At 32.1% G+C, this 144,179-nt stretch overlaps 10 protein-coding genes, 2 long non-coding RNA genes and 1 pseudogene across 32 annotated transcripts; 8 read left to right on the top strand and 5 right to left on the bottom strand.

The window, feature by feature from the left end:
* The first annotated feature begins 3,504 nt into the window (after nucleotides 1-3,504).
* On the top strand, nucleotides 3,505-5,985 carry LOC105783072 (ferredoxin--nitrite reductase, chloroplastic). The gene is made up of 4 exons (XM_012608257.2): nucleotides 3,505-4,108; nucleotides 4,199-4,553; nucleotides 4,638-4,926; nucleotides 5,014-5,985. The coding sequence occupies exons 1-4, from the start codon at nucleotides 3,727-3,729 to the stop codon at nucleotides 5,752-5,754; spliced, it is 1,767 nt and encodes a 588-aa protein (XP_012463711.1). The 5' UTR covers nucleotides 3,505-3,726; the 3' UTR covers nucleotides 5,755-5,985.
* A 35,052-nt stretch (nucleotides 5,986-41,037) lies between these two features.
* Nucleotides 41,038-49,293, bottom strand: LOC105783665 (uncharacterized). 8 transcript variants are annotated; one of them, XR_001130164.2, is made up of 7 exons: nucleotides 49,167-49,293; nucleotides 47,171-48,082; nucleotides 46,756-46,824; nucleotides 45,841-45,968; nucleotides 45,163-45,266; nucleotides 43,255-43,389; nucleotides 41,038-41,683 (listed from the first exon to the last, which is right to left on the bottom strand). It is a non-coding gene; the product is annotated as an uncharacterized LOC105783665 (long non-coding RNA). The 8 variants fall into 8 exon arrangements; XR_008192975.1 differs by having other exon boundaries at nucleotides 45,841-47,359; nucleotides 47,454-47,530; nucleotides 48,000-48,082; XR_008192973.1 differs by having other exon boundaries at nucleotides 46,756-48,082.
* On the top strand, nucleotides 41,074-44,184 carry LOC105783663 (abscisic acid 8'-hydroxylase 4). 2 transcript variants are annotated; one of them, XM_012609245.2, is made up of 9 exons: nucleotides 41,074-41,279; nucleotides 41,397-41,721; nucleotides 42,031-42,180; nucleotides 42,342-42,590; nucleotides 42,692-42,781; nucleotides 42,867-42,945; nucleotides 43,044-43,150; nucleotides 43,288-43,406; nucleotides 43,816-44,184. In XM_012609245.2, exons 1-9 carry the CDS (start codon nucleotides 41,074-41,076, stop codon nucleotides 43,919-43,921), a joined length of 1,431 nt encoding a protein of 476 aa, XP_012464699.1. In that variant the 3' UTR covers nucleotides 43,922-44,184. The 2 variants fall into 2 exon arrangements, with proteins under 2 accessions (XP_012464699.1, XP_012464698.1); XM_012609244.2 differs by having other exon boundaries at nucleotides 43,285-43,406.
* A 1,852-nt stretch (nucleotides 49,294-51,145) lies between the features above and the next one.
* On the bottom strand, nucleotides 51,146-52,415 carry LOC128036068 (uncharacterized). The gene is made up of 2 exons (XR_008192920.1): nucleotides 52,030-52,415; nucleotides 51,146-51,612 (listed from the first exon to the last, which is right to left on the bottom strand). It is a non-coding gene; the product is annotated as an uncharacterized LOC128036068 (long non-coding RNA).
* Nucleotides 52,416-68,191: 15,776 nt separating this feature from the next.
* Nucleotides 68,192-74,497, top strand: LOC105782771 (ceramide synthase LOH2). 2 transcript variants are annotated; one of them, XR_001129908.2, is made up of 7 exons: nucleotides 68,192-68,593; nucleotides 69,653-69,861; nucleotides 70,690-70,845; nucleotides 71,645-71,830; nucleotides 71,919-72,097; nucleotides 73,230-73,321; nucleotides 74,233-74,497. XR_001129908.2 is itself a non-coding variant. In XM_012607743.2 (6 exons), the coding sequence occupies exons 1-6, from the start codon at nucleotides 68,474-68,476 to the stop codon at nucleotides 73,247-73,249; spliced, it is 870 nt and encodes a 289-aa protein (XP_012463197.1). In that variant the 5' UTR covers nucleotides 68,192-68,473; the 3' UTR covers nucleotides 73,250-73,649. The 2 variants fall into 2 exon arrangements, 1 of the variants encoding a protein (XP_012463197.1); XM_012607743.2 differs by lacking the exon at nucleotides 74,233-74,497 and having other exon boundaries at nucleotides 73,230-73,649.
* A 4,846-nt stretch (nucleotides 74,498-79,343) lies between these two features.
* Nucleotides 79,344-80,629, top strand: LOC105782772 (ethylene-responsive transcription factor ERF109; the record flags this gene model as incomplete). Its single annotated transcript, XM_012607745.2, has 1 exon — nucleotides 79,344-80,629. A coding segment is annotated over one exon (1,101 nt), but the record flags the coding sequence as incomplete, so codon positions are not given.
* A 4,429-nt stretch (nucleotides 80,630-85,058) lies between these two features.
* Nucleotides 85,059-88,672, top strand: LOC128035932 (protein BLISTER-like). Of its 12 annotated transcripts, none has more exons than XM_052626087.1 (8): nucleotides 85,062-85,317; nucleotides 85,427-85,566; nucleotides 85,667-85,723; nucleotides 86,144-86,263; nucleotides 86,442-86,507; nucleotides 87,241-87,351; nucleotides 88,289-88,374; nucleotides 88,498-88,672. In XM_052626087.1, exons 5-8 carry the CDS (start codon nucleotides 86,472-86,474, stop codon nucleotides 88,499-88,501), a joined length of 237 nt encoding a protein of 78 aa, XP_052482047.1. In that variant the 5' UTR covers nucleotides 85,062-85,317; nucleotides 85,427-85,566; nucleotides 85,667-85,723; nucleotides 86,144-86,263; nucleotides 86,442-86,471; the 3' UTR covers nucleotides 88,502-88,672. The 12 variants fall into 12 exon arrangements, 1 of the variants encoding a protein (XP_052482047.1); XR_008192573.1 differs by having other exon boundaries at nucleotides 85,064-85,317; nucleotides 87,245-87,709; nucleotides 88,498-88,629; XR_008192575.1 differs by having other exon boundaries at nucleotides 85,078-85,317; nucleotides 87,245-87,369; nucleotides 88,498-88,629.
* A 1,286-nt stretch (nucleotides 88,673-89,958) lies between these two features.
* On the top strand, nucleotides 89,959-92,446 carry LOC105782764 (protein disulfide-isomerase SCO2). Its single transcript, XM_012607723.2, has 3 exons — nucleotides 89,959-90,529; nucleotides 90,624-90,750; nucleotides 92,096-92,446. The coding sequence occupies exons 1-3, from the start codon at nucleotides 90,155-90,157 to the stop codon at nucleotides 92,167-92,169; spliced, it is 576 nt and encodes a 191-aa protein (XP_012463177.1). The 5' UTR covers nucleotides 89,959-90,154; the 3' UTR covers nucleotides 92,170-92,446.
* Nucleotides 92,447-92,597: 151 nt separating this feature from the next.
* Nucleotides 92,598-93,285, top strand: LOC105782765 (calmodulin-like protein 30). The gene has a single exon (XM_012607724.2). The coding sequence runs from the start codon at nucleotides 92,623-92,625 to the stop codon at nucleotides 93,175-93,177; it is 555 nt and encodes a 184-aa protein (XP_012463178.1). The 5' UTR covers nucleotides 92,598-92,622; the 3' UTR covers nucleotides 93,178-93,285.
* Nucleotides 93,286-93,441: 156 nt separating this feature from the next.
* On the bottom strand, nucleotides 93,442-95,525 carry LOC105782763 (pentatricopeptide repeat-containing protein At2g15690, mitochondrial). The gene has a single exon (XM_012607722.2). It carries the CDS (start codon nucleotides 95,408-95,410, stop codon nucleotides 93,653-93,655), a length of 1,758 nt encoding a protein of 585 aa, XP_012463176.1. The 5' UTR covers nucleotides 95,411-95,525; the 3' UTR covers nucleotides 93,442-93,652.
* Nucleotides 95,526-106,038: 10,513 nt separating this feature from the next.
* On the bottom strand, nucleotides 106,039-108,531 carry LOC105781303 (cell number regulator 1). Its single transcript, XM_012605838.2, has 4 exons — nucleotides 108,288-108,531; nucleotides 108,120-108,191; nucleotides 106,759-106,971; nucleotides 106,039-106,507 (listed from the first exon to the last, which is right to left on the bottom strand). Exons 1-4 carry the CDS (start codon nucleotides 108,439-108,441, stop codon nucleotides 106,431-106,433), a joined length of 516 nt encoding a protein of 171 aa, XP_012461292.1. The 5' UTR covers nucleotides 108,442-108,531; the 3' UTR covers nucleotides 106,039-106,430.
* Nucleotides 108,532-115,588: 7,057 nt separating this feature from the next.
* On the top strand, nucleotides 115,589-123,431 carry LOC105784455 (protein CHROMATIN REMODELING 25). The gene is made up of 21 exons (XM_052626215.1): nucleotides 115,589-115,874; nucleotides 116,138-116,524; nucleotides 116,865-116,951; nucleotides 117,051-117,291; nucleotides 117,367-117,492; nucleotides 117,596-117,652; nucleotides 117,745-117,831; nucleotides 118,574-118,669; nucleotides 118,873-118,923; nucleotides 119,106-119,180; nucleotides 119,274-119,360; nucleotides 119,658-119,749; nucleotides 119,832-119,964; nucleotides 120,538-120,657; nucleotides 120,765-120,878; nucleotides 120,975-121,058; nucleotides 121,155-121,232; nucleotides 121,320-121,378; nucleotides 121,807-121,990; nucleotides 122,070-122,168; nucleotides 122,866-123,431. Exons 1-21 carry the CDS (start codon nucleotides 115,657-115,659, stop codon nucleotides 123,304-123,306), a joined length of 2,916 nt encoding a protein of 971 aa, XP_052482175.1. The 5' UTR covers nucleotides 115,589-115,656; the 3' UTR covers nucleotides 123,307-123,431.
* Nucleotides 123,432-139,039: 15,608 nt separating this feature from the next.
* Nucleotides 139,040-143,783, bottom strand: LOC105781302 (metal transporter Nramp5-like; annotated as a pseudogene).
* Between the last annotated feature and the right edge of the window lie 396 nt (nucleotides 143,784-144,179).

Raw genomic sequence — 144,179 nt, 5'->3', positions numbered from 1 at the left:
CTCGAAATATGGGACGGTTCGGTTAAAAATATAGGCTCGAAATATGAGTTTGGGCAAAAAAATGAGGTTCGTTTAGAAAACGGGCCGGGCCTCGGGCACCACTTTTTTGGCCCGGGCCCAGCCCGAATATAATAAATATATGTTTTTTTAATTTTAAAATATTTTTAAAATACTTTTTTTTATTTTTAAAATAAATTTTTGGTGTTTATTCTCGAGCCGGGCTTGGACAAAATTTTAAGCTCATATTTTGGGCTGGGCCCGGGCCTGGGCCTAGGATGCGGGCCAAAATTTTTTCTGGGTCCAGCCCAGCCCATGAACACCTCTATTATGGGGCCTCCCAATATTTTTACATGAATGAGTATCAATTTATGTTTATTTATGTACAAATAATGTTAGGATAAAACATCGAGAGGACAAATACAAATAGAAATATATTTAAAAATTAATTATAGATGTTGGTTAATTTTATTTTAACTTGTTATCAATGTAAGAAAACGTGGGTTCAAACACGTTGAAGTGCATTTATTCTCAATATTAAATTGAAAATAACTTATTTGTGCTCAATTAAGATTAAACCCATTTTTATATATATTTTAAACGAGTTTATTTATGAACTGAAAATGATTTATTTGTGTTCAATTAAGTTTAATTTTTTGCTCATATTTATTTGTATAACTGTTTTAGCTACGAGTATAATGAAGCGGTTGAGATTATCAAAATTTCTATTACTTGGGCGAGACAAATTTGGACTATGCATATTGAAGTTTTGAGTTGAAGACGCACCTCTTTTCAAAGGTACTCTCATTCGGAAAATTGGTTTCACTTGCATACTAATGGTGCTATTAACTTGAACAGACATTGCATTCATGGAGGGAGTGGTGTGAAATCATCAAGGGAAATAGATTATGGGTTTTAACCACTCTTTGGGGATGTGTTTGGTTTTTTATGCTGAGTTGTGGGATATCTTGGATGGGTTAGTACTCTTACAAAATTGAGTCTTGAATAGGGTCTTGATTCAGACTGATAGCCTAGAGATAATTCATGATTTGTAAAGGAGTATTTCAACAATTTCGAACTCAGCTCTGGTTACAAGTATTGGGTGGCAAGGTATATTCCTAAGAAAGCCAATCATGTTGTAAATCAAATAACCAAGATGGTCTCTACGGACTCAAAAAGGGTTAATATTTTGACAACAATTCCTACAAATTTAATTGATGTCCTTGAGAGTGATGAAGCGAATAGTACTTTTGATTTAACCAATGTAATTTGAATTTTAAAATTTTGTTTCTTTCATAGAAAAAAATATTTATACTAAATGCAAATTAAAAAGGGTTATAATTAATATTTTAAATTAATATTAATTAAAAAAAGTGTGATTAAACCCCTCCAAGCAAGAAAAGTAGGATTGGTCAAAACGATGAAAGAAGGAGCGTTGTGAATTATAGGCCCACATTCCTAGTAAATTGAAACCAAGCAAATAAATGGATGAATGATCTTTAAGTAGTGGCGGTGAGTCAAACAAAAGGTGCCTCTTGGCTCATTTTAAAGGTTAATATCAATAAAATAAATAAATAAATAAATAAAACCCACATGTTTCGCCTACTCTTTCCATTCGCCCCTTCCCTTTACACACAATAAAAAAAGTGAGTGGTCATCTCTCCTTTGTTATTTTCCTTCTACTACAAAAATAGGTTTAATTCTACTTTTAGTCCCTATACACTTTTACACATTTAAATTTTAGTTTTTTTAACTTCCAATTCAACATGTCTAGACTCTTTACTCCTTTAATTTAATATATGAAGTCATTGTGAATACTTAAAAGTTAAACTGTATCATATTAAATTATAATATATATATTTGAAGCCTAATTGATAATATCGTAAAAAGAATTCTATTGAATTTTTCATTTTAAAAATATCACATAAATCTAATTTGGTGATTTTTTTGACAGTGTTATTAATTGAACTTCAATTATTATATCAAAAAGAATATAGGGACCATATTTCAAATGTGTAAAGAGTACATGTATTTTGAGCATAATTGAACACTTTTAAAGTGTAAGTTTTAACAATTAAAATATTATAAAAAATAAAGATTCGAATATACGATATTTTATCGGTTATTTTGTTAATTTTAATATGAGATATTATGAAAAGTGATTATATATATTGCCTTTTGACATTTGAAAGGTAAAATTGAATAAAATATATGAGAAAAAGTAGGGTGGGAATATACCGCCCTAGTGCAGAAACTAGAGGCCGAACCAATTGGCCTTACGCTGCCTTTAAGTGTGGTTTCCACAGTTTAAAACAAGAAGCCAAAAGCCAATCAAATACCCTTTTATTCAATTATTGTTCAAACAAAGTCAAATGCTAACAGACAAGGTTTTAGAAAGAGAAAAAAAAAAAATCAAAACTTGCTAAGTTGTGTAATTTAATTTAGTTTTTATAATTTTAAAATTCGATTTTGGTAGTAATTAATCTGTTAAATTTAAAATTTGTTATCAGTCTCGTGATGTGCGTAAATTATGAATTTATCAATGTTTTTAATCTGTTAGATTAAAATTTGTTATTAGTTTCGTGCTTGACTCAATGGTATCGCTAAATGCATTAAGTAAAATAATGCGATTTTTTGAGTATAATATAGAAATGATAAACTCGTATGATATTACGCATATGATAATATGTTTGCTGCAAAATGATAATTTAATTTCACAAATTTAATAGTTATCATATAAGTTGGGATCAAAATTTAAAAAGTACGTAACTAAAAAATGACCAAATTAAACCATATGATTAAATCTATAAGGTACATATTGTATAAGGACCAATAACAAAATTTGATCTGAAAAAGAACTCTTTTAGGGTGAGTACAGTTCAAGAACATTTTTTTTAATTTCTCGATTTTTATGATAATTCGGTTCATTTTTAATCTTTTCCTACTAATCTTAAAATTTGAGTTATTGACTTATTTTATAAAATGAATTTTATCTTATGATTTTTAAACATTAATTCATAAAATTTCGGAAAAAGATCATAAATATTTAAAAGGAGCTAAATTTTCAGTAAATAAATAACAAGCAAAAACTTTTATATAAATTTTAAGTTATTTTCACTATATTAAATATGAAATATTTAAATTTATATAATAAAATTAAAATTAATTATAAATTAAATAAAAATAAAATAAAATAAAATATGATTTGATTTGATTTTATCCTTTCAAGTTTAATTTATTAGAATTTCACCTATACTTTTAAAATTTAAGAAATTAATATTGATAAATAAAAAATTTTAACCCTACTAAAATTAATATTCCAATTTAAATAATTTTAATATAAAATTATTTAGACTACCCTTTTCTAAACTAAATATAGAAAGAAAATTGGGTAAATAAATAAGTGAATAAATAAGAATATCTATTTATAGACAATATTAGATAATCTACTTAGAATTTTCTAACTAAAAGTTCATAAGACAAACCCAAACATTGTCATGTTTCTCGGTTCTTTCTTACAACCCAAGCTGACCCTTAACATCATCGAAGAGTCCCCCCCACGGAAAGAAAAAAAAAACCAGTAAAAAAAAACAAAAAACCCTCCCCTTTGCTCTTAAAGTCCCCTTCATTCCATTACAAAAATGTCCGAACTCTGATATCCCTTCACTTATCTTTCCACCACCACAATTCCACCAGTTCCAAGCTTCTTTTCAAACAACAAAACCCCACATGTCTTCCTTTTCGGTCCGTTTCTTTGCTCCACAACAGCCGTTACTGCCGTCCACAGCTTCCTCTTTCAAGCCCAAAACATGGGTTATGGCAGCTCCCACGACGGCGCCAGCGACTTCGGTGGATGTCGACGGGGGGAGGTTGGAACCCCGAGTTGAAGAACGAGAGGGGTACTTCGTGTTGAAAGAGAAGTTCAGAGATGGCATCAACCCTCAAGAGAAAATAAAGATCGAGAAAGACCCTTTGAAGCTTTTCATGGAAGCAGGGATTGATGAACTCGCTAAGATGTCGTTCGAGGATCTTGATAAAGCTAAGGCTACAAAGGACGACATTGATGTTAGACTTAAATGGCTCGGCTTGTTCCATAGGAGAAAACATCAATGTAAGAAATTAAGACTCAACTCGGGACCTTGTTTGTTCGACCTGTATTAGTTTTGTTATTGACTATTTTTTTGGTCTTTTTTTATGTCAGATGGGAGATTTATGATGAGATTAAAACTACCAAATGGTGTAACAACAAGTGCACAAACACGGTACTTAGCCAGTGTGATAAGGAAATACGGCAAAGAAGGGTGTGCAGATGTTACGACAAGGCAAAACTGGCAAATCCGTGGAGTGGTGTTGCCTGATGTGCCTGAAATACTTAAGGGTCTCGACGAAGTAGGCTTGACGAGCCTACAGAGTGGCATGGACAATGTGAGGAACCCTGTTGGTAATCCTCTTGCCGGCATCGACCCCGAAGAGATTGTCGATACTCGACCTTACACCAACTTGTTATCTCAGTTCATCACCGCCAATTCCCGCGGCAATCCGGCTTTTGCCAACTTGTAAGTTCCTTGACACTACTAGCCATGGTTCCTTGGAAAGTATAATGTGTTGGATTTTTGACATGTTTTCGTTTTCGAATATAGGCCTAGGAAATGGAATGTCTGTGTCGTGGGGTCTCATGATCTTTACGAACATCCCCATATCAATGATCTCGCTTATATGCCGGCGACGAAAAACGGACGATTTGGGTTTAATTTGCTGGTTGGTGGGTTCTTTAGTGCCAAGAGATGTGATGAGGCCATTCCTCTTGATGCTTGGGTCTCAGCTGATGATGTGATCCCATTGTGCAAAGCTGTGTTAGAAGCCTATAGGGATCTTGGATACAGGGGCAATAGGCAAAAGACTAGAATGATGTGGCTGATTGATGAACTGGTGAGTTCGTTTTTGTATTCGTGTTCGTGTTCATATTCGATTGTTTTTTAGGAATCGTAGGCTCAAAAATTTTGTTTCGAAATGCAGGGTATTGAAGTGTTCAGATCAGAGGTAGCCAAAAGAATGCCTCAGAAAGAGTTGGAGAGAGCATCTGATGAAGATTTGGTTCAAAAGCAATGGGAAAGGAGAGACTACCTTGGTGTCCATCCGCAAAAGCAAGAAGGTTTCAGCTACATCGGCATTCACATCCCAGTCGGTCGAGTCCAAGCCGACGACATGGACGAACTAGCCCGGTTAGCCGACACGTATGGCTCGGGCGAATTCAGACTCACTGTGGAGCAAAACATCATAATCCCCAACGTTGAGAACTCGAAACTAGAAGCATTACTAAACGAGCCTCTATTGAAAGACCGGTTTTCACCCCAACCAAGTATTCTCATGAAAGGGCTAGTAGCTTGTACTGGTAACCAGTTTTGCGGACAAGCAATTATTGAAACAAAAGCTAGAGCCTTGAAGGTGACGGAAGAGGTTGAAAGGCTAGTGTCGGTGAGCCGGCCGGTGAGGATGCATTGGACCGGTTGCCCCAACACGTGTGGTCAAGTCCAAGTGGCGGATATAGGTTTCATGGGGTGCATGGCAAGGGATGAGAATGGGAAACCATGTGAAGGGGCAGACATATTCTTGGGAGGGAGAATTGGGAGTGACTCACATTTAGGAGAGCTTTATAAGAAGGGTGTCCCTTGTAAGAACTTGGTACCTGTAGTTGCTGACATTTTGGTGGAACACTTTGGAGCTGTCCCTAGGCAAAGGGAAGAAGGGGAAGATTGATTCAAAATCAACTTCATTTCATTTCATTACTTCTATATTTGTTTTATTGTTTTTTTTTTCTAATAACCAAGAAAAATTAAGTGTTTGAAAGATACTGGGGAGGATTAAATTTGGAGAATATTGATCAATGGCATGATGATGAAGGGCTTTGTATTACAAAATATGTAACATTTTCAGCATATGTATTAGAATAAAGTTACTGGTAATATATTTTCAGTTAAAATTTAGAGATGATCATGTTTGAAACAATGCTTTTTCCCTCTGTTTTTCTAATAGGGAGTTTGTTGTATGTAACTATAAAGTGTAAAAAAATCTCATGAAAAAAGAAAAACTATGTTCTAATAGCAATAATCAAGCTCGAATTCGAATAGTAAAAATGTAGGACATACCAAAAAAAAAAAAAATCGAGTTAATCACAAACTTGTTACTATTTGAATTCACCTCGGTTTGATTATACCCTTTATTTTCTTGGTTTTAGATGGCGTAATCAAGTCAAGTTGAATTCAAATAGTAACAAGTTTGAGATTAGCTTGAAATTCAAGGATCGATATTTGGTTTGAGCTCTATTGAATATCAATATCTAAACTTGAGTTCAACTCAAGATTTAATCGAACTATTCAAACTCAATTAAGCTTTTTTTTTACTATTATCAATTTTTGTACTCAAGTTCATGCATATTTTAGCTTTATCTATATAATAATAAAAATATAAATGTATAATATAAAAATATATTAAAATGAAAAGCTCAATTAAATTTGCGACTCGTTCCAGTTAAGTATAATGGTGCTCTAATTCGGCTCAATCGATAGCTTGAAATTCACTCAATCGGATTCGAGTTAAACTCGAATAATTCGCGAGCACCAATACCTCATTTATACTTAGAATTTTAAATTTTATTTTTCTCTATATTTTCTATTGACATAATTTGATACTTCTATTATTATTAATGTAATGTTTTAATTAAATCACAAACACAACACAACTCAAATAAAATATTATATTAAAGTTGTGTGACCTGAATCATTGTCAAAGAAATAAAATACAGTAATAAAATAAGGGGATTTGTAGAAGGCTTAAGGTTGAGGGTTTTTTAACCTTTAAATAGATATAGTCGAAATTCCTCTTATATATTCTATTTTCAACATTAGTGAAATTTCTTTTCCTCTGCCTGTGGTTTTTGCCCGGAAGAGTTTTCCACGTAAAATCTGTGTTTCTTTATTTTTTTCTTTTCTTATTGTTTCACCATCGTTTCTATTATCATTATTGACGTTAGTTTTAACATATTAGTTAAGCAATGTAAAATTGTTTTTAAAAGCTTAAAACTCCAAATTTATGATAAAATTATCCTTATCAAAATAATTATTTTTCACTAATTTATCATTTAAAAAGAAATCTAGCTCAATCTCCTTAATTATTATTATTTTTTTAATTTTTACATCAGTCGAGTAGCAAAATTGTTTTAAGTCTTTAAATGGTAGTAATTTGAATTACAATATGATATTAATAATAGTAATCAGGATGAAAATAACAATTTGCCCGATAAATTAAAATTGTTTCATTTAATAGAATGGAGATTATTAAGGTCAGTGAGTCTTAACTTGGTTGGCATTGAAATTATTGTCAGAAGATTCGAGCACGTTAAAACGCTTTTTTTCTCTTATTTCTTCTTATTTAAAGGTTAAAAGAAATTATGTGTATTTTTAAGTATTGTATAACAGCTTTGTGGGCTCACAAGCCCAGGATTCCTTTTAATTGGGCACAAGTTTAGATGGATGAATATTGAAGTTGTCCATAAAATTTTATTTAATACGCTATGTGTATCAAAACTTGGTTTTATGTAGTTGTATGAATAAAGTTTTGATTTTGTATATTTTTAGAAGAAAATAATTTAAACTATTTTGTATATTCATATATGAACTTTGATTTAATGTGCAATATCATTCATGAATTTTGATTTTACATGATTTTATATGTAAAATTTTGATTTGATTTAGTTTTCACAAATTACTAACAACATTATCTAACTAGCACCGTTTTACATTGATATATTATGTATACAAACAACTATAACAATCCAATATGAAAATAAATGTATGCAATAATTTCTTTAAATGTGTACAATCGAATCAAGATCAAATATTCATGTATACATATGGACCTCAGTTCAAGCTCCATTAGTATAATTATACCAAATCAAAGTTCATATATCAAATTACACATTGAACCAAAGTTCACGTATGAATTTGATATTTATCCCTTTATAATAATAAGCGCAAATTAATGATATATGATAATTGAATCACTTTTAATGCATTTTAGTAATTAGATTTAAGTTGTAATTATTGAGTTCCATTGAATTGAGTGTCATTGGAGTATCCAAATCCAATTACTAATTGTATTAGTGATATATGTAATTAAATCACTTTTAGGGCGTGTTTGGAAAGTCGAGTAATAATTGGATCTAGGTGTATTTACTTGTAATTACACATTTGTGATATGTTTGGATAGCCATTGTAATTAGCTTGTTCCACTGAATGGAATGTAAGTGGAGTATCCAAATCTAATTACTAATTGTATTAGTGATATATGTAATTTACTTGTAGTTACACATTTGTGGCACGTTTATATAACCACTGTAATTAGAGTGCAATTGAAGTACCCAATTAGAGCGCGTAATTACAAACAATTATACTTAAATCCAATTACTCTATGACTTTCCAAATATCATTATTTTTAAAAAGTTATTTTATATAATAATATTTTAATTTTAAGAAATATTTTTAAAAATAATTTATGTTATTTGTTTTACTAATATCCCTTTAAATAATTTGAAAGTTTTATTGAGTAACAATAATTTCTTATACATTTTGACTTACCAAATAATTTAATTAAATTACAGTATTTATAATTATTTATTTATATTTGATCAAAGACTAATCGATAGTAATAAAACGATATGTTCAATGTTAGAGGAGAATAACCAACAAAGATGGAATGCTAGAATAATTAAATACAAGTGCATAAAATATTAACAATCATATTGTTGAATATTTTCTTAGACCGACCTATTATATATATGATGATTTGATTTTAGGTTTTGTTACATGTATTGAGATTTTTAATCAAGTATGACTGATAGCTTTTATAATAAATTAATATATTTTTAGAAGCTAAAATTACGTAGTTATATAATTACAATTTATACTACCAAACATACCATAGGGAATTATGATCTAATTGCAATTTATTTTATCGATTAAACACGTCTACGTAATTAGAATTATATAAAATTACAAGAAGGTGTAATTACTATCTAAGTAAATACACTTTCATTTAATTACCCGTGGTGCCCAAACACATTAAATAAATTAAAATTTACATTATGTAAAATATACTAAATCAAAATTTTCACACATTATTTATTCAATTATATATATACTTTTAAGATTTATTCCAAATATAAAACCTCGTAATTTGCCTCGAGAGACGGGAGAGGAAAAGAATTAGAAAACCTTCAATTAGGGCTCAGGGGAGAATTTTAATATTAATGTTATACGTGTTTGATTGAGTTGGTGTCATTTATTAATTACATTTTAACTAAATTATAAAATTGTCAAAAGTTTATTTTAAAGGTATATACCAATTTTCGATAAATAAGTGGAGATTGTTAGTAGTAATAAGTTAGAAATATTTCAAAAAGAATTAAGTATTAAACCAATGGTTCTTGAAAAGACAATATTTTCGAAAAGACACTTAAGAGCAGGAGAGAGATGAAAGATTATTTTAATTAATTATAAGGTAGTATAATATTATGTCTATTTTTATTATTTCAATTTAATATTATAATTTTTAAAATTGTAGTTCCAAATTTCTATATTAATTTTAATAGTATTAATGTATTAATTCAATGTTAATTTATCTAATTACTTAATATCTTAGTATCGGTTATTTTCACTTTTTATTTTTATAACTTCAAAAATATTTTATCCTCTTAATTATTTATCAAAATTAATAAAAGCTTATTATAAATTAAATAATCCTAATTTAATTAGTAAATATATATTTCTTAAAACTTTAAAATTATATTATTTAACAAATTAAAAAATAAACACATAAAATCACGCAAATGGAACAAGACATTAAAACTGGTAACAATAAGGGCACGTTTGGTTCGCTGTAATGGAATAGAGGCGTAATGGAATAGAGACGTAATGGATTAGAGGCGTAATGGATTAGAGGCATAATAGCAATTCAATTGTTTGGTTGAATGTAATGGAATAGAGGTGTAATAGTATTCTTGTGTTTGGTTGAACCCAAAATTTCAGATACAACATAATTATATTACACGAAAAACATAACATAAATAATTAAATATATGAGTTTGTCCAAATCTAAAAACTGAATTATAAATTTTCAAAATTCATGTAAAAACAAACACACGAGCATGTGGCATATATATATTTGTTATAATGATTTATTTTATCCTTTAATTTTAAAAAAATATATTTTAGCCTTTCATTTAATATTTTTGTTTCTTTTAGACCTTAAACTAGTGCGTTTTAATAAAAAAATCTTAAAATGGATGAAAAATTAACATTTTTAACTTTGTTGATGTGGCGGTTCACGTGTATGCCACGTCAACAATTAATTAATTATTTTTAAAATTCTAAAATTATAGAATATTATTATAATGTTTTTAATTTTATTTTTTAATATTTTTTGAAATTTTTATAATTATTGATGTGACAAACATATAGATGTCACGTCAACAAAATTAATATATATTAAAATTTTATCCATTTTAAGGTGATTTGATAAATAATATAAATTTAAAAAGTAAAAATTAAAAAATTAAATGAAAAGCTAAAATAACTTTATTTTATAAAATTGACAGGATAAATAAATCATTATATATATATATATTTCTTTTCCTTCTCTTCTTTATTTTATTTCTTAAGAAAAGAAGACATTACCTTAATTAATATTCCTAAGCTTAGGTGTCATGAGTTAATAATTCAAATTAAGCTATCACATTGCTTAGGGATTGCTTTTATAGATAGTTATTGATAGGTTAATAATTCAAAATTAACCCATTTTTTCCCAAAAAAAAAACAGATTTCATCAAATTGGCTTTCCATTATTTTGCCTAATAAAACAACCACCTACTAAAATTTTTAAGGCAACTTATTAAAATAGTCAATTTTATTTACTTCCAATTACATTTTAGTTATTTATGTTTGAAATGTTACTTTTTAGTCACTTACGTTAACATGTTGTAACATTTTAGTTATTGAGCCGTTATCGTTAATGGTGTAATGGTAAGTTGACGACCTGACGTGACACATTAAATTATCATTTCAAACAAAAATTTTAGGTTAAATTATACAATTGGTCCCCATATTTTTTCGTCTTGAGTAATTTTTTTTCTTTTATGTTCTTTGAACTTTCCTCTCTTTTTTTTTCTTTCTTTTTTTCAATTCTCTTCTCCTTCTCCCTCTGTTTTCCTCCTTTCTCCATACATTTTAATGTAGTTTTTCTATGTTTTTCATTTGTTAAAACTTTTTTATGTTTATGAAAAAAGAAAAGGTGAAAGCTGAAACCAAAATAAAACTTGCTTCACATATTCTCACCCCACGATTACAAACCCTCATCGTCCATCATCGCTTTAACAAACCAATTTGGATCTCTCAATGACCTAGTCCACAAGCTTGCCTCACTCGAAGACCTCGCCAATCGTGACTAATGGCAATCCACCCTCAACAAAGTTTCTCGAGCCCTTTCCCTTAACCTCCTAACCAATCCTCACAACCATCTTATCTATCTTACCTACAACATTCTTGCCCTCTCAAAACTACGTTGTTTCACGAATTCTTCAAACGAGATTTACACTCTCAATGACTAAAACGACCACCATACGAAACTTACCCTCAACTTTACCTAAACTAGTTTGTTCCATGCTCCCTTTCTATCTTTGATTCATCCATGCTTGACTTCCAATCAAGCTTAATTGGGAATATCCAAGAAGGTTTAGATCAATTGTATCGTTTGCTTAATTTTATTCGTCAGAAAATAAAGGAAAAGGGAATGAAAGGAAAAATCTACATGATTTTGTAAGAGTTTGGAAACAAAAAAGAAAAATTGTTTTGAATATAAAGAATTCAATTTATGTTTATATTTTACTAATGATATGTTTTTTTTTTTGTATTGATTAGTTAGATCCAACTTTAATTTCAAAATTAGGTTATATTTAAATCGAGATTTGATTAAGAGTAATGGTTGATATTCAGTTTTGAATAAAATTCAATTTAAGAATCATGTGAAAGAAATAAGGACTTGGTTTACTTGGTGCGCAAAGATTATGTTTCTGCCGTGAAGAATATGAGAGAGAAAAAAATAAAAGGGAAGAAGAAAAGGAAAATAAAGAAATAAAAAGAAAAAAATTAAATTGTTCTAACAAATAAAAGTATAGGGGCTAGTTTTAACAAATAAAAAATATAGAAAAACTACGCTAAAACAAATTGAGAATGAGGAATACAAAGGGAGAAGAAGCGGAGAATAGAAAACAAATGGAAAAAAGAAAGTTCAAAAAACATAAAACAAAAAAATTAAATTGCTCAAAACGAAAAAAAATATAGGGACCAATTGTAGAATTTAACCCAAAATTTTTATTTGAAATGATGATTTAACATGCCACGTCAGCTTACTCATTAACAGAAATTAACGCTCAATGAGAAAAATATAATCTGTGACAAACAAATAAAATTGATTATTTTAATAGTTTATCTAAATTTGTATTTAATCGGTGGATTGGATCTGATTTTTTTAATCCATAATTTCCCCATTTTACCATAAACTAGTAAGTTTAACTAAATCTTAAATAATAATCAAAAGCGACATCAAGAGATAGGTAGGGCGTTCATCCTCAAATTTTAAAAGAATTATAATTGCTGAATTGCATTAAAAAAAATTGTTTGTGCGACAAAGACATTTGATTCGTATATTTCAATGGGTACAACCCCACAAAATTGCTCCATTGCTGGATTCGTTAGCATCAAAGACCTCCCAAAATTGTCACTTACATATTTTTGATAGAACAATACTCGCCCAAAAGAAAAATCACCCAATCTTAGGGGTTCATATACATTGTGACCCTATAACCGACCACTCGAAAACGATGAATCGACCAGTTTGTTTTCCTCGGAATCAGACCGTAACGATTTCGAATGGTCAACATACGTTGCTAATCAGAGCCTGCATTATTGTTGAATTTTAGCTTCACATGTTGTCAGAGTATAATGTTTATGTGTTAAATTAATGTTGAGAGTTGGTGATTTGGTCTTTGATGTAATATATGCTCTCCCATTGTTTGCTGTATTTTCACGTTATATCACCATCTTATTTGCTGCATTTTCACGAAATTTCCCACTTCTGAGGAAACACCAATCACTGTTTAAAGAAAAAGTAAATGACAGGGAGAAAAAGAATTGGGATCACAATTTAAGGTCAGAAATAGAGTTGTCTGTCGGTTGAGACAGGCCATGGCTTTGATTTTATTCTAAAAAAAATGTTATACGTAATTTGATGAATAACATCGTTATTATTAATATAGAATTATTTAACATTTACATATTAAATATAATTTTAAAATTTATTCCTACGTAATATGAATAATCTTATTATTTTGAGGATGGTAACTCACAGATGCTGCTAGGAATGGAGTTGTGGAGAATTATTGTGACCACTTTTAGAAACACAACTTATTAATCTATTTTATTGACAATTTTTTTACTTTTGTTGTAATTGTGTTCCATCTTTATAAATCATCAATAAAATGGAATGTATTTAAGTCCAAATACAAATAAAAACGTTTTCAAGTGACCGCAATAAACGAGGGGATTATGTCTAAAGGATAAAGATTTGAAGAAAAATCTGTGCACGCAAAATTTGACTTGTAGTTTTGGAGTCAAATTTTATTTATCAACTTCGAAAAGAAGATATAATCTATGGATTTCTTAATTATAAAGAAAGTTCATTTGATTCTTTTCTTCGGTTGAGTTTCGATCTAAGGGTCATCTAAACTTCATCTTGGAAGAATGCGGTTTGCTTCAAGGGTCATCGAGACTTGATCTTAAATCAATAATGTTTGCTTCAAGGGTCACCGAGACTTGATCTTGAAAATAAGTTTTTTTTTTCTAAAGACGACTTCCTTCAAAAACAACTTTTGACTTCCTCTCTTTGGTAGAACTGGATCTAAATGCGGCTTTTCTTCAAAACATATATGGTATCATTGCAAGTTTTTCAAATTCTTCAATTTCTTCATAGATTTCTATAGAAAACTTCTATATTTTTTGAACTTGTGAAGGTGTAAAATGGTTTGGAGATGACCCATTTTTACAGTGCTAGCCGGTCAAGTAGAAGAGTGTTGAGTATGACTCCTATTTCAGTCAAATTTGAGAAATAATCTTTCAGTTTAACTCTGTTTATTTGTTTCAATCAAACTCTGATTAGTCTAGATTATTTTATTATTATTTGACCTATGAATTTAGCCTATAAATAGGCTCTTTTACAACCTTAGAAAATACACCAATTAGAAATTAGAACTCATAACACATTTAGAGAATTTTATGTTTACGTTTTGAGAGTTCTTTATTTTCGGGGTTTAGTTTTTATTTCCATCTTTTGTACTCTTCATTCTTTTGCCATTATAATAAAATTATCTTTGCCCGTGGTTTTTTTTATCCTCTTTGGAGGGGTTTTTCCACATTAAATTTGTGTGTTCCATTTCTCAATTTATTCCACTATTTTTTTTACTTGTTGCTTAATCGGGTTAATCCCAACAAGTGGTATCAGAGCTAGCTTAATTTTCATAGATTAGCCCATTCAGATATGGCAGCAACAAGGTTTAAAATTGAGAAGTTCGTTGGTAAGAATCTGTGGCAAGTTCCGGTGATGGCAATTCTAGTTCAAACCGGCTTGAAAAAGGTTGTTACCGGGAAAAAGCCTGAGAATCTAAATCAAACAGAATGGGAAGAGCTTGATGAAAAGGCCTTGTCTGCAATCCAGTTGTGCCTCGCAAATACGGTATTGCAGGAGGTATTGATGGAGAAGACCTCATCTGCCTTGTGGAAAAGGTTAGAAACTCTTTATGCGACTAAGTCTCTGGCTAACTGTTTAGTGTTGAAACGTCTATTTACGTTTCGCATGAACGAATGTGAGCTTCTTAGATATCACATCAGTTAATTCATTATTCTTTTAAATGATTTAAAGAACGTTGACGTTCACATTGATGATGAAGATCAGGCTATGCTATTATTGTGCTCTTTACCCCATTCATACAAGTCTTTCAGGGAGACCCTGATTTATGGCAGAGACAAACTCTCGTTCGAAGATGTGAAGAGTCATTTTTTGAGTAGAGACAAACTCGACAACGAGTTTGGTTTGGATAGCAAGGCAGATAGGCAAGCTTCCGTTTTGGTAGCATCAAAGAAACGAGACAAAATGTGTCGCTATTGTTAAAAGTTAGGTAACGTCAAAGCAGATTGTTATAAACTATCAAATAAAAGAGCTGTTGAGAGTAACGAGGAAGATGTAGCTGGTGCTAATTTGGCCGATGAAAGCGGTGATGATTTCTTGTTAGTCTCAACGAGCGATAACTCTAAGCTCACGTCTGAGTGGATCCTAGATTCGAGATGTTCTTTCCACATGTGTCCCAATAGAGAATGGTTCTCCACATACAGTTCGGTTGAAGGTGGAGTTGTGTGCATAGGAAACAATTCCTCTAGTAAGGTAATTGGTATTGGTACTGTTAAAATTAGGATACACGATGAGACGATTAGGACACTTTCAGATGTCAGGTGTGTACCTGATTTTCGAAAGAATCTCATCTCGTTGAGTATTTTAGACTTGAAAGGATGCAGAATCAACATCGAGTCAAGCGACATTAAATTATTTTGTGGAGCTCTCGTTTTGTTAAAAGGTAAAAGAACCGGCAGTCTTTATATTTTGGAAGGTTCTACAGTGACCGGTGAAATCGGACGTCCCTCGTCCGTTACGGAGTCGAATTCAACTCGTTTGGAGCGGAGGCAACTTGGTCATAGGATGGAAAAATGTATGACCGTTTCGTTGAAGAGAAGTTCTTTTTTGGATGCAAGTTTTGAAAAGTTAGGGCACTGTGTTCGTGAAAATCAGACTCGGGTTAATTTTAATTCAGCAGTGTACAAGTCGAAGGCTAGAAGTCTTCCAATTTCTAAGCACATATTCGACTCAATTAATTCTCTGCATAGTTCAAGATAGGCCTGTGGCGGGCTTTGGCAAAGATGGCATTGTGAAAATATGAGTCAAGGTGGAAATATGAGTCAAGGTGGAGATTTGTTGAGTATGACTCCTATTTCAGTCAAATTTGAGAAATAATCTTTCAGTTTAACTCTGTTTATTTGTTTCAATCAAACTCTGATTAGTCTAGATTGTTTTATTATTATTTGACCTATGAATTAAGCCTATAAATAGGCTTTTTACAACCTTAGAAAATACACCCATTAGAGATTAGAACTCATAACACATTTAGAGAATTTTGTGTTACGTTTTGAGGGTTCTTTGTTTTCGGGTTTTCAGGGTTTAGTTTTTATCTCCATCTTTTATACTTTTCATTCTTTTGCCATTATAATAAAATTATCTTTGCCCGTGGTTTTTTTTTATCCTTTTTGGAGGAGTTTTTCCACGTTAAATTTGTGTGTTCAATTTCTCAATTTATTCTGCTATTTTTTTTACTTGTTGCTTAATCGGGCCGATCCCTACAAAGAGAGTTCTTTTAGAATTTAATTTCTATTTTGAGTGTTCTACAAGAATTAAACTCTTTTATTTATTATTTATCTCATATTAATTTAATTAATTAGAGATAAAATAACCCTTAAAAATATGCTTTCTTTATAGAAAAGTTCTAAAAGGATTTAAATATTTTATTTATCTCTTTATTAATTAAATATAATTTAATTAGAGATAAAAATAATGACAAATGATGAATTTTGGTTGGTCCAAAATTTCTCCTCTATAAGATCTTCTCAATCTTGAAGACTTATTTGATATCTTATGATAAGATAAGATAAGATGGCATCTTTGAATTTGTAGGATGGTTGTGTGTTTTGAACTAATTGATAAAACTATTGTTCTTTATATGATGCATAATGATTGAAGTGTTTGAAAGTGAGTTTTTGAGAGAAAATATTTGTTCATCTAAAGGTCTAATGTGGGAGGATTTTATCTATCATTTTTAGATGATTTTTATTAACATATTTGAAGGCAAGGTGAATTTTGTGATTGTTTCTGTGGCTAAAATAGTTGCCACAAGTTCAGGCACTCTTTCATTGCATACTTGTCTATTTTCAAAGTTGGCAAATTTTAGAACAAAAGTATTGAACTATCTATTTTGAAGATAGTTGGATGAGTTAAAGCCCAAACCATGAAGACCAATTGAGTTAAAATTGAAGACTTGAAGATTAATTTTTGCGATTCAAGTTTGGTTACTTGCGGAACAAGTAAAATCACTTTTTATAGTTGAAGACTTTCAATTTCACCAAGACACTAATGAAATTATTATCCTATGTTAATTTTTAGCTTTACTTTATAGAAATGTGATTAGGTTATGACTCTTATGTAAGCAAAACTTAAGTAATATATAAACTTAAGTTTTGTCTAGGTTAATGAGAGATCGAGAGTAACCAAGAGATAGAGAATAGCACAAATTTTTTAAGTTAAGAATTTTTTATGTGTGCATTATTTTTGTAAGTAATCAAGAACTATAGTTGATTGCAAAACATAGCTTTCGAGGGGGAAGCTTAGTGGGAGAGTGATCTAGCCTTTCTACAATGATGAGGTCACTAAATTGGTGAGTGTTAGACTGATGTTAGGAATTAAATCATTGGTTATACTGTGCAAAAGATAATGTATCATTGCTCTAGGCAAGGCCCCGCAGACATAGACTAAGGTTGAATTGTGTAAACAGTCTCAGTGTTCATCTTTACGTTTTCACAAATTTGATTTCATGGTTAAAACTGTGACCACTGTTCCAAACACTATTTTAGTCACAATTTCTGTTTGTAGAGGAATTACACCCTTGTTTCTACAATTATTGTAAACACTTGTTGGTGATTGATAGAGCAAAGTGTTAGAATCAAATTAGATCATACAAATATGAGATTATAACTTTAATGAAATGAGTTGGCTTAAATCATTGTTCTTTGTACTGTAATATTTTTTATGAATTGTGTTGGGGATAAACCCAAGTAAGCAATGAACAAGAATAATAACGAAGAAATTGAAAAGATCAAACACACAAATTTACATGGAAAAAATCCTCCGAAGAGGATAAAAATCACGAGTAAAAAGAGATTTCACTAATAAGAGAAAAGTACAAGATGAAGAGAGTAAAACAAAGATAAATTTTAAACCTTAGAAGAAAAACCCCTTCAAATTGAAACACAAAATTCTCTCTTAATTGTGTTATTTTTTATGTATAAACCTAGGGTAACTATAGTCCTTTTATAGGCTGAAATTCGTAGCTTTTATGACTAGAATATCCCTAGATTAATTAGAGTTAATTGAGAGACCAAACCAAAATTTAACTGAAAGAAAGAAACTAAGAAACTTGAGGAACATGTCGCCACATTGTGACGTGGCATTCCATGTCATGTGACGAGGAGGTGTCGCGTCGTCAGGATTACGATTTTCTTCTCGTCAGGACGTCGGCAGCTTATTACAATGCCGTGTCTTCTCTCGTTACGACATCTGTAACGCTCCAAAATTTTAATTTTTGAATTATTAAAATTTGTTAAGTAATTTATTTTGGTTTAGTGGTTAAGTATTGTGAGTAATGTGTATGAGGTTCTGGGTTTGAATCCTACTATTCCTTCAAATTTTGTTAATTTTTGCCCAACCCCTGACCATGGATATTAGAGTTATATATTATTTTCACTCAATTGATGACAGAATGAGTCTGTTGGTTCAATGCTAAGATTTTAGTTTACCCATTGGTCCTGTGTTTGAACCCCTATGAGTGTAAAGTGGAAATATTTTTATTCTCATACTTTGTGCCACCCTTGTGTAGAGATTAGGTTAAATTCAAACTCTAGATAATCTGATAAGTTATCAGGAAATCTAGTTAGTTGATATTATTATTTAATTAAAATAAAAAAATTTCTCCAAAATTCTCCCACATTTTTCACATGTTCCCCACTTCTCTATCACTATTCTTTGTATCATCTAAATTTTGGTGGTTGGTGTTTTGATTGAGTAGATTGCACTCCAATTCTTGTGTAAGTATTGTATATCATTCTTCCGCTATCAGGGTTTTTTCGTTATCTTTTTTTGTTAAGTTGAGGGTTATGGTGTTTTGTTCCTCGTTTTAATCGCGTTGGTGTTCTAGGTGAAGATCTCGAGATGTTTGACACTTTGGCAATTTAGCTGTTTCCGTTAGCTATTGTTTTTGCAAGGGTAAGTGATTAAAGTTATAATTGGGGGCTAATACGGTTGTTTAGGCATAGGGTTTAGCAATTGCAATCGAATTAGTGACTTGGATTTAACGTATCACTAATAATTCTTATGTTCTAAAATGTCAGTTTAGGTACTAGAATTCTCACTATGGTGTTTGCATCAATAACCAATTAGGTGTGTAACGCAAAACTCGAAAAATAGTAAACGATGCGAAGCCGAAAAATAGGCTGTCAATGTCACATAGCCATGTAAGCCATATGACCGTGTGTTAGATCATGTGGGCCACACAGGCTAGGCCAGTTAGGCCATGTAAGCTACATAGGCGTGTAGGCCCAATTTTTATAAATTTAGTTAGGGCTGGATTTGAAGTGCGATTTGAGATTAGCCACTTCATAGGCTTCGATAAGTGTTGTGTATGATATATTGTTATGAAAACTGATATTCTGTCTCTGTTTATATGACATCTGAAAGTATGGTTTTATGTTTTGATGTGTTTAGCATGTGTAGCATGAATGTATCAGATATTTGAATAGTATTTTATGAGCATTCGGGTGGGATATTGATAAAATGGAGGAAGCGTTGGCAGTTTAATAATCTACCTTATCTGGTAGCTAAGACCACATATATGTTATGGTGGCATTGCCACACTTATCTGTTTTTGGCAGCTTGCCTGCACTATTCTGAAAAGTGACATTCGCTCACTTATAGGTGTGTGGGGTTGAATGAGTATTTAATACCCTAACTGGTGTGTAGGGATGGGCGAATATGGTGTGTAGCAGATGGGGGTAGGATATGATTTTGTATTTGATTATGCATCTAATTTTGTATCTGATCATGCATCTGATTCTGTACCTGAACTACAATTGTATATATTTTTGTTATTTTATATGCATCTGATTTGTCGTGTGGGTTGAGTTATACACTAGGCTCGAAAGCTCACCCTTTTGTTTAATTCTCTCATGTAATTAGCAAACCTAGGAGCGGATGACGTGCGGGAGCTTGGAATAGGATTCTTGGACTTTTGAACTGTAAACTGTTTTGGACTTTACTTTCGTTTTAGCATACTTTTCCAATTTAAGAAGTATTAAATTTCTATCTGCAAAATGATTTGTTGCAAACAAAACCACGGTTTTCAAAACCTTATAGCTTAATAAATTTCACTGCAAAACGTTATAATCACTTTAAAGTATTCTTGTAATAAAGTAACGGTTTTAACAAGAATTTTCCCTAAAACTGGAAAACGGTTTATCAATGTGAACATTGTTTAAATCACATGATTTCAAAGTAAATTTTTGGGATTTCAAGCGAGTTAAAATAACTTGTCAAAATTCGGTCATAACGTCCGGATCAAGTTTAAGGTATTACAACGTTACTCACTATTTTAATCTGAAATGCGAGATATACACCACAAATTAATTTATAGAGTAAAGCTCCATACACATAGATTAAGTGTGTAAACATTTCTCTTCTTTATCATTGTTTTTTCTTGATGGTATTAGATTTGACATTTACAACTTTTAAGAATTTTAATTTAATATCAATTATTTGAATTTAACAAAAGAACTGAAGTTTACTTTAAAATAAATCAATTCTCTTTTCTATTAAAAACAATCATTTTCCATGTATCATAAAAACAAAACATATTTCAAAAATTTGGAGCAAAACAAAATGTAATTGAGGACCACTTTTTCCAATGTAATTGGAACCTTATATTTTTGTCCTAATGTACTTGAGGGCCACTTGTTCCAATGTAATTATTCAAACTTTATATATATATATTTAATACGATTTCTATATTTTCTTATATCAATTTTATGATTTATGAATATTAATTTTTAAAATTTATAGTTGTCTTTCAATAATATTATTTACAATCAATTAAATCATAGTAGTGAAATTAGAATGCCAAAACAATATTTGTATAAGCAATGTAAAATTACAATTAAATTACTATGTCAGTTGACAAATAATTTTTGGTATTATTTCATAACACTGGTTTCTCAAGCCAACCACTTATGTTTGGTTGTTTGTCTAGGTAGATATTATGAATCTGCTGAGAAAAATTCAGAAATTCATAAATTGAGATAGAAATCGTAATCCACCTGAGCGGATCTACCTATAACATATAATGGTTAGAGTTGTGTGACACGAATCCCGTTTAATTCGGTTTGAAAAGTTTGAGGTGCAACTCACTTGTTAAAGAAAAAAAATAAATAAACAGAGAAACAAATTAGACATTAATTATAACGGGGTTGTTTAACCCTTAAAATGACTGTCGTTAAAAACTTATAGTATTGTTGTTTTTCAACATTAGTGAATTTCTCCCCCTCTGCCCATGGTTTTTCGCAATAAGGGTTTTCCACTTAAAATCAACATGTTCTTATTTTTCTTTTTTATTGTTTTATGATCATTCCTACTACCATTATCGACGTATAGTATAACAATAAATAATCATCATAAAAAAAAATTTAAAAAAAGCATCACCAAGCATAAGCCTAAGGTAGCGCTTGGTACTTTCTAATATTATAGAATGTGATTCTTTTGGAATGTATTTGGTGAGAATGTGATTGCAAAGAAAGTTACTCTACAACGTTTGGTATACATTGGAAGGTATTGATTAAAATATCGGGAAAATTATATTTATCACGTTTGGTTCACTGAGTACTCTCCTAGGAATGTAATCGTAATTTACGAATTTACCCTTATTAAATAAAAGATAATATTCATGTATTTAATTTTTATAATAAACTTTATTCTTAACAAATATTTGGATTAAATATAATAATTTTTATTTTTTTAATTTATAATATTAATTGAAAGGAAATTTATTTCAAATTTGGGCTAACTAGGCTAAATATGTCAATTTTTTTTACTTGGCCAAATAGGTCGTTTTTTTTTTCAAGATTTAAGGAAATACGATTTTGAAGAGAGTGTGAAAGCGCGTCCAGCTGGATGAGCTTTCATGCCAACTGTGTAGAAAACTCGCCCAGCTAGACGAGCTTTCCTTGACATGTTAGTAGAAAGCATGCTCAGGTGGATGCGCTTTCACACTCTCTCTCCAAAATTGATCTATTTTCCTAAAGCCTGAAAAGAAACGGTCTATTTGACCAATTAAAAAAATTGGCATATATTACCTATTTAGCCTTAAATTTGTCCTACATAAATTTTCTAAATATAATAAGGCACACATACTTGTTTTGGAAACAATTTTTTTAAAAAAATTGTACATATAATACTTATGAAGAATCTTTTGAAGTAATAAAGAAAATCAAGTAGTAGGAGTTAAGAAAAGAAAGGAGGCAATAACTTATTCTCCTTCTTCCTTTTTAAGTTTATTAGTAGACAAATCCCAAAAACCAATACAACATAGGGTTAATTTTATCTTAATATTAATTTTACCTTTCTAATCTATATGAGAAAATAACATTCTGCATTTTATCATGAGAATCGATTGCTATGTTCATGAGAATCAGTTGCTATGTTCAACTCCTAATGAAAAGTTAGATTCCAACAAAAGTAAATAAAATTTGAGATACCAAACATTAAATTGTTTTCCAACTAATTAAATTTTTAAGAAAGTAACTATATGTTAAGTGTCTATCCTTAACTCTATATACTAATAAATCCAATAAATAACCCACTTTTCTAATGGGCTAATAATTTGACTCAATTATCCAAACTAAAAGAAATTCTTTGTATTCTATTTATCATGAAATTATTAGCATTTGTTTGATTTTAATTTTTGCTCTTAAGATCAAAAAAATTAGCAACTATTTGGAGCTTTTGTTTAATCTCTAATTAGTTTTCATTTTTAAAATAAAAAAAATCAAGTATTTTAGTTCTAAACTAGTGAAAAGATTATTTAAAATATACAATTTTTGAAATTTAGAAATAAAATTCAATTCGAATAGTTTGTAAATGTTATTCAATTTGATTTCAATTATTATTTTTAAACAATCTCATTATAGGTTTTGATCATATTTATTCTTTTTGAGGCAATATCTAGAACTACTCATAGCTCCTCTTCAACCCATAAATAGGAGAACAATGCCCTTTAGCGGATTCTAACCCATTTCCTCCTGCATTGGCAACAATATCTATACCAATTGAGTTAAGACTCAATCGACGATTTCAATTCAATTTTAAAAACAAAAATACTTCGCAATTCACATTAACCACAATTTTTTTTTTCCAAAACAAAGTTGGTGTCACAATAAGATTACCAAGTTTAATGTAATACAAGTAATGATAGAAAAAAATGTATATAAGCTTTGCTTTTTTATATTATTATATTGAGTAAATTAAATAATTCGACATTCAACTTTTACAAATTTTTATTTTGGGTATCAAAAAAAGTTTACAATATGAGCACTGTTGTTACATGCTTTTATTATTTCAGCCACCCGCCATTAATTTGTCATTATATATACTCATTTTAATCACCCAATTTTAGTAAGAGCCAGTTTAACATTGCTTCTAAGAAGCATTTTTGGGATAAAAACATTACTAAATAAAATGCTTTTGAGCTTTTCAAAAGTTTTTTTGGGACAAAAAAATCTTTGCAAAAACACTTTTTTAGCCAAAAGCAAAAGTAGAAAATTTTAATTTTTACTCGAAAGTGCTTTTTGGTCTAAAAAAACTTTTGAGAAGCAATGGTAAACTAAGCCTAAGTTTTTATTTTGGTCACTTATTTTATTTTTCCAATTTCCTTTAATTTTTTAAGTAATTGAGTTACAAGTGATGTTGGGTGGTTAGTTGTTGGTCTAGGTTGGGAAGTGGTTGCTGACTAGATTGTGGTGGTTGTTGGGGTTGTGTTTGGGTTGAAAGGAATTCTAGGTTTTGGTTGGTTGTTCAAGGATACCAATAGAAGAATGAGCCATGGTGGTTCGGTCTACAGTTATTGTACCAATTGTTGATACAAGTTTCAACAAACAGGAGACGAAGGTGGAGACAGGAGTTCTGGTTCACCTATGACAAGTAGAAAGCTAAGATTCAAGTGTTTAAGAAGAAAGAGGGAAAAGGAGAAGGAAATTGGGTTTATACTTAGGTTTTCTTAGGGAAGAAGGAGGTCCTTAGTCACTCGTGCTTTGGAATATATATATATATATATATATAAGGGGTCAACCCTTGTCCTCTAGTGCCAGCTAGCCAATAGTATGGGAGTAGGCATCACCACATGGTCGACCAAGTAACAGGGTCATTATGGGTCAATTGTCGCCATTTAGTGTACAGTTTGGTTCTGTGTTGAAATTTTCCTTTCTAATGATGTATGAGGTCGTTGCATCTCTGTGGTCCCAACAAAGGGTACGCATTGAGTGGTCTAAAAGTAATCCTCGCGGGGTGCGTAACAAAGGGTTCCCTACAGACTATTCTAGGTGAGGGGTCATTGTGGACAGATCACTAGGGGTCGTTTTCAATGAGGAGTTGTATGCAAACCATTCTCAGCAGAAGGTCGTCTATGAATCATTTCACGTTTTGCCACATGTCCAGTTATTATAAAAACCTAACAACTTTTAACCATAAAACAAATAATATTGTTTTGGTATTGAGGAAAGTAACAAAACTCCTCTTCTTAAGGTGAAACTAACAAAATTCTTAGCACTATACATACTATGAAAATGATGATTAATAATTGAACTTTAAAACAAAAGATATACAAAGGAGTTTTCTTTTCCAACATACGTGGGGAAAACACATTGGAAAAGGTAAAGTTGTAATCGAATGAAATCAAATCAGCAAACTCATGCGAACCATGTGTCTATGAATATCAAAACAATGATTCTAAGTCTCAATTTGGGAAACTAATTAATAAGCAAGAGAAAATATTACAAAAAGTAATCGCAATATCAATTAAATATATATATTTGATTGTACAAATCATCATTAAATAAATAAAAAATTAGTGGAAGATTATAAATAAATAAAAATAATTTTCTTTAAACATGATTAAATATAAATAAATATTAAAGCTTTAAACCCTAAATATTAATCAATCTGGGTTCCGATTTGATTCGTATAGGGATACAAAAGAGTAAGAGATTTCTACAAAAGAGAAATTTTGAGAGTTCAAATAAGAGGATTTTGTTGATTCATTTGCCGATCTAATTCACATGTATGTCATTAAATTAGTATCGTGTACCAGAATAAAATGTAAGACAATCCTTGTGACCATCTATTTATTTTCATATACCCAGCACGATACATACATAATATAAGGGAAAACGTACCATTAAAATGGACCATTAACGAATTTTCAGACGCAGATACATACAGATCCTTATCATACTGAAACGACTGTTGTTATTAGTATTAAACCAATATCGATTCATATAAGCTAAACCTTCTAATCAGTAATTGGGCGAAAGAAATAACTTTAATTTAATTAGTTTCTTTTTATCACTATCAAGATGTTTGTTTTTAGTCAAAACTTGACTACGGTTTTTAACATTATTTAAAAATACTGCATTTCTATGCATACCATTTTTATCCCTTGAATTGAAAGAAATTCGAATTCGCAATTCTCGCCGATGGTTAGGGGATAAAATATTTTCAGGAACAAACAAATCATAATGATTTTTGTCTTTATTTTCAGTCAAATAAATCTTAAATTTGTTGCCTAAAACCTTGAATTTAAGAGTTACTAATATTTTTTATAATAGTTGTAATTAATATTTAATTATATTTAAATACTATTATCGAATTTATTTATACATCTTCTACAATTTTTGTTCTATTAATGATGAGGTATCATGATACTATATTGATTGATGATGCATTAGACTCACGCATGATACGCGCATCAAATATTATTTCTTAAAAAATTATTATATGCTTATTGTTTTTAGGGTAATAATCGGTCGGTTTGGTAAAAAGAAAAAGCTTATCGATCTCATATTTTAACCGATTAAGTAATTTAAAATTAATTAGTTCGACAGTAACTCGGTTAAACAAATATTTATTTTCTCTTATTTTTGGTTTTAGTCATAAAATTTATAATAGATAATCGACCCGTTTAACTTTTTTTTGGTACAAACATTATTTGAACTCATATTAATTTTAGGACAAATGAATTCTCATTTAATCTATTTTAAGTGTATACAAAACAGAATTAACCATCATAATAAGTTTGATTGAATCGACTTGCCTGAAAGCTATACGTGAAGTCAATTTAAACTGACTTTTGCTCACCTCTAATAATTTCCACATGGAGTGAGATTAAATAAGCCAGCAATAAAGTTACTATTATTTTTTTTATTTTTTTTGGATGGAGATAAAAGAAAAAAATGGTGAAGTCTTGAAACAAAGAAAGCAACAACGTGATGGTGGGTCAAATTTTGCAATGGTCTTGAAATGGAAAATTTGACCCTTTGTGGAAACGATTTTCAAGCACTGTAAATTCATTACCTTTTGCCTAATTTGGGGCATCTCTCTATCCGTCTCTTAGGGCTGCTTTGTATTAGATAAGCTAGAATTTCAAAGCTTGCAAATCAGTCACCTCTTCTTTTTGGAAAAAACCAGTGGTTTAAAACCATGTGTTGATGGCATTATGACAATGTGGTTAACCCCTGAATTTATTGGTCAAAGTTTTCTATTAGTCCTTTTGCTATGTATAAGATATACATTTAGTCCCTATTCTCCAACTTGATCAATTTTAGTCTCTATATTTTTCGAGTTTTGAGATTTCAGTCTTGATACAAATGGCACCTGTTAAATTCATTAATTGACTTTTTTGTGAGTAATATGTAAAAATAATAAACCGACATAACATTATACGAATGATAATATATTGTATAAGATTTTGAAAAATAGTAGAACTTAATGAATTTTAACAACTCTTGTTTGGCCAGTTTTGAAATTTCAAAAATCGAAAAATACAAAATTAAAAATAATTAAATTAAAATACATGAACTAAATTCATAACCTACACATAATATAAGGAATAATAACCAGTTTTAATTGAATTTATTCTACCCTTGTTAGCAAACAAGAGGCGTACGACACCAAAGCTTCTTGATAGTGATGGAATTTAACTTTTAGAATCCAATATAAGCTTAAAAGTTGCTTCAATATTGATATGCACTAATGATTTCTACCCTAATCCCTTTTTTTTCATAACCATACTTCAAGTGTGAGAGAGTTATAGAATATGTTATCGGTTTCATAAAAGATTAAAAGTGATACTTACAAATAATTCAATAAATGAGAGTACATTTAATTTTAGATATAAAATATGTCACCGGTCTCATAATGATCTGAAAGCGATACATATCACATATCAAAAGAGATTATCGGTGAAATTCGAACCTTAATAGCTACCAAAATATTAATAAGTATTGAGTCAACTGGACGAAACTTTGATAAGTGATAATTTCATAAATTTTACAGTTGTTATAATAAACGTCAGTAATTGTGGTAAAACGGTCATAAAACAATAAGAAAAAAATTAAGAATACATGGATTTTATGTGAAAATCCTTTCGAGAAAAAATCATGGGCAAAAGATGAGAAATTCACCAATGTTGAAAAATGAATGATACAAGAGAGTTTTGACTACATCTAATTAAGGGTTGAAAAATCATGTTTTAATCAAAGTCAAATAAAAGAAGAATAGTTCTATATTGATCCAGCTTTCGCCCCCACACAGATCCTCTTATTTTGTTACTGTTTTTATTTCTTCAACAACTAACGAGATTCCAATCACATTATTTGCTTAGTTGTTTCATGCATCAGCATAACATCTGCAATGTGTCACAGCAATGATGGAATGAAGTGGAAGAAATAGTGCATATATTTGGCTATGGTTTTTTAGGGTGGAGGAGAGCCCATCCTTAACAAATCATATGTTGAAATAATTGAAAAAAAGAACCCCAAAAAGCTGAGGAGGATGGATTCTGAGTGCCGTACTAGTGTGGCCTTTCTCTCTTTGGCCAAGCTTGGAATGAAATCTAATTGAAGATTTGTGAATCTTTTATTACCTCTTCGAAGGTCACCCTATTATAAAAAATAATAATAATGTGGTCCATCAATTGTAAACATGGGCATGATTGCAAGCATGGAGAATAATTTGAAGCACTCTTATCCCATGCCGATTTTATTTTGGATCCTTTCAAATACAAATTTGTAAAGAGCATCTTATAGAAAAGATGATGAATAAATTGAATTGTGTATTTCCCTGGCCGCAATGCTCTTGCTTATCAATTTAATCCCATCAAAAATGAAAGGATGTTATTCCCCTTAGTGATGTGTTAATCAAAATCTTTATAATGCATTCATACATATCCTCTATGTCAAAACTAAATGTTATACCACTTTCTAGACAAAGACTTGGGACAAATCACCAGATATAACACGTTACTATTAAGATCCAATAATTTAGATTAATAGGTTTGTTGATACACAGCCTTAACAGAGATCAGGATGTTTTGAGAAGTTGAGAGGAAGCACCAAAAAATGGTTGTCATGAGTCCCCTCCCCCAAACGGGGCATCTTGGGGTTATTTAAATCGTGGGTTAACCATGGGTTTTCGTGTCGGATCATCGGGCTATTACATATTCAATTATAATTGTATAACAAGGTTAAATTCTATTATTAATCTTGTATTATGTATAAGTTGTGTATTCAGTTTATGTTCTCCAATTTAATGTCATCAAATTCATTAACTAAAATATCATGACTTTTCTGTGAGTATGACATGGAAATAATAACCTAACATACCACTACACATATGATAATATGACTGAAATTTTAAAATTATGCATATTATAGGGACTAAATCAATAAGTCATGAATATTATAGAAACCGTTCTTAAACTATTCCCACATGTGATTAATTACATTGTACCAGCAAATTACTACTTACTATATATGTCGATATTAGTCAGTCCAAGGACACGATTATATGGTCAATAATATGGCATTTTGGATGGTACAAATTTGAAACTTCAAAAAGTTTGTTGGGTGCTTCAAATAAATCGATAAAAGCCAAGCAAGTTTCTTTATGGATTTAGGTCAAAGACTGCCTATAATTAGTATCCTCAATTTCTTGATATTACAAAATCTCGGGGTCGACAAAATTAAGCCATGGAAAATGGTGGTAATAGTTAAATTGAAATGCGACATGCACCAAATTTGATGCAATTATATTAAATACCAGACAAGAGATACTGCCTCAATTTATTGTTTGACGTCGAAAGAGATGTTGGAATTTGCACCCCCGCCTGGTTTAATGTGGTATGTGGGGGTGGTTTGGGGTTAATTACTTCCGTTTCTAATATAGAGTGTGGGTAGGGTTCTTCATATAGAGAAGGTATCAATTGCAGATAAAAGTAGTAATGGGATGATAATTATTTGGAGTGATTTTTTATTTTGAAAAGTGGATGTGGGGTGAGGTGAGATGGGATGAGTTGGATTTTTCCTTTTAGATCGTGGGTATAGAATAGTTATGGCAATTGTCTGCTCTGTGTTAACTTACTCCACTAGATCAAATTTCGATCTGTTTTATTTGGAGTGATTTTTTATTTTGAAAAGTGAATGTGGGGTGAGGTGAGATGAGATGGGATGGGTTGGATTTTAACTTTTATATCATGGGTAGTAATTGCCTGCTCTGTGTTGACTCACTCCACTATATTAAATTCCGATCCGTTTTATTTGGAGTGATTTTTTAGTTTGAAAAGTGGATGTGGAGTTGAGGTGAGATGGGATGGGTTGGATTTTTCCATTTAGATCATGGGGATAGAGCGGTTATGGTAATTGCCTACTCCGTATTGACTCGCTCCACTATATCAAATTCTCATTTAATTCTTGTATATATTGGGACCGAGACTTTTTTTTAAATGTGTTTTAAGTCCTTGTATTTTTAATATATTTGAAATTTAGTCTTTTATTTTTATTTTAATAAATATAGTCCTCTATTTTTAGATTTTAAAATGCAAGTTCAATTGTTAATACCGTTAAAAATCTTTTATTAAATTCAGTTCATTATTACAATGTTATTTTTAGTTACATGGCTACCAAATGAGTACTTTTGTTATTTCAAAATGTCACACCAACAAATTTAATAATGTTAACAATTAGACCTAAAATTTGAAATATGAAAAATAGAAAGATTAATTTATTGGAAATTAAATTTTAGATTTACTGAAAAGTACAGGGACTTATAGCACAATTTAACCTATTGTTAAATAAAATTTTCTACCATTTTAGCTTTAAGGAAAGAAATTAAAATGCTTTATTCACTATTTAATTTTGTGTTAAAAAGCATATTTGCCATTAAGTGAATATTAAAATTTGTCACTATAATTTATTTTAATTGATGTTTTCCATCATACTTCGAAAATTTAGGTAAATTTATCAATTAATTTTTGATTAAATTTTTCCACTAAACTTTGAATTTTATTGAAATTTCACCAACATTGATTTTTTAATTAAATTTTACTACTCAATTAATTTTGATATTTGAAAACAAAATTTAACAACAAAATATTCTTTCAAATATTTTATTTTAATAGTTAACATTAAGTTAATTTATTAAATATTCAAAATTAGAGTAAACCATACAAATAGTCACTCAAATATCAAATATTCTCATTTTAGGCACCCAAAATACAAAGTTTACAATTTAAGCACCCACTTTATATAGTTTGTTCATTTTGGTCAGTCCCCTTACAAACTCTAACAGAAATCTTATATGGTATTTTTTTGACACACAGACCAATCATTGGATGCCACATGACACAATTTACCATGTCATAAGTGTTGCGTACGACTTTAAAGGACTAAAATATAATTTGCCCAATACTAATTAATAACCAAAATAAAAAAACAATAATTAAATAGTTGAAAAGAACTCAGAAATCCAACCTCATCCTCTTCCTCAAATTTTAATTTAGAATTTTTTTTTTCTACAGCTGATGTTGATTACTATTTCACTAACTGAACCCAAATTATCCTTAATCTCACTAATAATTTTAGTTTTAAAAATTAGAAGACATTTTATAATGTATTTGTGTAATTAAATCCTTCAAGGACTAAAATTTGAAAATATTACAACACTGAAAAGAAAGTCTTCATTTGCTATAAAATAAGAAATCTGCCTGAATTCTAATAAGACCTTAAAATCCAGCTAACTCACTCTTGTTTGTTACGAAAGAAAAAAAAAAGGTAAACTACAAAAATAGTCACTTTTGTTTGCCTTAGATTACATATTAGTCACTTATGTTTGAAATGTTACGTTTTAGTCACTTACGTTATCGTTTTGTTACGAAGTGGCCACTTTACTGTTAAGCTCCGTTACCTCCCTAACGGCGGTCCTACATGGCAGTCCAAATTAAATTTATTTAATTAAAAACTCATTTTCATCCATGCAATTGGACACCCTAATTTGCATTTAAAACTCATTTAGACTGTCACGTAGGGCTGTCGTTAGGGAAGTAATGGAGTTTAACAGTAGAGTGACCACTTCATAATAAAATAATAACTTAAATAACTAATATATAATCTGGGGCAAACAAAAGTAACTATTTTTATAGTTTACCCCAAAAAAAGAAAAACAAATCTAAGGGAAAAAATAGTCATAATTTTCTCAAAATGTGCAATGAAATAGAACTTTCTCAGCATTAACAGATCGCATGATCTATGGTGAAAGAACCCATTATTGACAAATATGGAATTTTCATCAAAATGGGAATTAGTGAATTACCAGATGGGAAATGGTCCAATCCAACAGTAGGCGAACTCGTTGCTGAAGTAACCGCAGCAGCAACACCTTCACTAATCTGATCATCACATGTTCGAAATCAAATTCTAAGTTCAAATTTGAGGAAGAAGAAGAAGTTTGGATGTTTGGGTTTTTTTTTTCCAATCTTTTCTTTTATTTTGATTAATAATTAGTATTGAGAAAATTACATTTTAGTCCTTTAAAGTGGTATGTAACACTTATAATATGGTAAATTGTGTCATGCGGCATCCAATGATTGGTCCACGTGTCAAAAAAATGCTATATAAGATTTTTACTAGAGTTTGTAACGAGAGTAACCAAAATGAATGAACGTGGGTGTCTAAATTGTAAAATTTTTATTTTAGATGCCTAAAATGAGAATTTTTTATAATTGGGAGTTTACCTAAAAATTAATAAATTAAAGACTTGAAAAATAAAAATATATATGTATAAAGTAAAATAAGTTTATTTCTGTGTAAAATAATTGTTTCTATTAATTTTAATATTATAGTAATAAACTTATTATCGTAAGTAAGTCTGAAAATTATTTTAGGATTGAAATTAAATTATAATTTTATAATAATAAAAATATAATTTCACTATTTTAATAGAATATATCTTTATAATTTTAAATGATTAAATTAAATTTTATCATTTTTAAGAAAGTCAAAATATAAATTTATTACTATTAAATTACAATTTAAAAACTTTAAAAGATTTAAATGAAATTTTTTTATTTTAGGAGAGTCCCTAGCTAGCCCCTGCTTATTATGGTCAACTATTAAACTAAGATACAAAATTGATTGAAAAAGAAAAACTAGGATATAAAATAATTTTTATTAAGTGTTTGAATTATTACATAATAGTAATTAATTTGGTTACCGACATGACATGTCGACTGATAAGACTGCTTGATTTTGAAATATTCCTCATTTTCTCCACAAACTTTCTTGATCTTTCTAATCAATTTTCTAGCACATTTTTATGGTAATAAATAATCACATGCTTAAATATATAATTAGGGTAAAGTTCAAACAATAAACGCGATTAGCATAATTCGAACTTAAATCACACCTGAAGCGGTGAACACTGTTGATTTATTAGGCCATCACATGGGGTTTTGAAATTATATTGAATATATGGATATTGCATGTAATTGTTGAATTCGAAACTTAATATTCAATAATGATAGACTCTTCGATGCTATTTAACTTTTTTTTATATTTATTTTTTTATATAATATCTAAAACTATTCATAGTTCCTCCTAAATCCATAAATAGGAGGATAATGCACTGTAACGCACTCAAACTCACGTCCTCCTATATTGGCAATAATACACATGTCAATTAAACTAAGATTCAATTGGATGATACTATTTAACTTTTATATTGGCTTTATATATATAAATTTAGATTTTTTTTCTTTATACTTTGAGAAATAGGTGGAATATAATTTACTTCATATTTATTTTAACTTTTGATTTTTTTTCTTTATACAAAATTAATTTTAATTATTTGTACATATTTATTTTCCTTTATAAGTGAAATTTTACTTATAAACTTCTTTTGAAAAAAAGCCAAAATAATAATAAATGCAGTTACTATTACGTAACCGACATTCGACCAATCAGACGGCTTGGATGCGATTTTGGATCCGTCTCAGAACTCTCTCGATCTCCACCACCAGGTTAGCGACACGTGTTCGATCCAGCTGTGCTGTGAAGGTGATTATTACCACCTGATTGTATCATGCCCACACTGATTTTGATGTTAAGAGTCTCACATATTTGGCCTTATTCTCTTTTTACTTCCTCTACTATGCTCAGATTTCAGATTTGATTTTTTTCTTTTAATTTTGGTACAATTTGGTCACTCTTATTTTATACGATTGTTAGTTTTTTTTTTATAAAATTGGTAAAATCATTATTTTTCTTCTATTAAAGTGATTTTTATTTTTATTTTTATTTTATTTTATTTGATCACACATCAAGGCCACATGGACATCCAATCAATTATTTTTCAATTAAAAACAAATTTATATGTCAGCCCAATTATTGAGCTGTAACAATTAAAAGTGTTACTAATTTTAATTTACTAATAACATTATAAAAACTAAGGGACAAAAATACTAAATCAAAATAGAGAGATTATATATTAAAATTTCAATATAGTAGAGGGACTATAACCAGAATTAGACCAATATGTTTCTATGAGAAATTCTACCGACCCGTTGCCCATCCACGCTACACTCGAGAAGGTTCCACGTTTGCTTTTGCGCGTGCTATTGGGTCCCACTCCAGATATGTGACAGACGTGGCATGGACCCCGGCTGATCTGGTTGTTTAACGAGAAGATCATAACGGAACGACCGGCCACCGCCGAGTTAATCGATTGAGCTCACTGAGCTGCCCGAGATTGATTTTCTTTTATTCGATTATTTTCAAATTTTCATTTTAATTGATTAAGTTTGTATTAATGAAATATTTTTTTTAGAAAAATAAATGAAAAAAATTAAATTAAAAAAATCAGTGTAAAATTTAATTAATTACTAGTAAATAATTGATTATCACTGATTCATCAAAATAATCATTACCACTGATTAAATGCAATGACAACATATTGAATATTCAAACATATGTTTTTTTATAGGCGTCATGTTATCGGGCCAAAGAGAGTGGCTCAAAAGACCTCAACTCTTGGCACCCATTCTTGACTTCTTAAATTTTGCTTAACCCACTCTAAGAGGTTGACTAAGAAGAAGTGTTATTGATGATCTTTGGGCACCATGTTCAACCAAACTTCTTTAGTAGCCTGACAGCGCCTAACGACATGCAATATATCTTTTGTATTATGGTGGCACACTATACAAGAAGCATTTTGGCCAATTCCCCTTCACAAGTGCTCAAGGTTAGTAAGCAATCGTTGCCTATAAATACTTTGTACTCTAATTTAATCGATTTTTATCTTTAATTTTCAAATTTTGAAATTTTGGCTTTAACCCAAAGAGTAGCACTTAAATTCGTTAGGTTAAATTCTGTTATTAATCTCATATTACGCATAAGTTATAAATTTAATCCATATTCTCCAAATTAATTTAATCTTTATATTTTTCAAAATTTGAAGTTTCAATCCTAACTCAAAATGTCAACAATTAAATTCGCTAACTATAATAACTTGACATTTTTATATCATATATATGTATACAGCAAGTTGAGACGAAATTAAACATATGATAATACGTATACAATACTGAAATAAGTAGATTTAATTTAATGAACTTAATGGTTATTATTAAGATCATGATTGATATTTTAAATTTTGAAAAATATAAAAATTAAAGATAATCGAACTGAAATATAATGACTAAATCCGTAACTAAGGTAGTAAGAAAAGCAAACAAACATATGTGAAGACAAAGATAAGGTTAGTACCGACCGACCAATAAGATATGGAATTTACATCATTCTTTAAACGGAATTTATATCTCTTATTTTTTTTTTTTTTGGAATTTTTTTATAAATATTGTGAGGCAAATATCAATTGATTTTATATAAACAAGATAAGAGAAGCATATAACACTTTTCATTGTTGGGTTTTGGTAATATGATTCTGTACGCAACCGTACATGAAAAGGGGAAAAAACAAAAGTTAATTTGGTGGTATTTGTCATTATCAATCCGTTACTCGGTTATTCGATTGAGACCGATCCGATTTTTTTTATAGTTCGTTCATGTGAGTCTGCACGCGGAGGGATCGCACCATCATGCAAGTGAACCCATGTGATAGCTAGATAAATTCGTATTTTTCTTATCAGGAATAAAGTTGATGTGCTGAATTCAAACTCTTACAAAAATGGACTAAATTGGAACAAAAAGCAAAGAGGATGACTTGATTGAAAGATTGAAGATTCAAATATGACTGAATAAGGATTGAAGGATTGAAGATTTTTTTTAAAAGTGGCTGGAGGATAAAGATTGAAGGATTTTTTATATTGTTACAACTCTGTAATTAGTTTAAATTCAGAATTATTTAGTGATAATATTGAGGAAAAATCTAGCTAAATTTTAACACTAAAAATATATATAAATACCTAGTGGCTACAACCAATTGAACACACTTGAACTTTGGTATTTAATAATTTTTTTCATGATATATTCTGCCATTTCAATTTTTTCTTTCTTTTATTTTCAACCTTTTGGTTTAATTCCTTCCAAGGCCTTTTTTCTTTCCACTTTCCACAATTTCACAAAACCACTTTCCAAAGCATGATTTTTTTCATGATTAATTAAATCCTTTTTAACTTTAGCCGGTTATCACTTCGACAAAGTAACTGTGAGATATAAACTCACACTAAATACTTTACAATTTCGTATTTGCTATCTCTCCGGTATATGGGATAGAACAAATTCATCCCTCAAAGTTGATTCAATTTCAATTCAAAAAGTGCGCGTTGGGTTGGAATCGTTTGGCGTACAATTGGGAAGTTGAGTCGGTGGTGCTGTATTCAAAATCCCGCGAACAAATTGACGTGTTCAATTGGAAAAAAGCTAGTTGGATTCGGTCAAGGGAGACAGTAATCGAATTTAAACGACCCACACGGTTGAGGCCGTTAATTCAAGTTGAGCTTTTCAGATCGCAAGGTTGTCGAAATCTTAAATTAAGGGTACGTGCCATGTGGTTGGAATTTTGAGAAGGGTCAATTTGCAAGTGATACCGGGATCAACTACGAGAGGAAGAGTTGGCAGTTTGAGGGATCCTTGATTGCTATAATCAGCTTATCGATTGGAAGGAAAATTCTATTTCAAGGATCCATTCAAGATTAGAGTACACTGAGGCTAAGGCTAAGCTTAAAAAATATTTATTTTATTTTCTTACATTTATTTTTTCATTTTTGAATCTATTTTTATTTTATTTTATTTTTCGTATCTCCTTATTTTATTATCTTAATCAATTTAAAACCCCCATTTTTATTTTTTAGCATTGCAACCCATTGGTTGTGGGCACGTCTATTACCACGACAACAATTCTAGTCACGAGAAAAAGGTGAAATTAGACAACTCGTCCTTGTGGATTCGACCCTACTACTCTATATTTCAATTTACTGTTATTTTGTCGTAGGAATTTATATTTGGTGGTTTCGATGCCCATCACCATGTCTAGTGAACACATGTTAATTTTAGAATACGGTATGTGTTGGCATGCATGGAGACCTATATAAGACGTCACATCTAGGAATTGTATCATATAAATAGAAAAATAGCCTATTTGAAAGACAGACACACAAAAACACTCAACAAGTTGAATATTTTTAAGCAAAATTTTGTGTTTGGATCTTGTAAGTACGTACAAAGAATAGTATTAAAAAATTTATGTCTGTAAATGAGATTCGATCCAACTTAATCTAGGACTTAATTAGGATTCTCATGATTACTAAACATGAAAAGATTTCAAATTAAAAAAATTAATGTAATTTTTAACCCTTAAATTTAAAAATTATAAAAATATGATAATATGATACAAATCCTGACAAGAATTCCACTAATATTAAAACCCTAAAAAGAAATCAACCTTAAATCTTTTAAAAGAAGAAATGGAAATATTCATGATTAAATAAAATGGTCGAATATTTTATATTTTTAATTGAACTAAGGAGTTCACTGTTATCGGTATCTGAAGGAATATTCAAAATAATATTTCCAAAAGTAAAAGCAAAAGAGAAACAAAATGATATAAAATACTTATTTAGTAGCCATGTATTTTGAAGTTTTTCTTTCTTTTTCTAAATTTAAAAATCAAATTTTGTTGATGTGCTTCAGGTTTGTCGAAAGTGCATTTTGTCTAATAAATAATTAAAACTTATATATTATGAGGTTAAGTCCAATGATGTACAAATTCTTTAGTTTTTTCGATTTTACTTTATTTAAATACTTTAAAATGTTTTACTTTGTAAACTTATTAATGATCGTAAAATCTTAATCGAGAAAGATCATAATTTATTGGGGATCCAATCCTCTGATAATTTGTTAAAAATAAAACTTTATTCATCTATGGTACTCATCCTAGTATGTTAAAATATTAATTTGTTGGTGTTGAGATTAAACAAGCCGGAGATGACTACGGTGTCAAGCGATTCAACTTGCTAAAGGTAAGATGGAGAATCGTTGGTTTTGGTGATCAAGTTATAACAGTGATAGAGTTGGAAGGAGGAGAAAGGATCAAAGACAGAGAGTCCCTTTTCGATTAGGACTAAGGGTTTATATACCCTTAATTCTGATCCCGAGATGTCACGTGTCTTCTTCTCATACGTAAGTTAAAAGGCGAGTTCATCAAGCAGTTGACCACCAAAGGTTTAGGTAAGGTAATAATTAAACATGCTGTCAACCATGATAATTGGGTATGGTTACTTGATAGAAAATTAATTGATACCATCTTTTGAATTTATTTGGTCAGAGGTGTTGACTTTTTTTGGTAGGCAATTGTGTGGTTGAATACTTGTATATGGTTGTAGTAAATTTTTAGAGCAGAGCTTAAAATTTTCTCTCAAGAAGTCTCAATCAAAGTTTTCTTTTTTCCAAATAGTAATAGATTAATCTAGATACTCTGTTCAACACAGTAAAAAAAACAAAAGTGATGGTCGTATTTATTTATATCTAAAAGGTAAATCTTAAAATTACACGTAAAGAAATTTTACATTAATGATTGAGATGAAAAATATCGAATTATAAGATTTCTGCCCTTCAATATTAATTATTAATTTGATGTAATTATACATATAAAATTTTATTTTAATTTAAATATACGTTGTTGTTTTTATTCTTGTTAAATATAAATTTTGCATAGGCAATATGAAAATGTGAAAATGATATTACGTGAAAAGCGATAATTTTTTTTGTTCATACGTGAAAAGCGATGTTAATGATTTTCGAATATTGAAATAAAATTAAAATTTTATGTATATTAGAAATTTATTAAATCAAATGAATTGGAATGTGATAATACGTTTCTGGTCAAGTTGTTTTTAGCTAAATGGTATACCGATAATAGATTAGTGGAGTTATGCTTAGTACATCAGCTTCTAAGCAGGAATTGGAATATAAAGAGTCAATACATCCCGAGATCTTTCAATAAAATGGCTGATTATATGGCAAAAGGTACTATACGTAGGCTCGCACTTCTACAATAGTTTGAGGAGCCATCATCTTATATGGTTAATTTATTGTTTTCATGTGGATTTAATTTGAAGATTTAATATAATTATTTTGTGCTGTCTTTTTTTTACCAAAAAATATTTAGCGATTGTACAGTAAATTTAAATATTTACTATTTAAATATTCATTATATGTATATTAAGAAGAAGAATTGATATTATAAATAATTAATGTCACTTACATGTTGTGTTCATTATATGCATTTGCGTACCTATGGTCATGCACATGTACACAGTAAGCTACGCTAAACGACATTTGTTTTTCTTCTGAGGGAAGCTAAACGACATTATTAATTTTAATTTTATGACTACTTCGTTTTCAACCCATCTCGTAAGTTCAGCCCGTATGAATAACCCTAAATAATAATTTAATAATTAGAATTTAATCGGAGATATTAGTGTAAGAATAATTTATTTTCATATTAAATGAAGGGTCATTTAAGTTAAAACCCAAATCAATTAGTATAAAATTAATGCTTAAAACTGATGTCTAATTATAAATTTCTTTGTTTTTTTTTTTTTACTTCATGAAAGTAAAGAAGTTAATTTTATACTTTATGAAAACCGAAAAGTAATTTAATTGTTAAATCACTGATCTAAAAATCAACAAGTCAACAATTAATATACATAAAATTAACAGAATTAATTGTTCAATCAAATTAACAAGAATCAACAGTTTAATTAGTTCCTAACTTCTCAATTTTTGTAAAGTGTGAAATTAAATTCTAACAAATTAAAGTAATAAAGTAGTAGGAATAACTTTTAAATTCTTGTAAAGTTAAAAGGATGAAATTCAGAATCAAATTGAAGCACCAATAAAGAGTTGGTAAAGCCTTGAAATGCATGAATGTTAAATAAGAATAATAATAATTCAATCATCTCATAAATGACTATTGACTTTCTTCAATGAGAAGTAATTCAAAAAATATTAGTTCTACAAAATCTTCCCCAAGATTTGCTAGTCAACCTCAGCCTCTCCTTCAGTTCTTTACGTGATTTGTTTTTATTTATTTATTTATATTTGATTTATTTTTGGTATAAAAATTTATATGATCAGTCAATTACATGATATTATCTTGCAAATAAAAATAAAAATTTTAAAGTGACAAAAGATAAATTCCATTCTCTGTGAATCAAAACAGACTCTACAAATGAAATACAAAGAGCTGTTAAGAAGTGCTCAAGAAAGCCAGCCAAAGTTACAGCAAATGCTTCATTAAAAAAATTAATAAAAAGCAATATATTATGGATTTGTAATGCACTAACTTTGTATAATCATAATAACCTATCTATGAATCACAAGATGCCACGTATTAAAAAATATATAATAATTATATTTATTTTCAAAAGTATTAATTAATTTACTGATGGGTGTTATAATATAACTCATTGACCGTTTATGAACTTATACAACATCCGTTTATGTAGTTTTAGGTATATAATTACTCTATCTATACATCAATGATCAAATATTTTTTGGAGGGTGAATTCATATGTCAATTCCATTTGAGTAATTTCTAGGAGTCTTTCTTTTTCAACTTGAAAAATGAGGTGATTACGGTAAATAACTAGCTAGAGCTTGTTAGTAATATATACAATGGTCACTATAACAAATCAAACTAGTAAAAGCCTAGTTATATAGAGCAACCACAGGTAATTAATTTGTCCCTACCAAACTTTAGCCATACATATATGCCAACTCTATATAAACCCCCAAACCCCCTCACCTTCTCAACCTCAAAGCCAAAAGCATTGTGCACCATTTTCACTAAGCCTTCGATTTTTATTTTCCTATAACCTATTTCTAGCTGCAACATCAAATTCTCATTGGCTAAAGAGAGAAATTAAGGAAAGGATAAGACAAGGGGAGAGAAATAGAGGGGGGGAGAGACTACATTATTTCTTTTTTTGCAATGGAAACTATTGTTTTTATTATACTATACGTGATTCTCTTTCTCTCAACTCTTCTTTCATATCCATTTCTTAGGAAGCAAAAAAGAGGGTTTCCTATAGAAAGGTATAAGCTTCCACCAGGTTCAATGGGTTGGCCATATATTGGAGAAACTCTTCAACTTTACTCTCAAGACCCAAATATCTTCTTTCTTACAAAACAGAAAAGGTTATTGCTGTTTCTTACCTGGCATTCTTGTTGTTATTGTTGCTGTTCAATTTCCCTTTGTCTAGTATACTGAACTTGGATGGTGCTGCCATTGTTTGTTTCCTTTGTGATGTTCAGATACGGAGAAATATTCAAAACGCAAATACTCGGTTGTCCTTGTGTCATGTTGGCTAGCCCTGAAGCCGCGAGGTTCGTGCTGGTGACTCATGCTCACTTGTTCAAACCAACTTACCCCAAAAGCAAGGAGATGATGATTGGCCCTTGGGCGCTCTTCTTTCACCAGGGTGAATACCACACTCGGCTAAGGAAGTTGGTTCAATACTCACTAGCACCTGATACCATCAGGAAGCTAATTCCTGATATTGAACACATAGCTCTTTCTGCCTTGGACTCATGGGCTGCCTCTGGACAAGTTATAAACACCTTTTATGAGATGAAGAAGGTATATAAATATATGCACATGTATGTGTTTAAAAGACAAGATTTGATTAGACCACATCTTTAAACATGTTTCTAATGTGTTTAAAGGGTTTTCTTTCTCTCCTTTGACTTACCTAAATTACTTAATGGAGGACTTGTCTGGTTTTGTTGTCCTATAGTACTCTTCACTTTTCCTACATTGGAATCCCTTTAGAATTTTGTTTTTCTTTTTATTGAAGCTGGCTTTTTGACATGTTTCAATGTCATGTGAATTCCACTTAGGTGTTGGATCATGATTTTCTAACATGTGGATTTCCTTGACTCTCTACAGTTCTCTTTCGACGTCGGCATTCTTTCCATATTTGGTCACTTAGATGGAGGCTACAAGGAGAAGTTGGAGGAGAACTACAGGATAGTGGATAAAGGTTACAACTCTTTTCCTACAAAAATTCCTGGGAGTGCACATCACAAAGCACTCCAGGTAAGAACATGTCATTTCTCCTTATCATAGAAACATATGTTCATGTATGTATGTATGTATGTATGTATGTATGTATGTATGTATGTATGTATGTATGTATGTGATCACATGGATGCAAGTCTGATTTATTAACTTTTTTGTTTTTTTCCCCTTATTCAAAGGCAAGGAAAAGGCTGAATCAGATTCTAAGTGAAATAATTCGTGAGAGAAAGGAGAAAAGGCTGGTAGAAAAGGATCTTTTGGGCCATCTGTTGAACTTCAAAGATGAAAAGGGGGAAACTTTGACTGAAGATCAAATTGCTGATAACGTCATTGGGATACTTTTTGCTGCACAGGACACTACAGCCAGTTTTATAACATGGATTCTCAAATTCCTCCATGATGACCCCAAGCTTCTAGAAGCAGTTAAGGTAAATCATTCTAGCATGACAATTCAAGACTACTTAACAAATTTATCATCCGAGAATTGAATTTTTTTTTTCTCACTTCATGGTTCTCAAAATCATTGCAGGCAGAGCAAAAGGCGATATATGAGTCGAACAATGGAGGGAAGGAGCGTCTAACATGGGCACAGACAAGGAAAATGACTCTTACATATAGGGTATGAACTGTGTTTCAAAGTCATAAATGTTTGTTTCAAGAAAAGAAAATTTTCAAGAAACCTCTAATCTTTTGGGAAATTTCAGGTTTTACTAGAGGGTTTGAGGATGGCAAGCATCATATCTTTCACATTCAGGGAAGCAGTAGTTGATGTGGAGTATAAGGGTAAATAAATTAAAGGCTTAACTGGAATATTCTTTTATATTTATTTGGTTTAAAGGGGTTTTAATTAATTACTGTTGTTTCAACTTTTAAATGTACAGGATACCTAATACCCAAGGGTTGGAAAGTGATGCCATTGTTCAGGAATATTCATCATAATCCAGAATTCTTTTCTGATCCTCATGATTTTGATCCATCTAGATTTGAGGTGGTTACTGTTTTGCTTATGAAGATTATAACAATTTTCTACCAGTTTTACTACACTGACAAATAGACATATGTACACATACAAGCAGCACAATCGGAACTTACTATTTTTGCTTTTCTGGAAATGGATTTAAGCAGGTAGCTCCAAAACCAAATACCTTCATGCCGTTTGGCAACGGTGTTCATGCTTGTCCAGGCAACGAGCTAGCCAAGCTGGAGGCTCTCATTTTGATCCATCATCTAGTAACAAAATTCAGGTATATTTCACTATGAATTCTAGTGTTACAAAATAAGGGAGAAGGATTGTTGCAGAAATTCACTTAAAAATTTTTTTTTAAAAGACTAAAGAAATAATTTTAAATAATAGCTAGATATGTGAAGATATATTGAATTTGGATATATGCAAAATGAAGTAGATGAAGATAACATATTTGAATATCCGAAATACAAAAATTAAAGCAATAAAATAATAGATATTCAAACCCACTGCAAATAGTAAATTTAATATTCTATCTGAATTCACAAAAGAACAGACCAAATACGGAAATCTGTTTCGTTTAGTATCCATTGCCATTTCTAACCTAATCAAGAAGTTTATGTTTAGTTGCTAAAAGAATTTAGACTAGTCCCTTTCTAATTGGGCGTGTGGTTATCTTTTATTTGCAGGTGGGAGGTGGTGGGTTCTGAAAGTGGGATCCAATATGGCCCATTCCCAGTCCCTCAACAAGGACTCCCTGCCAGATTTTGGAAACAATCCAGCTGTCCTTCTTAAAACATGTGCCCTTAAGTTATAAATTTGGGAAAGAAGCCCATCCACCAATGCAGCAACCACAACTTTTCTGCTCCCTAACAAAACCCTGCTATTTTTCATCTGGGGTTTCTACAATCATCTCATCTTTCACCTGGATTTATACTATAATTATTAACTTCTTGTTATTTTTGCAGCTAGTAACTGTTAAATTTTCTTTAAAATATGTATGTATATTATCAATTATAATAAAAATATATTAATGGGGAAAAAATTCCCCAATATAAGCACTTCCTTGTTTTTTTATTAAATATTTAATCAACTCAGCCATCTTTATCCAATTAATTCTTAACTTTAATTTGATTTAATTGTTCCTTATTTACTAATGTTATATCTCAGTACAAATCATTAACACTTTTAGAAATTTTCATTAATGTTTTGATGTATAAATTTCTTTTAAAGGATCGAATCCTGGATTTTTTCTTAAAATGAAAAATTAGTAAATAATGATGATTTTGATAATCATAATTTTACCTTTTCTTTTAGAAAAACATCACATTAACTAACTAAACTTTTTATTGTTATTAGTTATTTAGAATAAGGTATAACATGGAGAACCAAATTGTATCATTTCAAACTCACCTCTAAAAACCTTTGACAATATTTTAAAAATCGGGTCGATGGTCAAATTGATTAGACTATTGATTCTCATTGCAATCAATTCGACTATCGATCCAATAATAATTAAATAAACAATTTAAAATTTATAAAAATATTTTAATAATTTATAAACAGGTTCAATCATCAATTTTTGTCTTATTTCTAATTTTTTACTAGTTTTAAACGATTCACTCAAAAATCGATTCAATCCCTTTATTCAAACTAATATATTGATAAATTCCTAATCTAATCGATCCAACCAACCGAACCATCTTGTTCTACCACTGCTCTTTGCCTCTTTATACAAGTTTTAACTAGTAATAAATAGGGATATTAACAGGACATATGGGAAGTTTTCAAGGCACCACCATCAACTGAATATGAGACATGTGTAACATGTGCATACTGATGATTTCACGTGGCAATCTGCAGAAGTGGGCATACTATAGCCCACGTGTCTATTCATGGTCGTCTGAGAAATCAGAGGTGCCCTTGGCTGAAGGGCTCATACTATCCTTATATCGGTGACTAGTGTGGAAGGTAGAGCCCTATATAGAATAAAGTACGTTACAGCCAGGCTTGTAATGGTATGCAAATAAGCTTACCTATATGTCTTTCAACTTTGAAGCCCCGGTGACTTTGGCGGTGGCCCCAATGCCTGATTAGGCCCGAATCTGCTTACGAATGAGGGCAGTCTTACTGGAATGACCTAAGAAACAAAAGCAATGCAGTAAGCACCGATACAAAATATTAGTCCCCTCAGTTCCAACCAGCTTTCCCTTCAATCAATGTTAGTTGCTTAAGAAAACACGATTCTATGATTTTTTTTTTTTTTCAAAACTCATATCAGTAAATGATACCCTATAGGAACGTCAGTACGATGGAAGGAATGCTCGAATACAATTTGCAAACGACTAGAGAAACCGAGAAAGATCAGAATACTTTGACGCTTTGGTAAGAAAAAAACATATCAAATTTCTCAAAGGTTGTAGAGATCACGAACAGACAAAAGTAAAAATGCAAACTACAGTGTTCAAAAACAAATTGTAAACCTCGAAATTTGAGGTAAAACCATCTGAAACAATAAGACTTTTTCTGGAAAAATGAAAAAGCAGAGTCAAAAGGCAAAATAACAGTACCAAAAACATAAGACTTCTTATTTTCCAGTAAGGTATCTGTGCCGACTACCTAATATTAAAGGCACATATGGACATGAGTATGCTGTATAAGATATGATACTCCAAACATATGGTAATTTTGTTATACTCATGTCAAAGATTTACCTATATCCGGATAACATAGGTTCAATCAATTATCTCCAAGGACAAAGCACATTGCATAACAGTGCAAGTTCAGAACAAACAGCTGAGGGACCACATGAAAGTAGGACGGTATCACACATGTTATACACCTGTGCGGCAAGTATAATTTTAATCAACAAAAAGTACTTTCTACCTAGTTGAGATGAACCCAAAAGAATACCAGTAAAAGATCATACATACATACATACATACATACATACATACATACATATCTGAAAAAGTAACAGGTTATTATATAATCTTACTTCAACCATCTTCTCATTATACCCAATATAATGTAACCATCTTCATCCCTTAAACAGGGCCATCTTATAAAAAACATGATAAGTAACACAACTATCAGTTGCCAGTCACCAAATCATAGCAACACCATGCCATGATCTGTTACAGTGGATCCTATTAAAATCATTAGTCAATCATACTGCTACAGGTGTACATTTATTCACATGGAACCATCAAAATCATGACCATAAGTTTGGATTAAAACATTTCCATCCTCATAATCATTCACAAACACATGTGTGCCACCTGCTGCTCGATCACATACTGGCACTATGTTTAGATAAACTGCTTATCACAACAGAAATATTGACTATGGATAAATTTTCGAGACCAACATTATTACAAAATGGGAGGGTAAAACTCAAGATGTTGATTAACTTTTTAATTATCATCACAGCCATGAGCATGGTATCACTTCTGAATCCAGGAAAATAACTGCCTGCATATTTCACCAGAAATTCTAATAATGTGTATGATATCCACAGAAATGTTGTATTGATTGCTAATAACACTGCATTATGAAAGCCCCAACTCCCATTTAGAGTAATCACAGAAATAAATGGCGAGGAAGTTCATTATAAGAATGATACTGACAGTTTGAGAATTCTCAATCGATCTACTCCTATAGCCAGTATAGCCATACTTTTCAACTGGCTTCATCCCCTTTGAACAAAAAAAAAAAACATACAGTTAGGTTTTAATAATTTAAATATTGCAAGTTTTATCATAATCCATTGCAACTATAGCCACACTTATCAACCAACATCATCCCATTGTTAAGGGATAATCCCATTAGGTTTGATTATTTAAGTATATCACGTCATTGTTGAAAAATTATTATAACAAAAAATTTCTTGCCCAAAAACAGAAAATGACCCTTCAAACTATCCGAATTAAATTGCTAATCCACATTAATGTGAATGAACCTTTGAGCACCAACAGACGAATTTGGAAAGAGAAACAAAATTATCCATTAATATTACCAGGTTTGCCTTTTCCCTTTACTTACTCAAATGCCCCAAGTAGCCTTCTGTCCTGTCCATTTCAGACCTACCCAGCTTTCCTAAACATCATGACAGCATCAACAACTTTCAATGTTGTAGCAATCTAATGTCGGCATATACGTTTAGATATTGCATTCATATAACAAAAGTGCATGTCTTTGTATCCACGCAAAGGGAGACTTCAAATCAGGACCCTAATTATGTAAAGAGCATGGGAAAAAAGGAATAATCAGTCTTGTGTTATGAATTCCTATTTACAGAACTATCACAAACCTCAAGATTAATCACCGTGATCTATGATTTTCATCTGTTGGACACCTTTTGCTGTAATCTGGTTTTCCAGACTTGGTACGGCAATGAAATACCTTTCAATTTTTGAAACAATCAAAAGCTTTTGGTTGAATAAAAATGATAAACCAGGATATCTAGATCTTATAAGGCTATTTATACAACTGTAGAAATTCAAACATGTTTAAATATATATATCATACTTGTGACCTTTTATAATTATTCGAATAACTCAAATGAATATGAAAAGTTGATTTTAGATGGGCCAAATATTCCATTGACAAACGGCAGTGCTTGCTCATGTCTTAGAAAAGCTATAGATAAGAAAACTTGTACCAAAAGACAAACTCTTTGAAGGAAACGTGGGTAATAAGACAAGTTCCTTCACACTAGAACAATCAAATAATTCATCAGTAAAAGTATTGTATAAAGTAAATTACAGTCTGGTATGAATCATTACAACGTGTAAATTAAATCAATTAAATGTTGTTGGCAATGAAAAATGCAAGAAATATTGATAAAGCATGTAAAGTGAGAAGCACAAACATTTATAGAAACAGATGAACATGCAAGTGACGCTCTCCTTGATTCGAATTTCAGATAGTATAGAAGGAAGCTATCTGCAGAACCTGCACAGTCGAAATCCATTGAATATTTGATAAAATTCAAAGAAAACAGAGAGAGCAAATACACTCTCTAAATCAACTTGCTTTATTATCTCATGAACAAACTGTTATCAAACAAGCTGCCATTATGATGTACCAAATCGTGATAAAAAGAGCATTTCCACTACATTATCATAATTTCTCTTTTTATTTCACGTCTCAGAAATTTAGCCTTTTAGAAAGATTGAATTCAAAGATCACAATTTTTTTTAGTCTTTATCAGTAAAATGATGAGGCATTATAAAATTGATCTTCATATAGAAAAAATTCCACAAATATCAGATAAAATTTCAAAGAAAACAGAAAGAGGAAATGTACTTCCTAAAATCAACTTGATTTATTATCTCATGAACAAATTGTTATCAAACAATGAACAAAAAAAAAATTCGTTATCAAACAAATCTGTCATTCTCAAGTACGAAATCATGATATGATGGCAATGTTCATTTTCAAACATAAATTCTCTTTCTCTATTCCATATCCTAAAAGTCTAGTTCTCTAGATGCCTCGAGACAAGCATTCAATTCAATGATCTGAATTTTCATTTTTAGTCTTTATCAGTGAAATGATGGCACATATAAAGTTCAAACAAAAAACAAAAACTAAATACACTTCCTATCATCGAACGTGCTTCGTTGTCTCTTTAGCAAATATTTTACCAAACAAATCTGCAATTCTGAATGTACAAATAACGGGAAAATGAAAACTCCATCCCGCATTGTCAATCAAATTTCTCACATCACCAATCATAATTCCTTTTTTTTTTTGTTTCTCAAAATCGAGTTCCTTAGACGCGTCATGAAAAACACTAAGATCGGCATTTTCTTTTTAAGCTTTAACAAATTCGATAAACAACGAATAAATTTCGACTTCTTATCCAAAAATAAATTACAGTGAATCTTTTATATAACAAAAACAAACACAAACACAAATTGCCAACAAAATAATCATACCAGAAGTTATTCGTACTAATTATTAAATTAATCCAAGTGGATTAAAAAAAGAAGCAATACTGCAATGTATAAGAATATAAAATCAGTATCCTTACAGCATTGAAACTCGTTGATAGATACAAATCCATGGAGCCAGATTCTACGGAAGAAGAGCACGAATCATTCGACGTTATTAACGGCATGCCGTTTACAACTAATTTAGTCAAACGCCAAGTCTCGGATGTCGGATCCTGTGTTTTCCCATTTCCCCATTTTATTATTAATTATTTTCCCTTTTTTCTGTTTTTTGGACCATAGGGGTATTGGGCTTTGTAACCCAAAATTTTAATTTTTTTTTTGGATAATATCGTAAGTAACCAATGAAGTTTGATAATGGGATAAACTTGAAAATTTTTCTCGGTCCCTAAATTTTTTTGGGTCCATTTTAGTTTCTCTACTTGACAAAATTTTCAAATTTGGCCCGATACTTAGATTCTGTTAAAAATTTAAGATATGATGTCGTGGTACTCCGATATTTCATTTATATTTTTAATTTTTAGGTGATACATTGACACGATTTTAGAGTATTACGTCTTACAAAGACCAATTTGAAAAAATAAATTATCAAATTTTAAGATTAATTAAGAAAAAAGAAAATTTAGGGATTAAATTAAATTTATTTATCAATTTTATGAACGCTTTTATATGTTTAATAAATTTATCAATGTGGCACTTTTAACTTTGAAAATATTAAATGCATTCCTAACCTAAAATATGTCATTGACAAAAGTGCTCACTTATTTTTAACAAGATTTGTTTAGAAAATAATATTTAAATTTATTTTTAAAATAATAATTCTTATAATATTAAAATATCTAAAATTATATTCAATTAATATATCATTCGAAATATATTTTCAAAAATATTTCATTTCATAAATTAAAATTAAAAATATTTAAAATTTATTTCATTTGTTAAAAAATATAACATCTAAAGTTATTTTATTTACTTTTTTGAATAAAATATTATCATTAGTAACCATGAATAGCAAAAAAAATAAATGCATAGTACATATATAGTACAAGCCACAAATAAGACACTACAAATTAATGCACAAATGTCTGTAGAATAATCCTAAAAGCGGAGGAAGGCAAACCAACATATCCACAACACTAGAAGAATTCAGAGACAAATCAAGGATATATCACATTTATCAAACCACTAAAAACTGCATTCTAGCCCTGTTATCATCAAACCAACTTAACGATAAACTTTGGTCAATCAAGAAACCCTTACCAAGAGCCTCCAATAGATCCATTGCACCATTATGGTGCACAAAAAGTCAAGTCTCAAATTGTTCTATTATGATAAAACCCTTTGAAAATAGCTCATAATATATTTGATGGTTTCTTTACCTAACAATTCTCATATGTACGCCAAAACATGATTAGAAATTTAGAGCTAAAATCATTATTCCTTTTAGAGAAAATAGAGCAACAAAACAAAAACTACAAAATTGTGTATAAAAATAATGGTTAAGAAATTTAAATTAAAAATAAAAGAAAATTTAGAGAATCCAATTGGAAAAACAAAGATTAATAATCAACTCAAAGAACAACATTGACAAAGCAAAGATTTGGATTGAAAAATTGAGCACCTAGGAGTTTTTCTGTGAAAAAAAGGAAAGGAAGGATCATATTTTGTTCACTAGTTTGTTTTTTGTTTTCAATGGATTATATTTTTAAATTTTATCTTATAAATTTTATAAAATAATAGGAATAGAAAATGACGGTAACACGATTGAACCTATGCTCAATAAGTGTTTAACAAGAACTTTAACTATCGCTCCATTCAAGTTAAGATAAATTTAACAAATTATAATCAAAGGTTTTTTTCTAAAAGTTAATGTTGGTTAAATATTCTAATTCTTTAAAGATTTAAAAATATATTTTTAAAATAATTTACTATTTTAAAATTAGTCATTATTTTTTAAATTATCATGTTGGGAATTAATCCTTGTTATGCAATGGACAAGCAAATAAAGTAAAATTGAAATGATCGAACATGTAAATTTTACGTGGAAAAAATCCTCAAATAAGAATAAAAAACACAGGCAAAATGAGATTTTATTATAATAAAGGAGAGTAGATGGAGAGAATTAAAAGAAAATTCGAAGCCCAAAAACAAAACCCTTCAAAATAAAAAACAGATTTCTCTCAATCTGGATATTTTTGTTGTGTATAGACCTAGAGTAACTAATGCCTATTTATAGGCTGAAATTCGTAGCATATATGTCAACAACAACCCTAGAATAATCAGAATTTAAGTGAGTAAACTAAAAACAAAGTTTAATTGGGAGAAGAAAGTCGAAAAACTTGATTTGCACGTCACTATGTCGAGACATGGCATCGTGTCATCGGGACGAAGGAGGATCACGTCGTTGGGACGAGGGTTTTCTTCTTGTCGTGATGGGATGAAGAACTCTTCCTTATTGCGACATCACACGCTGTTTAGCCCAAAATGCGAGGCATAACTCCACATATCATTTTAAAAATTTTATTCCTATACAATTTCAACAAATGGAAATGATAAAAATAATCTAATTTCATAATTCATTTTTTATTTACAATATTTAGAAAAAAGGTCATACTTGAATTTTTTTAATACAAATTTAAAAGTAAACGATGGGTTAGTACGGTTTGAATTCGTGCCAAATATGTGTCTAATAAAAACTTTAAGCACTACTCCATACTTAAAATTTTTAAGTCAAACATAGAAGTTGAGGGAGATGCATTAACCATTATTAAGAAATGTCAATCACAATATCCAGATAAATCACATATAGGGGCTTACATTTAGGATATTCATCAACGAAAAAAATGTTTTCAAGCAATCACTTTCAAGCATGTTCCTAGATCTACTAATGGACTAGCCCATACTTTTGCAACAGAATCTTTGAAAAGGAGTGAGGAGTTTTACCTGGTGGGGAGTGTTTTGTCCTTTGCGAGAAGTCGTTTTGCTACGGAGAAGACAAGGGAACCAGATTAAAGAAGGGCGTACTGTTTTGGAAGTCTTTTGGGAGGAAAGTTGTATTCTATGTAGTTTTGGGGAAGACAGGCTTTTTTCTGAGAATGAAACCGACTGAAAATGGAGAATGATTAGTTGTTGTTGGGACGAGCATCTAGAAGATTTCTGATTGGGCAACGAAACAGTGGTGCATCTTTTAGTATTTCTTTATTTTTTCTCATTATTTTTCCTTTCTGTTATTAGTTTTGGGTAGGTTTTGGGCCTATATTTGGGTCGTCGGTTGTTTTATGTTCGGCTACTGTTGAACTTGGTGTTTATCACATTTTTATTTTTTTATATATATAATAAAGCCCAATCTGATTTACCTAAAAAAATTAAAGTAACAAATTTAATTTTTTTAATATTTAAAACGTATATATTTAAAAATGTAAATTTATGTTTTAGTACTTCTAAAATAATATTTATTCTTTAAATAAAATTTAATATTTCAAAAGTAGATTTGCTTGTTTGTACCTTTTACAATGAAAATCTATACATTAAACTTTTAACAAATCTAGGCTATCAGTGTCACCATAATGATAAACATTTTGAATAATGTTGGAGATTACTTTTGAAAAATTATTTTATCAACACTCTTTATTATATTATTTATTGTAACTATCAACTAAAAATAAATATATTATCTTTTTTTCACATCATTTATGATATTTTCTTATTAATTGTATATATGATATATTTATTTTTAATTGATAGAGATCATAGATGATGTGGTAAGAAAGGTTTATAAAATATTTTTTTAGACTACTGACTTTAAAATTTTTTTTGATGTATCAAAGATCGACCAATTCCTCTCAATAGGTTTACAGCATGTTTGGTTGGCATGAATAGTCATTCCATTCCTTGCCTATTCAATTGGCCCACCACCAAACGTTAGTTTGGTTGGCTGTAATATCATTACAGCCTAATTCCATTCAGGCGCTATTACACCCATCGACTGTAATAGCCATTCATTCCCTTCAACGCTGAATAGGGATTCCATGCGCCGTTTCTTTCCTATTTTCCATTTTCTGCCCTCAGCTTCATCTTCTCCTACGTTTCCTTCTTTTCCAAATTGCGGAGGTAATTTTTTTCCTTCTTTATGATTTTTCCTTCTTACGTTTAGGTAGTTAGAAACTTTTCTGCCCTCAGCTTCATCTTCTCCTACGTTTCTTTTCTTCATTTTATTAGGAACAAAAATGAAACATAAAAGAAACTTTATGATTTTTCCTTCTTACGTTCTTCCCCTTTCCCTGTTAATAGAAACATAAAAAGAGAAAGGTATCTTTTTCCAACAGATTGAATGCAAAGCAACCGGTGGGAGAAGAAAACAAGAAGATTAGGAAAGAAGAGGTAATTGCAAAGCTCAAGGACGATGGTGACTTCGACAAGCTCCGTCTCAAAATCATCCTCAAGCTCAAGGACAACGTACGTTCTTTCTTCTTCTTTTTTTAATCACCAATATTATCTACTTTTTTAGATTTTATATATTTTCTCTAGGATTAAGGTAAAAGTTTTAGAATGCTGAACTTTTGGGTAACCTGGAAATCATGGATGCTTGTTGTCTGTGATTTGGTTGCTTGAATGAGTTTTGTCTTGATTTTGAGTTTTGGGTATTTTCATGGAATTTAATTTGATTATTATATCTGGGTATAATTTATTAATTTCAAATCCAAGGCCATGTTTGATTAAGTTGCTTTGCTGCTATAGATTGTTGACAAATGTGATTATTGTATATCGATTATCAGCCTATGCTTTTCGAAAACAAGCCAATTAGCTTGATTCAACTTGTTTAGATAAAAGCAGTTGTTCAGCTCGAGCTATGTATTTTATACTTGTTTTCTTTCCTAATGGATTCAAAGAATGACTCTGTCAACTCAAGAACACGCCGAATGCAACCTTCGTATATTTATTACTTTAAATGAATATGAAGAAAATAGCGGCATTCTTACAGTGTCCCTTTATAATATGTTCTGAATAAAGCAATAAATTTACCTTAGAATTACACAACAACATCATTTCAAATTGTGAAGCGATCAAAGACTTAACCGTCTTGGCTCGAAAACATGAAAGTAAGGCAACTATCAAATGCCATACATGATGAGGTTTGGTAAGTGGACCTTGTTGTCAAAGTTATTTATGACTTTAAACTTAAGAACTTCATTTATATGTGTATATATGCATATAAGAGTGAAAATTAAGAATCCATATTGGATTTCTTAGTTGAAATAATGCATGTTCCCGAATAAAATGCTTGCATATTTCTTTATGGTGTGTTTTATTTATGCGAAATCTGGTTATTAGAAATTTCAGCATTGGGAATAATAAGATATGGATATAAGTATAAATTGGGAGCAGTCTGTGAGAAGAATATCAACTTAGAGTTCTGTTAGCTATTCAAGAGTATGTTAGATTTTTCACTTAATCTTCACATATGCTTCACCAGCTATAAGTTCTTGTTGGTTGTTTCCATGTAGTCAATAATGTTGATGTTAATGTGACACTTCAATTTTTTATAATGATTAGGAACAAAATGATTGGCCAGATTTCAGATAGTCTCTGGGAAATAATAAGATCGGAAGGTAGCACGAGAACTGAAATTACAGAAATAGTTGTTTCCCACAGAAATAATAATAAGAGTAAACTTGCAAGTTGTTTCCTACAACCATCGTGATGTAAATATTGCACTATAAATGGATTAGTCGTGAACCACTGAGACGGTATACTTCTTTCTCTGCTTTAATGGCCTTTCCTTTCTGTTTTCAATCGGGGAGGGAGCTTTTTATCTGCTAATTGTAATAACCCGATTCCATATTCCTTTTTGATAATTTTTTCTATGCTAGCATTCTTGAGAATCAGCAAGGGGTTACTAATATTGTAAGAGGCTGTTTTACAAAAATAGCCATTTTTATTGTCATCTGCTGGTTTTCACTAGTTCCTAATCTCTGTTGCTTTATTTGATTGTTACTAATAACTGGTTTATTGGAGCTTTTGAAAATTCACAAGGTAGGGATGTGAAAATTGAAACTGTATGTACCTCTTATTTGAACGATTTTCTAAACTTTGTATCAACTCTGTATCTCCCCTTTTTTGGAGAAATTTACCTTAATTCCAGCAGCAAACATGTTGATTTTCCAATGTTTCTATTTCATATAAATGCACTTTGTAGGAATTCTTTGGCACATGAAATGACCATATTAATTCTTTTCATGGATTTTTCTCTCAAACCTTTCTACTTATTGTTGTTGTTGATCTTCTGATAAACATTATTACTATTTACATTTTTTAAGCAACTTCATTATCAAGTATTGATTTTGAGTTTAGAAAAGCAAATATACTCCACATCTATAACTGGATGTAATTGATGAACATTAGATATAGGTATGTACTTGACATACCCTTGAGTGAATTCACCAATTTTATATTCTGATTCTGCTCGAGTAAATGTCATTAAGTTACCTTGTGCAAAAGATGAATTTGCCTCACCAACATTTGTCAAAGTCCTTGTGCATATTTGAGATGGTCTTAATTTGATAGAAAATGAAGTATAGTTTAACTCTCTGATGCGGTCGTTGAAAGCACCAAAAATATCCTATCCCTAATAAATAATGAAAAGAATAGTAAAAGGGAAGTAGGGTCAAATCCTCAGGGACTGGACTTGCAAAATATCTTGTTCCGTGATATCCCAGGCAGAGTCTTGCCCAAGACAACCTGCGTTCCTGGAAAAAATAAAAACAATAGCAGATTAAATTGTTGGATCTAGAAACGAAAAATAAAATAAAAACAGAATTAAGAATATTGAATTGAAAATTCGAGAAATTAAAAATAAAGTTAAGAGAAAGAAAATTCTTATGGGAGATTCCAGCCTCCAGTTGTCTCGTTCCGCCTTGGGTTCAATCCTCGGCTTTTAGATGATCCTTCCCAAACCAAATAAGCCAGTTATAGTGGAAGAGGACGCCTACGACCACTAGCTCCAATGATTTAGACTTACGATTTGATGGAACCTGACTCTAGCTAACAATCGCTTCTGTGAGATCGTCTTATGCTAGATCAACGCTTCTCAATGGCGAATCCCACACCATTTTGTCTATTGGGCTCGCCAACCTCTGACGCAGTAAGCTAACGAACCGATTGTGCAACCTTCTCAAAACATACAAAGAGGCCGCCTTTGCATATGTTGAAAAACTTACTTCTTAAGGGACTTGGACAGAAGCGTCAGCCCCGTAGTACGGAGAAACGATAAAATAAAATAACCTTTTTATTGAAAAGGCTAAGTACGGATTCTAAGCCTCAAGAACCTTTTTGGGGATTTTTGACAACCTTCGGCTAGATGGGTTTAGTGGCTCATGGTTGTGGTAGAAAAGGAAATAAAAAAATAAAAATAAAGATTTTATTGAAAAGAAATATGAAAAGAACAATAGCCTAGACTTTTGGGGAGAGAGTGTTTACAGAAAAAGAAAAAGATGAGATCCCCTTTTGAGTCACTTCACCCCCTATTTATAGTGTTAGGGGAGATATTCTAATTCTACTTAAATTCCTAAAAGATAAATACATTTAATTGAAGATAAATAAAGATAAAATAAAATCCTAAAAATAATCCTTAATAATTATCTCAATATTAATTATCCTAATATAATTAAAATAGAATTTAATAAAATAAAATCTCTTCTTTTTGCATTTCAACCCTTGTGTCCTCCATGCTTGCACTTTTGGCACCAACTTTTCCTTGTGTCGCACATTGGCCCATTTTATCTCTAAATTCACGCTTTTGGCCCTTAATTTCACTTTTGCCTCAAATTTAGTCCCTATGAGATAAAAGATCATAAATAGCAGGATCATACTCAGAATAAATACATAATTAATACAAAAAAATACGTTATTCTAGAGTGTTATCAAATCCCCCCTACTTAGTCCATGTTTGCCCTCAAGTATGGTTCCTATCTACTGTGAAAGTTAGATTCTGCCATAAAAGAAATACAACTCCAAAGTTTTATAAAAATCAGTCAAAAATGCATATGAAAAATAAAGAGAACCCTAAGCTTGCTTTAAGTAAAACAGAAAAAGTTTTTCAATTAATACACACAAAAATTAGAATCAACTTGAATTATTTAATGAAAATTAGGTAATTTACCAAACCTACCAAGACACCCTATTTGTTTCCTCCTTTAGTCCCCAAATTATTTTTTTCTTTCTTTTTTTTTGTTTGTTTTTGTTTTTTTTTATGCTTTAGGAATATACTGAACCTTTTGACGCGAAGAGAGATAACAGCCAAGCACCCCACCCCGGTTACTCAGCCCAGCAAACTCCTAATTTATTATAATTTTTCTTAAGAACACATCAAACCTGTTGACGCGAAGAAAGATGACAGCCAAGCACCCCACCCCGGTTACTCAGCCCAACATGTTCTTAAAAATTAATTCCGGTTAGCGGAGTTTTAACTAACACGTCACACAACCTTTTGACGTGAAATAGGATGACAACCCAAGCACCCTACCCCGGTTACTCAGTCAGTCACGTTTTTAAGCTGCACTCATAACCACGGAACATTAAATGACATTAATAATAAATTTTTTTATGAGGACTTTAGAGAAAAAATAATAATAATCAAGTGTCAAAAATAAGTTTCAGTAATTACCTTAATAGTCATCAACATATTTTAGCATGCAAACATATTAAGTGTCCACTTTGTATTTAAACTTGATCAATTTTACGAAAAGCAAGATAAAGTTAACTTTATGAATCACAATTATTTTTACTCTAATAAAAATAAAACAGTGGAGATGGCATCAATTATGAAAAATTCGTAATTTTCTCAGAAAACAAGAATCATGCTTGTAGGTCAAACAGTAGGCAATTCTTGGTAAAAATCTTGGGCATGAAAAGAGGCAGGAGATGGACAAAATAAAGCCTCAAGCAGCAACACCAGCCAAAAATAATCACAGCAACAGCAACAATAACCAAAATCACAGCAGAAAATGATAGTAATAACGAAGAGTACCTCCCCCTACTGAAAGCACATTGTCCTCAATGTGGACGAAAAGAAATAAATAGGTAGAAAAGTTTAGAAAAACTCCCCATGTGATCACAAATGATGGCAATGAGCTTGGTCAGTTGCTGGCCAAAGGTTTCAAGTCAGGCCTTAATGCGCTTTAAGTGTTGCTTAACGGTTTGCTTTCATTTTTTTTTCTAAGCAAAAGAAGAAAAATTGATTAATATCCAAATAAGTAATAAATAAAAAAGTAATAAATAAAGTAAAGAAAAATAATAATAATAAATAAAATAAAAATTGGGTTGCCTCCCAACAAGCGCTTGTTTAACGTCGTTAGCTCGACGCCGTTATTGGTTCTATGGTGGTTCCAAATAGATTTTCTTAACCGTGTGGGCTTGAAAATTCTCGTAAAATGGCTTCAACCGCTGGCCATTGACTACGAACCGCTTTCCAGATTCTTCACTCTCTATTTCAATCGCTCCATGTGTGAACATTTTAGTAACAATAAAATGTCATTGCCATCGTGATCGAAGCTTACCCGAGAATAACTATAACACGGAGTTATAAAGTAAAACTTTTTGTCCTACCGAAAAATGCTTCTGATCTATTCTCTTATCGTGAAACAACTTTGTCTTGTCTTTATAAATGCAAGCATTCTCGTAGGCATCATTGCGAATTTCTTTTAACTCTTGAATGTCTAATTTCCTTGCCTTTCCTGTGGGTTCTAACTCCAACTCTGGTTCCTGTATAACAGAAGGTAACAGTTTAGTATTTGGAGATAATAACTCATTAACAAATTCAATTTCATCAAGTTCAGAATTATCTCCATAAATTGACTGAAAATTTTCTTCCACCAAAGAGTCAATTATATCGATACGATTTACGCTCAAGATTTCGCTTGGATGGCTAATGGCGTCGTAGACATTAAACTTTACGATCTCCCCATCAAACTCCATCGTGAGAGTTCCACTTCGAACATCAATTTTAGTACTATTTGTACTAAAGGCAGTCGACCAATGAGAGATCGAAGATCCATGAGTGCTATCCTCCTCCATTTTGATCACATAAAATCTGCAGGAAAATAAGCTCGTTAACTTTTACCAGAACATCCTCAAGGACTCCTTCTGGATGCACAACAGACCTGTCCGCCAATTGAATGATAACACCTGTTTTTGTCAAAAAACCCGCGTTAAGTGATTCATAAATAGAATATGGCATTACATTTATAGAAGCCCCTAGATCACACATAGCCTTCTTAATTCCTAGATGGCCTATTTTGCATGGTATTGCAAACATGCCCCTATCCTTGCATTTTGCCGGCATTTTTCATTGTAACATTGCGGATACATTCTCACCAACATTCACCCTTTCATTACCTGTTAATTTTCGCTTGTTGGTGCAAAGCTCTTTAAGAAATTTAGCATACCGTGGTATTTGCTTGATGGCGTCCAACAGCGGAATATTGATCTCGACATTCCTAAATGTTTCAAGGATTTCCTTGTCCTCTTTACCTCTTCGACACTGGTTGAATCGTTCGGGAAATGGAGGTTGAATTTTAGGCAATGGAGGCTTCGGTCGGACTTGTTCATCTTTCTTGGGTTTTTCTTGGGCAATTTCTTGGGCAAGATTCCTGTCAGGAATCGATTCCAGTACCTTTTCGCTTCGTAACGTCACTGCATTTGCATTTTGTCTAGGGTTTGGTTTTGTTTGTGACGGCAGCTTCCCTTGAGAGTTTAATTTCTCGATCGATGTGGTCAACTCTCTGATAGACGCCTCAGTTTTCTGTTGGAAATCCTTCATCTCCTTTTGGAAATTAAGATTTTGCTGCTGAAAATCAAGAACATTAGCTGCTAACTTATTGACCATGGTTTCTAGAAAATTACCTGAACCTTGCGGCTGTTGCGGAAACCGATTTTGGTATGGCTGGTTATTTCGTAGATTAGCCCCATAACTTAAGTTAGGATGGTCCCTCCACCCTGGGTTGTAGGTATTAGCGTAGGGGTCGTATTGCCTTTGTGGCGGCCCAGGGAAATTTCCCACAGCATCCAGATGGGTCGTGGTATCATCATACAAACTGGGACAAACATCAGTTGCATGATCAGGTGTAGCACATATTCCGCATAACCGAGCTGTCTTTGCTTTTTCTACAATAAGAGAGTTCATCATATTAGTAAGTCTATCAACTTTATCCTCTAAGGTTGAATTACTTAGCTGGTGAACCCTTCTAGGAGGTTCAGTATTGGCTCGGAACTGCTGAGAATTTGCAGCCATCGTGGAGATCAAGTCTATTGCTTGTTGGGGAGTCATGTTGACCAATGCTCCTCCACTAGCAGCGTCTACCATATTCATCTCCATGGGCTTCAAACATTCGTAAAAGTATTGGAGGAGAGATTGCTCCGTTATACCATGTTGTGGATAGCTTGCACACAACTTCTTAAATCGCTCCCAATAATCATAAAGGGACTCAGCTTCTTTTTGCCTTATTCCAACGGTCTTTCTTCTTAGCTCAGCTGCTCGAGATGCTGGAAAAAACCTGTTCAGAAACAAACGAGATAGATCAGCCCAAGTTGTAATAGATCCAGGGGGTAAATAAAATAACCATTCCTTAGCAGAATCTGCTAGGGAGAAAGGGAAAGCACGTAATTTAATCTGATCCTCAGTTACCCCCTGAGGTTTCATGCTAAGACAAACCATATGAAATTCTTTCAGATGCTTGTGGGGATTTTCATTTTGTAACCCACGAAAAGTTGGCAATAACTGGATTAAACCTGACTTCAACTCAAAATCAGTATCCATAGTAGGATATGCGATGCACAATGGTGGTTGTTCTGTCGGAGCTTCGGCCAGTTGCCGAATTGTTTGAGCCATTGGTTCGTGTGCTAAATTTGGGTTTTCGTTAACCCTAGCGTTAAGCACTTCTTCTGGTGAGTCGACTTCTACTTTTTCGCTTTCAAGTGTTCGAGTAGGATTTTCGTTAACCCTAGACTTAGCTTCGTCGTCGACTTCAATTTTTGGCAGTGGATTACTTTGAGTTCCAACCACCGCTGACTGCTTTTTTCGTAACTTTGTCTTCTTGCGATTGGCTCTAGCAGTCTTCTCAATTTCTGAATCGAACGCAAGAGTACCGGGCGAGATCTGGTCATAAGAAACAAAAACAAGATTAGTACGTTGCGCCCCCAACATGGCGCCAAAATTTGATGCGGTCATTGAAAGCACCAAAAATATCCTATCCCTAATAAATAATGAAAAGAATAGAAAAAGGGAAGTAGGGTCAAATCCTCAGGGACTGGACTTGCAAAATATCTTGTTCGTGATATCCCAAAGCGAGTCTTGCCCAAGACAACTGCGTTCTGAAAAAAATAAAAACAATAGCAGAATTAAATTGTTGGATCTAGAAACGAAAAATAAAATAAAAACAGAATTAAGAATATTGAATTGAAAATTCGAGAAATTAAAAATAAAGTTAAGAGAAAGAAAATTCTTATGGGAGATTCCAGCCTCCAGTTGTCTCGTTCTGCCTTGGGTTCAATCCTCGACTTTTAGATGATCCTTCCCAAACCAAATAAGCCAATTATAGTGGAAGAGGACGCCTACGACCACCAGCTCCAATGATTTAGACTTACGATTTTATGGAACCTGACTCTAGCTAACAATCGCTTCTGTGAGATCGTCTTATGCTAGATCAACGCTTCTCAATGGTGAATCCCACGCCATTTTGTCTCTTGGGCTTGCCAACCTCTGACGCAGTAAGCTAACGAACCGACTGTGCAACCTTCTCAAAACATACAAAGCGGCCGCCTTTGTATATGTTGAAAAACTTACTTCTTAAGAGACTTGGACGGAAGCGTCAGCCCCGTAGTGCGGAGAAACGATGAATACTCAGCAAGAAGGCTAAGTACGGATTCTAAGCCTCAAGAACCTTTTTGGGGATTTTTGACAACCTTCGGCTAGATGGGTTTAGTGGCTCATGGTTGTGGTAGAAAATGAAATAAATAAAATAAAAATAAAGATTTTATTGAAAAGAAATATGAAAAGAACAAAAGCCTAGACTTTTGGGGAGAGAGTGTTTACAGAAAAAGAAAAAGATGAGATCCCCTTTTGAGTCACTTCACCCCCTATTTATAGTGCTAGGGGAGATATTCTAATTCTACTTAAATTCCTAAAAGATAAATACATTTAATTGAAGATAAATAAAGATAAAATAAAATCCTAAAAATAATCCTTAATAATTATCTCAATATTAATTATCCTAATATAATTAAAATAGAGTTTAATAAAATAAAATCTCTTCTTTTTGCATTTCAACCCTTGTGTCCTCCATGCTTGCACTTTTGGCACCAACTTTTCCTTGTGTCGCACATTGGCCCATTTTATCTCTAAATTCACGCTTTTGGCCCTTAATTTCACTTTTGCCTCAAATTTAGTCCCTATAAGATAAAAGATCATAAATAGCAGGATCATACTCAGAATAAATACATAATTAATACATAACAATACGTTATTCTAGAGTGTTATCACTCTCCTTGCGATTTACTTGGCTTTTCTTAGTACTTGGCCGATCTATATGCAGGCATCCCAATATATAATATAGAATTCACCATGAGGCTTTATTCTAACAGCCATCCTGTCTATGGGAAATCTCTCTCAAGTTATAATGAACAAAAAAATAGAAGAAGAAATTCGTTCGTATGATCATTTCTGCAAAAGAAATTATAATCCAAATGTTGCACATCAAAGTTACCAAAAAACAACCTTCCAATTCTCCATTTGATAAGTTGCACAGTAATGGGTCTCTGCTCCATGCTAAAAGCAATCCAATTCCTTCAGAATACTTGAAAAACAAACAAAACGATAAAAGTACTATAAGCCATTATATTAGGAGTTGCATTGTATTTTGCCCTCTCCACAAGAAAAATGAGTAAATTACTCCTTATACATTCAATCAAAAAGTAAATTAGTCTTTTTATTAATATATGAATATTATGTTTGTTAATATATGAATATATGAATATTATGTTTGGATATTATGACATATAAACTAATGAAATTATGTAACTTTTGTTAATATATGAATATTATGTTTGGATGTAAAATATAATTCTCAAGTTATTTATTATTTTTAATATTTTTGTTTTTATTGTAGAATAATTAAATTATTTGTTTCACTAATGATATTTTAGTACATTAAATATTTATTGCGGTTTAAAAATAATAAAATAGATTATATATTATTTTTATAGTATTATATATTATGATTTTAGTAAATTCATATAAGAATAATTATATTAAGAATTTTATTAAATTATATATTTTTATTAAATTATATTTAATAATAATTATGTTAAAATATGATTAAATTATTTATTATTTATATTAATAATATTATTAAAATTTAATAACAATAACAATAATCATCTACCTAAAAAAATTATGCTAAGGGTATTCTAGTCATTTTAGTTTTTTTCCTTATGCTATTACAACATCATTCCATTCAACCAAACACAATAATACTATTACAGTTCTATTCCATTCCATTCAACCAAACAATTGAATTACTATTACAGTTTTATTCCATTACACATCTATTCCATTACAGCGAAGCAAACGTGCACTTAATATTTTGTTTCTAATATGTTTCATTTTGAAGTTTAAATTGGGCTTGTAATGCCTAAACTGATGATAAAAACAAATTCATTTTAGTCTTTTGCTTATTTTTCTGGTTTTTTTTTAACTTTTAAATTTATATTTTTTGTCAAATCACCTCAAAAAAATTAACTTTTTTTAAACTTTGTTGGCATGGCATATACGTCGATTGCCACGTGGATGACATATTAGCATTTAATTATTTTTTTAATTTTAAAATTTTTAAAAAATATATATAATTATTCTTAAAATTAAAAATCATTAAAACTATTAAAAAGTATAAAAATTATTTAAAAAAATAATATTTTAAAATTTTAAAAATTAATTAAATGCTGACATATCATTCGCATGGCAATCCACATGTATGCCATGTCAGCAAAGTTAACAAGAAATAAATTTTCCATTCATTTTAGAGTGATTTGACAAAAAATGAAAGTTCAATGATTAAAAGAAGCCAATTTTTTTTTAAAAGGGCTAAAATGATTTTTTTGTAAAGTTGGAGGGTCAAAAAAGTCATTATACCTTAAAAGACATTAAATTAGCAAAATGACTCGGTTGATATACCAATGCTTTATAACTTAAAATTTTTATTCATTTTGGGTGATTTGATAAAAATAATGCAAATTCAATGATTAAAATAGGCCAAAAAAGAGAGAGGCTAAAATGACTTTTTTGTAAAGTTAAAAGTTAGAGGGTTAAAAAAACCATTATGCCTTAAAAGACATTAGATTAGGGAAATGACTCAATTGATATACCAATCCTTTATAACTCAATTAGAATCCTTTGAAATTTAGGGGCCAATTTTAAATCATAGTAATAGTTTAGAGGCGTTTGATGAATTAACCCTTCTTTATCGGTTGGTAATTCGGTAGAGGAACATTGAAGTTTTGCTTGGATGCAAAGAAAATTTGATTAAAAAAAACTGAAAATTTTCTTGAAAGAAAACATTGCGTGTTTGGTAATTGGTATAGAAAATGACAAAATTAAACTAGTAATTTCTATTATTCATTGTTCCACAAAGCTGAAATTTGGGAGAAAATAAAATGAAAATTATACTATTTTTACCATTAAACCATTTCTAAATTTAAATAAAAATGATAAATGATCTTATAAATACATATATCTCTTATCTCTTAATATCACCTTAATAGAAATTTTTGGGGCATTAAGTGAAAATAATTATTTTTTCTATTTTTCCACTAACTTTTCTTGTACACTAAACAAAATTTAACACCCATTGCTTCTTACTTTTCCATCCTTCTACATTTCTACCAACCAAAACTCCCTATAGGCTTTGTTAAAGAAAATTGAAACAACTAATATTTTTTATTTTCTCATTAATTGTTAGGTTTTTTTAATTTCTCAATGTATCTATCGGAGCGAGCCAATAACTAATCTTTTGTATTCTATAAATGCGTTAAAAAATAAATGCTGACCACGAAATTTAAAATTAGTACATACCCAAAAGAGTTTTAATTATTAGATTTTAAAAATTAGAGTAAATAATAAAAGTTTGCATTATTTTATCACTAGATACTTCATATAATATATAAATTTAAGTCAAGTGTATCTATTGTTTTCTGATCCTATCAATTAATTTTAGAACAATAAAATGTAATAATATTTTTATTTTCTTTTCTTTGACTTTTATGGAAAATAATCTAAAATTTACTTTATTTTCAAATTTTCAAGTTACTCCTTTTACACTTCGACTTCTACAAAACGTTGCTCAAACATCAATATCTATTATCAGTTTTTGGGTGGGTTTGGATGGGCGGTATGTTTATCTACGGTTAGTGTAAAAACAGTGGTGGCGGTGAGATTAGATACTGTAACGTGAGACAAAAAGTAAACTAAATGCACCGTACCCAATCACCCATCCAAACCCACCCTTTGTATTACACGTAACTTTTGGATTCAATCATTGTATTTGTCGAATTTTGAAGTTCCTAACCTAAAAAGTAACCATTAAATTTGTTAAGTTAAACTCTACTATTTTCAAAATATTATTCAACAAATATATTACTACATGTGAAATGCCGTATAAACTTGTTATTTCACATAATATTTATGAAAAAAAGCTATATTAATTTAGTTAATAAATTTAACAACTATTGTTTGAGTCATGCTTAAGTTCGAATATAAAAACTAAAATGATCAAATTAGAAATCGAGACTAAACCCAGAATCTACATATGGCATGGGATTAGTAGCATAATATATTTAATTGCTTTGTATTTGGATCTAAATTAAAATTTCAAAAATTCGAAAATTATAAATATTGAGATTAACCAAATTAAAGTATAAGGAACAAATTAACAATTTATAGATAATCCAAGAACTAATATTCGGGTGAATTGCCCATATATGTTGATTTTTAACCAAAATTACCGGATTAGGCTGATTTTTTCGAAATTTGTTGGATTAGGTTGATTTTCGAGAGAGTGTGAATTGGATGCATTTTCCCTAATGGCTACCCAACAATAGGTCAACAGCTACCCTCTAACAATTGAACTCCAGCGGCTCCCTCCCCCCAACCTTAACTTTTTTCCCTATTTAAACCCTAAATTTTCCACTTTTTCAATTCATTCTCAACCCTCTCTCAATTCTTTCAATATTTTTTTCTGGCATGTCACTGAAAACGCGCCTTGTATGTAGTGTTTTCACTCTCCCCAATTTAACCCCCTGCAGAGTTGTCACTCACCCGTTAGATATCCTGGGAATCCTGGTATAATATTTTCTGAATATTTCAGGTCGACCTCTAGCTACATAGCTACAGGTGACAAAACTCGATTCGAATTGAAAAAATTCGAATTTTGAGTTAATCGAATTGAGTTATTCGAGTTCCGATTTCGTATCGAGTTAAATTTTACAATTTAAATAATTTGAATAATAAATTAGTATAAATACCTTTTTGGTACTTGCCAATTTTAGAATTACCAAATTGGTCTCAAAATAATGTTATTTTTAAAACTCAAAATATTTATAGCAATTTTACAATTTATATTTTTCACCAAATACAAATATTATAAAAAGATCCTAAAGAATATATAAAAATATTAAAAATTTAAAAAAATTCCTAAAATAATAATTTTGGGACCTACAACAAAAATCCCAAAATTCTAACCTTAAAAAACCCCAAAAATCATTAAAAAAAATTTATAAAGAGAGTGTGAAAACTCATCCAGCTGGACGCATTTTTCTTTTCTCTCTCCGAAATCGATATAATCTGATAAATTTCGAAAAAATTTAAATTTATAAAAGAATATGGCTGGCGGCTGCCGAGTTCTTCACCATCAAAGATATGAAAGAAATAACAAATGTAAAATTCTACTTTCAGTCCCTATACTCTTTGCATATTATAAATTTAGTCTCTTACTTTTGATTTAAAAATTTGAAGTTTAATTAATTACGTTAACTTTTGCCAAATTACATCATGTTATATTTAAAAATATATAAATTTACTCACATGATTAGTCTTACACGCAAGAAATATCAAACAAGCAAATAAATTTACTTTCAATAAACAAAAGTGAGTTTTGAATATCTTTATTTTTAAAATTATTTCAATCCGAATTCGTAGTTCTTCTTAAAATTTTAAATCAATTTATTATCCGTTAATTATACTTATTATTTAAATCCGAATTCAAATTAAATAGGTTAAATTTTGCTATTAAACCCTATATTTTATATAAATTATGGATTTAGTACTTATATTTTAATTTGTTCATCTTCAGTTCATATACTATTAATTTTATTAAGTACAGCTATTTTAAAATTTGATATGTCAAATATATTATCACATGTGTACTACTATATTTATTTGTTATTTTCACATATTACTCACATAAAATCAGTTAATAGATTTAACGGTTACCGTTTGTATTAAAACTAAAATTTTGGAATTCAAAAATGTAGCCACTAAGAATGATCTAATTGATAAACGTGGACTAAATCTATAATCGTATGCATAATACAAGACTAATGACATAGTTTAACCAAGCAAATTTAACTATTACCATTGGGTCAAAACTAAAATTTCAAATTTTGAAAAGTATAGTGATTAAAATTAACCAAATTAAAATAAATGTATTAATTCCACACTTTACACAAAGTACAAGGTCTAATACCATAATTTGACCAATTAAATACTATCATATTCAGAATTCGCAAAAAAAAAAGATTTCAACCATTTTTTTATATCTAAATCCTCAAAATCTAAAATTATATCAAATTACAAGTAAAAAATTTTTGAGTGACGAAAGTCCTTTGATGGTTGGATTTTGATTTTCAAATCAAAAGAGTTGGGATTATATTTTTTAAATTAAAAAGTGAGAGACTACATTTCAAATGACAAAAAGAGTACAGGGACTGAGAGAGAATTAAACCCCGAAAATGAAAAAGGAATCCTCAAAATGAATAAAATTTCTAGCTAACGAGTAGCGTCTCACAAGAAAAACATTCTATTGTTTGTTAAATAAACTACGCGAGATCTTAGCCGGTTTAAAACCCTCCAACTCTTTTTCATCATCATCATCTTCTTCTTACTTTGTTAACTGAAAAAAAAAAACTCAACTTAGGGCTAAAAAAACCAGATCTCTCTCAATCGTGATCAATGGAAGCTCAATGCAATGGATTGTTGCAATAAGAAATCGGATTCTTGGACGGATTTTGGAGCCTTTTGATTGATTGATTTTAGTTTTTTGCTTTTCTTCGAAACTGGTGTCCGATGGAGTCATCTATTTGGAGCCGTAATGCCAAGTCGGATGTGTGCCACTTCCTTGTGGCGGTTCACTTCGCGCTCGGTTTCGTTGTCGCCAGGTTCTTCCTTGACAAATTCATTTTTCGTGTAAGATTTATGTTGCCTCTTATTGATTCCTAATTTATTTATTGTTTTATAATATGTTGTTTTGTTTGTATTAGCTTTAAGAAATTATCGACTTCGGCTGAAATTTGTTGTATTCTAAAGAGCGATTCCAGTTTTGGTGGACTAGAGGGTTTTTTTATTGAGATTTCAGGAAGATAAGTTAACTTTGGTTATTTAGCTTAATTAATTGTGGGTTGACTTGAGTCTTCGCCTAGATGTGTTGAAGAAGTTGGAACTATGTCGCATCTGAAAGAAAAATAAAATGAAAGAACGAAAAAATTGAATGTTTTCAGGATAATGTGGTCACATCCTAGGTGAACTTGTCTTGTTTGATTCAGAGAATTTGTGCTCAACTCTTGAAAATTTGTAGAAGATGGTGGAACAAGCATGTGCTTGTTAATTGAAGCGAGTTATGGTTGTTTTTTGATGCATTAGGTTGCGAATAGGACAGGATTGAATGGGTGAGGAGTAACAATCCATTTATTTTATTAAATATCTTTTGAATATTCATGGTTGAAATGTTCATAGCTTGTTTGGACCATCCTATTTGTGTTGAATTACACAAACATATGGAGTGAAAGGTAGGACGGAGTGTAAAATTCTACATGGATAGGAATATGCAGGATGAGATGAGAACATTTTAGTCATAAAGGAAAAGATTAAAGAAGACTCTTTACCTATCTATGTTGTCTTATTCTATCAAGGTAATGATCTGTTATACCCAAATGCTACCAAAAATTTCAAGGATGAAATATTCCACTATAGGGTTATTGCAGGGAAATTTTATCATCTTCTGAAGTTATTGTGCAATGTACATACCTTCATTTTTTTTGCTTGTCCTGAGAAATGAAAATGCGTGAGGGTGGGGTTGAGTGCTGCTACCATATGTTTATTTTCTAAATCCTATTGCCATATTTGTGCCTTCGGTGGTAACAAACAATCGATCAATTTCTCCTTTTAATTGTTTCACTTCATAAGTTGATACATAAAGCACTTCATCTTTCGTTAATACATTTTAATTTTTCTTCATGTTCCTTTTAGAGGCTGGCCATCTGGTTGTCGAGTAATGGATATGCTCCTTTGAAGATGAATGAGGCTACACAAGCAAAAATTGCAAAATGCTCAGAATCTATGTGGAAGCTAGCATATTATGCTACTGTTGAAACATTTATTCTGAAAATAACCTACCATGAGCCATGGTTCACAGATACAAAACAGTACTTCAGAGGCTGGCCAGATCAAGAGTTGAAGTGAGTAACCTATATTCGTGGACTTATATCTGTACCTCTTTATGAGGTGAATAGTCTTTTCTATTAATTGACGGGAAGTTATTGTTTCTCTTGGATGTCAAGGATATGTGTTTCTGATCTCTGAATTCACATTGAATGAAGGTCTCTTTTATTGTTTGTAATCATACCTTAAGAGACGGGAGAAATCTATTTTTTTTCTTGTCTTTAGTGGTTGAAAGGACGTATTTGTATTCATCATGTGTACATCTCTGTAAGCTATGGAGAATGGTAAGTCATTCTTGTATTAATGTATTTTAAAACAAATCTGCATCCAATAAATGATGGTTACAGTTGGCTTGTTGTCATTCCTGTCTAGTCTTTAGCTCCCTTGTCCTCCTATATGATACTAATCTTAACCTTTTCACTATTAGCTGGTAAGCCTATCATACTCTTTTTCTTGTAATCTTAAAGCAATTTTGTTCACATGTTTTCATTGTGCTTTTAGTTGATCCTTTAGTTCTCACTGGTGTTGGGTCTATATGTTCCCATTCCCTCTTTCAAGTGAATGTATCAGTCTTGATTCTGGAGTATCATCCTGGTCACCATCTTGAGAAAAAACAATTTCTCTGGGCATTTTATTCTACTTTCAAGGACTTTATGTGCTTTATGAGTAATTTATTGAAACATGTGGCTTTCCCTTTATACATGCTCCATCGCCTATATTCTGTTCTCTTTAAATATTCCTTTTTCTTTAATTGCTGGGTCTTGCATCGTGGAAGGATAAGGTTTGTTATACCTACTCGCAACCTACTTGAAAGCTAACTTCTTTCTTTTTTTCTTTTTGTTCAGGCTATCCCTAAGCCTTTTCTACATGTGCCAATGTGGGTTCTACATTTATAGCATTGCTGCACTCCTTACTTGGGAGACTCGAAGGAAGGATTTTGCTGTGATGATGTCCCATCATGTAATTACTGTAATCCTGATTGGATACTCATACATTACAAGGTAACTTGCCTGTTTTTGTGGAAGTGCTCCAAATTCCCAGTCATTACCACATAGCAGACAGGCAAATATTCATTTGGAAGTCATTGTTGCCTACCTCTTGGGCATTTTCTGGATTCTCATCATGGGACCATTTATCTCCAGATTGCATACTACATATGGTCTAAAATGTGTAATTGTGTATTCATGTAGTGTAGATACAGAGTCTGGTGTATCACATAGTCAAATTAGTATATCCCTATATGATTCGTCTTTCTTTGAGATTACTTTCAGCGGTCCTCTGTAAGCTGGTAGATTGCTACATCCCACTGTTATTCTGTTTTGGTTTTAAATATTGTGGTGTATTGCCATCCTTTGGATCATTAGTAGCCTCTGCAAAAGGCACCCTAGAAGGTTTGCTGTTTTATGCCATAAGAAGAAAGTTTATGCACTCTTTTAAAAAAATCATGCAATATGTTGAGTTTTTCATGAACTCATGGTGAAAATGCAGCCATTTTCTGCTCTGCTATTTTTAGGTTCTTCATTGCTTTGATGCCAGTCATATCCTCGGCATTTTATTTAGTGTTGCAAGTTATGGTGTTGGCATTATCTAATTGTTGACTGAGGTCAAATAAAGCTATCGCTAGCAAATTCTCTTGGATTATATGAATTCAGAATTGAAGAGTATTTAACAGAACTTTTGTGAGGGAAGAACATAGCCATTGAGAGTTATAAAGTTTTGTTTGTATGAGTTAGTTTGATAAATTAAATTATCTTGTGGATATCCAAGTTGGAAGATGATTATAGTTTGCCTTGTTTACAGCTTTTTCCGCATTGGTTCAATTATCCTTGCCCTACATGATGCAAGTGATGTGTTTTTGGAAGCGGCTAAAGTTTTCAAGTATTCCGAGAGAGAGCTTGGAGCAAGTGTGTGCTTTGGATTATTTGCCATCTCCTGGCTCTTGCTGCGTCTGATATTCTTTCCATTTTGGGTCATTAAAACCTCAAGGTTTGCCTTTATGGTTTATGATTTGGTTTTAGTACATTACTGCATACTGGCTGATCATGCATCTACTGTCATTGTTTCTCTCTCACAGCTATGATGTTCGGGAGTTTTTAAATCTTTCGGAGTCATATCCCATGTCCCTATACTATGTTTTCAATACTATGTTGCTGATGCTACTTGTGTTCCATGTGTACTGGTGGTTTCTCATTTGCTCAATGATCATGAGACAATTGAAAAATAGAGGAAAAGTTGGAGAAGACATTAGATCTGGTAAGCCCCCCCCCCCCCAATCTTTTATTCCTTGGAAATCGTAAAAGCTTCTCTTTGCTGTTGTTATTTGTTACTGGGGAGTGTTAAAACTTTGGCATAATGAATTTTTTTGCCCTCAAACTTTATAAGAAAAAGTCATTTTAGCCATTCATTTAATTTTTCACCTCTTTTAGCCTTTAAACTTGCATTTTTTGTCAAATCACCCCAAAATGGATGGCAAAGTTAACAAATGTTAACTTCGCTGTTGTGGCATACACGTGGATTGCCATGTGGATAACATGTCAGCATTTAATTAATTTTTAAAATTTTAAAAAAGATTAAAATTATTTTAGATATTTTTATACTTTTTAAATGATTTTAATGATTTTTAATTTTTAAAAATAATTTTTATAACTTTTTTGGATTTTAAAAATTAATTGAATGCTTATATGTCATCCAAGTGTATGCCATATTAGCGAAGTTAGAAAAGTTTAACTTTTTCATCCATGTTGGGGTGATTTAACAAAAAATGCAAGTTTAAGGGCTAAAAATGGTGAAAATTTAGATGAAGGTAAACAATAACTTTTTTTATAAAGTTGGAGGGCCAAATTAGTTATTATGCCTAAAACTTCTTTATCTCCTGGACAACTTATGTCGTAGAAGGGAAGAGAAGGGTGGAAACATGAAAATATCAAAATTAAAAAATTCTTTATAGCAAGACAATGCTAGAGCAGTTTAGAGAAATATTAATTATTTGTTAAAAATTAAAATAAAAAGATTTGAAAGTATATGAACTATACTAAATGCATCTGGTAACATTTCAACGTAAAAGTAAAGGAAAATGATGAAGTACAATACTTTGACTTAAATTAATAAGAAGGAAACATACCACTTGATTTTGTATCCTTTGTTGTCAGCTTGACCATACTCTACGAAGTCCCAACTGTTTTTCTCTGAAATGCTTGGGTTTGTAAAATAAGTAAATAGCATTAGAACTCTTTGAATTATAAAACTAAAAATTCTCTAATTCTGTTTGCTTAATTTGCAAATTCTTAAGACATATGCTCCAAATTAGCAAATTTCCACACTCTCTTATTACCTGACAAATGCTGTTATTTATTTTGAAGTGTTTGCTTTCTTTGTTGAAATGCAGATTCTGAGGATGATGATTAGACAGAAGATTTCATTTATTTTGGTTCGGCTTTTGCCTGCGATATTAAGCCCTGAGGAGATCATCTGTTTTAGGTTCGTCTCTTCACTGTGATTGGTCATTACTTTGGATGAAAAATTCCCTATCGGTTTTGATTTTTTAATTGATTCTACTCGGGGTCAGAGGGTACAGCTGAAGAAGTCCGGTGGACGATGAATCCACGTCTTGATTTCTTTTTTGCTGTAATAGGCAAATTACTGTATAAATTTCGCTGGATAAACTCATGTTTTAGGATTATTAATCATCATAAGGGGAAATGAATACAAGGGCTAAAGTGAAGCAACACCGTATTTTTGTTGAATTTGTTACTCTCTCTGCTAGCATTAACGTTGGAATCAATACCATATTTAAGACTTTAAGTCAGTTTTGAATTAGTAACACATCAACGTGAGACAATCATATGTGAACTCAAGCTTAATTCAGCTACCTGTAAAGGTGATATCTACTATATATTGTTCTAGTATTTATACTCCTTCATGACTGGCCGATTGGGTACACTCATTTCCCCGCACCACACATCATGCTCATAATCCGGTATTGTTCAGACACCTACATATCTCTCAAAACTATCACCTGAAGGTGCACCTCATATGGTTCGATCCTACGACCTTCCAATAGAGTTCTGTTTGCAACTTTGGGGACGTGTGACATCAGGTGACAAAGTCTTGCGGGATTTGTAGGTGTCCAAAGAGAATAAGTACCCGATAGTGGGCACATTGTGGTGTGGTGTGGTGCGGGGAAATGAGAGTACCCAGACACCGGTCGGGATAATGTGTGTCTCTACCTGCCTGCCTTATGTTCGATGAAATTTCTCAAACACTATGGCACCTTTCTGGAGGAAGCACTAGCTGTGTTTTGATGTGAGGTTGGATAGTGAATACCTTGTAGACATGGAATTGAATGACAACGTTTTTGTTGCCTTTTTTGTTTCTGTTTTTTCTTTTAGGGAAAGCACATGGAATGGCATGCGGGCTGTACAAACTTATTGTGTATAATTGGGGGGAGGGTGTAGAGGAGAGGAAAATTATCATAAAATGGGCATTCTTAGTTTGTGTTTATTCTCAGTTTAAGGCTCTGCCACAATTATAAATAAGCGTTCTTCTTTCGAGCACCTACTCCTACAAAATGGCATTATTTGGTGGTGGAATGGAATAGTTCAAACCTTTTAAATGAACATTGTTTTAGCATCAATTCTTCCTGTATTTCTTTTAGTTGTTTTCCGTGTATTTAGTACCTTTTTTTTCTTTTTAAAAAAAAGTGGAATTTGTTCCACCCAAAAGAAAAACGTTTTAACAACTTATGAATTTAAAACACGTGCTTAGGGGAAAAAATATGACATCAAAACCGATTTTCTCCGATTAACGTTTTTTTCTAATATTTAAATTTGTAACCATATTAAAATTTGAAAATTATTATTTGGATCTAGAATAAAAGAATTTTCCTTTGGAAATCAAATAATTTGTGCAATGAATATACGACTTTAGAATTTATTATTCGCAAAAATAAAGATTTGATAGTGATATTTGAATCATTTATCATTTGTAAAGTAAAATTGGTGTGAAACACCACACAAATTATGAATCGTCTGCTCCGAGTATTTAAATTCAATTTCATTATAATTTTTTAATAATTTAAATTCTGTTAAACAAATAGCGAAATTTATTTTTTTGAATTGTTGATTTTTTTTTTTTAAACCGAGTTAAAAATTGAAGTTAGTTATATGGGAATTTGGAGTTCAAGTGAGAAGTGATAAACAAGCGTAACACACATTGACATTGACAATGGGCGTTTGATATTTGATCCCTGTTGACAAATTCAAAGTGCGTTATTTTCAGATTGAGGCCTTTGATGTTCTCCGTCGGTCCTGTCGCCATCGTCTTTCCCGCAAATTACCAGCTACTTATGGCAACAATAAGCAGTCAAATATTACGTACGGGCGAAGACACTTTTATCATTTATGGTAGCTCTTCACGACAATGACATTAAATTGTCAACCACTCTTCATTATATGGTTCGCAACCTAGTTAAACAATGGAACCCTTTTCTTTTTTTTCTTTTTTTTTTACTACCAATAAAAAAAATTGAACTAGAATTAGTTTTTTTTTAAATGAAAATTTTATTTAGTACATAGAAATAAAAATTTGTTTTCAATAATCAAAATATGAACACATAATTAGTATCTATTAAAAAATATTGAGAAAACCTTGGTTTTCAGTTTTAAAGTTTTACAAACATTTTTAATGAAAATACATTTTTTAATTATTATATATTTCGATTTAAAAATATTTTTAAAATTTTTAAATCAAACTCATTTTCTTAACATCTTCTATTTCATAAAAAAACGGAAATAGAAATATAGAAGTTGTCGAAACCACCTTTTTTGAAAACAAAAATTTTAGTTGTCGACATTAAAAATAAAAACTGGAGTCGCCACCGATCCATGATTTAGGTGTGATCGGCTCACTTTAAAAATAAATTTGGTCTACAAAATTTGAGAAAATGGGTTCGGGAGTCAGTTACGCACGAGGAAGGGTTAGCACCCTCGTAACGCCCAAAATCGGTACCAAATTGATTATTTGATGTCTTCGTGTCGAAGGTTTAAAAAGATTTTAAAATCAACTCAAATGATGGAATTTGAAAAAGGATAATCAATTGTTCGAGTCATGTAAAGAAATCGAGTCCCAATACGTTAGGGTACAATTCTTCATAATCCCCGAACTTTGAATATCACTTTATTTTATGTGAAAACCTTCATTTTGAGGAAATAACATGCCACACCCAATACGTTAGGACACAACAAGTTAAGTTCCCAAAAATGATTTTTATTCTCATGCATTTTGAATAAAGAATATTCTCGGTTATTTAGGATAATCAAAGAAAATCAGAACCCAATACGTTAGGGCTCAATTTCCCTCATCAATCCCAAACTTCAAATATTGCTTTTATTAAAAAAAAAACCGTTGAATCAAGAAAATAATCTTGATGTATAGTTAAAACCAAAATGTATTTTCTAAAAGGGTATGTTAAAGTTAATGTACAATATGAAGCAAAAACTTTAATTTAGAACGTATATGAATACGTATTTACAAAATATATATATGAGCACAATATACAAGTAAGCTTAAAAATATGTACGAGCATGCATTTAACACGTAAATACGAGTGTACATATAAAAGGAAGGTAAAGAAATATATACAACAAGCTCACAATAATTTCTAAGAATATGCATGCAAAACATGTGTATGTATACGTGAAAATTGTGAAGATAAAAATATCAAAATACGCATATGTATATATATTTACAAAAAAATATAAGTATATCGTAAAAAAATATAAAACATATGTACATACATATTTATATAAAAAACTAAAATATAAAAGTTTATTTATATATGTAAAAGCTAGAAAATAAAATAAAGAAATGTATAAAATATATATACAGGTATATGTATGCTATATAAAAGAATGCATGTATGTTATAAAATAATAATAATAATAATAATAATAATAATAATAATAATAAAATAGTATAACATAATAAAAAAATAATAAAACAGTGTAAAAAAAAGGATTAAATTGAACTAAAAAGGAAAAAAAATGGGTAAATTCGAAGTAAAATAAAACTGGACTACATTGAATGCGCGCGCAAGAGTGGAGGATCAAAAGGGAAATTATCCCCTCCTTCCAAAACGGGCGCAGCAAGGGACTACATTGAAACGAACATCAAATATGCAGCCCAATTTTAAAACAAGTTAAAAAAAAGGGTTTAAGTGGAGTGCGCTGCAAAAGGGAGGGACCAATTTCACAAATAGACCATTTAAAGTCAGGACGCGGACCCTGCCTGCGGGTCGGTTCAACGTGCGGATCCTGCACCCTTGGAATGGCGCCGTTTTCAAATCAGTATTTAAGACTGGTTTTCAAATCCTGGCCCTCCAACTCCGATTTCAAACGAAGTAAGCCTAGGACATCGACGGCGAAACAGCAGGTAAGAAACCCCTCTTTCTATACTGCTATTTTTTGTAAAAAAAAAAAGAAAAATAAGCATAAAAAGAACCTAAAAAAATAATCGCAATCACCTTTAAATCTTAAAATTCTTTTGTATTCTCTTTGTATTTCTTTTTATTTTCGTACGTTAAAACTAAAAAATCCCCCCACTTTTACACTATCATCATTCGGTTTTATAGCCGAATCTTAGAGAAATAATAATAAAACAAAATAAATCTCTTGATTCTTGCTATATTTTTTTGCTATCTACTGTTTGTGATCTGTTGCAGATTCGTAGGAGACGTGTACGGCATGTGCGACGTTTATGAGTCTTGTGAGGAGAGCCAACGTGCGTAAGCGTTGCGTCGTTAGGAGGCGGAAATGGCGCTAAGCCTCTCGCTACTAGGGTTTCTGAAGGCTTGTTTTGGATTTTGGGTTAGGGTCCGTATTGGGCTAGGGTAATTAGGATTTTGGGTTGTTTAATTGGGCCTGTTTTGAGTGGGCCAGACAATTTGGGCCTTTTACAAAAGTAAATATAAAGTATTAACATATATTTTAAAAATCGTCATAAAAAATTAAATTAACACTAATACTTAATTAATTAATAAATTAATACACGAAAGTGAAACATGATAATAAATACATAAAAATTGGTACACTAAAAAACCTACGGTGGAAAAAGGGAATTTTGAAACGAAACTTCATGCGATTTGACCCAATGAGCCTTTGACTTTTTCACAGTCCCCAAAATCCCGCGTGTATCCAGTGTCACTCTCACATTGGTGACGTTAACATCATGGACCATTTCTTTTAGGGTAAATAACACTCAATATCACTCAACTTCAAAAAGTTACAAAATAGTTACTGAATTATTTGAAAGTTTTTTTATTTAAGTCACTAGGCTATTTTTTTTTAATTTCGGCTAGCGAGCTCCAAGCAACGATTTAGCGATCGATGCGGTGGTTCAATACCCATCGATGAGAAGAAGAATATACCTTAGATTCAAGTTAGTTTGATAGTCAGTGTTGAAGGTCGAAGAATAAAACTGTTCGAATTTTGATTTGCAAATTCGTGACGTTCAAAGTTGTTTTATGAAAAAAAAAATGAACTATAAAAGAGAAGAGGAATGAGAGCTTTCAATTAGTGTAGGTGATATGAGTTGAAAAGGCCATATAACAACAATTTTAATAGTCCAATGACTTAAATGAGAGCTTTTAAAAGTTTTGAGCATTTTGTAACTTTTTAAAATTGTGTGACCAAAACGTAAACTTACTAATAATTTAGTGACCTTGGGTATAGTTTACCGTTTTTTAAGTGTTAATATCAATGTTTTAATACTAGATGGTAACTGAATGAATCAAATCACTTTCTCAATTTAATCAGTTTGATCACTGGGTCTGGTTCAACAATAATTAAATAAACAACTAAAATTTCATGAAAACAATCCAATTGCTTTTTTTAGTTTTGGTTTTTAGTTTTTTACTGATTTTGAGAGGTCAATTCAACCCCTATGTTCGGACCAGTATACTAACCCCAATTCTCAATCCAACTAATATTGTTCCAAATAGCACTAGTTAATTCAATATTTAGTATTTGAGTTTGATTTCAATATTCAATTTGATATATGAGTTTTTGTCTAAATTAGGTACCTAAGTTTGACTTCAACATTTAATTTGGTACCCGTACCAAATAGAATCATGTGGTACAATGAATATTTGACACGTGTGCTATAGTACAAAAAGTATATGTACTTAATTGGGACAAGAAAAACTTACATACCAAATTGAACATTAAAGTCATACTTATGTCCTTAATTTAGATTAAAAAAACTCAAGTACCAAATAATATATTAACAAATTTTAATGATAAAATTCGCTGTTTTACTTTACAATAAAAGGAAAAAATTATTTTCACTTATTTGTTAATATAATAACTAAATTTGATAAATTAAAAATATATACAAATTAAATCTGCAACTCAGATTAATAGCGAAAATTAAAGAAAATCAAATTCAAAATTAAACCTCATTTAATCCAATTAATTAATTTTTATATCCTAATTAACAGTAATAACACGTGCGTGTACTTACAAATATTTTCTTTATTATTACAACTCGAGTCCCGCGTCTGCCTAGTGTTCCCAGCTGGCATGCCACGTCATATTTGTACAAGTCTCCGTATAAAAACGCTGCTTTGCTCACTTCCTTGTCCAAAGAAAAAAAATCGAAACCTCAGAAACCCAGAGGAAAAAAATACCTGAAAAAGCGAAGCCAAATCCTCAAAGGACAAATCTCAGTACAAGTCGCTACCAAGCTTATGCAGAAGCCCATGAAAAGACAGAGACTTACCCCAGTACCGCCGCCATCGGTTCATCGTCTGTCTCCTGAACACGAAACCTCCATCATGGTCGCCGCCTTAAAAAACGTCGTCGCTGGTTATACCCCCACCTCCACCTCCGCAGTCTCCGTCTCCGCCGTTGATATTCCTTCCGATTTCGTTCCCCTTGTGACTTCCACTGTTAGTACTGCTGGGATCAGCCGTGATTTTGACGACGCGTTGTTTGAAGCGAACGAAGTTATGGATAAGTGCCACGTGTGCAGATTTGACGGCTGTTTGGGGTGCAATCTTTTCCCGCCAAGTCATCAAGAAGACCAAACGGTAACCACAACGGCGACGACGATGTTTAGCAAACCAAAACGTGTGAAAAAAAACTACAGGGGAGTTAGGCAACGGCCGTGGGGGAAATGGGCGGCGGAGATTCGAGATCCGAGACGCGCCGCCAGGGTCTGGCTCGGAACTTTCAACACGGCGGAGGAAGCGGCTCGAGCTTACGATAAAGCAGCCATCGATTTCCGTGGACCAAGAGCGAAACTTAACTTCCCGTTCCCCGATAGAACCCACAGCGACGGCGACGTAACAACATCAGCAGCAGCAGCAGCAACAACAACAAGTGTGGTTGTCTTCGATCAAGAAAATTCCGGCGCCTTCAATTTGAACATAGGAAAGGAGTCGGAAATGAGAATCGGGAGTGAGTTTTGGGATGGAATGGGCGAAGATGAGATTCAAGAATGGATGAAGATGATGACGACAGATTTTGACTGGGACAATAATAATAATAATAATAAATATTTCTCGGATTCTGCTATGACCATGGGAAATGCTAGTAGTTTTTGATCAGTCCACGATTCTTTTTTCTTCATTTTTTTGTTCCAGTAAAGAACTGGAAGCTAAACTGTACTTATTATCATAAGCTCTTGCACGTTGTATTAGTTACAAGAAAGGGTTCTCCCATTAATGGGGTAAACGTAGAATCAAATTTTTTTTTACCAATAAATTCATAGAATTCAGAATTTAAAGAAGGCCCTCAATCCAGAATTTTTATAAATTTATAAAAAGAGATGCAAGTCAGCAGAAAAGGAAGATTCTGTTCACTCAGCCGACAACTTGGGACCCTCAAAAGGATAAGATTCAAGTCATTTCTGCTAAACTCACGACTACAAAGGCTATTGATTGGCAAGTACTAAACTTTTCATCACTTCAGTATATTGTTTGGATAAAAAAATTGAATTAAAAAATATATTTATTTAAAATTCATGTAAGAATAAATGAAATATGATTGAATTGATGCTAGGTATTTAGGTTTAAATTTTTATTGTTTTATATAAAAAATAAAAACAATATAACTTACTTTGTAAAATATATAATGTTTTGGTCGTTTTTAACTGAATTGAAATTTGATTGATGGATGATACTAATTAAATCATGGATTTAAAAATAATATAATATAAATTTATAAACATGTTTCAGTATATATAATATAAATTTTACTGATATATTACTAATTGAGTATTAGCTCAGTTGACACCATTTTTATTACAATGAGTTAAAAGTTGCAGGTAATATCTTTTGCATTAATTAATTGAGGTTTAGAGTAATTATATAAGAATATAGTTTTCTATAAAGAGTGAAAGGGTTGTTTTTAGGTCGGGCCCAACAAAATTTTAGGCCCATTTGCTAGGCTCGGGCCCAGCTTGGCTCGAAAAATGAGTCTAAGAGTTTGCTCAAGTCTAGCTCGGATAAAAAAGTTAAAACTTAGGCCCGGCTTGGCCTGCCTGTATTAAATTTTTATTATATAAATTTTGTTAAAAAATATAATACATCAAAAATACTAAAAATATTAAAATAAATATTTCTCAACAATTTGAAAATAAATATATATGTATACTTAAATAACACTAATATAGGTGCAATTTAACAAGTAAATGCCTCTAAAATAGTAACAAAATTAATAATAAAACAAGAGTTATACAATTTCCACATAGTAACAATAAAATGGTACCAACATAATAGTGAAATGGTAGCAAAATGGTGAAAAAATAACAAAAAAAAGCAAAAAAATACATTAAGAAACAAGGAAAAGCAACAGATTTTTTTTTTTACATATTTGGGTCAGGCCAAAAAAGCCTTTTTCGAGGCTTGAACTATTTTCTAAATGGGCATTATTTTTTGCTCAAGTTCATTTTCTGGACCTATATTTTTACTTAAACCCTCCCATTTTTTGGGCGGGTCTCGGCCCAGTCCATGAATAGGTCTAGTTATTTTATAATTAAATCCACGAACTAATTTCAATAAGAATTTTATTTTTCAATAAAAATTATTTTTGAAGCAAATGTTAGAATTTAAAAAAAAAAGTGTTCTTTTTCTATTTTTTGGAATAATGAATAAGGGTAATATTCAACGTTAGTAAAATATTGACTTGTGACATAAAAAACCAAAATTCAATTTTTTTATATTCACTTCCAAATTATTCATTTCATAATTAAATGTATGAAAATAAAATTGTTCACTTTAAAAATATTTACCCTCAGTCTCGTAAAAGTAATTATCAATGAGATTATATTGTATACTTAAGATTAAGGTCACATCTCACTCGTCATTAACACACCCTCAATTACATAAGGTCACATAGTTAAACTAATGATACACCTACATTGAAGGATTAAAAGAGAACGCATGACCTCTTACTTACTCCTTAAGGTCTCCCGTCCTCCTACGACACTACACTTACGACTCTTGTTTCAGTAGGTGAATTGCCATACTAGTCTCCACTAATTTATTCTTTGAGTAAAAGAGAAGACAAAATAATAGTGCTTTATTATAAAAACATTTTAAATCACGTTTGACATATGCTGAAATGAATTCATCACGTGCTGATTCTACTTTTATATATAAAAATGTGGGGTCTTATTATGTATTGCTTCTACTATTAATTAAACTAGTTCAGGTTGTCGCCAAGCGCTTCAATTTCTCCCCTACAAATTTGTATGATTTCACTTTATGAATAATGTATGAAATTTTCTTATCACATTCTTAATATTAATAAAAATAAATACATCTTCTTTTTTTTTTTGTTCTCCTGTACATATACAGTTCGTGTAGAGATTATAACTCTTATATATACTTATTACTTGTTAACGGTTGTGTACGCTTGCACAAACTCCAGCGTTATATTTAACCTAAAAAATAGGATAAAAACGCTAAAACTCGATCCCGACCCACCCTGCCCATATTAACATGTTTTATATTATTATTTTATATAAAACAAATTTAAAAATTGCAATACATCAAATATATTAAAAACATTAAAATTAATGTTTCTCAAGAAATTGAAAATAAATGCCCTAAAACAAGTACCAAAATTAACAATAAAACAAAATTATAAAATGTTAAAACAATAACAACAAAATAGTAACAATATAATAGCAAAATGACAAAGAAAACAACAACAGTTTTTTTTTATAAAATAAAGTATTTTCCATTTTCTATTTTTATTTAAAGTCTAAAAATGCACATGAGGGATAGCTATTATATTTAATATATTAATTTTACCATTTTAACTGACTTTTAGTATATTATGTTAACTTCTTATAACTATATTTGTAAAATTTTTACTGCACTAGAGGTGTCCATGGGCCGGGTCGAGCCGGGCTAGAAAAAATTTCGGCTCGGGCCCGAAACATGGACCTAAAATTTTGTCCAGGCCCAGCCCGAGAAAAAATTCCTAAGCTCGAGCCCGGCCCATTTTTTAATAAACACCAAAAATTTATTTTAAAAATAAAAAAGAAGCATTTTAAAAATATTTTAAAATAAAAATAAAAAATATATATTTATTATATTCGAGCAGGGTCCGGGCCAAAAAAATGGTGCCCGAGGCCCAGCTCGTTTTCTAAACGGGCCTCGTTTTTTACCCAAACCCATATTTCGAGCTTATATTTTTACCCGAACCCTCCCATATTTCAGGCGAGACATCGGGCCGGGCCGGGCCGCCCGGCCCATGGACACCTCTATACTGCACCATAATTTATTATACTTTAAATGACTTATGTCGTAATAATTTGTTTTTATTTTTTATTTTGATGAATTATAAAAAGAGGATAAAATCCTAACAGTAATATGACTCATACTCAAGTCACACCTGAGGCGATGAACATCCTAACCATCAAACCAACACGGGTTACTTATTTTTTAAATTCAAACTCCAAGACATTGATCAAAATTATATTCAAGTCATACAACTTTCTTTTTTCTTTTTTAATCACTATTAATGGCAGTTACTAGTTAGGTTTAATGGGCCTAGAAAGCCCAATTAGTTAATCTGAATTTGAACAAAATTAATAAGTGGATAAAAGGAAAATGTTTGGGCCCAACACCAAAGGCTTGGGACAGTTCCACCTATGCAACAAATCATTAGGCCATGATTTGTGGTGAAAAATCAACATTCTTTTTAATTTATATTTTTTAAAAATAAATGAAAACTTTAAATATAAAATTACATTTAAAAAATATTAATACGAGTGTGTTTTGTCTTTTCATTTTTTTAATAAAAATAATATTATGATGAGATTTAAATTTAAATTACATGCATATCATTTCAACTAAAACATTATTTATTTATTTTTATAAATTTTAATAAATATACTTTTTATATTATACTATAAATCTAATTGTATTGATGTTACCTTAAATAAAGTCATAAAATTATTTTAGCATAGACATAAGGATTAACTAATGAGACCAATTTCAATAAGAAAATTATAGTAAAAATATAAAAAAATATATTATTAGGTACTAAATTATATTTTTATGGGTGAACAAAATATTTAATAAAATTTTATTAAGAGCTAAATAAAATATTAGATGAGATGGTAAAGTTGAAGATTTAAGTTTTATATACATTGATCTTGGTTCAAATCTTATTATGTGTAATTTTTATTGATTTATTAAATTATGAAAAGACAAAACACCATAATAACAAGATAACTCATTTTATAAAATGCATGGTCTTTTATCATCTCACAACCGAGTTGTTGTCTAGTTGACTCATGACACCAACTCAATCAAAGGCTTAAATAATGTATTAGAAAAGTTATCATATACGTATACATGTGGAGACCATGTATTTATAATATAAGTATGCGTTTAAAATAACATATAAAAATTAATAAAAAATATGGTTTGAAACTAATAATAACGTATACGCAATATGTACAAAATTAAAATAACTTAAATTATGACTAAAAAGAAATTAAATAAGTAACTAAGTCGATTTTAAAAAGAGTATGTTGAAGGCGTTTTTCTCTTTTTTTTAATCGAGGAGAAAGAGAAAAAACGCATTTAATTGAATACCTTTTACTGGCAATTAATGCCTCTTTTAGATGCAACTGTATCTCAATACATTAGCTTTTTTAGGTTAAAAAAAATTGCAACTGAAATGTTAGTAAAGGCAAAACTGTTTGGAAAGCATTCTTCAGTGCGTTGAAAATGTATTTCACCTCACCGGAGGCTTAATTCTAGACTAGAGCATTTTGTTCCAGTAAAAATTTAGCAACTTCAATTGCTTTTTGTTTTCCTCTTTTACCCATATATTCTTCAGTTGCATTCTTCAGGCTTTTCTAATGTTTGGTTACCCTTCTTCTCCCCTTTCCCCTTCCCATTGGGCTGCAAATCAGTTTGGTCAAGGACTTCTTCTGGTTCCTCCTTCATCCAGGTAAGGCTCCTTCTCCTTCATTCGTTCTTCATTCCTTTTTCTTCTTTCGTTCTTCATGTTCTCTTCTCAGCATATTCTGTTATGTTTCCTCTCTTTCTCTCTTTATCAGGCAAATCTACCATGAATTCTTCGTTGGGTCTTGGCTTAAGGCGATGGTCGTTCTTTGATTTCTAATAATTTTCAGTCATAACAATTTTCCTTTCATTGTTTCTTATTTTCGAGCATCTTTCTCCATACAAGAATATTGAGGTAAGTTTTTGTGTTTCTCTTTTTTTCTAATTGAAATTTTCATTTTTTTCCTTATTTGGTTTTGTATTTTTTTTTAAATTTTGTGTTCTTGGATTGACAGGAGCAAAAGTTCTTGATCGGAGTTGTTCTTATGATTCCTTGCTATTCTGTAGAATTGGTGAGTTTATTTGCTATTCTGTAGAATCGGAGTTGTTGTTATGATTAATGTTGCAAACTTTTGCTTCTAAAGATGCTTGCAGTGAAAATTTTTGTTGTTAGACTCCTGTGACTTCTTTTATGACTCTTCAATAGTCTGATCAATAAAGTCTTTGTTTTGAATGGTTTTCTTTTGTTGCGAAGGATGGTGCACAGGATGAATTCAGTTTTATGCTGTATTTTAAAATGCTATGCTGTATGTATGCTGATCTGCATTTTATTCTCTTGTGTTCTTTGTCTGGTGATGTTCAAATTGTTAGGGAGCTTGTTACAAATACTTTTTAAAATGTCAAAAACATTCTATTTGTTAACGATTTTGTTTATTAATGTTTTCTCTGTTCATTGTCTTGGCTTTTCTAATCTATTCATCCTTATTCTGCAGCATATCGAAGACTTGACTCAGGAAAAGTTTTCACTGTAACGAGCTCTTGAGGCCTCACGTACATTAGCAGAATCTTTGGCTGCTGAAAATTCATCTTTGATTGATAGTTATAACCAACAGGTTTGTTTCCAAATATTAGATTAGCAGCATTACCAGCTGTCATGGTCATGATATGTTTTTTTTATCAGTTCATCGTGCTTCTCCATTGCAGCACTTTCTGTCATTTCATTATCCTAATTTGTATTCTCAATCCTTCTTAAAAATCTCTTAATTATCTTACATTTACTTTTCTCCCCAGAGAAGCATTGTCAACCGGCTAAGATCTGACATGGAGAGCTTACAAGAAGAAATCAAGGCCCAACTGGTTAGTATCTACTATATTTAGGTACTGGTAGTCACTTCAAATTGTTAGAAATAATTGAATCTCATATAACTACATACCACTTTATGTCATATGGTTAATGCAATGGTGTTTGTATGGCATGTGTCATGTGTGCACATATGCACATTGATTTAGACTTGTTTGTGCTTAGATAAAGTTCTATCTAAAAATTGAGATACCTACTGCTGCCTATTGCATCTTTGATGGTACCCATTAACCAAAAAATGCAGCACAAGGAACCCTCTTGAGGTTGTCCATGTCTATGCCCTTTGATCTACACTTGAAGGGGCCTTAAGTAGTGCTATCCCAAAGTTATTAAATATTGGGTTTGTTTCGGGTTTATATTCAGGTTGGGCCTCTCAACCTATTGCCTATTGGTTTTAGGTTAGATGCTTAATAACTTTTTATCTATAAAAATGATCCTTAAGGCTGGAGCTTGTCTATTTTTTCCTAGATTCAATCAATAAGTCTTTGTTTTGAATGGTTTTCTTTTGTTGCAAAGGATGGTGCACAGGATGAATTCAGTTTTATGCTGTATTTTAAAATGCTATGTTGTATGTATGCTGATCTGCTTTTTATTCTCTTGTGTTCTTTGTCTGGTGATGTTCAAATTGTTAGGGAGCTTGTTACAAATACTTTTTAAAATGTCAACAACATTCTATTTCAGCGTATACCTTTTTTTTATTCTTGCTATGTCTGGTGTTTGGTATTGCAGGCAGAGCTCGAGTCTTTTAAAATGGAATATGCAAATGCACGACTAGAATGTAATGCAGCTGATGAACGTGCTAATATATTGGCTTCTGAAGTCATTGGTTTGGAAGAGAAGGTAACAAAGTTTTAATGGGTAAAGGTTTTCTTCCTTCTCCAATTTCATTCTATTCATTACAGAACATATATCACTCTTGATAATAATGCTGAAAGATCAGTAAGCTGCCATGTTCGTATATGCATGGTTGTAATATATACCACGTGAAGGGTGTTTCTTGGACGTATAGTAGAGCTGCAACGTTTTTAAGTGCCAGTTTAACTTAAGTGGCTCTCTAGTCCTTTTTTATATTTGATTTGATCCTGTTATTTGCTTGTTTTATATGATATTATTAGCATTTGGAGTTTCTTACTTTATTCCATTGAATATATTTCTAAGGCCAAGTTTCATTTCTGAACTTCTGGTGCTAGCAGAAAAGGTTAGATCCTCCTGCATGTTCTTGTTATTTGTATTCCATAGAGATTGGATCTATAAAGTTGCTCTCTCTCTATTTGCAATGCAAAGTAAACTGCAGTGGAGCATTTCTACTATCTTCGAGTGGAGGATGCTTGTATATATCTTGGATTTTATACCATCCATATACTATAAGGGCATGGTTACATTCTAGAAATTCCTTCCATTCTTCAATTTTGGTTATAAATTATAAGTACGAGGGTTCAAGATATTTAAATGCACTATTTTTTTATCACCTGATTTCTTGAATTGTTTTGTATGTTTGTTTTGTTTCAAGTTAGATTCATATTTGAACCTACAAGAAAGGACCTCACTTTTTCTTAGCTTTACCAGTAATTCAGTCTCAAAGGATAAAATAGTGTAGTATTGTTATATGGTCTGTATAGCTGACCTTCCAATAGTTGGAAAAGGCTTACATGTTATAGTAATCTGTAATCCAAATATAATTCCTTGCACCAATAATCTCAGTGAGATTGTATCTTATACTTATGTTGTTACGAAGCTGATATTACCGATTTTAAAAATGTTTCTGGCATGTGAACAGGCCTCTGAGCACTTATGGCTGAATTTAATGGTGCACCAGTCCCATCTGATTCACTCTCTTAGTAGCTTGTTATTGAACAAATGCAGGTATTGTAGCATAGCAATTTCTTGAGACACTTGAAGTTAAAAGGGGTTGCAGTTTTGGGGTTTCCGACATTAATAAGGGTTGTTGTCCACATTTTGTTTATTTGTTTGGTTTTTCTTTTTCAGTTAATCAGCATGCTTGTATTAATCCAGATGCAACAGTAGTTGGATGATGAATGATATAATTGACTCGTTCAAGCTTTTGATGGTTTTTGAACCATGAACAATAAGAAATGAATCAGATATGTTGATGAAGAATTGAACATGTGGTTTCTATTGGATTTCTTCTGAAATTAAGAAATGTATCATTTTTCATTCATCATTGCATTGCTTCATCTTTAGCTCAAATGTGAATCATTTTGCATTTTCTCTTCTGATGAATATTCCAATCTATTGGACAAATACACTAGTGTGATGTTGGAAACATGGATCTAGATTTGAAGTGTATGCCTTGGGTTTCAATATAAATGAAGCAGAAATTATATATTTAAATTTGATTTAGTATATAAATGGTAAGAATGAAATGAAAAGTATAAAAATATTTTGAAAATATGAATGTTACATTTTAAAAAATATTTTATCCAATTTCTGTTGAAATAATGTTTTGATTGATTGTAGGTTAAACAGGGATTTAACAATTGCTAATGTTATAAAGTCATATTTTGACGTCTTTAATCTTATATTATATCTCCAAGTTAATTTTTATCACCCGCAATGTCTTATAATATTGTTCAAATTAGTAAAACATTTTAAAGGATTTGGTATGTAGGCAAAATTTCATACAAACATAGATAACGGAATTAGTCCAATTGAGTAACACAGTTAAACCTTCTTGTTAAACTGAGCTGTTCAGCAACTTATGTGTTAAGAATTAGTAAAAACCAGCAGTAGCATATTTATGTAATTGTAATAATTTATTTTTAATTATTTATTATTGAAAATAAATATAATTGTAATAATTTTTAATCATTTATTAATTTTGTAATTGTTAAATAATTTTAAAAACTTCTATTATATATCATTTTTAATTTAATGTCCTTAAAAGTTATTTTCTATTTTCACCTCACCGCTACAGCTGCGTTTGAATCCAAACACACACTCCACCGCTGTTTCTAATCTCACTGCTACAGTAGCAAATATCACCGCTACAGTAACTAATCTCACCGCCACCGCTGTTTTTAACCTCACCGGAGCTAAACACACCGCCCATCCAAACTAAGCCTAAGAGAAATCAGTTGGCATAATTCAACCCAAATTTACAGCTTTTATCCTCTATATATTGAAATAGTAAAAACTCAAAATGGGATATAGAAAAAAAGAACCAAGTTTTTACTTTCTCCCACTTATGGAGTGTGGAACAGTTGGTAGTGTTAAACCCAAGAAAGTGAAACTACAAACAGCTCTTGAACATTAACTAAAATCAACCTGTGAATTAAATTTGAAGAAGAAGAGGAAGAGTGAGTAATTAGCAGATAAGTAGACTGATAATGCTGATTTTAAGAGATGTATGAATTTATGTCTTGAAGATGTTTGAATGAGAAAATGACAATGTTGATTTTAAGATTAAAAACATGGTGGTGGTGGGCCAGTAAAATCCTCTTTGGAAAGTCCATAGCCAAAAAAAAAAAAAAGAAGAAAATTGCAGGGAGCTTTGAGCTTTGCAAAAATCTCCCTCCCTTTTTCATTGTTCTTCATCAAATTCCCCATTATCCCTTTCTTACTTTCTTCTTCTTCAACCCTTTCATCTTTTCAATTCCTTTTTTCAGTTTTTTTTTTTACTCGAATGTTACCTCCAAACCCTAGCCTTTTCCACGCCAAGCCATCTCCGCTCCTCCCTCTCCTTTCCCGGACCTCATTTCGCTGTTTCGCCGCCGCCGGAGACGCCCCTTCCGGCCCAACATTCCGTAAGTGGTTCCAATTCCCGACCACGACAACAACTTCCGACAACGTTTACGGAGGTGGTGCGCGAATCGGGCAAGAAATCAGCTACGAAGCTCCGGCTGGGAGTAGCATCAAGGTCAAGAAATGGTCGAGGGACACAGAGAGTTATTTGACTAACGACGATGAACCTCTTCCCCTTCCCATGACTTACCCTGATACTTCCCCTGTTGGACCTGAAGAAATCGATAAGCGACTACAATGTGACCCTGAAATCCAGGTCCTTTCTTTACAAGCTTTGAATTCAGTTCGAGGGAAATGTTTTAGTTTTTAGGGATTAGTATTGGTTAATCTTTAATGGGTTTTGTTTGTAGGATTGTAAGGAAGTGGTTTATGAATGGACTGGGAAGTGCAGGAGTTGTCAAGGGACTGGACTTCAAAGCTACTATAATAAAAGAGGGAAAGAGATTATTTGCAAATGTATACCTTGCCTTGGAATTGGTAAATTTTCTTCTTCTTGGTATCAAAATTCTACTTGGAAGTGTGTATGGGCTATCTGCCTTTTCTTATGAACTGCAATGTATGCTGCTAGGATTTTGAGTATCAATGTCAAGTGTCCTCTTCCATTTTAAGTTCTGAGACTAGTCCTGTTTGGGCCAGGATGCAGGTAAAGCCCTCCCAACAATTAACGACTCCAGTATTCGAACTTGTTCGAATACCTGGGGAAGAAATTCACTTCCACTTCTTCTAACCACTTGTCGGTAACAAAGTCGGACATGGATATGTATAGATATGTGTTCAACATGCATATGTTCATTTCTTTATCAAAATTTTCATGTATTGAAGGATTTTTGGAGGATCATATTCCAATACACATGTTCGGATATGCATCAAACACAAGTGTCACAAAAGTACTGTAGGAAAAATGAAAGTCGAAGCAACATAGATAGCAATTATGATATAACTTGATTAACTTTAATAGCAAGCATAATTCAACTTGTCAATAATATATGTGGATTCCCTAAGTAAACCTTTGTTCTTCATGGTTTCAATGATTAGATCCCGGTCCAGCTTCATCACTAGCTGACTGGAGATTTGAATGTATATCTAGGAACCCCTTTTTTTGTGTTCCACTTTTGTTCCTTTTCCTGCTTTCAATTTTGGCATTGTTTGTGAAAATGAAGCTTTATGAGCTTGCTGGTTAAGCTTTTGGTCACTCCCTGAGTAGAAATCTGGTTACTTTTTTTTTCTCCCCTATCCTGCTTCCTGTTTTAAGTATTGGTTGTGAAAATAAAGCTTTATGAGGTTTTGATGACCTTTTTTTTTCTTTCTAGGTTAATTTAATATATGTATTAATGAATTTAGATGCTGTTTGAGAAATTTAGTCATATGCTTTTGTTTTCTGAGATTTTGCTATTATTTTGATCGTGTCTTTAATGGTTAAGGAGTAAAGCTATTCTCTTTTACCAGTATTCTTTCTATGAGAGATTACAATACTTGATAATATAGCAGCCATTGAGAATTTATTTTTAGCTTATAATAAATAAGCTTTATCTATAGGGTTGCTTTGAAAGCTTTTCAGTCCAGCATTTTATTCTCCAGCTCTGCATTCGGTCCTCACATGTCACTACGCTTTACCTTCCCGAATTGTAATTGTCTATTTTGTTTAGAAAAGTCTTTACTTACTCCTGTTAAGTTAATTTGTTTCTTTAACTTGTGGTTTTGAATGTAGACACTGAACAAAGGTGATGAATATGATGAGTCGGTCATTCTCTTTTTGATTGTTTGATGCCTAAAGTAACTAGTTTTTGGCATTTGTCAATGCCTTTATCATCGTTCATTGCAGGTTACGTGCAAAAGATAACAGCTCGGAAGGATATTGAAGTGATGGAGGATTTGGATAATGGAAAGCCACCTTGAACATGAAGAAGGCTTCTTTTTCTTCTTTTATTTTTTTGGAATATTTTGTTAACTTCCCTGAGTTGTATTTTTCTAATACCTTTTTTCAACATGTCATGTAAAATTTATTCTTTTACATGGATAGAGGGTGAAAGAGAGCCACCTTGAGAGGGAAAAAAAGGGTTTAGGGATTGGTCTTGTTGAGACTTAAAAGAGGGAAAAAGGAATTGCTTGGAACTTTATTAAAGAATCTATTCCTATGGCTCATTAAAGCATGAAATAGTAACCTTAAATGCAATTCATCTCTTGCTTTGGAAATTAGAATAACTTTGTTCTCATCTGCCATGACCATCCTATATAAAGTTGAATGGCGTCTGAGCTGCGAGCTGCGAAATTCAAGCATCGAGGCTTGAAACCTGCATCACTTGCAGGGTTTTGTTAATTGCTATCTCCAGGACAAAAATACCAGCAGACATGTCAAACGTTGGCTTTCTCGAATTCCAATACAAGCTTTCGCAAAACAAGTTCTTGTGGAAACCGTTGCGCTTGTTTTCCAGGGACAGGCAAAACTCGGGGTTATTAACTGCTTACCAACCTGATTTGGATGAACTAAGGAAAGTTTTTGATAAGTTTGATTCCAACAAAGATGGGAAGATTTCTCAGATGGAGTACAAGGCCATGTTGAGGGCACTAGGGCAAGGAACTATGACTCGAGATGTACCCAAGATCTTTCAATTGGCCGATTTCGATGGAGATGGTTTTATCAACTTCAAGGACTTTGTGGAAGTACACAAGAGGAGCGGTGGGGTGACAATAATGGACATACAGAATGCTTTCCACACATTCGATCTCAACTGCGATGGCAAAATAAGTGCAGAGGAAGTGATGGAAATGTTGAGGAGGCTTGGAGAGAGTTGCAGCTTGGAAGAGTGCACGAAAATGGTGAGAGCAGTGGACACCGATGGTGACGGTATGGTAGACATGGATGAATTTATAACCATGATGACTCGAACTATGAAGCTAGATTAAAAGAGGCATTTCATTTCGGTTTGGGTCTGATTGTTTCTTTTATATCCCAATGTAACTTTTGATTTCTCTGTTTAGAGAGTGAAAGGTTTGTTTGTCAAATAACAACAATTTGTGTGTGCTACTGTCAAACACGGGCATCATTTGCAACTTTAACATTGTTGATGTGCCTCAGCTCGGCCAAGAGCACTACGGGTTCATAGGCCGAGGGGTAACATCACACAAGTAAGCTCAAAACTATTAAAGATAAAACATCAGAATAATGGCTATGTAGAAGAGCAGAAAAAATATCATACTAAGCATCAGAACAAGCACAAGGGCGTATGTATAGCCTAATAGTGAACCGTTCACTCGAAAACACAAGCAACGAGTCAACAACAGTTCTACTGTTTCACTGCAATGCATATTGCCTAATATTCTGGGACTTTACATGTCAAACTCCAAATGGAAAGAATTCGCAAAAGTGATGCAAGACCTTTTACCAGTAATCACCGCAAGAACATAAGCCATCCTTGAAATGATGGAAGCGCTTGTTGTCTCTAATAATCAATTCCCTCCCGACAATCCTCGATATGATCTTGATGGCATTGTGACAGTCACCGCATACACGGAGATTCTTGATGATCCTAAGGGTTTGCCTTGCAGGGGTACTGATTAGACCAAACGCTATCGCCAATCGTTCACTGTGGTACAGCAGCGCTTGCTCCTTCGCCTCTTGATCAATGTCATGAAGAACGTATCTCGTGTCAGGGACGTAACTTGCTTCTTTCATTGCTTTCAAGGCCTTCAATTTCTCATCATCCTTGTAAAGGGTTGGATTTCGAAACTCACTGATTCTGTTCTTTCCATCAAGCATGCTGATTGCAGTATGTTTCTTCGGTGGTGGTGTTGGGATTTTATTCGCATCAACCTTTGACGGGTCAAGATCAATCATCAACTCCTCAACATAATCTTCAAGATCCACATCTCCATGAATTCGAGCATAGTTCCTCAATGCCTCCCAAACTTCGGCAGTTGGCTCGAAAGGCAATTTTTTCTCTATATACTCTTTAGCTTCATAAAGATGACCAGATTTTCCAAGAACACCTATAAGCCCCACATAATGCTCAACCCCCGGAGATATTCCATACTCGCTCTCCATAGATTGGAAATGTATAAACCCTTCTTCTATAGCTTCCGCGCTACCACAAGCCGAAAGAACCGCGAGGAAAGTCTGCTGATTCGGTTTCAACCCCAATGTCCTCATCTGCTCAAACAACTGCAACCCATCATCTCCCAAGCCATTGTCTGCATACCCATTTATCATTAAATGCCAAGAATCCATATTCCTATCAGGCATATGATCGAAAACTCTCCGTGCATCTGTCATGCTACCGCATTTTGCATACATTTCAATCACCTTATTGTTCAATCCAAGGTCGCCTCGACAGGTCGACTGCAAGAAGTAATCATGAACTTTCTTCGCATCCTCGAGCGATTTGGGATTGCAGATTAACCCGAACAAATATGAAAAACAACTAGCATCGCCTTTAACTCCTTTATCCATCAATTCGATAGCTTCTTTCACTTTACCCTCGTGACACAACCGCGTTAAATCTACCAATGAAGGAACAGGTTCAGCCTGCACATGCTCTACCATTAGCCCTTGATTTCCTCTCTCACGGCTGAACTGATTAGGGTTTTGACTCTGCGGGGCTCTTTCGTTAAAATTTCTACCTTGAGGGTGGTACCCTTGGCCTTGATTTTGGTTACTCCATTGATTTGGGCTTCTAGGCATTTGCGTATTCATCGGATTAGCATTTGGGTACTGAGGATAGCTTCGATTCTGCTGAGGATTCCATTGATTAGGCCTTCCTCGTTGGGAATAACCCTGACCCTGATTTTGCTGGGGATTCCATTGATTGTTATCAGAAACCCCGCCCTGTTGTTGCGGATGATGGTAGCCCTGGTTTTGAGGGTTCCATTGGTTATTAAAATTAGGGTTTCGCTGGCCATGAAAGACCCTGGGATCAGACGACGGTGGCGGTTGTTGGTTTTGGTGGTGCGGCGGCGGTCTCTGGTACTCATTTGGGATGGCGGAGGTGCTAAGAGATTTTAAGCTCAGGGATAAAATCTGGGTTCTATCGAAGTGGCGATTGGAAGTGAAGTGAGAGGAGTTAAGGCGTACCTTGGTTAAGAGAGAAGTGAAAGGTGGCGTTGAGCTCCGTCCACGACGTATTGCCATTAGAGACGCCATATGATTGTTTTCTTTCGTTGTTTTCCTAAGTGGAAATAAATATAAAACCACTGATAAACCCTAAAATGGAAGGAAAGGGATGAACTACAAAAAGGCTTGGGTGATAAAAAAAAAAAAAGCGAGCAGGGGTATGTTTTTGGGTTTTCAATAGGGTATCGGGTCGGATTTATCTTCGGGTTTATTCTAACTCTTCAACTACAACATTCCTATTTTTGTGCTGAAAGGGCATTTAATATGATAAAAAGTTATTATTTTTCAATGAATTTAATTGTGGAATGTGATTGAAATATTATGTAAAAAAAAAAAAACATAACATATCGTTTTTGTTACTTTCCAATGGGAAGTCAACTTTGGTTGAGGAGTTCATGATTTTAGAATAAAATTTATCTTATTTTGGTCCCTTCAAAATATTTTCTTCAATTTAGTTATTTTAATTGATATAATTATTTTAATTAGTCACGACTACTAAATTTTTCGTTAATTGCCTAACAAATTGCTGACGTGGCATGTTAGCTCATTAAGTGATTGAAACATGATCATTTTCACTTTTGATTAATCTAGTGACCTCTCTATAATTAGTCCAATTTTTTTCTTCCTCTTTCTAACTCTCGTTTGCACCCTACTTTTTTATTGCAGCTTATTATGCTTAACGTTAGTATTGGAAAATTGAAAGATTATATAGAGAGATGAGCGGAATTAGTCCAAACTCTTGCCACCACTGTCATGATTCCAAGTAGTTGAGCATTGCAGCTTTCAATTCATTTCAACAATGATAGACAGCAACCTCAACACACCTCGAGTCCACATGTCGTGTTCCCTTTGACTACTGCACTCGAACTCAACAAGCTCTTTTGTTTTAATCTTCAATCGAAAGTAACAACATTGCTCTCTGCCCTCCAACACATGTCTCAACACATGTCTCCCTAGCCATGCTGCCATATCACTACACACCTCCAATTCCACATCTACAACCCCACAAAACAACACTTTTACTTACTCTAATCCAATCCACAATTGATCTTTCAATATTTACCATTATATTACACTACAACTTACCGTTTTTTTTCTTTTTGGTGAATGTCCTAGCTGTCATGGGTTGCGCATGGGAGCCCGCAATCATGACACATTTGATTGATCCATCTTGTTCGCGAGGGGTCACATGACCCAACAGGACTGATCCATTGCTTAAAGTGATTGAAGACTCATCTATAAAGCATGGAAAATATGAAACGTAATCTTCGAAGATATACAATATTTGATGACTCTTAATATTAGAAGATATGGTTCTATAAATCTTAGAGATTTGATTTTGTAGATAGCTTTTAATCTTAACCGTTGATGTACTTTAATATGTACTGTTGAATTTGGGGAGGCTAAATTATAAATAAAGGTCTCTCATCCTCATTGTAAATCACTCCACTTCATTGAATAATAGAATTCTTGAGAGCATTCACTCAAACAACTCTCTTGTGTTTTTGCTTTTCTATGGCTTTTCTCTTCTTTCAAGTTCTTTCATCTTTTGTGTTGCTTCCGCTTTGCGTTGGTTCCTTAGAAGAATTCTATGTGAATATTCAATTATTTGGAATTAGGCTAACTTATGTGTTTTTAAAGCGAAGAAATCACCTAAGGCCGCACGAATTGTAAGACTAAAATTCTAGCCTCGTGACTGTTGGTATCCGAGCTAAGATTTTGAAAGCACTATTGAAAGATGTCGAAAGAAGTTGCTGAGCAAGTTAAACCAATGGAGACCCATGGGAGGGCTAGAAAAGTAAGCCAATCGAGGGACATGCTGTCAGCTTTGGAAGGGTGAGTGGTCACTCACGAGGAGTCCATGAAGAACTTGAGGGAAAAACTTAAGGAAGTCGAGGGAGGACTTACTAATGGGTTGGAATTAATGAATGAGAAACTTAGGGACTAAGTGTTAGAATCTCTCAATTTCCTTGAGAACAAGATGACGGGAAGGGATGATACCCTCGACGCTATGGTAATGAACTTGAAAGAGGAGATTGCGGAGTTCAAGGGTGAACTCATAATCTACAAGGCTACTTTGGGTAATGGGGTGTTTGCTGCAGTACCCAACCCAGTGTGGATGTTCCCAAGCCCAAAGAATTTAAGGGGACAAGGTTCGTGAGAGATGTGGACAACTTCCTGTGGGGAATGGAGTAATACTTTCGTGCCAAAGGCATTGTGGATGATGCTACCAAGGTGAACACTATTGTTATGTATTTCACTGACATTGCTTTGTTATGGTGGCACCGTAGGTCCATAGTTGTGAGACATGGTGGAACCGAAATTGAGACTTGGGAGGAGTTCCAAAATGAGTTCAAAGTATAGTTTTACCCGGAGTATGCCAAGAATAAGGCTCGGGAAAAGTTACGTTGATTTACACAACAATGCACAATTAAGGAGTATATGCGGGAGCTAGTGAACTCCTGCACTAGATTTCTGATATGGGTGAGAAAGAGGTGTTCTTTTCCTTTATGGATGGATTGAAGCCATGGGCAAAGCAAGATTAGCAACACTGAATAATTTAAAAGCTTATCGAAGCCATGACCATAGTAGAATATTTTGTCAAGCTTGGTTCGAAGAAAGACAAGCTTGAGTATTCCAAGCTCAAATTCAAATCGATGGGAAATGGTGGGGGAGACAAAGACAAGCCAGCTAAGAATGGCAATAGTAAGACTCAAAATTTTTAGAGAGTTAAGTTTGATAAGTCGTGGGAAAAGAAGAAGAAAGGGCATTTATCTTGCTTCCATTATGATGGTCTACATATGATAAGGGATTATCTGAAGAAGGCAACACTTTCTACCATGTAAGGGGACAATGGGGCAGACAATGCGACCAAAAATATTAGCTCGTTATTGGGTGGTGTCGAAGACAAATCGAGTCGTGGGTTGATGTTCGTAGACATCACTATTGTTGGTAAAAGATTGAATGCAATTGTTGATATAGGTGCCTCAGATTTGTTCATGTCTAAAAAGGCTGCTTGTGACATTGGGATCAAGGTTGAGAAAGAATCAGGTTAAATCAAGACGGTCAATTTGAAAAGTGTTGAAATAGAGGTTGTGATGAAAAAAGTGAAACTCCTACTTGGCGATTGGACCGATAAAGACACCATCAAGGTAATACCACTTGATGACTTTGACTTTGTGATTGGATTAAGTTTTCTTGATCGAATTAATGCGAGTATTTTTTCTTCTGGCAATTACATAGTGATATCAAACCTGAACCATCAATGTATGGTGCAAATGAAAAGGAAATGAGGCATGGAAAGAAAGGCATTATCAGCAATCCAATTTGCTAAAGGAATACGTAGAGATAAAGTCTCCTATTTAGCCACCTTGAAGGCTAAGGAAGTCTTTAAATTCGTTGGTAAGATTCTGAAAGAAGTGGGACAATTATTGCAGTTTTTTCGAGATGTGATGTCCGCCGAGTTGCCCAAGAAATTACCACCAAAGAGGGAGGTGGATCACAGGATTGAGTTAGTGCTCAACATGAAGCCATCGGCTAAGGCCCCATATTGTATGTCTTCGACAGAATTAGAAGAGTTGCAGAAGCAATTGAATGAGCTTTTAGATGTTGGATTTATTAGGCCATCTAAGTCTCCATTCGGTGCCCTAATGTTGTTTCAAAAAAAGCACAATGAGGTCGTTGATGATGTGCATAGATTATTGGGCCTTGAACAAAGTCACTGTGAAGAACAAGTACCTAATTCCCTTTATTGTAGATTTGTTTGATCAGTTTGGTAGTGTGATATAGTTTACCAAGTTAGATTTGCGATCGGGGTACTATCAAGTTAGAATAACCGAAGGGGATGAGCCAAAGACCGAGTGTGTGACTCAGTATGACTCGTATGAGTTCTTTGTGATGTCTTTCGGATTGAAGAATGTTGAAAGTACTAATACAAAATCTAGCAACAACCAATTTTTTAGGTTAAACTACCTAATTAGTCACCCAACTTTTAGGATGCTTTTATTTTGGTCACCCAAAATGAAATCCTTACAATTTCATCACCCAACTTTTAAGGAACTTTCATTTTAGTCACCCAAGCACTAAATCTTTAACGACGGTTAATTGTATACGCTAACTTTCATTTTGGTCATTAAAAAATATATTCTTTTAAATTATTGATCGAAGTAAAAAATATTAAGGATTAAAGTGAAAATGGTAGAAACTAAAATAATGCATTAAAAATTATCAAATTGTACTTGTTTACCCCATTGTCGAAAGTTTTATTTTTTTTCAATATTGAAAATTTAAATTTTAAAATATCAAAATTAAATAAATAAATTATTGAAAATTTTATCCCTTGATAGTGTCAACCGATTTATTACTATAATATTAAAATTAATTAAATTAATTAATGTAATCTCATTCTAAAATTTTAAATTTTATTTTATGTTTTAAATAAAAATCAACTCAAATAACTCATCTTTAATAAATTATCTATGAGACACAAAATTCATTTGATTATATGATCTCGAGTCTTCCATGCTAAGCTAAACGAAAAGAATAATCCTTGTAATTAATTAAATTAATTATTTTTATCCAAGGTAAACAAAACTCATAATTTTTCTTTATCATTTCTTTACCTAAACGAAGAACAAGTAATTAATTTAATTAATTGTTAATTGCAATGATTTTTCTTTTGCTTTTAGCTTAGCATGAAAAATTCGAGATTATATATGTAATACCCGATTTTTGCCCCAGGTACAAATAATAAACGGGCCCAAATGAAACTGCCCAATTACAACAAAATATGCCCAAACCCAGACCCGATTAAACTACAGAGGCCCAAATTAGTGGCCCAAAATAGTCAGAAACCCTAGGGTTTCTAAGGATCTCTATGGTCGCCTCATACTACTCGCGCCGCAACCAAGCCAGAATCACAGCTGGATCTTCACCTGCAAGGAATGAACACAGAGAAGGAAACAAAATCAAAAGATTTGCAGATCAAGAGATATCAAGCATGATTTGTTTCTTTATTTTTTTTATTACTATGGCTATAAGAAGGCCATTAATGTACTGCAATAAGGATGGGAAAATTAATACAAGAAAAGGCTATTATTTTCACAAAAACAGAATACTAGAAGAGCAAAGAGCAATCGAAAAATCCAAAGGTTGAGTCTTTTTGGAACTGTTGTGTAATGGCCTGAATTTTCAGTGATGTCGGAATGGTGATTCGAGATCACTAAATCTGACAAATGAGTATAAAATATTATTAATTTAGTGAGAATAAGTAAATGAAGTTGGGAAATTTTTTGAAATAGTGAATAGTGTACTAGGAATAAATATTAAAATAATTAAAATTGAAAACGAGGTATCGAGACCTCAAAGATTTTAAACCGAGCCATAAGTATTTTTAGAAATATTTTTAGAGTGTCATTGAGTTGGTATTAAAGTTTCATTAGAAAATTTTAACGTTTGGATAGTCAATTAACTAAAAAGAACTAAATTGAAAATAGTGTAAAATTTGTTAAATTGTGATTAAATAGCTTAAGTGATTAAAAATGAGGGATTTAAAAGGCAATTAGGCCCAAACTATATGGGCTGGACGGTTGGGGCAAGAAAAATCTGGAAAAGTGATGTAATAAGGGTAAAATTGGAAATTTTGCAAAAGTTAACAAATAAAAATCTCAATTAAAAGAGTTTCTAGGCAATTCTTCATAATTATCAGCCAAAAAAGGCCATTGAAGAGTCCCTCCAAGCTCGTTTTTCATATATTTGAATCATGTAAATTTAATTCTTGATTATTTCTTCTAATTTTTTGTGGTTTTGACACTTTTACAATTAGGTCCAACTAATTGTTTCATTAGTTATTGATCTTATGGCTGATTTGAAAGTTACCATTGATGAGTACTGAATTTTTATGATGAATAAGTATGGAATTAAAGCTTTGATTTTGTTATATGATGATTCTATTAAAGTAATTTTGATAGAAATTGATTTTAGGGACCTAATTGTGAAAAAGTTGGGAATTAGGGTTTGGTGTTGCGGTTTTGAATATGAAAGGCTATGTAGTAGTCTAAAATAGTTGGAAAAGGTGTTTATTGAGAAAAATTAGATCAATTGAGGGGTTAATTGAGTAGGGACCAAATTGTAAAAACTATAAAGTTTAGGGTAAAAGTGTAATTTCGAAAATTTAAGGGCATAAATTGTAAAATGGATTAGAATAGAATTATATGCTGATGAATGAATAAATTTGTATTTTAGATCGACAACCCGAAGCAAGCCGAGGAAAAGAAAAAGTAGTTGATTAGTCCCTGAACTTTTACAAATTCTGCAAATCGACCCAGGTAAGTTCATATGGCTGAAATTTAATGATTAAATGTTAATTTCATGAATTATATAATGTATGATGAAATGTATTTAGGGTTGAAAAGAGAGTAAAATAAAAATATGAAAATCGAATAAATGATCAAATTAAGCGGAACGCCGGATTTGAGTACTTCTGATCAAGAGATAAAGTGATAAGTGGTAGCTTTAGCTACACTTATCTGATCAAGTGAAAAAGTGATAAGTGCTACACTTATCTGATCAAGAGACAAAGTGATAAGTGGTAGCTTTAGCTACACTTATCTGATCAAGTGAAAAAGTGATAAGTGTTATACTTATCTGATCAAGTGAAAAAGTGATAAGTGCTATACTTATCTGATCAAGTGAAAAAGTGATAAGTGCTATACTTATCTGATCAAGTGACAAAGTGATAAGTGGTAGCTTAGCTGCACTTATCTGATCAGGGACAAATGATAAATGATCATACGTAATACCATAGTTATACTATGGCAAAGTGAAAGTGAAGTACTCAATTTTCCGTGACCGTTCCTTAATTTTGATCACGGATGGTAAGTGACAAATGGGCCCAAAGGAATTATGGTAAAAGAATAAGTAGTAGTGAGTTTATACCAAGGAACTCACCAAAGATTGTGGTTGACAGGTAAATTTAGTAATGGTGTATATTGTATAAGTGTACAAGTGTTTGGTAAGATTTATGTTTTATGCCTATGAACTTACTAAGCTTCTCTATAAGCTTACATGTGTGTGTTTATTGTTTTTGTAGATTAACGTATTTATACATTCGGAGGATTGGATCTACAACAAGAATCACACTATCCAGATATACTCCGGTAGATTATGTTAAGCAACTTTTTGGATTTATATGGCATGTATAGGGAATTGAAGTAAAAAGTAATAGAATGAATGACTAAGTATGTAAAGTAAATTTGAATGTTATGGTTGTGTTAGATATCGAAATATATACATGTTTTTAGTTTGAAATGGTTGATTGGTTGAACTTCATTAGTATTTAAATGAAGTAGATGAAATACTGGAATTGGTTGTGATTTGAAATTTGCAGGGAAGGTTAGACAATTATAAAAGGGGTTATATTGAATTTTTTTAAAAAAATTGCAATGGAGCAGTTCTTGGACAGCAGCATTGATGTAACTTTGAAAAATTACCAAAAATAGTGGAAATAGAATTAGAAGTTGAGTGAGATATGAAATCAAAGCTGAAAGAGTCTACTTTCACATGAAAGAAGTGGAGTAAGCAAAAGAATTATATACTTTTAGGTATTTGAATTTTAGTGAAACAGGGCAAGAATGTTTTTGAAGTCCCCTGTTCTGACTTTAGAAATTCATTAAAAATTTTACAGAAGGAATTATGAGTTATAATTTATATGTATAGATTCCTTAATGAGTCTATTTTCAGTAGAAATAAGTTTAAGCACCATATGAAGTTTGTAATAAGAGATAATTAAATTTTAGTGATGAGTGGTCAGGATAGTTGATCAGTGAAACAGGGGAGACTTCAACTAATAAACTGTACTAATTGGCTAAACCAAAAATTCTTAAAAATTTATGGTGAATAGATATATGAGTCTAGTTTCAGGGAAAATTTAAGGATCTAAATTTAGAGTTTCGTAGCTTGAATTATAATTATTTTAGTGACTGCTGTGCAGGTGGACAGCTTTATTATGAATGATGAAATTAAATTTGAAAGTAAATTTTTATGCCCCGAACTTTTAAATTAAGTCAAGTAACTCCTCATGCTCGACTCCGGCAACGGTTTTGGGTAAGGGGTGTTACATGTTGTTTCTTTTTTATTTTCTTTTTCGCATTTTATTACAAATATATAAAAAGAATAAAATAAAAAACAGAAAAGGGGTTTGAAAACACCTGTGTTCGGGTCTGTCTCGCCGTGGGAAAATTGAGGGAGCCACCCCCGAGGATCGGTGGCCGGAAACCGAAAGGTTTCGGGTTCTTTACGCGTTTTCTGTTGGTTTTTCAGAGACTTTGAACCCATATTCGGGCTTGGAAGGGTCGAGAGGGCCAAATAGGAGATTTTCTCCTTTTTCGGCCACCGCAGACGGCGGTGCCGTCGTCGGAGCTGACGGTCGGCACGGTGGTCGGCGATCAGCCGGTGCCCGGACTTTGGCCGGACAACTGGGGAGGGGGAGAGCTCTTCAGAGGTTTTTTTTTTTGTTTTTTGTTTTTGAAAGAGGCTTAAAATGAATTTTTTTTCAGAAGTTAGTGGGTTAAATAGCCCTTCAAAACGGCGTTGTTTTGGGACATGGGTCGACCCAAGTCTGACCCGACCTGGCCTAGGGTCCACGCGTTTTTCAGCAGAGGGGCAAATTGCGCTTTTGGCCCCTCCGCCTTTTAATATATTTTCAATTAAGTTTTCTTCATTTTTTAAATTTACCCCTTTATTTATCTTCAATTCCAATTTCGTCCTGATGGAACGACGCCGTTTAGAGGAGAAGGGAAAATTTCCCTTCCAACCCCTCTGAATTATTAGCGTGTTCAATAAGGTCCTCCGATCTTCAGTTATTTGCAAATTTGGCCCAATTTTTTTATTTTACAATTCAATTTAGTTTTTTTTTCATTAATTAATAATGTAATTATTATTTTCATATGTAATTATTTTCTTTCTTTTTTTATACATATGTATATGCATATATTTATTTCCATGTATATATACGCATATGTTTTTTATTATAATGTAGTTATTATTTAATTTATTTTATATATAATTGTATAAATATATATAGGTACATATTTATTTTTCTTCAAACTAATATTTTTATATTTATATACACCTATTTATTTTCGATAATATATTTATTATTTTTAATCTATATATATATATATATATATTAAAAAACAAATATTCTTTTATATTTATGAACACGTATATATGTTTTTTATTTTCAAAATGCTTAAATACCTACTCATATTTTAACACATATTTTATAATTTATATATATATTTCTATACTCTTCTTTATTTTCACAAATATGTATTTTGTTTATATAAATTTTTATAATCTAAAGTTTATATATAAATTCATGTGTATTCTTCATAGTTTTAATGTATATGTCATGAACCTTTATTCTTTATTTTTTTGTTTATTTATGTTTTCATTAATTTTTTTATCTTACTCGTTTATTTAATAATTTGCATGCCATTAACTTTTTCTCCTTTTGTATATCTGTTTGTTTATTTATTTGTTTATATTATTTCTATGTTATTATCGAATTTATTATTGTTGTAATTGTTATTGTGACATTTATACATACAATATAACATTACATCATCTTTTTACTCGATTTTAAAATAGAACTTTTCAAAATAGGGATAATACTCGTATTTAGGATTTTTCAAGAAAATTGAGCCCTAACGTATTGGGTTCCGATTTTTTTGTAAAATCTAACAATCGGGAATTGCTCCTTAAAATCAAACAAAATAAAACTTATTATCGGGAATTCAATATGTTGTGTCCTAACGTATTGGATGTGACACGTTGATTTCTCGAGATAAATATTTTTTTAAACAAAAATAAAGGAAATATTGAATGTTTGGGATTTTAAGAAATCGTGCCCTAACGTATTGGGCCGCGATTTCTTCATAAATTTTAAACAATTAGATATTTTCTTAAATTTTACGAGTTTTGACTAACTCATCGTGAAGAGAATAAAATGTTGTGCCCTAACGCATTGGGTGTGATATTTTTCTTTTTTCAAAATGAGAAGGTCTTAATAAATAATTTAATTAAGGATTGCATTTTTTTAAACTCTCGACTTCAAGACATTAATTAATCAATTTTAATCAATTTGGTACCAATTTTTGGGCGTTACGAGGGTGCTAATCCTTCCTCGTACGTAACTGACTCCCGAATCCGTTTTTCTAAAACTCGTAGACCAAAGCCATTTTTTTCAGGTGATCCAATCACACCGTAATAAAATATTGGTGGCGACTTCCAATTTTTCCAATTTTAATCGACAACTAATTTTTGTTTTTTTCCAAAAATAAAAAATGGTTTCAACAATATAATAAAAAATTAATTTTTGTAGGCAATTATTAAATGTGCGTTATTTGAGTTGATTTCATTAAGGCTAATTTGAAAATACAAAATAAAATTTTAAAATTTAGAAGAAGATTAAATTAATTAATTTCAATATTATAGTAACAAATCGATTGACGGATAAAATATTTTCAATAATTTTTAAATTTATTTTGATGCTTTGAAATTTAAAAATTAATATTAAAAAATAGAATTTTTGTTAATGAGATAAACAAATACAATTTGTTAACAATAATTGAACACATATACTATAACAAATACAATTTAGGTGACTAAAATAGAAGCGCCATAACAATTGAGTGATAAAATTACAATAATTTCATTTTAAGCAGTAAAAATAAAAGTTACTTAAAAATTAGTTAACAATAATCGAACACATATACTATAACATATCATATGGGAAATACCCATTTTCTGGGTGAAAACATTCAACATGTTTTACCCACACGCATGATTTCTATATCTTTCTGGTTAGCAAATATCATATGGATAATCGAACACAAAAGTCTCCAAACCAAACCCTATACAGCAACAGAGAGAGTTAACCAAAGCACGCACAAACATAGGCATCAAAGGCAGCACAGCTGCGGCAGTTTCAGTGCCTGTTTCTACCATATTCATCGACCGACGGCACACGACTGATACAATCAATCAATCATCTTGTCATTCCAGGGATCACTATCGGCATCATTGCGACCCCACGCTTTTGCCTGTCCATGTTGGCTTCCCAACCTTCGTTCCCAAAAATATAATTTTATCAACTTAATTTATGCTAATAATATGGTGTTGATTTTTGAGAGGTCAAATTCTAGTTTTTGTCCTACTACAGTTGAAGTCGGGGTTTAGTCATTTATGCTTTTTACTATTATAATTTTTAAGAAATAATTTATGTTAAACATTTTAACTGAAGTAGTTAACCATATTTTTTAGACTAAATAATGATATTCATAAAATTAGAGGGGGTTTACGAAAATACGTGTTACCTATCTCCATGTCAAAGCCACGATTTTTGAGCTCTCTGTATTCTTGACATAGAGCCAATGGACAACAGCAGAAGTGAACCAAGCAATCATTACAGGGTTCTTCTTCTAAGTCGTATTGTCCCCTTAGTTTCGAGCGATATAAGAATGAATAAAGACATGCACAACCAGTGAAACCCAGCAACACCCCGTACAGCAACCCCCTTGAAAAACAAGCTGCAAAATGAATAATAAATTAACGTCAAATTTTTTAAACCAGTTGAAATGTGATCAAATTATGGTTTTGGTCCTTTGATCAAACTTAATTTAACCAAAGTAGTTAAGGATATTAATTATTTGAACTAATTATGTAGAATACCAAATTATGCGGAATTAAATTTTAAAGATTAAATTCCAAATGTGAGCATAGTGGAGGGATCAAAAACTAAAATTTGACTATGATATTATAATAACTAAAAAAGCACATTAGCATAGTAGAGGGATCAAACATGTAGTTTGACCATTATATTATAGTGACCAAAAAAGAGGAAAGGAAAGATTGGGGCGTAAATGGGAGGGAACTTATAATCCGAGTACCAAAATGGAATAAAAAAAATCATGATTTAAGCCAAATAGTTTATATATATATATATACGAGAAATTATTTTATGGATCACTTTCACCATATCATTCATGGTCCCTTTTCAATTATTTTAATAAATTTTTTCATGTCATTAATACATAATTGTGATATTTTTTTACCCTAAACTTAGAACCTGAGGTCCTGATTTAGGGTTGAGGTTCAGGGTAAAAAAATTATCAAAATTATGTTTCAATGATATGGAAAAAAATGTTAAAATGACATTAAATAATTGGAAAGGGGCCATGGATGATGTGATAGGAGTGGTCTATAAAATAATACTTAAAATTACCTATAACTCTTTAAAATTCATAAATAAGAGCATAAAATGTGCTTGAGCGCATTCAAAACCCGCATCCTCCTGCACCGACAATATTATCGGTATCAATCAAGTTAAAACTCAATCGATAAGTCAAATAGTTATCACATAAACTATCCCAATAAAAAATGTGTTTTAAAAAAAAAATTACATTAGTATTTTAACCATAATAACGTTATAAAGATATAGATATTAAATTATGTGTTGAAGCTAGAAATTTTATATTGACACAAGACTGAATTATAAAAAAAATGGATAGTCAAAATGCAAATTTTCCACTATATTTACCTACATTTTGAAATGTAAGAAATTACCATTCGGAGGGAGGAGGGGACTGAACCCCAAATTTAAGTACAGTAGAAAGATCAAAACCATAATCTGAATGAAAATCAAGTTAAAGACCATTTCAAAATATGTAAACTTTACATTTGGATCCTCTGCTGACGATCTCAGCTACCTGTCCGAAAGTGATGCAAGGACATACGCAAGTAATCACACCTGAAAAATTCGAAAAATCAAACCAAAGGATTCATCTGAAAATGACAAAAAAAACACAAAAAATGAAGAAGATGGTGAATGTATTTATAAGCTTACAATTTGCAGGGTCATCAAAGCAGTGGCAAAGACCAGTAGTCCAATGTCCAGGTGCATGGTGTAACTGTGTTGGGATAGTATCTGAAGGTGCTGGGGTTGGGATGGGACTTGCATGGCTGTAAGCCGGGTTCCTAATGGTCGGACGATACTGCATGTTAGGATATATAGGCTGTGAATTTTTCTTTTTATATTCTTTTTACTTTTTTGTTGGTTTGATTGTTTTTCTAAGTACTAAAACAGAGGATTATATCGCAGGTTCTTCCATTTATATATATATATATATATATATATATATATATAACTATAAAGTGGGAAGCTTTGTGGGTATCTCTTGCCTTGCGATGTAAATCTAAGTTGATTATTTAAGCATTGATTCTGTTTGCGTTTGATGCAAGCTGTTAGCAAGAAAAGCATCAACAATGTTCAAAAAGTGACCAACACTTGTGAACTTAATAACAGGAGAATGCCAGCAACTCAGGCTAGGATAACAGTTAGAGGTATTAATATATCGTATCAATTAAATCTTTTGTTAGATCGAAATCTAAATTTTATTGTTTCAATTTATAGTATGTATAAAAAAAAAGAGGGGAGCTTTCTTCGATTCCAAAAGGATCATGCAACACATGTTGGGAATATAACATGAGATGGATGGATAGAAACCAAACAATAAATATTTTTAGAGGTAGACTGAAGTTAGATTTAAAAAAAAAAAATTAAGTTTGAGTTCAATTTGGCCTGATTCAACTAGTCCAAAAGATATGAGTTTCTTTAAATTTCAAATTACGTCTGGTGAGACACTTGAAGTACTTTTTTTGCCCAATTGCACTATTGCTAAGCTGTTTGGATCACATGCTTTTAAGTCCAACCAAACCTCTTTCATCACACTAGACCTGTTCTTTTTAGTTATAATTCTTTTCCCCAATGAATTTTCATAAATACCAATCATTTTATACCCTGTACTTAGGGAAAGAGGATGAGGTCCCAAGTAGAGGCTACGTTTGGCGTGTGCAACATTCTGGTCGAGGTTGTTGGCTAGTGTCTGAGTGTAACCACCCTAACGTGGCCTAAACGATAGATAAACCCAAGCCAAATAGGTCACATTACTCACCGAAGTGGTCTTGTCTTTTCTTTTTTTCTTTCAAATCTAATCTCAATTCTAAACTTATTTTGTAAAAGTGAATATCTCATATTAATCTATTAAAAACTAACATTAACTTAGCAGCGGAAAATTAATCAATAATCTTTATATAATAAATTAACCACATTCTAAAATCATTGCCAATAAATAATATGAAGTATGAACCATTCCATCTATATAAATACCTATAAAAAACATGCATCCTAATTAATGTTTAAAAGTAATTGTCCCATACCACGGTTTTTTTAATAAAATAAAACAATAATCGTAATAATAATTTATTAGCTTAACATGTCAAGTTCGCGTCTAATCCGTTGAGTTATCTGAAAAGATGGAAGATAAGGGAGTGAGCTTAACATGCTCAGTGGGAGACCCTTTACAATAAATCCAATCAATATTCGAACATGCATGTCAATCATAATAATTATACTTACATAAAAATCCTAACAATTAGATAATTCAGTGTTCATTACTCAAGATTAGCATAACAATCAACATACTAACAAATTTAATGGTGTAACATAATTATGCACACTTATCAATTCAGACGCTCCATCATGTTTTTTCTCATGTGAATGCAAAGTATGTTCATGCAATAGCCGTATAACGTATCATATGGCATTCGAAAATCCTACCCTGGACCACTAGCTCTCCAAATAGGGAGTTCCCTAGAACCCCCTCTACCTTTTCACTCCGCTTATACATATAAATGTAGGCAAGCTGCCATATGGTTGAGGATCCACAATTCCTCGCAAATGAAAGCTGTCAGAGAAAATCTTGGATGCTCCGTAGATATAGTCGTAATTGGAATATGCTAATCTGTGAATACACAGCGGACGAATATATAACATATATGCAACATAAATTGTCATACCTTCCACCTTTCATAATTCCCCCCATGCATATACAAACAATTAGATCTTATAGTTCGATTGTTCAGTGATTGTTCAAAATTTCATCTTATAACAGAAACATATTGATGAGCGAAGCATTTGCTCGATATATACATAACATTTAGTTTAAACACAGTCATACATGGATTAGAATAGTCATTCCTTAAGCAATCATATATCTTTGATAATCATGAGTATAAACGTAGTCAATCATGGATTAAAATAATCATTCCCAAGCAATCATATTCCATCGGTAATTATGAACATAACATTATCAATCACAGATTTAAATGATCATACTTAAGCAATCATGTTCTATCAATAATCATGAAATTATTCACGAATTTATGTCGATAATCATAAACATATAAATCATAAAATCATTCATCCATGCATTTATCTATTCTATCCTAATCCGAGACCTAATTGTATAATCTAGTTCTCTAGATTCCATTAAAAACCTATCCAGGAATTGAATTGCATAAAATAAGTAAAAATTAGGCAAAACTGTAATTTTTAGGTTTCAAGGCCACATAGCCGTGTGTCCAGCCCATGTGCAAAATGAAGAGGTGCAGGTGTAAGAGCCACACGACCATGTGTGAGCCTCCAGGTCGTTTGTGATGGATCCACACGACTGTGCATTCAATCGTGTGCGGGGCCCTAGCCTGTGTGCGCGTGAATGGGGAAGGGTGCAAGAGTGTGCCGTGTGTCCAGGCTGTGTGCGAAGCACAAATGCAAAGGGGAAACCGGGGACACGGCCGTGTGTCCTACATGGGCGGGCCACGCGCCAGTGTGGTAGATCGTTTGTACCTGGGTAGTTTCGATCCAATCACCAACCTGACTTTTCTAAGACTTCAAGCAACTCCCATACGTTCAAGTTCGATCCAATCACCTACAAGGGTCTTTCAATTGACAGAATACAAGAATTAAGAGCGGGTTTTCAATATTTGTGGAGATTTTCGGCAAAACGTTTAAGGATTTTTAATCAGATTGAAAAATTTATCAAAACACGATATTTTCCAAAATTGAAATATCCTAGTTGACAGAGAATGAGATACTTACTGATCTTGATAGAAATTCAACAATCTAATGACAAGGGTTTCAACAATTTGAAGAAGAACAATTGATGAGGACTTGATTGAATTTTCAAAGACTTTAAAAAATATTTTTCAACAAAACTTAAGGGCTTAAAAGAGTTTTGAAACAGATAATTTTGAGAGAAAACTAGGCTACAAATAGAGAGAGTTAGGGTTTTAATTTGATAAAATAACAAATAGGGAATTTTAGTATAATTAAGAAAGGATTTGGGGAGTTTGAGGGCTAATGGGCAAATAGCCCATTTGTCTAAAAATCATCAAAAATTAAGATAGGCTAATGTGGATAGAATTTTAAATGTGAGGGAGAACTTTTAACCACTGGGCTAATGCCTACTTTTATGTATAAAACACATACAAATAAATACATAAACCATATTTCCTAGAATCTACATGTACAAAAATTTTTAAAAAGATAAAATCAAAATTTTAAGACTTGAGCCAAAGTTCTCAAGACTTCCTACTAGGCTTCTTACTAATAATGCTATGTTTTAATTCTTATTTATTGTAAGTGTCGAAACCGTTTTTTGAAAACAAAAATTTTTAGTTTCGACTTAAAAATAAAAACTGGAGTCGCCACCGATCCTTTATTAAGGTGTGATCGGCGCACCTTAAAAATAATTTTGGTCTGCGAAATTTGAGAAAACAGGTTCGGGAGTCAGTTACGCACGAGGAAGGATTAGTACCCTCGTAACGCCCAAAATTGGTACCAAATTGATTTTATTTATGCCTTGGTGTCGAAAACTTGAAAAGATTTTAAAATGAAACTTTTTATTTCATGAATGAATTAAAACGATAAGACATTCTTATTTCAAATAAATAAAACATCACGCCCAGTGAGTTAGGACACAATGTTTTTAAATCCTCAAAATACCCGAATATTGCCTTTTGCTTTTGAAAATTCTTATTTCGAGAAGAAAATGTCATGACCAGTAAGTTAGGACCCAACAGTTTTGAATTCCCGAGAATAAGCTTTTATTTAAAATTTGCGAATTTATTGCAAAACAAATACTTAGCTTTCTAAATTCGTCGAAAAATAACCGCAATCCAGTAAGTTAGGACACGATCTTTCTCGAGAATCATGAATGCCAAATATTTTGAAAATTCATAAAATATGATGATTTTCATGCTTTAATGAAAGCATACATTTTCTTTACAAGCAAGATAAAATGTTAATACACAACATGAAACACATACTTTAATTTAAATTATAAATGTGTATGTATTTACAAAATATAAATGTATGGGTATATCATGAAAATATGTGTGTATGTAAATATATGTATATATGTACAATATACATATAAAATAATAGAATGTGTAAAAAAATGTTTACAATGATTTTTTAAAACGTGTACATAAATATATTTAAAAAATATGAGAAATATTACATAAAAATAAAAAATGGACTAAACGTACATACTTATTCATAACAAAATATAAAGAATACATATATTTTAAAAAATGTCCGTATGTGCCAAATTCATGCATGGCTTTATAAAAGTTTAAATATGTATATATATATTATAAGAATGCATGTATATATTAAAATGTAGAAAAAGTATATTTACAACAATTTTCAGATAGTGTACGTGCACATATATATGCATAAAACTATGAAAATAAATAATAGCAAAATATGTAACATATGTATATAAAATGCATATGCGTATATAGGTAAATATAATAATAATAAATAATACAATAATAACGATCTAAAAAAAAAAGTCAAAAGAGAGGAAAAAAAACAAAAGAATGCAATTAAAACGGAATGAAGGACCAAATTGTGAAGCACGCCTTATATTCGGGGGGTTAGAATGGAAATAACCCGCCTCCTAAAACGGTGCGTAGCAATCGTGGACCAATATGCAATTGCATAAAATGCACAGCAAAATTTAAAAGAAATAGGAAATGTAATTTAAATGCGCTGCAAAAACAAAGGGACTGATTGCGCAAATTGACCATTGAAATAAAACACGCGGATCCTGAGAAAACGGGTCAGGTTGTCGGGTTTCGGCCTATACGACGCCGTTTTGAGGCCACTGAAGCAGGCCTTAAACGGCGTCGTTTCACAGCCATTATAAAAACCAAATTTCCCTAAAAAAACTTCATTTTTCTCTTTGATTTTTTTTAAAAAAATAGCAGAGAAACCCTCTGCTAGGGTTTCTTTCGCGCCGCCGCCGCCGCCTCTGGAGATGGAGCCTCCAACTCCGATGACGACGAAGTGAAGGTCCTCCGATTACTCAACGCCGGTAAGTCTTTTTTCTCTCCCTCTTCATTTATTTGTTTTAAAAAACAAAGAAGAACATAAAAAAACAGTAAAAGTAAAAAGAAAAACAAAATAATCACCTTCAAAGAAACCTTTTGTTTTTTTCTGATTTTCTTTTTATTTTCCTTAATTTCGTCGGTACAAAATTTGTCTCCCCCCCCACTTTTACAGATTTCCCATCGGTTTTTATAACCGAAAAATAAACAAATCAAAATCCTGTAAAAATAAAAAAAAAACTCCTTATTTTTTGTTATTGTTGCGCTTGCTTTGGTGTTTGTTCCGCTTTTCTCGCAGGTACGCAAGTCGTGGAGGAGGCTCACATGCGCGGAGGATCGTGCTGCGACATTCACGGCGGCGTGCAAGGGCGAAATGGCTGCGGCGGCTACCAAGGGATATGCGGCTAGGGTTTTGCTAGTGGTTTAATTATTTTTAGTGTTAGGGTTTGTTATTGGGCTTGTGATTATTGATAATATTGGGCCGTGTAAGTGGACCCTTTATTTGGGTTCATTGTTTTTTACATGTGGGCCCGGGCAGAAGAAATTGGGTATTACAGTAAGAATTCTAGCCCTTAAATTTTGGGATAGTACACTGAGAGAGTGGTACAACAGGTTGAGTCGAAAGAGATGATGGGTTCCTATTTGGTTTGAAGGAAGCTCAGGGTTGGTAGGGTTTGCTGGGTTAAATAGGTTGATGGGATTCGCTTGGTTGATAGGAGCATTAATTGAAGAAGCAATGGTACAATTCATACTCACTACACTAATTGTTGATACAAGTGTTCATTAAGGGAGGAGATAAGGAGGCGATGGTGGTGTGGTGGTAACAAGAAGGCCAATTCACCTAAATAGGTATAGAGTCGAAGTAATAAAGTAAGACAGGTAGCTCGAGAGGTAAGGGAGATTGAGGGTGGGTTTGGATGGGCGATTGGGTGCGTGCGGTGCGTTTAGTTTACTTTTTGTCTCACGCTACAGTGTCTAATCTCACCGGCACCGCTGTTTTTACACTAACCGCAGGTAAACGCATTGCCCATCCAAACTCACCCTGAATCAATCCAAATATGCAGAATTTGGTTTGGTCTTTTTAGAATTGATGATATTTGAACCGAATTGAATAGTCGATCAGACTGAATGGATCGATAATCGGTCGAGGTGTTTATCTGAAGAATGATATCTGATCAATTGAACTGTGAATTGATGTGAACAAATTTAATCAATAAGTGATTCAAATTTTTATTTTTCATAAAATTTTAATAAAATCGGTCGAACTGAAAAATAATGACCTAATCAGCTTCACTACCCATTCGGTTCTAAAAACATTGTTTAGAACCGTAACACCCCAAAGTAATTGTACATTATTTCTAGAATCGATCCAAAACGTTATCTCTCCATACGGGTTCGGGTAGACTGTCCATGGGTCGCGGCTGACCGACATGACCCCTAGAAATATGGGAGGTTCGGGTAAAAATATAGGCCCGAAATATGGGCTTGGGCAAAAAAATGAGGCTGTTAAAAAATGGGTGGGCTCAAGCTCAACTTTTTGGCCCAAGCTACCCTACCAATATAATAAATATATATTTTTTAATTTTAATTTTAAAATACTTTAAAAATATTTTTTTATTATTAAAATATTTTTTTTGTGTTTATTAAAAATCGGGCCGGGCCGGGCTCGGGCTTAATCTTTTTTTTTCCGGGCCGGGCATGGGCAAAATTTCAGGCCCATATTTTGGGCCGGGCCAAAATTTTTTCCGAGCCCAGCCCAAACCCGGCCCATGGACAAGTCTAGTTCGGGGTTATGAAGCAAAATCCAACCCATAGAGTCACCAAAGCCTAGTCGGGTAGCCGTCTCGCACCCCACCCATTTCCTCTAATATTTCCATATCCCAAGTCCAACATTATTTTCAATTCCATTTTATTTTACCGCCAAATATTCTGATTTTCAAAAATCTTCTTCTCTCCCCACTCCACACTCACCGCCCAAAATGGCGAGAGAACGACTGTCCACGTCATCAACGGATGAAGATGAAGACGAAGAAATTTCCTCCGGTTCCGATTCCAGCGATTCAAGCGGCGAATTTGCCGTTGATTGCTCAGAAGTAGAAGAAGGAGAAGAAAACGACGATGACGGTGGAGAATCCCCCGCGCACCATCCATCGTCCGATGGAGATCTCAAATCTAAGAACGTCGATGCTTTGTTGAGGTGTGCTTTTCGTTTAAAAAATTCAATACGTAATTAAAAAGAAAAACCGAAGAACTTAAGCGACCGGAGACTTTTCATTTAAGCTAATCTAAGATGGTTTCCTTTAAGTTTGAACTGGAAATACTGCAGATTCAATTGGTTATTGTTTATGCAAGAATTATTTTATTGTTATGTTTTGTGTCTTGGAATATCGATCGTAGTGAAATATATTTGATGGGATTTTTTTTGTTAGTTTATTGAAATATATGGTAATGGTTTATTAGGGGCAACCTTGTTGTAAGAAGACAATCGCTGCTTCCACGAGTTCTTTCAGTGACAGAAGGAGCTGCAGTTTGTAGGAAACCGTTTAAGCCCCCATGTTCTTATGGCTATAGTAACGGGAAAGAAAATCTTGCACGTCGTCTTTGGGCTCGGAAGCGGTTTGTTCCTTGGGGCTCTTTGACGCCAGCATTAGTTGCAATAGCCAAACCTCTAGGTATAGCTAGACCAGAATCAGATGAGGCTGATATTGTGGAGGAAATTGTGACTCTGCCGCCAGGTGTTGAGCCTTTGGTTTTATGGCAACCTGAACAATTCGAAGATGGACCCATCGAAGTAGTGCCCATAGAAGTGGATCCGTTGCTAGTTCGTTTCCTTCGACCCCATCAAAGGTATTATTCATCAATCATCAGTCTCAACCCTGCAATTCGGTTTTGGTATTTGCAGGCTAGAGCTTTATTTACATAGCTGCATGTGTTTTTATATGTAAATCTTGTCTGGGTGCATGTGCCAGTAAATGCAATTGCACAGATGATCATGTTCTGTTTGAAACTGTAGTAGTTAAAGCCCACCGAATATCGATTTTATTTGAATATGGTATAGGTCATTGACAATGCATTATATTTAGAATGAGCGTGTTATCATTTATAGAATTCTGTAATTTGGTTGTAGGTTTTATCTTCTTCTAATTTATTTTAAGGGAGACATTAGATTTTTCCCTTTATAATGCAGAGAAGGAGTTCAGTTCATGTTTGGATGTGTATCCGGGTTGTATAGTGCTGCTAATATAAACGGATGCATTCTTGCTGATGATATGGGGTAAATATCTTATCCCTTCAGGGAAATCCCTTCATACTGAGTTTATGACTTCAGTTATCGTGCTATTGGTTTTATTTACATATCCTTCGATATTGCCAGTTTGGGAAAGACATTGCAGTCAATCACTTTACTATATACTCTTCTTCGTCAAGGGTTTGATGGGAAGCCGATGGTTAAGAAGGCCATAATTGTCACCCCCACCAGTCTTGTCAGTAACTGGGAGGCAGAAATCAAGAAGTGGGTTGGACAGAGAGTTCAACTTATAGCTCTCTGTGAAAGCAGCAGAGATGACGTTGTCTCTGGAATTGACAGCTTCACAAGTCCCCGTAGCTTGTTGCAGGTAATTTTTGCACTTCGTAATTTGGTAGTGCATTATTTTCGAAATTTTTTTATCAATTTAATCAATGGTTTCCAGGTATTGATTGTTTCATATGAGACATTTAGAATGCATTCATCAAAATTTTGCCACAGTGAAGCTTGTGATCTTCTTATTTGTGATGAGGCTCACAGGCTGAAAAATGACCAGACAATAACAAACAGGGTATGTTTCTAAAGAAACTCTTTCTCATCTGTTTGTTCTGTGGTAGTAGTCATTCCTTTTGTTGGTTTTTCTGAAAATTTCCATAAACATGTCCATGTTCTAGGCATTGGCTGCTCTCTCTTGTAAACGTCGGATTTTGTTATCTGGAACCCCCATGCAGGTAACAGTCATTTCTATATGATTCATGATATGCTTGATGAATGCTGTTTGTCTTCTTAACATATTGTTTTCCGTCCTTTTCTATCCAAACAGAATGATCTTGAAGAGTTCTTTGCCATGGTGAACTTCACAAATCCAGGGATTTTGGGGGATGTTGCATTCTTTCGTCGTTACTACGAGGTCTGTTGATCACTTAGTATTGTAGTTTCAGAGATTAAATAAATGCAAAAATTACATGTAAATGCTTGTACCTCTTTGAGTTCCACAGCTCCATATGTTAGTTACCCTTAAAAGTCACATACAATTTTGACTTTAAAATTTGTAGTGCATATCCCTTCTCTGTTTCTGCCACCCTGGTCTGCTAAAAAACTATGAGAAAGGATTTGCCCTTGAACTGGGTAAAGCTTACATACATGCTGTTATTTGTGTTGCATCAGTAAATATACCTTGCATATCCAAATAGCTGTTTGATCCCCTTTCTACCATAGTAAGCATTCTTTTTTCCCTGGACTCTTTACATTGTGTGTCTAAAGGCCAGTTGCTTATGGGCAGTTAAATTCTTTGCAATTGATTTGCTTAAGGTCTAGAATTCAAGTTTATGTAGATAACCTTATAGGCTTTTGTTGTCATGCAGTAGAAAATATATATAGTCAAGTTGGTTTCCTAATCTGTGAAGGATAATAGTATCATGGTGGAAACCATCATAGTGTATTGTTAAATTCCTCTAAATAAATTTTAATTAGAGAAGTTAGGAATGTATGCTACAGTTGCACTAGAAGAATATGCTTTCCTTGGACCTTCTATAACTAAGTTGTATTTCTGGTGACTAATTATTCCTGCTGTTTCTTTTTGCTTTGTCTTTTCCACTCTAACAACACTTGCTTGTTTCTTATATATACTGTCCTGCCTACAAATAATGAAGACACCAATAATTTGTGGAAGAGAACCAACTTCTAGTGAAGAAGAGAAGAAGTTAGCTGCAGAACGTTCTTCAGAATTAAGTGCAATAGTGAATCAGGTAATCTTGGTTTACTATTGTTACTTTTAGCAAGAATTAAAAGTTTCTTGAGGATTATATCTACATTCTCTTTGGTATTTGAACTTTATAGAGCAGTTGCTCACTTCCTGAAATACATATCCTTTCGTGTTGACATGGCTGTAATTCTTTTGAATAACCACTTCCAGTGTTTTTCAAATTGACTGAAAGTTAAGTGATTGCAGTTCATATTGAGGAGGACTAATGCATTGCTATCAAATCATCTGCCTCCAAAGGTATGGGTCTCATATTGAATTACATCTTACTTCTTTTATATATTGTCATCTTCTTAAACTCTTTTTGCAAAATTATCTTTTACTAAAGGCTTATAATATTAAAATAGAGGTTAGTGACTAGACTAAATATTTAATGGATTATCTGTTTTTTTTTCCTTCTGGACATTTTGTTCTTCTTGCAGATTGTTGAAGTAGTATGCTGCAAGTTGACTCCTCTTCAGTCTGAGTTGTACAACCATTTTATACAATCAAAAAATGTTGGTTGATTTGTTATTGCTTTACAATGGACCACCAAAAGATTACTCTCTGTAGACCAAACGTAATTGTTTTCTTGTCCCTCTCGAATTCAGGTTAAAAAAGTCATCACTGAAGAAACAAAGCAAACAAAGATTTTGGCTTATATTACAGCTCTTAAGAAGCTCTGCAATCATCCGAAGGTACCATAGTTTGAGGGAAAAACATATTTCTTGACATGATTCTTAGTTTATGATGAGTTTTATGTACTTATTGAACTTAGTGGTGGAAAAGGATTAATCTGTTATTTGTGTGCTGTCAGTTTTCCATTCCCTATCTAGCATAATGTCCTTTTTTTACATTCAGCATTTCAAAATTAACCGGGTGTGCTGGCCTTTGTGTTATCTGACTTGTATTGTTTACCTTTCTACTTGATTTCTCTTCTTTTACTAATTTTAAGGAATTTACCATGTTCTCATGGATGATATTTCTCTATGTAGCTCATTTATGATACCATAAAAAGTGGAAGTCCGGGAACTACTGGTTTTGAGGACTGTATGCGGTTTTTCCCACCAGAGATGTTCTCAGGAAGGCAGGCTTCTCATTATCTGATATACTTATGCTTTATGTTAACCATCTGAAATCTCAGAAGACTTTGTTTGTTCTTTTATTAGATCGGGATCATGGACTGGTGGTGATGGGGCTTGGGTTGAACTATCTGGGAAAATGCATGTATTAGCTCGATTGCTGGCTCATTTACGTCAGAGAACCGATGATCGCATTGTTCTTGTTTCAAACTATACACAGGTCAGTTTAAATGGTTAACAAGTTGTTATAGAAAATTATCATAATTGTTTCATGTTTCCGGTCAGAATGTTCTCAAATTTAACTATCTTAGGTTGTTTCAATAACCATTTCAGCTAAATAAACTACAATAAAAATATCAACTGAAGTATCTGGTAATGGGACAAAATGTAGTTAAAGAAGCAAAACCAAAAGGTGGCTGCACTTGCAGGCTACTGTTCTGATCAATGTGAATTTAAAAGCAATTACAACCTGGTGTAGGAATTAGGAATTGGGAGATGATTGCATGTCATGATATATATGCTGCTCAGTGATAACAGTCACATTTCTCTATTCATATTATAGGAGATTATCATAAATATTTGATAGCGAAAGGTACTGCTTATTTTTAACTGTCTTTCAAGGATAGAAACAACATGTTCATGGTGGACATTAGATAGACCTCTTCTTTAGTCATGGACCTCTTCTTTTCCTACTCTAACTTGTATCATTGTTTATATTTAGCATTAGATAGATCCCTTGGGATAAATCACTATCTATTACAATTTTTGTGAAACCGAATTTATTCTGCATCAGACACTGGACCTATTTGCTCAATTGTGTCGAGAAAGAAGATATCCATACTTGAGGCTTGACGGAACCACATCGATTAGCAAAAGGCAGAAACTAGTTAATCGCTTTAATGACTCAACCAAGGTATAAAATTTCTTTACGTGAATAAATTTGTGGATTAGGATTCTCTAGATCATAATTTCTCTGGAGGCTTTATCAGTGATAATCCAGAATGATTTGACATTTTGCAGGATGAGTTTGTGTTCCTATTAAGTAGCAAGGCAGGTGGCTGTGGTCTCAATTTGATTGGTGGTAATCGACTGGTCTTGTTTGACCCTGATTGGAACCCAGCTAACGATAAGCAAGTAATATCTTGTCTGAGCTCCAATTATTTCTGTCATTGATAAAGTGGGCACTTGCCGTGTGAACCAATATTCTGACCCTTTGCTAACATAACTTAGGCTGCTGCAAGGGTTTGGAGAGATGGGCAGAAAAAAAGAGTTTATATTTACAGATTCCTAAGTACTGGAACAATTGAAGAAAAGGTTTTGATGTGATTTGAACTCAATATAAATCAGTCTTTTTGTATGAAAGTTGCCAATAGATAGTTGTAATGAGAGAGCATATTTATATTTCTGTAGGTGTACCAGCGGCAAATGTCAAAGGAAGGGCTGCAAAAAGTTATCCAGCAGGAGCAAGTAGACAGCGTTAAGGGACAGGTTCCTATTTGCCAATTTTTATGTGTGTTCCATTGAAGCTTGCTTTTAGTTCATCATATGACAACTGCTCGAGACTTTGAGTTGCAGGGAAACGTTTTCTCAACGGAAGATTTACGTGACCTTTTCACATTTTATGATAATGTGAGGTAGTGTATTTTTCTAAGTTACAGCATACTCTTATATGTCTTCTCTAAAAGAATGATACATGCATTACATAATATCATCTGTTTATTCAGTAGATTTACAAGTAACATCTCCTCTAGAGCACATCTGAGATTGTGAGGTTACACAAAACCGTAGGCGTATCCTTATCAGACAACGTGAATTCACAGCATAAGCTCCTGTAAACCTCTAATTCTGCAACAAGACTTGACATTATCTCAGACTATAAAGTCCCTTTTTCTTGTCTTTTCAAGCAAGCCACATTTATGCTATTTCACTTGTATATTGCTATGCTGGAAATTCCAGTTCACTCTATTTTCAATCATTGCTTCAAATTTATCTTAGCTAGAGCAGTTTGCAGTTCATCTTCATGTTTGTGTGACATGAATCTTTTATCTCACCAACTACGCAGGTCTGAAATTCATGAAAAGATGAACTGCAATCGGTGTAAAAATGATGGGTCTGAGAACATAGGAGAGCAGGAGAGATGTGAATCAGAAAATGGAAGCTCTGGATCAGATCAAGAGGTTTCTGACATAGGTGGATTTGCAGGAATAGCTGGATGTCTGGATAAGTTAAAGAGCTCAGAAAAACAGGTGTGGCTATTATTAAGGGAATATATTACTTGTGCCTCTCGTTTCCTATTGTTTATCTTCTCTTTGGGATTGTTTTCAGGTGGGGAGTCCCTTAGAAGAGGATTTAATTAGCTGGGGGCATCATTTTCACTCAGAATCAGTACCTGATGCTATTCTCCAAGCTTCAGCTGGCGGTGAGGTAATGCCAATATTTATGCTACTTTGTATCATACAATCGTAAAGCCGCCCTATAATTCTTTGCTAGTTAATGATCTTGACCTTATGTAGAACAAACTTCCTCCACTGGAATTTATCATCAAGCATGGATTTAAAAATTGGACCGGATTGACTGATTCAACTGGTTAGAATGGAAACCAATCCATCTAGTTCAATTACATAAGTTGAACAAATATATATATAGAGAGAGAGAGAGAGAGAGAGAGAGAGAGAGAATCAGCTGGAATTGGAAAAAGAACCGGGAACTAGAATCCAAAAAAGCCAATTAAAAACTGGTAAACAAGGCTTTTTGTTTATTTATTAATTTTGAATTTTTAACAAAAAATTGGGCATTTTGTTATGTTCTGGTTCATTTTATCTTGGTTTTTGTAAATGTATATCTATTTTATTCCTGATTTCTTAAAATTTTGCTTATTATCTAATGGAAATTTCAACTATCATTAATTTGGGTTTTTAAAAATTTCAAGATTATTGAATTGTCTAATTGAATTGGTTGAACCTGTTCGATCTTTAATTTTGTTTTTCCATGTTGTGACTGATATTCTTGCCTTACTCATATCCGGACATGGTTACGAGGATATAATACATCTACCTGTATTTAACTCTCACATTTGAGCGTGAGTAGGACAAGCACTAAGCTATATAAACATATATTGCAGGTAACATTTGTTTTCACCAATCAAGTAGATGGGAAGCTTGTTCCTATTGAATCAAAGGTAAACCCAAGGATGCAGGAAAGGGAGGGCGGTAAAAGCCAGAACATTGGAAAGGTTAGTCACATGATACAAACAGAACGCAATAAAATCCAGAATTCCGTGAAGCAAAACCTGGATTATAGGTCAAAATTTTTATCCAAACATCACAAACTACTAAATTCTGTTTCTTCCAATAGAAATTCTTTGATGATACCACCACCACCACCACCACCACCACCACCACCACCACCACCACCACCACCACCATCATCATCATCTACTTCACCCATCCCTTTACAAGGTGCACTTCATAAGACCATATCTAGTGGACCTTCTCTTGGAATTCAATTACCTCTTAAAAGATCTTCTCGTGCTTCTGTACAACATGATGATGATTTTCAATAAAGAGTTTTTGGCAACATGCTTTTGTTGGTTTTTTTTTTTATAGAAAAAATAAACATGAAAATAATGTAATGAACATGATATGATATGTTTAAATGCAATTAATACAGGTTATTTTTAAAGAAATACATGCTAAGCTCATTTCGTGTATTTATGTTTACGATTTTGATATATGAATTTTGTTGTGTTTAATTTACACGATTAAAATACAAAACAATATGTAAATATATAAATTGCTAGATTTTTTTAAAAAAGTAGCCAATTTATAGATAGTGTAGAAATGGCAAATTGTCATTTGATAAATCAATTGTTTCTAGTTAAAGTTTCATTCTAAAAGAACATTTAAGAAAAAATATTTGATTTCAAATTTAATCGAATTTTGTGGAAAAAATGCTATGAGTAAATAGAGAAGAGAACTTGTTGTAAGATAAGTTACACCAAAGCACTTAAAAATAACACCATGTTATGATATTTAGGCGTATTATTAAACATGACTTTTTATCCAAATAATATAAAAAAATAAAATATATACTAAAATAGGATAATGGTCTTGATATTTGTTGATGTAGGCAAATTGAATAGTGTAAAATTGGTATACTTGACTAATCGGTGATACCTCTGACATCACTTTGTATAAAAAAATAAATTTTTTTGGGTGTCGCCTGACATATCAACGACACTAATATTTGACAACCCAAAATATTTGTATTTTTTATACATATAGGCCGAAAAATATATATTTTTATTTATGTCACTGATGTATTAGGCAGCACCCAAGTATTTTAAATAAATTTTTTTTTGTGAAACACCCACCCTTGGAACCTGGACCCACTTTATATATAAATTTTTTTGGTCTATACGTATAAAAAATACGAGTATTTTGGGTTGTAAGATATTGGTGCAGTTAATGTGTCGCGACATCCAAAAAAAATATTATTATTTACAATATGATGTCATCAGTGGTAGGGGAGAGAGGTGCTGCCGATTAGTCAAGTGACACCGGTTTTACAGTGTTTAATTTGCCTAGATCAATAAATATTAAGATCTTATCCTATTTTAGTCTATATTTTATTTTTTTATATTATTTGGGTAAAAAACCTTATAATTATATATATATATATTTTTTTTTTGCCACAATAATCACTTTTAACTTAAAAAAATGATAATAGAACCCTTGTTGGATTCGATATGATATATATTTAATAACTATTTAAATAAAAAACTACATTTTAAAACAAGATTAAAAAACTATATTTAAATAATGGTTTATTTTTGATACAAGAAAAATAACAATTAAGGCCAAGTAAAGCTAATGAAATATTTAGAAGCGGTCTTAGCTCAATGAAAAGCCTTGCTCTTTAGATAGCGATTGTTTGCTGGTTGCAGAACTATGTTAATGTCTTGGAGGAGAGATTTAATATCTTCAAAGGCTAGTTGAAGTTTCCATCCCTCTTTAGACGTCTTGTGATGATGTTACTCCATTTCTTGTCAGCACTCAATAACCTGCAACATTTAAGGTTATGAATTCTAAAAAGCAGGAGTATAACATGGAGGATAAGGATACAGACACGAAGCTTGCTGGCAAGTCTGAAACTAAGAACATATATGAGTTGAGATCCATATTTATTCTAGGCAATAGCATACCCTCCAATTAAACTATTTTGTCTGCTGTGGATAATGATGAGGAAAACAACCATTGAATATTAATGGCATCCACAGATTTGGGTCAATTAAAGTCTTTGTTGTTGAGAGAGTTCGACATTGTGTGGAAAGGAGTTGAGGAATGTTGAGTCATATCTGAGATATTCTATTATTCTTGGTTGCAGCGAGGGGGCAAGGACATGTACCTTGGAAGATGAGGTTGTTTTTTGACTTTCAGATAATCCAAAGAGTGCAGGACTTCGCCATGTAGAAAATTCTTGAGAACGCAATTGAGATATCATTATCTTGAAACCACTGAAGAATCTAGTTTCAAACAGAAGTGCCATTCAAAGAAACCATGCGGAGAACAAGGGGGGAACCGAACCAGACTGCTATTGTAAAGGTGCAATTTAGAAAGAGATGATCAATAATTTCTCTATTTTTTTTTACATTGGGGACAAAAGGAATCGTTGGTTGAGAGCCTCTTGATAGAAAATCTTTAGTGGGAAAATCATTTTTGCAAATTCTCCACAAGAAAATGATGATCTTAAGGTGCCAAAGACTTTTCCACACAGCTTGCTGAGGATCCTGCATAAAAGCACCGAGGTTACTTTGATAGAGGTGTGTATAAGCATTTTTAACCGAGAAGAGGCCATTAAAGTTTGATTTTCATACAATCCTATTAGATCTGCCTCCGTTGGAGATCGTTCTGTTGAGAAGATCAGAGGCTCTATCCGGGTCAAGCAGGCCTATGAATTTTGTTTGATTGAAAGTAAAACTGAAAGGTTGGACAAAAGAATTTGTTTGAAGGCCTAATCTTGATGTGTCACTGTGTCAATAAGCGGGCGTAGCAGGCCTGTGGAAATCCAACTCTTGTCCCCACTCCAGAGTTGTACATCTTTACCGCTATTGTAGATATCTCTACCAATAAGGATATTTTTCCATGCCCATGAGTCAGAAGGTTTAGGCTTACCAATTCAAAAGGCAGTTGTTTACAGTACTTTCCATTAAGAACTCTGATGAGCAAGCAATGTTTATCAGTAAGAATACGCCGAGCAGTTTTCGAAAGCAAGGCATCGTTAAAGATACTCATTTTACGAATGCCAAGGCCACCCTAAGATGTGGGAGCACAAAGAGTGTCCCAGTTACAAGTGTGCAATTTTCTAGTGCTTGGGTCATGGCCCTACCAAAAGGATCTAATTCTCTTACCAATTTCCTCACAAATATTAAGAGGGCTTTAGAGACAGAAAGTGGGTAAAGAGGAATTGAGGAGCAAGTCTTCCTCCCATTAAAAGGCATTTCGATTTTCAAGAAGTCAATTTTGCTCTTATCTTGTCTAGCAAATTGTGAAAGAATTCTCTTTTCTCCGAATTTTACCTAGTTCAAGGCTAAGATACTTTCCCAGGATATCAACTTTTTTTGCATTACTATACCATCTTCTTGCTTGAACCTTAAGGGAGGGGCCGAGAAAAAACTCAGACTTCTCAAAATTAATTTGGAGACCCGAGAGACCAAAAATTAAGAAGAAGAGCTTTAAGTGACCTGCATGCTTGAATCGAAGCATTAAAGAAGATATAGCAATCATCAGCAAAAAGTTCCTTGAATAGAACCATTGTTTTCAGCATCTTAAAGCATATGAGAAAGCACATTCATGCAGATGACAAAAAAGGTGAAGAGAAAGAGGGTCTCTCCACTGTAGGCCTCTATTGGGGGCAAAACCTTTCGATGGTGAGTCATTGATCAACACTTGATAAGAGACATAGGGATACATTGTCTAATAAGGTTGATCCAATATTGATTGAAACCTAAAGAGTCGAGCAGATAGGAGAAAGTCCCAATTGATCTTGTCAAAAGCCTTGCTCCTATCAATATTAAAAATGGCTAGAGAACCTTTGCCCTTGGTTTTTCTTTTGATGAAGTGAAGAATTTCTGTGGCTAAAATAATATTATCAGAAATGAGACATCTAAGAATAAAAGCATTTTGAAAGGGAGTGATGAGAGAGGGGAGAACACTCTTAAGGCGATTGATAATAGTCTTTAAAATGATCTTGTAGGCCACATTATTTGAATTATTGATTGCTTTCACAACTTTAAAAAGATTATAATTGATTTTTCAAACTACGTGTATTGCGTAAATCAAGTCCATCTATTAGTATAGGCTTTATCTTGAGCTTTACGAGTTACTTTGGACCTACCGTACTCCAACTTGAATAGGATATGTTATATGTTTTCTTTAATTCGGTAGATCCAAACTATGCATGCAATAGGTTGATAGTTTTTAAAATTTGACCAACATATTTTAAATATACTCTACGTGATATTCAAAACAATCTTTAATGCCTAAGCTGATGACTAAGTTGACAAAAAGACTTGATTGATACATTATACTTTGCGAATTCAATTACAATGTTTTAAAAATTAAGTCATAGAAGATGTTTAGTTGATTAAACTATATATAAATTGAACTCAGATCGGTTTAAGGTTTCATCCAAATAAAATCTATATATTATATTTAAGTTTTTATTTGAGTTAGTGTCATAAGCCAACCAGGCATCAATTCAGTTGAAAATAATTAATTTTTATTTTATTTTTATAAAATAAAAAATATTAATGTGAAAGTGTTTTTATCTTTTTATATAAAGCAATTTAAACATAAATAATTCTTGAAAATTTGAAGCTAATTGAGAATTATAAAAGAAAATAGTTTGAGCTAATTAACACTTAAACATGAATTAAATATTTTGAATAATCAAATTAGATAATTTTATGAATAGTTAAATCAATATAATTTGCGAACATTCAAAAAGAAACTTAAATAATAAAACAATTTCCTAAGTGCCAAGCGTTATTTGAATATTTTATTTTATAATTAAAGCATCTTTTACGTACATTTTAAGGTTTATAAAATTTATTTCTTTTATATAATTTTAAACAAATAAAACTATCTTAACTTCGAACAAGGAAATTTCAATAAATTTTCGTTTACGGTATATTTAATTCGTTGAGATGGAATAAAACTGTAATGGAATGATATAAAAGAAAAAGTTAATTTCTTTTGGACTTAATATCAAGGGTGACTACAAATGTGGCACAGAGAGCTATTGAGGAGTTACACAATCACTTATTTTTTGGCTTTAATTTTGCAAAGAACATGTGGTCATAGGGATGTGTTGTCATTAGGCTATTGTGGAGTTGAATGGAAAATCATTACTTATGTCATCATCAATACTGCTTACATCTACTGATTAGAGTGCATTTTAATTACTTTAATATACATAAAATTATGGGTAAACTATACCCATGGTCACTTTTGTTCATCTTAGGTTACATTTTAGTTACTTATGTTTGAAATGTTATGTTTTAGTCATTTACGTTATCATGTTGTAACATTTTAGTCACTAAGCCATTAATCGTCGTTAATGGTATAACGGTAAGCTGACGTGGCACGTTAAATCATCATTTCAAATAAAATTTTAGGTTAAATTATACAATTGATCCCCATATTTTTTTCGTTTTAAGTAATTTAATTTTTTTTCTTTTATATTCTTTAAACTTTCCTCTTTTTTTTTTCCATTCTCTTTTGTTTCTCCCTCTGTTTTCATACATTTCCCATTTCTTTTAACATATTAGGAAGTCGAATTGGCAAGGAAAAAAGAAGTAGGAAGTCGACTGTCATCATTTGTCTATAACCAAAACCCTATAACCAAAACCCATAAACCCATACCATGCTTCTTTCTTCACTACCAATTCGACTTCCTGGTATGTTAAAAGAAATAAAGAAGGTAGAAAAACAGAGGGAGAAGCAAAAGAGAATGAAAAAAAAAGAAAAAAAAAAAGAAAGAAAGTTAAAAGAACATAAAAGAATTAAATTGCTCAAAACGAAAAATTATGGGGACCAATTGTATAATTTAACCTAAAGTTTTTGTTTGAAATGATGATTTAACGTGCCACGTCAGCTTACCATTACACCATTAACGACAATTAAAGGCTCAGTGACTAAAATGTTACAACACGATAACGTAAGTGACTGAAATGTAACCTAAGGTAACAAAAGTGACCATGGGTGTAGTCTACCCTAAAATTATTTATTGTTGGAAATTTTGATTACTTCTCTCGATATTTTAATTACATCTATTTGATTAGGAGTGCGTTTGAGGTCGAGGTCATTTTTGAGATTCCGCCGCAGTCCAATTTTAGAGAGAGCGAGCACGAGAGCTCAGCTTAATAATGAGCTCTGCGGCGATGTCAAAAGCAATTGCTTCGGCCATTGTTGGTTCAAACTGAAATCAAGGCAGACAGTGTTTGATTACTGCAAGAGGAGAAAATGAAAATGATTGGAACAAGATGAAACACGGATGTGGATCCATAAATGCAGAGACTATAACTATAGTTATAGATGTTACCATCCACCCAGCAAGTAGTATAATTAAATGAAAATAATTTTGTTCGGCGTGGGAAATGGCCCCATCGTATTTAATAAATATCTCTTTTGCTAACAATTAATCTGTTCAGTTATTATGAATCGAAGGACCCAAACTGGAACAAGTCCAAAAGTAAAATACGAGATAATCCGATACAAAATAAATGAAAATTATACAAAATACTACCAAAAGTATGAAATGTAAAAATTACAAAGACATATTTAAATATTTGTAAATTTATTCGTATAAATTACGAGGGACTGTAAAAAAGTCAGAGGAAGTACCAAATATTGTTTTTTTAAATTTTTATTTATTTATTAATAACTTAATTTATCCTTAAAATAAAAAATTATGTGTATAAATAACATCAAATTTTGGCTCATCTCAACAAACTTTCTTAGTATGAACAAATAACATTTTTATTCCATAAATTGATTTCTCATTTTTAAAGCATATAAAAAATAATAAAGGAGTACCAAAAATATGAGAGACCAATATCATAAATTTTGAAAAGTATAAAAATCATGGGAGAATACAAAAAATAAATATAAATTATACTTTTTTTATGGAATTAGATAACTAAATTATTAATTTGTAACAATTATGACCCTTATGGTTATTTCTTTTAAATAATTTTTCGACCAATCAAAAGTTGACACATAATAACTTTTGTTTGGTAATAAAAATTTTAATTTAGTATTAAATAATAATTTAAATTTAAGTTTTATTTAATATAATTTTTCATCTTCACCGTCTGGGCAAAACACTAAAAAAAGTTCAATTTTAAAAAATTTACCAAAATAGGCCCGTTAATAAATTAATTACCGGATTGGCCCAATTCCCCGAAAGCGCGTCCACGTCAACGCAATGTCAGTGAATGTGGCAGGAAAACGCTTCCTCAAGGAAGCGCTTTGCCTACGTGGCAACAAAGCGCGCCCTCAAGGACGCATTTTCCTGCCACGTAGCGCTCCCCTGGAGACGCGTTTTGGCCGCACATGAACAGTAGCAATGACTACTTTTTTGACCGTTGGTGAACCCCCAACGTTCAAAAAAAAAAAAAAAACTATAAAACCCCCCACCCTTTCATTTTTTTTTCACACATAAATCCTTTCTTTAATTTCCTCTCAAATTTTTCTCAGATCCCCATTTAAAAGAGCTTTAATTTTTTAATTATTTTTAAAAAAAATTAAATTTTATTTTTTTGATTTTTTTTAAATCGTAAAAATTTGTACGAATTTAGTAATGGCTGGAGAATTGATTCGTCTTGATGACAAACACATATCCGTCGAACAAATGAAAATGGTAAGTGTTAAATTTAATTTTTAAATATTATTTAAGATTTTTTTTTATTTATGCAATTTTAAATAATTATTAATTTATTATTTGTTATAAAAGTCTGTAGATTAGATATTACAATGCTATATCCGTAATATGCATGGTCCTCCATCACCGTTGGTAGAGAATTACCTACGGGAAGCGAGTTTTTGGCACGTGGCGACGATAGGCCGGGGATGCAAGTTGGACCTGAAACTTATCAGTGCATTGATTGAGAGGTGGAGACTCGAGATGCACACATTCCATCATGTGGAGAGTGCACTATCACTTTGGAAGATGTGAATCTGCAATTGGGATTGCCGGTGGACGGGTACCCAGTCACCGGGTCTGTTCAATCTGGCGATTGGGGAGCGGTATGCTACGAGCTTTTGGGCGCTATTCCGGAGAATATTAACGGAGGTCGGATCGAGATGGGCTAGTTACGAGACACATTCTCGGATCCGGATAATGATTCAACCAAACTAGAAAGAATCCGATATGCTCGGGCATACATTCTTCAGATAATTGGAGGTTATCTGATGCCAGACTTGTCACGGAACCTCGTACATCTAAGATGGCTGCTGAAACTCGTTGATTTTAGAGCAGCTGATGAATTGAGTTGGGGGTCGGCCGTGTTGGCAATACTGTACCGGGAGATGTGCGGGGATACGTGACCGAATAAAGCGAAAATCGGAGGTTGCCTGTCACTACTGCAGTCATGGGCACGGTTTCGCTTTCCATTTTTACGTCCTCGAGTGGACCACCCATATACATTCCCACTCATAACGAGGTAAATTTTATATTAGATTTTACAATTATTACGTAGATTTAAAATATAAGAGTATGCTAAAAATTTATTTAATTAGGTGGAACCATCCAGTAAGTTATGCTGGATTACCTAGCTGTCTTGAAGATATACGACTTCTATTAGACCAAAAGTCGGAAGCACAAGTAAGTATTAAATAAAATTGATATTTTCATCATGTTCATATAGTTTGAATGGACACCATACGAGGATCCGACAATTCGAGCAGTAATTCCGGATGAGTACTTCCAAAATCTAAACGCTTGGCACGTGAAAGTCGCGTTAGTCAACTATGCGACCGTGGAGATGCACTAGTCAGACAGAGTATTACGGTAATTTGGATTCCGACAACCGATCCCTGTGGCACCTGAGGTGTTGGATGATCATCACAAAATTGACCTACGGCAATTGCATATGGATTGGCTGAGATTTTGGTCACACTACATCTAAATGTGGGAAGATCGATATGATTATATACCTACTCGAGAACCGATTATCGTTCCTGAGTTAGCGTGCGTGCCGGAATACATGCCATGGTTTAGGATCCATGGCAAGCCGTATTTACTGTCACAGAGGAGAGACATCGACAATTACGTGTCCAAAGGGAACGACGTGGCCCTTTAAATCCAAGACGAAGAGACGACGACGTAGGCCCATCAACGAGGCCCAGACATTCACCCTGCCCATCATCAGTGGCCATTCAATCACCAGGCCCAGCGAGAGCACTGACACAGTCACCCGACCCAGTAGTTCAACCGACGATAACCACGGCACAGCCTTTTCAGATGATGCCAAGTGCGTATCCTAGCCCTTTTATGTATTGTAACCCTTATATGTTTCCTTTTTCGAGTCCTATGGTAGGTTGGAGTCCATGGCCCAGTTCATCTCCATTTTCCGTTACCCCGAGTGGACCGCCAATGTATAGTCCAACGTCGCACGACGGATCGCAAGAGGGGCCGTCGGGGAGCTCTTCTTTTTACCAATCGCCGTCACCATATGGGTTTCAAACAGCTTCGCCGTTGGTGATGCAAACACCTCCACAGTCACTATTCTATCAATGTGGCTCATCGTCCCAACACCGACAACCAAATACCCTACCGGAGGAACCAGAATCCCAGCCGGAGCAACCACAACCCCCGCCGAAAGCTGAACAAAGGAGGAATCCAGCGTGTAACAGTCAACGGCCGCCATGTGGCACTGAATCCGGCGGGCACGGAGATTGATTTTTATTTTAATATATTTGTTCAAACATTTTGGATAATTTGATATTATTTGATGTAATAAAATAGAAATTCTTCTATATTATTTCATGTACTAAAATAGAAATTTACTTTTACATTTTTAATATAATAGAAATTCTTTTAAATAAGGCAATATGTTGAATAAAGTAATTGTAATTTACTTTAATATTTTTAATATAATTGAAATTCTTTACAATAACGTTTTAAATAAGGCGCTTTTTTATAATCAAAATTCTTTATAATAAATTTTAAATAAGACAATTTTAATATAATAGAAATTCTTTTAAATAAGGCAATATGTTGAATAAAGTAATTGTAATTTACTAATTTATTATAAATATATAATTAATTTACTCAAGTAACCTGAACCCTAATTTATTTGATTTTTCCTTAAAACCCTTAACTCTAAATCCTAATCGATTTTTAAATTTTTAAATTAAATTACTCAAGTAACCCTAAACCCTAATTTAATTGATTTTTCTTAAAAATAATAAACACGAAAACTAATCCAATTTTAAATTTTTTAATTAATTTAATTGACAAACCCTAAACCCTAATCCCTTATTTATTTAATTTTTTCTCTAAAACCTTAAACTTAAAAACACCCTAACCCTAACCCTAAATTCCAATAACCCAAAACCCTACCGCAGGAGACACGGGCAAAACACGTCCTAAGGAAGCGTTTTGCCTACTTGGACATAAAGCGTGCCCTTGAGGGAGCGATTTTTGTCCACGTCGGCAAAACGCTTCCTCAGGGACGCATTTTCCTGCCACGTCCCCTGACATCACGCTGACGTGGACGCGCTTTCAGGGAAATAGGGCCATTCGATTATTTACCGGGCCCATTTCGATAAATTTTTAAAAAAATGGGTTTTTATATGTAATTTGCCCTCATCTTCCCCTACATACTCTTCCAAATTGATTATTATTATTATATATATACTCATTGTTTATATCTTTGGCAAGTTTGGTCATAGGATACAAACAAGGTAATCAAATTCCCAGAATGGTAAAGAAAACCATAAATTTATTTTTTCCCATGCTCAGTTTCAACATCTTTGAATAGCTTGACACTTGGATAAGTATAAATCTCATACCCTCTCATCATAATAGATCTGATTATGGGCCGATACAAAATTTTAGGCTTGTTTTTGAAGTTTGGATCTGATTCAGCTTGAAAAATAGACTTAAAATTTTACTCAAACTCAACTTAGATTAAAAATATTAAACCCAAATTTGACTCGGCCCACTTGTTTTAATTTTTTAGATTATTTTTTATTATATAAAAATAAATTTAAAAAATATAATATACCAAATACACTAAAAATATTAAAATAAATATTTCCCAACAAATTGAAAATACATTAAAAAAATCATTATACTTAAATAATGCAAAGATAATTATAACTTAGCAAGCATGACTCTAAAATAGTAGCAAAATTAACAATTAAATAAGAGTTATACAATATCCAAATAATAACAACAAAATAATAGCGATGTAATTGCAAAATGGTAACAAAACAACTAATTCAAGCCGGGTCTAGGTAAAAAAATCCTACCTGAGTCCCAACCCGTTTAGGAAACATGACTTATTTTTATCCAAGCTGATTTTTTAGGTTTATATTTTTATTTAAATCTTTCCATTTTTCAAGTGAACCTTTAGATTTAGACGAATAATCCGACACATAATCAGTTCTACGAAATAAAATAAACACGTAGATAAGTTGTCATGAATTTTACATGTATGAGATCGTTGGTTTGTAGTTAAACTAAAACCATAGACATCAAGATATTGCTTGCTACTGAATTTAATTTTGGTTAAGAATAGGTTAAACCTAGAAAGAAAATTGTGAATATTTTAACTATTCTTCATTAAAAAAAATATTATTTTGAGTTCAAAAATCTAAAAATTGCACAACCATGGAAGGAGTTAGCTACGGAAACAACTCCTTCGTGTCTCAACGATCTTAATCTCAACTCAGCTTCTTTCCTTCTCTAGGTCTGAAATTACTAATTAAACATACTAAAACTTTTCATTAGCAAACCAAAATTGAAGGTAAGAAATTGTGTTTTGGCCAATATTGCAGAATGTGTTGGGGAAATCTAGCAAAGCCCTTTATGCCATTGCCCTTTTAGCATCAGGGCAAAGCTCTACCATTACATGGACTTATGCAGGACAATTTATCATGCAGGTTTTGCAAATTAAACCCTTTTGTAAATGTTGTGTTAATTAATCATTAATCTAATGGCAAATAATTTACTTTATCATATGATGTTTGTTTCTTTTCAGGGTTTTTTGAATCTTCATATGACGAAATGGGTGAGGAATATAATGACTAGGTGCATTGCCATTACACCTAGTCTCATTGTGTCCATCATTGGTGGATCTCAAGGGCCGGTCGACTAATCATCATTGCATCGGTTAGAATATATCTAAGATCGATTTTTTTTTACAAAGCATATCGCTAACCCCAGAATAACAAAGGGATTATAAATAACGAATTCGAATCCAAACTTGTTAAATTCATGGTAAACCTGCTAATGGGCTGGGTCACCTGCTTAGGTCCGAAGGCTTGCCTTAAAAATAGGAGGGTTTGGACAAAATACGAAGCCCAAAAAATGGAATTGGTTAAAATTTAAGGCCCATTTTCTATATAGGTCGAGCCTTGGACAAGATTTTTTGGCCCGAGCTTGGCCCGGTCCAAATATTATGTTATAAAATAATATTATATTAATTATATATGATAAATAATAATTATATATTTATATTAAATAATTAATCCGATAACAATTAAACCTATTTCCCATGACCTAAAAGAAACTTACCTAAATAATTCAACACAAAATATAAAATTTATTTGTGTTTTTTAATATAATAAAACATTCATTATATTTATGATAATATTTTTTAATATAAATACTTTTTAATGTGTTAGAAAGTTTTTATTTTAGCATTTTTTTAGTGCATTTTGTAACAGCCCGATTTTGGGTCTAGGTGGAACAGTGGTTCGGGACCACAAATTCGACGAGGAAATTTTATTTTAAAATTATGACATGGGTTGCATTATAATAAGAAGGTTGCATGAAAATATTGATATGAAAATTTTATTGAATTAGTGATTAATTAAGGAAATGACCTATTTGTATAAAATGTAGAATTTGAATTCTAGAAGCTAGAAGGGTTAACTAGCTATGAAATTGTAATATCCCGAAAATTTCTATAGTAAGAAAGTAAGATAATATCCCTGATATGGTAAATTAAGGAAATAAAGTGATAAAAAGAGTAATGAGTTATGTCAATATTGGAAAGTATATTATGACATATTAATTCAAGAAAGGATTAAATTGCAAAAGTGAGAAAAGTTTTGTGGCCTAAGAGTAAATACTCAAAAATTAAGGGGCTAAAGTATAAATATGAAAAAGTTGAAGGACCAATGGTGTAAATATTTTAAGGGTGGAATGATCTAGAAACTAAGGAAAATGGATGGATTAGGACCAAATTGAAAAAGGTGAAGAATTTTGAGGGACTAAATTGCAATTTTACCAAATTAAGTGATGACTCAAGGATGGAATTTTAAAAGATCGTAAAGGGCAAAATGGTCAATTATAAGAGAGAGAAATCTAGAAGATAATGATGATGTTGGAGATATTTTATATTAATTAATTAAATATTAGTTTATTAGTATTTTAATTTAATTTTTAAATGATATTTTATTATTTTAGTATTATTCTATTTAGTATATATATATATGGAAGGAAATATGAAGAATCATCATCTTCCCCATGCATTCCAACGTATGAAGAGAAGAAAAAGAAAGAAACTTTCTTTTCTTTACAATTTGGTCCTTCCACCAAAAATCTACCATTTCCACCTAGAAATCAAAAGAATTTCTATAGCCATCAAAAGAGAAAGATAACAAGGAGACTATGGGGAGCTAGAATATCAAGTTAGATTCAAGAAATAGAAGCTGGAGGAGAGAGAAAATCAAGTTAAAGATTGAAATCAATTGAGCAAGGTAAGAACATCAAGATTTCAAAATATTTTTGAGTTTGATATTATTGAAAAGGTATGAAATTGATGTTAATGTAGAGTTTTATTATATAAGGTTTTATGTTCTTGGTATGTTAGTGAAGAGAAAATAAGCGAAAGTGATGAGAAATAGTGTAGAGAAAGAAAATAAGAGTGTTATAAACTTAGTAATCAATATTTTACACTAAAATAGTTTGGACAGCAGCAGAAGGTCAACTTTGAAAAATCACCAAAAATTGTGGGAATTGAATTAGAAGATGAATAAAATATGAAATTAAATCTTATTGAGTCTAGTTTCTCATAGAAGAAATGGTGTAAGCAATAGAATTGTAAATCATGAGATATAATAGGTTTTGTGAGTTAAGGTTAGAATGATTTCGGGTTCCCCTGTACTGAATTTGGAAAATCATCAAAAATTGGAGAAAAATAATTAGAGGCTTAAATTTATATTTTTAAATCCTTAATGAGTCTATTTTCAATAGAAACAAACGTTAACATCATTCAAATTCTGTACAAGGAGATAATTAATTGTTAGTGAAGAAGGGTCGGAACTGTCAGACAGCAGAACAGGGATGACTTTAAAGAATAAACTGTATTTATTCACTAAACCAAAAATTATGAAATTTTATGGCAAGAAGATATGTGAGTCTAGTTTCAGGGAAAATTAACGGATCTTAATTTGGATTTCTGTAGCTCAAGATATAAATGATTTAGTGACTATGACTCAAATGGACAGCTTTGAATAAATTTACAAGAAAATAGTGAAATTATAGATAATGTTATTTATAGCATGTTATGTAAATTAAGGATGTGGAATGGAGAGGAGGAGGAGGAAAATAAATGTATGAATATTATGTTAGCATGGATTTGCATTTCAAATGGTTAATTTGCATGATTTGGGCTCAAGGACTAAATTGAACAAATGTGAAACTTTAAGGGTAAATTTGTAAAATGTCAAAGTGACCAAATTGTTCATGAATTATTTTATTATTTAAATTAGTAAATTGAATGAAATATTAATTTAGATCAAGATTGGGTGGAAATTGAGAAAATAGAAAATTACCAAATGTCCCTAAATTTTGGTATTTCTACAATTTAGCTTCGGTAAGTTCGTATGAACTATATTTTGTATAATTTTAATTGGAGAGAATGCTATTTGGTAATGAATATTATATAGATATGTGATTTATTATTGTAATTGAATTATTATTGGTAATATGACAATTATTAGATGTATTGAAATGATTATCGGAATCTCGATTGTGTTGGTAGGAAATGTTGCATTATTTATATTGTGAAGAACTATAAAAGCATGTTAATAATTTGAAAGTTTTTAATAATTAATGAAATTTTATTACTCGATTTAATATGTTTACAAGTGTATGTTTCAGTAATGCCTCGTACCCTAGTCCAGCGTCGAATACGGGTAAGGGGTGTTACACATTTGGTATATTATAATTTTCAAATATTTTAATTTTAAATAAAATTAATCTAAAAAATCAAATATGGACTTGCTGATCGGGACCAAGTTTACTTTTCTTAAATCAGGTTGGACTTAGGCAAAAAAAAAATCCATTTTTCGGGCAGAACTCAAAAAAATAGTCTAAATGCCTTGCTTAGGCCCAACGCATGAACACTTTTAATTTTTGAGTTCATCAATCAAAAATTCAAAAATTAAAACATGATTCACTGAATCAACCATGCCAATTTTAATAGTAAATGGATTAAATTTTTAATGGTAATTCTTGATGAGGCAAAATACAATCGACTCCTAATATAGAAGTCTCTATTGTACTTTTTATTTATCGACTTCATTTCACTTCTTATTTTGTTTGATCTATGTTTTTTCTTTTAATTTTTTTTGAATTTCATTTTATCCTTAATGTTGAAATTTTTTTTTTTTTTTTTTTTGAAAGATAACTTTCATCACTTGTTCAAATCATAACCATTCATTTATTAATTTATAGTTTCTATTGCTAAACATAAATTAGTAAATGAATCGTTATGGGTTTTGGACAAGTGATGAAGAGTTCATCTTTATTCATTAACTTAAACTACAAACAACAAGAACACAACAAAGCATTATGACATGTTTTTGGACAAGCCTAAAATCTTAGCTCATAAAGGTTACAAATGAAGGTAGTTTCAAAACTGGGAAAAAAAACAAAAGAAGGGAATCCAACCCAAGATTCATATTTTAACTTCAAAGAACATAATAGTATTTTTTTTAAGCTTGAATTGAGAGATCAAAACTACCTAATATGACAATATCATTGCATTCAAATCAAACAACTTGGGTATCTGCTGCTTCATTTGTTTGGGGCTCCACATATGTAACAACAATGTCTTTTCTGCATGTTAGAAATGTGATTGCAATAATGTAAATCGCCATTAAATGAAGCACAATGATTCTAATGAATACATTCCCTAATTTTGGTACATCATTGTGAACCAACCAGTCTACAAACGTTGTTATTAAATAATACACGTTGATGCTAATGATTCCAATGCTTAAAATCCATGAAATCACAATTACCTGTGATGCGATAAAGATATAATTATCAGCTAAGAACATAAATAGGCAAAAAATAAAAGAAAGTAATTGAGAGAAATAACCGTAAAAGTACCATAGAGACTTCTATATTAGGAGTCAGATTGTATTTTGTCTCATCAAAGAGTTGGTCCCTTTTTGTTAAAAATTTAATCCATTTTTTCTATTAAAAATTGGCATGGCTAACGAAATAACCTGATAATGACACGTGGCTGGTCATGTGTAACTCATACTGACATATATGGACCAATTTTTAACAGTAGAAATGGATGAAAATTTTAACAAAATAAAATTTTGCTCTTTGATCTAATATATAGAGACTAATTCACTGATTTTTTAGTAGATAAGGAAAATACAATCTGACTCTTAATATAGAGACCTCTATTGTACTTTTACCAAAAAATAACTCACAATTGCGGTGTTCTTGTAGGGTCCCATATTGGTTGAGCTGCTACTAAATTTAAGGAGTGGGATTAGAGCAAATGGTAGCTCAAATGAAAGAATCATCTACAAAATCCATTATTAAATTTACAAGTAGTTTTAGCTTAAAATATATATATTGATAAAATAATTCGTTGATGAACTCAAAAAGTAAAAGTGCTCATGCGTTGGGCTTATGCAAGGCATTTAGACTATTTTTTTGAGTTCGGTCCGAAAAATAGATTTTTTTTTGCCTAAGTCCAACCTGATTTAAGAAAAGTAAACTCGGGTCCGATCAGCCAATCCATATTTGATTTTTTAGATTAATTTTTATTTAAAATTAAATATTTGAAAATATAATACACCAAATGCATTAAAAAATGCTAAAATAAAATTTTCTAACACATTAAAAAGTATTTATATTAAAAAATATCATCATAAATATAATGAATGTTTTATTATATTAAAAAGACAAATAAATATAATAAATTTTATATTTTGGGTTGAATTATTTAGGTGAGTAAGTCTCTTTTATGTCATGGGCAATAGGTTTAATTGTTATCAGATTAATTATTTAATATAAATATATATAATTATTATTTATCATATATAATTAATATAATATCATTTTATAACATAATATTCGGACCGGGCCAAGCTCGGGCCAAAAAATCTTGTCCAAGGCTCGACCTATATAGAAAATGGGCCTTAAATTTTAACCAAGTCCATTTTTTGGTCCTCGTATTTTGTCAAAACCCTCATATTTTTCAGGCAGGCCTTCGGACCTAAGCAGGTGACCCAGCCCATGAGCAGGTTTACCATGAATTTAACAAGTTCGGATTCGAATCCGTTATTTATAATCCTTTTGTTATTCTGGGTTAGCGATATGCTTTGTAAAAAAAAATCGATCTTAGATATATTCTAACCGATGCAATGATGATTAGTCAAATGGCCCCTTGAGATCCACCAATGATGGACACAATGAGACTAGGTGTAATGGCAATGCACCTAGTCATTATATTCCTCACCCATTTCTTCATATGAAGATTCAAGAAACCCTGAAAAGAAACAAACATCATATGATAAAGTAAATTATTTTTCATTAGATTAATGATTAATTAACACAACATTTAAAAAAAGGTTTAATTTGCAAAACCTGCATGATAAATTGTCCTACATAAGTCCCTGTAATGGTAAAGCTTTTCCCTGATGCTAAAAGGGAAACGACATAAAGGGCTTTGCTAGATTTCCCCAACACATTCTGCAATATTGGCCAGAACACAGTTTCTTACCTTCAATTTTGGTTTGCCAATGAAAAGCTTTAGTATGTTTAATTAGTAATTTCGGACCTGGAGAAGAAAAGAAGCTGAGTTGAGAATAAGATCGTTGCAACATTTCTAGTTAGCACTGGAAATATTATCAGCTATGCAGATCGTGACGAACACCGAGACAACCGCCACGTTGATTAAAAACGCCACAAACAAGGCGATGCCACTCTTTATTAGAAAATATCTACAGGCATCCTGACCAAATCAATGAAAGCTACCATAAATTAGCATGTACTAACAAACTAGAACTATATCATTACACTTTCAATGATGATATTGTTACTTTGTCTTACATTAACACCTCGAACATAGTTTGGTACTTTTCTGCTGAGCACCAGAGCTGAGTGAAGGAAGATATTGTGCCTGTAATTCACACCATTTTTTTGTAGTTAGAATCAATTAAGAGCTTTATTGAAATGTGATTCGATGAGATTTGATCCTACTCTTATAAAGTCAGGTTTAGAAGATTTTATGAGAGTTTATTAGTGGCTCATGTGAAGTGCACATGAAAATCTTCTAAGGAACCTTTCTATGGGCAAGATTTTCAAAAGGAATTATATAACAATATATGTAGGGGTGAGCAAAACTCGATTCAATTTGGAAACAAAATTGAATTTCGAATTAATCGAATCGAGTTATTCGAGTCAACTCAAATAACTAATTCGAGTTTCAAGTTCAAGTCGACTTGAATTTTACAATTCGAATAATTCAAACAACAAATTGGTATAAATACTCTTTTGGTCCCTATCAATTTTGAAAATGAACAAATTGATATCTCTTTCAACAAAAATTAAAAAAAATTCAAAATATTTATAAAAATTTTAAAAGTAAAGTAGAAAGTGATTGATGTTATAATGTTCATCTTACAGCATAACAAGAGGACCCAAGAGGGCAATGGCATCGCCGGTGGCTCCTTGGCCATTAAGTTTTGGAACAAAAATGCATTTAACCACACCTGATGCTGGTGGCTTTACGTAACTCATTTCCCTAAAGAAACATCCCGCCATTACAAACACCAGCACCGCTATCAACATTTCCAGCTTCCTCACCTTTTCATTATATACGTCATATTCAACAAAACAAGACCATTAGCAAATATTAACCTTCTCTAATTTAACATTTACATAAACAGACACAAATTAATTACCCCATATCTCTGCAGGCCAAGGAGGAGAAGAGTGCTTAAACCCGTCAATAAAACTCCAACCCATACTGGGATGTTAAACAATATATTCAATCCAAAGGCTGTACCAATCACTACCATATATATATAAATGCATCATATATCTTGTTTTCAGTACTTGGTTTTTGAACTATTTACTCATGATGTAAATGATGACTTAAATAACAAGAAACCTTCAGGTCTATCATCAGCTATGACAACAATCTCTGCTAGTATCCATAAGCAATATTTCACCATTCTTGGGTACTCAGCCTTACACAATTCTAATAAGTGTTTGCCTGAAAAGTTAAATAAAGCTAAATTATAACAACAGTGTAACGGGCAATATCTAGATAAAATAAATATGTATAGTTTTAAACATTATATGTGTATTTATTCAAAAACTTTTGGAAATAAAGGCAATATTCCGTGTTTAGAGCTTCGAGAAATTGTACCCTAACTCACGGGGTTTCGATTATCTCGTCGAACTCAAATAACCAAATATCTTTTTAAAATTAAAATAATAAGATTTAAAAATAAAAAAATAAAGGCAAGCTCATTCTCAAAGGTTCAAGGTATTGTGTCCTAACTTACGGGACGTGATATTTTGCTACTTCGGGACGAGGAAGTCTTAAACGCACGTTTTGATTTATCCAAGCGATTTTAACTAAAAATAACATTAATAAAGAGGGATCGTATTTTAAATTCTTTTCGAATTTTTAATTTTCGACATTAAGACATTAATTAATCAATTAGGTACCAATTTTGGGCGTTACGAGGGTGCTAATCCTTCTTCATACGTAACCGATTCTCGAACCCGTTTTTCCGAATTTTGTAGACCAAAATTGTTGTTTTAATAAATTAAATCGTTACAAGGTGACCCGATCACACCTCATAAAAATGATCGGTGGCGACTCCCTTTTTTGTTTTTTAAATAAAAAGTCGACCTTTCACAAAAATATGGTTTCGACAATCAGAAATGGAGATTTTATTAATTATTAGTATAAAATATGTATATAATTAATTACCAGTGCTGACTCCAAGATTTGCAGCAAGAGATTGGATTATGAGAGCAAAGACTAATTCGATCAAAACTACCCACAGCAGCTGAAGATTGCAAAGGTTTCATGCTGTTGCATGTAATAATATTATAAACATAAAGGCTTTATCTTGAACTTAAGTATTACCTCATATCCATGGCTGGCTCCTGCTTGTAAATCAGTTTCCACTGTGACATGACGTCAATCAGATTATGCTCAAATAAGAAAACATTAAAATCAAAGGAGAAAGAGTGGCAATGGCTTACAGTTTCCAGGATCAAGATAAGCTAATGAAACAAGGAAACCAATGACAAAAAATTTCTCCATCTAGGTTTCTGAAAAAAAAATCCCATAGAAACATCAATCACAAACCAAATAAACAGCCTCTCTTTGTTGTTATTGGACGAGGATTCTGGGGGGGGGGTGTCGGGCTCCACGTTGAGAGCAGCTATGGGGTTGCTTCCTCTACCAATTGATCAAGGAATTACTGCAACATCACCTCCTTGCTGTTCCTGCAAACTTTCCATATCTCTCTTTTCTTTTTAAGTTCACTAATTATTGTATAGTTGCTATGAGACACATGTTGAAGAAACTGAAACACTGCATTTATAGTGCAATATGTACCAACTTATCCAATATTTGACTACCAAAGAGCAAAAGTTGGTTGTTGATTGTTTCAATAAATTTGCGATTCATGTGTGGTAGACCTATTCAATAAACCATTGTTATCCCCTGTAACAGATTGACCTCTGAAAAACAAAATCTTATACCTAAAAGACTACAACCTCGGAGCAAGTTGTTTGGAAGATCATTTTAGGACAACTTCATAGAAACCAAAATTTTATATAAAGTATTATGAATTAAGAAAAAAATTGTAGCTAAGTATTTGTTGAATGTGACCGAATTTTTTTATTGTTGTTAAG

This window comes from Gossypium raimondii, chromosome 13 (genome assembly GCF_025698545.1).
Source record: "Gossypium raimondii isolate GPD5lz chromosome 13, ASM2569854v1, whole genome shotgun sequence".
Taxonomy (NCBI): Eukaryota; Viridiplantae; Streptophyta; class Magnoliopsida; order Malvales; family Malvaceae; genus Gossypium; species Gossypium raimondii.
This window is presented reverse-complemented; position numbering and strand designations above follow the sequence as displayed.

Bases quoted from the DNA above. Each gene is read 5' to 3' on its own strand.
- LOC105783072 (XM_012608257.2), top strand. From the start codon at position 3,727: ATGTCTTCCTTTTCGGTCCGTTTCTTTGCTCCACAACAGCCGTTACTG. The intron at 4,554-4,637 runs GTAAGTTCCTTG...TTTCGAATATAG, and splicing joins AATCCGGCTTTTGCCAACTT to GCCTAGGAAATGGAATGTCT. The intron at 4,927-5,013 runs GTGAGTTCGTTT...TTCGAAATGCAG, and splicing joins TGTGGCTGATTGATGAACTG to GGTATTGAAGTGTTCAGATC.
- LOC105783663 (XM_012609244.2), top strand. From the start codon at position 41,074: ATGGAAACTATTGTTTTTATTATACTATACGTGATTCTCTTTCTCTCA. The intron at 41,280-41,396 runs GTTATTGCTGTT...TGTGATGTTCAG, and splicing joins TTTCTTACAAAACAGAAAAG to ATACGGAGAAATATTCAAAA. The intron at 42,946-43,043 runs GTAAATAAATTA...TTAAATGTACAG, and splicing joins AGTTGATGTGGAGTATAAGG to GATACCTAATACCCAAGGGT.
- LOC105782771 (XM_012607743.2), top strand. From the start codon at position 68,474: ATGGAGTCATCTATTTGGAGCCGTAATGCCAAGTCGGATGTGTGCCAC. The intron at 68,594-69,652 runs GTAAGATTTATG...TGTTCCTTTTAG, and splicing joins TTGACAAATTCATTTTTCGT to AGGCTGGCCATCTGGTTGTC. The intron at 70,846-71,644 runs GTAACTTGCCTG...CCTTGTTTACAG, and splicing joins GGATACTCATACATTACAAG to CTTTTTCCGCATTGGTTCAA.
- LOC128035932 (XM_052626087.1), top strand. From the start codon at position 86,472: ATGGAGAGCTTACAAGAAGAAATCAAGGCCCAACTG. The intron at 86,508-87,240 runs GTTAGTATCTAC...TTGGTATTGCAG, and splicing joins AAGAAATCAAGGCCCAACTG to GCAGAGCTCGAGTCTTTTAA. The intron at 87,352-88,288 runs GTAACAAAGTTT...GCATGTGAACAG, and splicing joins TCATTGGTTTGGAAGAGAAG to GCCTCTGAGCACTTATGGCT.
- LOC105782764 (XM_012607723.2), top strand. From the start codon at position 90,155: ATGTTACCTCCAAACCCTAGCCTTTTCCACGCCAAGCCATCTCCGCTC. The intron at 90,530-90,623 runs GTCCTTTCTTTA...TTTTGTTTGTAG, and splicing joins AATGTGACCCTGAAATCCAG to GATTGTAAGGAAGTGGTTTA. The intron at 90,751-92,095 runs GTAAATTTTCTT...CGTTCATTGCAG, and splicing joins TATACCTTGCCTTGGAATTG to GTTACGTGCAAAAGATAACA.
- LOC105782765 (XM_012607724.2), top strand. From the start codon at position 92,623: ATGTCAAACGTTGGCTTTCTCGAATTCCAATACAAGCTTTCGCAAAAC.
- LOC105782763 (XM_012607722.2), bottom strand. From the start codon at position 95,410: ATGGCGTCTCTAATGGCAATACGTCGTGGACGGAGCTCAACGCCACCT.
- LOC105781303 (XM_012605838.2), bottom strand. From the start codon at position 108,441: ATGCAGTATCGTCCGACCATTAGGAACCCGGCTTACAGCCATGCAAGT. The intron at 108,192-108,287 runs GTAAGCTTATAA...CGAATTTTTCAG, and splicing joins CTTTGATGACCCTGCAAATT to GTGTGATTACTTGCGTATGT. The intron at 106,972-108,119 runs GTAAAGTTTACA...TTCATTTTGCAG, and splicing joins CGTCAGCAGAGGATCCAAAT to CTTGTTTTTCAAGGGGGTTG.
- LOC105784455 (XM_052626215.1), top strand. From the start codon at position 115,657: ATGGCGAGAGAACGACTGTCCACGTCATCAACGGATGAAGATGAAGAC. The intron at 117,832-118,573 runs GTCTGTTGATCA...CAAATAATGAAG, and splicing joins TCTTTCGTCGTTACTACGAG to ACACCAATAATTTGTGGAAG. The intron at 121,233-121,319 runs GTTCCTATTTGC...TTTGAGTTGCAG, and splicing joins TAGACAGCGTTAAGGGACAG to GGAAACGTTTTCTCAACGGA.